The 144,179-nt window shown below is 43.3% G+C and overlaps 5 protein-coding genes across 8 annotated transcripts in view; 3 read left to right on the top strand and 2 right to left on the bottom strand.

Annotated features, from left to right (window-relative positions):
* The window catches only part of snx16 (sorting nexin 16), a 25,986-nt gene extending 5,595 nt beyond the window's left edge, over nt 1-20,391 (top strand). Inside the window, exons 2-9 of one of the 2 annotated variants that reach the window (XM_084326242.1) lie at nt 3,623-4,267; nt 6,858-6,944; nt 12,533-12,681; nt 13,820-13,889; nt 15,649-15,785; nt 16,539-16,661; nt 17,908-17,954; nt 19,691-19,827. In XM_084326242.1, coding sequence (XP_084182368.1) covers nt 3,692-4,267; nt 6,858-6,944; nt 12,533-12,681; nt 13,820-13,889; nt 15,649-15,785; nt 16,539-16,661; nt 17,908-17,929 — 1,164 coding nt within the window. In that variant the 5' untranslated portion in view covers nt 3,623-3,691 and the 3' untranslated portion in view covers nt 17,930-17,954; nt 19,691-19,827. Of the gene's footprint in view, nt 1-3,622; nt 4,268-6,857; nt 6,945-12,532; nt 12,682-13,819; nt 13,890-15,648; nt 15,786-16,538; nt 16,662-17,907; nt 17,955-19,690 lie in introns of both variants that reach the window. The other variant, XM_084326243.1, reaches the window with a different exon arrangement.
* A 17,131-nt stretch (nt 20,392-37,522) lies between these two features.
* nub1 (negative regulator of ubiquitin-like proteins 1) lies at nt 37,523-70,330 on the top strand. Of its 3 annotated transcripts, none has more exons than XM_084326214.1 (15): nt 37,523-37,661; nt 37,812-37,955; nt 39,091-39,258; nt 43,372-43,436; nt 43,559-43,623; nt 45,633-45,797; nt 47,405-47,493; nt 48,494-48,600; nt 49,735-49,921; nt 51,919-52,026; nt 57,182-57,334; nt 60,638-60,784; nt 62,126-62,206; nt 64,201-64,390; nt 68,950-70,330. In XM_084326214.1, the coding sequence occupies exons 1-15, from the start codon at nt 37,659-37,661 to the stop codon at nt 69,090-69,092; spliced, it is 1,815 nt and encodes a 604-aa protein (XP_084182340.1). In that variant the 5' UTR covers nt 37,523-37,658; the 3' UTR covers nt 69,093-70,330. The 3 variants fall into 3 exon arrangements, with proteins under 3 accessions (XP_084182340.1, XP_084182338.1, XP_084182339.1); XM_084326212.1 differs by having other exon boundaries at nt 64,201-64,432; XM_084326213.1 differs by having other exon boundaries at nt 37,538-37,955; nt 64,201-64,432.
* Nucleotides 70,331-87,489: 17,159 nt separating this feature from the next.
* Nucleotides 87,490-92,823, bottom strand: LOC311238530 (gamma-crystallin N-B; the record flags this gene model as incomplete). Its single annotated transcript, XM_084326631.1, has 5 exons — nt 87,490-87,625; nt 88,544-88,689; nt 89,704-89,860; nt 90,568-90,659; nt 92,803-92,823. The coding sequence occupies 5 exons, from the start codon at nt 92,821-92,823 to the stop codon at nt 87,490-87,492; spliced, it is 552 nt and encodes a 183-aa protein (XP_084182757.1).
* Nucleotides 92,824-107,853: 15,030 nt separating this feature from the next.
* LOC311238281 (GTP-binding protein Rheb-like) lies at nt 107,854-123,981 on the bottom strand. The gene is made up of 8 exons (XM_084326305.1): nt 123,847-123,981; nt 121,341-121,412; nt 118,821-118,888; nt 116,827-116,909; nt 115,455-115,505; nt 112,621-112,668; nt 109,802-109,883; nt 107,854-108,392 (listed from the first exon to the last, which is right to left on the bottom strand). The coding sequence occupies exons 1-8, from the start codon at nt 123,899-123,901 to the stop codon at nt 108,300-108,302; spliced, it is 552 nt and encodes a 183-aa protein (XP_084182431.1). The 5' UTR covers nt 123,902-123,981; the 3' UTR covers nt 107,854-108,299.
* An 886-nt stretch (nt 123,982-124,867) lies between these two features.
* On the top strand, nt 124,868-138,271 carry eci2 (enoyl-CoA delta isomerase 2). Its single transcript, XM_084326609.1, has 11 exons — nt 124,868-125,013; nt 130,601-130,662; nt 131,340-131,443; nt 131,991-132,089; nt 132,989-133,177; nt 133,339-133,408; nt 133,648-133,750; nt 134,003-134,123; nt 135,167-135,256; nt 135,769-135,912; nt 136,970-138,271. The coding sequence occupies exons 1-11, from the start codon at nt 124,955-124,957 to the stop codon at nt 137,123-137,125; spliced, it is 1,197 nt and encodes a 398-aa protein (XP_084182735.1). The 5' UTR covers nt 124,868-124,954; the 3' UTR covers nt 137,126-138,271.
* Nucleotides 138,272-144,179: the final 5,908 nt, after the last annotated feature.

Raw genomic sequence — 144,179 nt, 5'->3', positions numbered from 1 at the left:
TTAACTCAAAAGTAATAAAAAAAAAAATTACAAATATTTTTCAATCATTCATTCCATAAGAACGTAGAATACACATTTACAGACTTTTAAAAAAATAAAGTAATTTAAGATTACAAGACAATTTCTCACACAACCTTCCAAAGATTTCTTAAAAACCTGCCTGTCCTACATACGGGGGCTTCTGCCTCCGAAACTCTGACGTTGGCTCCCCGAGCTGGTTAACCAGACTGTGGCAGCAGGGAGCAGATTATTTAGGCACTAAGGGAAGTATTGGGGGAAGAAGTCGAAGATGAAGCAAATTGCATGCGCCTCCTCCATTGTGTGACACCGTAACGTCCACCGCACGCACGCCCTCGTGGTTTACCCTCCATTCATTCTACACATCATACACGCACAACGCACCTATCAATTATGAATGCCGCCAGGCCCCATGGGCTTCAATAATTCATCTGCCCTCGCAGACTGTTGCCCTTATTTTTTCAGGACAGTGTCTTCTAGGCCTAGCCAAGTTCTGAAGAGCCACCCATGCACGCGCTGCACAGAGGGGCCTATAGTGCATTATGTGAATGCTTAAAGGAACACTCCCAACCATTTTGGAAAATACAATTTGCCATCTTTCCCAGAGTTATTTACATTTACATTTACATTTAGTCATTTAGCTGACGCTTTTATCCAAAGCGACTTACAATTTCTGTACGACAAGTCATCAGGAAAGGCACAACTCTTATCAGCTGAGTAACAATGTTCATCAAAGTGTTGAGTGCTACAGTGTAGGTTAGTTTATTAGGACAAGTGCATGACAGTAAGGTTAGTTAGGGTTAGTTAGTTAGTTAGGGTTAGATTATCAGTTTCATCTCTGTGCACCAGTTTTAGAGTTGTATATCTTCACTTGTGCCAGAGCTAGGCTAGCTGCCCCCCTACTGCTTCCAGTCCTTGTGCTAAGCTAGGCTAGCATGCACCTAGACCTCTCCCCCAGTGGCGGAACTTTGGAATCTTTGGTGGGGGGGACATATTAGGGGGTGTGGTCAGTGACGTCGCATGGGGGGGGGTAGGGGGGGGGCGCCCCCCCTTCCCATTTTTTTTTTCTAATACCAGGTGTGCAATACGCATTTTCCCAGGCGGTGGCGCCTCTTGTAAGAAGTGGTCATCGTGGAGCCAGGGCTTGTCCAGCTGCACGTCCGCTAATTTAATATAATGATACTAGTGACATTTTTTTTAACTCTGTCAAAATAAACGAGCTGCATAGGCATAATAAACTGTAAGCGACATATACATGTTTACACTGTCTTTTTTCTATTATAAAGTGCCTCTCGAGACTCGGGTCCATAACACATAACGGATCAGTCATTTGATTGTAATGCAGGTGCTCGCATTATAAATCGAATGTATGCGAGACAAACAATGTAATCGTTTTGATGCATACATCTCTGCCCAGCCTACCCCACCTGTTGCTGTTGCGCCCCCGCACAGAGAGAGCCATATCCCCGCACCAGAACGCTACGACGGGGACGCCTCTAAAAGTGATACATCTAAAATCGCTTACCTTACCTGTCGGGGGTCCAGGACTCCTGCGTTAGAATGGACGACAGGCAGCTAGCTCTCCACTTCCCTCTGCAATTCGTTCCCTGCATACATCGCAAAAGGTATTCGACCACCCTCCCGGGGGCTCGGATAGTTCTTGTAACTGCCTCCGTGTTCAAGTTTAAGTTAAGTATGATGTCATAGACTATGTCAAATGTCATGACTCATAGTAGAATCGGCTGGCTTGTTCGCCATCCGCCAGGGAAACCGCAGATATATATTCCTTTACTGCGAATTGAGAGCGTCCCAAAAATGATTCCAGGCCGCTATTTCTTTACCAACGGATTTCCAGTTCCGCGTTGCCGCTTCCAGGCCGCGTCTATTCGAATCCCAACTGGTTCATGCGTCGGCTACACGCTGCTTTAATAACACTGCATTATCGAGACAGCGCCCCTATGACTTTGAGTGGCAATGAATTCCAAGAGTAGGGTAAATCTGCAGTGCCGGCACTGTGTAGTAGCGAGTCACAGTGCTGGCCGCCAGGCCGCGCAGTTGCAGCGGTTTGAAACATGGGGGGGACAAATACTGCATTCTGAAATCATGCGGGGGACATTTTCCGCGGACCCCCCCGCAAGTTAAGCCCCTGCTCTCCCCGGCCGACTGGACACACAGAGACCAAAATCAATCTGTAACTCCCTCTACTTGCAATGATGACAGCAACACGTTCTTGATATTACTGATTGGATTTATTTCAATCCGAACCGTGAGAACTGTGAAACACATACATGAAACAATAAATCACAGCTCAAACAATAACAACATACATCCATATTATCTCTACTTGTCTCTTAGGGGCCTTTCTCACTCACCCATTCGATTCCGTTCCATTCCGTACTGTCCTCATTCCGGATCGGAAAGTTTAAAAAAAAAAAAAAAAAAAAAGGAGGAAATTATGGACTTTAGTAGGGCTGACCTTCAAAGCTTTTTTTGACAATCGAAGCTTCGGGGCCGAGCTTCGATTTTAATTAATTTTTATATATATATATATATATTTTTTTAATCTTATGTTGTGGGACTTGTACAGCACTTTGGTAAACTTTGTTGTTTTTAAATGTGCTCTATAAATAAAGTGGATTGGATTAATTAAGTAGCCCCTTTCGTGACTGTGACGCAGCCAACAAGGTTTCACCTGGCTGCGCTGCCTGGGTGCAGTGGGGCTGCTCTCACAGCCAACGACATGACATTACATAATTATGTTGCAACCTTCGTCTATCAAGCAAACAATTATATAAATATGTATATGTAGTTGATAGAGACAAAGGCAGAATTCGACTTAATTAAGCACGTTTTATTAAGACATATTTTTATATGGGTCGGGACACATTAAAAAAGCAGCACAATGAACACATCTGTCCGACATAGTCTTAAATAACAAACGGCATTGCTTCGCTTCTTCGTAGACATGTCTGCTACTCTGCTGCACATGTCCTTGTTGTTTTCAACACAGATAATCTCCACGTGCTTGTTGTAGAGAGGTGGAGTCGAGGCGCCGCTTACTTTCGTTTCATTGGAATGGAGGCGCAAGATTTGGAGGCAAAATATATATATATATATTATTAAAAAAAATTATATATATATATAAGATTTTTTTAATGTTCGAAGCTTGTGCCATTGAACGAAGCTTCGAAGTATTTAAGACAGCCCTAGACTTTAGCATCTTCTTTCAGGATCTGCTTTTCTTGATGCTATGAACTCCTTACACGAAAGAAAGTCAGTGTATAGGATGTGCGAGGTTCTAGAATGTTCAGCTATGACATCATCACGAACCTTCCAGAAGGTTGTGTCAGCGCTAATATTCTAGCATGGTCAGCTATGACATCATCACACACGTGCCAGAATGTTCTGGCGGCACTAATGTTCTAGAATGTTCCTACCAATAGTCCGGTCTGGTAGGAACCAAACTTAAACTGAACACAGAGGCAGTTACACAATCTTCTAGTCTGTCTCTGGGGAAGATGGCAAATTAGTGTATTTCCCAAAGCGTTGGGAAGTGTTCCTTTTAACAGAACCCATTTTAATTCACTATTGTCTTTTTATTCAGTGGACTCAGAGTCTGGTCTGCAGAGTGGCGGTTCCTGGTGCGGCGGTCCCTTCTGGTCCTGTACCCTTGATGCCAGGCCCCCCACCCGGGTCCGAACAGCAGCCACCGAGGGAACAACACACGACCGGCACCACTGGACAGAGCGTGTCTGACGACGGGACACAGCTCGGGGGGAGTAAGATGGCCTCGTCCTTCGTGCCCGTCCCCATGCCCGGCTTGGACAGGGGCTTGTTATCCGGGGTCGGCAACAACAACAAGACGCGCCGCTCTCATATCCGGGCTTCGTCTCTGGGAAGCGTCTCCAGCTGCAGCTCGTCCTCATCCTCCGCCACCAGGGGGAACAGGGAGGACCGCGAAGGAGGAGGAGGCACGGAAATAGGAGGAGGCGGTGGTGGTGTGGGGGTTCAGCACCGGTCGCGGCGCCTGGAGAGAGGAGGCAGCAGGAGCAGGACCCCGCCTCCCCCCCTCCTCAGCACGGTGACGTCGGCCAGGGTGAACGGAGCTGCTCTAGAGCCCTCGGCGGAGCGGCCGGACTGTCCCGGCCCCACGTCGGGTCCCTCGTCTGGGTTCCAGGAGGACGAGGAGAGGCCCATCACCCCCACCGTGCTGGGCTATGAGGTCATGGAGGAGAGGGCGAAGTTCACGGTATGATATGAGACGGTTCCTAACAAGGGCTGATACTCAGTAGTACTACAGTACTACAGTACACAGTGCTATACAGTAGATGCTGTTTTAGATAGAAATACAGTATAGACCGGCACACAGTGTCATTACGTTTAAAATAAAATCTCCTGCACCTCCCCCCCTCTGCCTCAATTACCATGTTGTAGTTCGCTAACTCGAGTTACTGCTTGACTTAAAGGGATAGTTCTTCAGATGTTTTGGAAACGCAGCCCTATTTCCTACTCGCCAATGGTGATGTTGTAGAGTCCTTTCTCAGCACAATCCATCCATCCTGTTCCTCATACTGGCTCGGCAGTCAGCAGGCTCACTGCAATCTTTGAAACCACTTTGCAACGTCTGCAATGCGACGTCTGAGTGTACATTAGGCATAACAAGTCGACAGTGTCTTCAAAGCAGGTCTGTGAAGCGCAGAAATGCAGTCGGTGCTTTCTGACTGGCAACGTGATGAGCAAAGACACCCAGGCAGAAACAGTGTGGGTGGGCAGAGTTGACCCCCCCCCCCCCCCCCCCCCCCTCAAAATAGGGATTCATCCATACCGATACTGTATTGTATTGTATATATCTGATAGAATATCAGTATTGGAGAATTTCACAGATACTAAAATCCGATGCCAAGAAACATGTCTTAACATGTCAGAAATCAAAGCAAAGTGACTTGATTTGATGCCTTTGTGACACGTTAACTCTCTCTAATGGAGAACAATTTATTATATCTATTTTTTGACCACATTTATACTGTTCATTACAAGTAGCGGATCGGATCGGTACTCTGTATCAGACGATACCAAAAGCCCAGGTATTGCTATCGGGAATCTTGAAAAATGGGTGCATCCCTACCTCTAAACCTCATCCTAATTCAGGACTCATAAATGTAGCATTTACGGTAATATAAGGCAGAGACTTGTCACATAGGCGCTGAGCAGGAAACCAAACCTCCAAACAGAGCTGCATGTTTAGAAGCAGCCTGAACACTCACAAGTGTTGTGATTAACAGGATGTGCTGCTGACATCACAGTCCAGTCGGGTCCTATAATTAATATGGGCTCGGAGAGCAGCCAGTATCACAGGCTCCCACTATCCAGACTGACGGAGGCCTGATGGCTGCTCACTATAGGTCTGATAGAAATGTATCCGGTGTTATGCTGCTTTGCAAAAAAAAAAACACTTTTTCATTTAAAATCCAAATAAAAGCTTTGTCCCCTCCCCCATTTATCAATATTTCCAAGATTTATGACACTATTTAATTTGTGTATCTTTTCAAAAATTTTATCCAACTTCCTTGAATCTGGGGAAATGTTTTACGTTTCCTACAAGGAAACTAGTCTAAATCTAATGTTAATTGTTTATTTCCAGCACCTCTTTCTTCCCCTGTATTGAATGTTGGTGGTTGTAGCAACAACACATCAAATGTTAAATGAATTATGTCCTACAGTCCTTCCCTGTCTGGCTCCAAACCGGGCGGTACATTAGTGACTCAGTGTTCCTGGCTCCGAAAAGCACAGCTGATTGATTAATCAACGCAAATTCATCCATCCCCCGGCCGGTACCTAGCTGACCTCCTCCATCCCTACATCCCACCCCGGAGGCTGCGGTCTCCTCTCCATCCCCACCACCAACCTGCGCACTGTCGGTCCCAGAGCCTTCTCTGTTGCCACACCCACCCTCTGGAACTCCCTCCTTCCAAACATCCGCAATGCTACATCCCTGGACTCATTCAAATCTCACCTCTTCACCAAATGTATTAATTTCCCTCTTTTCTTTTTTACTTAATTGTTCCTCTGATCTCCTTCCCCTTAGTTGCCCCCCCCCCACTTTCATGGGTCTCATGAAAGGCGCTATATAAATCTTAAGATATTATTATTATTATTATTATTATTATTATTATTATTATTATTATTATTATTATTATTATTATTATTATTATTATCCTACTGTGACATCACGGAGGGGTAGCCGTTCTGAACAGTTTGTTAATCTCAACCGCCTCATCCTATGTTCCTGTAAAACGTATCTGATATTTATCTGTGCCAGTTCTGTTCCACAGATCTCCATAGCACACCAGGTCTACGTTCAGTGTATAGCTCTGAATCAGGGCTTCTCAAAGTTTTGATGACTGAGGGCCAATTCAGGGACCCAACAATGGATTGAGGGCCCAATTAAAAACGTAACGCAAAATAATTCCAAATTGCTATCTTATTTTAACATACCTGCAATGATGATGTAATCTGTCTTGTGAGTAGGCATCTCACAAGTCATACACGATTTGCGAGATGCCTAGTTGCCATGCAACCAGTAGCCAGTACTGTGTGATGGTGTAGGTTGGTTTAAAACGGTATTGAACCAAATTTAACACATGCATTCACACCTTAACTCATTGACTGCCATGTTGTTTTCCCATCTTTACTCCCTGGCGCCAGCGCCAGTCAGTGAATGCACTCTGAAATTGATCCAGGGTTCCCCTCCACTATCGTACACGCACTCAATGAAGTGTGTTTTGTGTCTTGTGTGTGTGTGCAACACGTGTGTGACTGTGAACTTCTCTGTGCTGTAGGTGTACAAAGTCCTGGTGAAAAAGACTCAAGAGGAGAGTTGGGTGGTTTTCAGAAGATACACCGACTTCTCCAGACTCAACGATAAGGTGTGTTTTTGTGGGAATGTTTGTTTTTTTCTTTTGCGTGTCATGTATGCCAACCCTGTTCTGTGGATGTTGGATGTGTCAAGAATGGATGTTTTTAGGTGTGTCATGATTAATCAGGCTGAATCTTAATAATTAGATCAAAACATCAAATTGTCTGACAAAAATAAGAAATAAAAGCTAGTTTTAAGCAAATATGTGCTTGAAACAAAGCTAATTTGGCTTGGTAAGATTTCTTGAAATAAGTATACATATTTAGGGTTCTCTCTCCTGATTCGATAAAGTGGGAACAGGATACCGAAATATTTATGTTCCGTTTTACTGCAGAGCGGAGGGACTGGGAAACCCATGTTACTGACCAAACACACTCTATCAGTGGTATTTATTTTGGAAAAGAAATCCACTTACAGCATCACTAAAGCTTGCTAAATCCAAGATTAGCCAAGCAGATATAATATATTATACAAGCTTTGTAAGACAAAGAATAACAGCAATCTAGAATTGAGTTATTATAGGGGCGACAGTGGCTCGGGAAGGTAGAGCAGTCGTCTGGTAATCCGGAGGTTCCCGGTTCGATTCCCACTCTTCCCGGGCAGCGTGTCGGTGTCCTTGAGCAAGACACTTAACCCCTAATTGCTCCCGATGAGCAGGTTGGCACCTTGCATGGTTGGTTGCCTCCTCCGTCGGTGTGTGAATGTGTGAGTGAATGGGTAAAATGTGAGGAACAAATTGTATTTAAATTAGATTATATATTTGTAACTATATTTATTGTAGGGCAAATATAACTGAGAGGGCATACATACCCCCATCTTGCACCTTGTTGCGCACAGACTATGTCCAGAGTTAATTATATTGTTTACACTGCCTTTTTATTACATTTTTATTTTTACTTCTCCACTGTACTATAATTCTATGACCTGTACCATGTCTTCTACTACCTGTACGCCTCCCCATGCTGCTATGATGCCTGCATTTCCCCAAGGGGATCAATATAGGAATATCTTATCCTATCTTAAAGTGCTTTGGATAAAAGCACTATATAAATGCAACAATTTTTTTTACCATTTATAGAACAATCGAAAAATGGAATTGTGAGACCCATCCCTGCTATTAAAGTCATATCAGACTAAATTCTTCTTCTGTTGAACCTACGTACAGTGCTAACTGCTAATAATAATAATAATAATTCATTTATTTTGTATAGTGCTTTTCAAAGACCCAAAGTCGCTGACAATAGGCAAAAAAGAAAACAAAGAAACAGAGAACCACAGGGAAACGGAGGACAATAAGAATACACAGGAACATAAAACCACGAGTAACGGATAACAAATACGGGAGTGAGTAGGGGAGAGAGTCGGGAGTAGAGTAAGGGAAACCCAAGGGGGGTGGGGGGGGGGCAGGAGAGGAGAGAACGTGGGGCAGGGGGAAATGGTGGCGAGTTGGAGGAGTGTGGTTATGGGTAAGGAAGGTTGAATGCTTGGGAGAACAGGTAGGTTTTGAGTCTGGATTTGAAGGTGGAGAGTGAGGGAGAGTCTCTGATGGTCTGCGGGAGGGAGTTCCAGAGTCGGGGTGCAGCTCGTGAGAAAGCCCGGTCACCAAAACTTTTGAGTTTGGATGACGGGACAGTGAGGGAAAGAGTGGAAGAGGACCGGAGGGAACGGGTGGGGCGGTAGGGGAGAAGGAGGTCAGTCAGGTAGGGGGGGCCAGGCTATGGAGGGCTTTGAAGGTGAGGAGTAGTGTTTTGAAGTTAATGCGTTCTTTGATCGGGAGCCAGTGGAGGACAGGAGTGATGTGTTCCCGGGACCGGGTGTTAGTGAGGAGGCGGGCGGCTGAGTTTTGGACCATCTGCAGTTTATGGAGGGAGCGGGAGGTGATGCCAGTGAGGAGGGAGCTACAGTAGTCCAGACGGGAGGAGATGAAGGCGTGTATGAGGGATTCAGCAGCAGGGGGGGAGAGGCAGTGACTAAGTGGTGCTAAGCCTGTGAGAACTACAGCCAGAAATCACTAATGCGAAGGCAAACAGGTGAAATGAGCTTAGAATAGCAGCACAGTTCACTTGGGGGGATGGAAGGGACAGACTGGGAACACCCTGTACTCTGTGTGGGACAGGAGACTAAAGAGGGCGTGGGAAGGCTCTGCCTCCGCTCCCCCGAGTGAAGGAACCCGATCAGGACCTCCAGGCGTCGCTGGTCACACCTCACTGGGTGCAATATTTACCAGCTGTGTGTCAACGTGGCACACAGACATTTGCATAAAACTATGTTTTATTAAAGTAATAATAACATTGCCATTTGACTAAATGTCTATTTTGCCACCTTCTATCACCAATCAACCAAACACAATAGTGATTCTACTGTTTTTACATTGGCTGTTCTTGGTTCATCTAAAATAAATAGTGGTGTCTGGACACGTCGGGACGTTCGAAAGGCACACAGGAAGTGATACGTCTTACACCAGTGGCAGCAGAAGCAGTTTGTTTGTACTGAACAGAAGACTTAAGTCGGTAGTTGGCGTGGGTTTTCATTCAAGCCATCACCAATCACCAGTAGATGTTGCCGAAACAAATAAAAATGTGGACCTTCCGTATTACCACTTTAAATATTGACAAAAATAACAAAGGAGATTGATGAAGTTGCAGGGTTTAGGCAGTTGAAGATCCTACTGACAAACGCATCGTGTTGTATGATCCAAATAAACTGGAGGCATTAATTTGAAGCTCAGTGATGTGACTTTTCAAAAAGGTATATTGCTACATTATATATATATATATATATATATTAGTGCTGTCAGGCGATTAAAAAAATGTATCTAATTAATTACAGGATTTGTAATTAATTAATCTAATTAATCACATTTTAATCGCATAACCATTTTATGCCTGATATTCTATAATCATATTTCGAATTGCATGTGTCCGGATGGCAGAATTCAGTACTTGTAGGAGCCAAAGCTATATTTAGGTTATTGTATTATATAATTGTCATAATAGAACATTCTAGAACATTTGTGATGTCACAGTCATGGTCGAACATTCTAGAACATTTGTGATGATCATAGCCGAACATTCTAGAACATTGAACATTCTAGAACATTTGTGGTGATGTCATAGCCGAACATTCTAGAACATCGAACATTTGTGGCGATGTCATTACCGAACCTTCAGTGTTTTTCAACTGGTGGGTCGCGACCCAAAAGTGGGTCGCTGGGCCATTTTGAGCGGGTCGCGGATGTGGGAGAATTTTTTTTTTTTTATCGTTTTTTTCCCCCACTACCTATCTTTGTGAAAGTGGCTTCTCAGCTCTGGTCCAGCTGAAGACAAAGCAGAGGAACAGATTGGACATTGAGCATGACCTCAGAGTTGCTTTGTCTACCATCACCCCAGATTTTGAGACTCTTGTCAGGAGCAAACAACATCCCCATTTATCCCATTAGTTCTCTGGGATGTTAAGCTAAGAAGTCTGCTAAGAAGGATATATTATTTATTATTATTATTATTATTATTATTATTATTTTATTTCATTGTGTTTTTATCCCTAGTTGCACTTTTGTTGCAACCCCAGTTATCCCATTAGTTCCCCCAAACTTAGGTCTGTTATGTTAAGCTAAGAAATCTGCTAAGAAGCATATTATTTATTATAATTTTATTTCATTGCGTTTTTAGCCCTAGTTGCACGTTTGTTGCACTTTTTTGTGTTTATTTCATGTTTTTAACAGTGCATGAAATATTGTGTATTACTGCACAAAAAAATAATGAAATAAATCATAGTGGTTAAAAAATTTGGGTCGCGACTTAATGACTAAGGAAAATGTTGGGTCCCGAGGCTAGACCAGTTGAGAACCACTGTTCTAGAACATTTGTGTATCTATACAGTATATTCAGCAATTCTCTCAGCCAGGTCACTGTGCACTTTGGACCATCCATTTGGATAACTTTGTTTTACACTGGAGTGGCTGTGGACATTATTTTTCTTTATCAACGACCGTACTACTCACGAGTAAGTAATTCTAACCAGTAGAGTGGAACGTCGGCCCTCATAGTACTGTATCTACAAAACCTTCTGTTGAATCATCTTCCATTGATTAATTTGCTTAGATTTTTCAGGTCTGGTCAATTTGAGCATAGTGTTATTCACAGTCAAAGATACAATTTTTTTTATTGATATTCTCATTTGGTTCATTACAATTTACTCAAGCCTAGTAACAGGACACAGTATTTCTGACACTGGGAATACATTTCCTGAGATCCATAGATGTCCCTAGAATCAGATGCCAAGAACATGCAAATGGACCATATAAAAAAAAGTCTGTAAATGTGTATTCTACGTTCTTATGGAATGAATGAGATAAAAAAAAAATATATATATATATATATTTTTTTTTGTAATTAATTTTCATAACACGATAATTTGCTGTGTAATTAATTAATCTAATTAATGCGATAAACTGACAGCCCTAATATATATATATATATGCCACTGGTTAATGGAAAAAACTATAGGTTAATAACTGTTTCATACCACTGGTTAATAGAATAAATGATAGGTTAATAACTGCTCCATGCCACTGGTTAATAGATGAAACTAGAAGTTAATAACTGTTTCATGCCAAACTATAGGTTAATGACTGTTTCATGCCACTGGTTAATAGACTAAAATGATAGCATTGGAGAGCAGGACTATTTATTTATTGTTTTCGGCTCATGTTTTCCAATATTGATCGCACTGTAACAAGACCAAAGCAAGACGTGTGGAGCTTTTTTTTCCCTATTGTTAGGTTTTAGTGAGTTTTTCCTTACCTTCGCGTGGGGTATGTCTGGGAGTGCTTGCATTCTTTCATTTATTTGCATTCATCTAAAAAATGTTTGGACCCTATGGTGTTCTTGTTCTGTTCTTGACTTATTGTTATGTTGTCTTCTTGACTTGTTTAAAGAAGACCTGTACGGCCCATGGGGACATTAACGTGTGTTGTCGGGCCCTATAAATAAATTTGATTTGATTTGATTTAGACGTGCAGGTGCTCTGATTCCAAACAGAACAGTACATTGTAGGTCAGACGCTTGGTCGGTGGAACACCTTATCTCCACTCCATAGCATTGTTAGGGCATGTTGTTTCTCCTGAGGGAGCGTGTAAGGTAGAACCAACAGGGTGTGGCCGTGTTTAATAGACCACTGCACTTCCCTGTTACATTGAGCTCATGGGGGGGGAGAAAATGAATGAATGTAGATGAGAGCCTTGACATTAAGTGGTTGTAGCTACGGCTGTGGGGGTGCTGGAGACATGATCCAATGGACCTTTTCATACGCCTGAGTCTCCTGAACACAAAGAGACCTATTCAAAATAGATCGGCACTTTCTCTGCCGAGCTATAGTCACTTTTCCACACCTACTCCCGAACGCTGCATGCGCAGATTGATAAACCTAGATCTCTGGACAATCCAAAGAGACTGTGGGAAATCTGCGCATGTCTCCAGCACACTCACAGCCGTAGCTACACACACACACACGCATGGACGGACGACATGCACAGTACGTCTACATAACACAGGATAACATATTAGCGGTCCGTTTCTCATGTTGTGTGTGTTCTTCCAGCTGAAGGAGATGTTCCCCGGCTTCCGTCTGGCTCTGCCTCCCAAGCGCTGGTTCAAAGACAACTACGAGAGCCTCTTCCTGGAGGACCGACAGCTGGGCCTGCAGTGCTTCCTCCAGAACCTGGTGGCGCACAAGGACATCGCCAACTGGTGCGTGACCCGAGAGAGACGGCCCTGTTTGTAAACCCAGAGCAGAGGCTGGAGACATATATAATATGTGCACTGACTTAAAGGAACACGCCAACATTTTGGGAAATTAGCTCATCGTCTTCTCCAGAGAGAGACAAGAAGATAAGATACCAGTTTCATCTCTGTGCGTTCAGTAGGAAGCTATCTGGCTGCACGTTAGCCTAGCTTAGCACAATGAATGGAAGCGGACAGTTCTGGTTAGCCTAGGCATTGTCCAACTAACACCTCTCCCGAAGGCTAACCGGCACTGTCCGCTTCCATCCATTCCCAGCCCATGAGAACCCCGAAAAAGTAAACGTTTTGATTCACAACCATTTCAGACAAATCTAGGCGAAAGGTGAAAGCACCTTTTTTTTTAAGTATTTCTTCCAGTGGCCACAGTGGGCTGTGAATTAATCAGTTGTGATATCAGTATTGCTACCAGACGAGTAGATCTTTGAGAAGAAAGGGTGCGATTGTTTAGCACAGAACACAAACTACTGTTTAATTCCTCAGCCGGAACCTTGAGTAGGATTTATTTAATAGTGATCACTCGGTACACAGTACACTCTGTACATGATCACTCAGTAGTACACTCAGTACATGGTATTTACATGAGCTTTTCAGAAGAATTGCGTTGCTATGGGAACAGTTTGGGCCCCAGTGTCTTTCCTATTTTTAGAATGACGTATCTTGTTGTGTTGGAAGAGGTCTGTATTGTATTGTTTTCTTTTGTATGTATTATACATCTTCTGTATATATATTATTAGGTGTAACTTCTGTTGTATTGTGTTATTTATTTTCATTATATATTATTTTATACCATGGGAGTGAGTGGAGACACATTTCAGGCCGTCTTACTGTATTGTGGGGAGGTAGAGCGGTCGTCTGGTTATCCGGAGGTTCCCGGTTTGATTCCCGCTCCTCCCGGGCAGTGTGTCGAATTGTCCTCGAGCAAGACACTTAACCCCTAATTGCTCCCGATGAGCAGGTTGGCACCTTGCATGGTCGCCTCAGCCGTCGGTGTGTGAGGGAATGGGTAAGATGTGAGGAACAAATTGTAAAGCGCTTTGGATAAAAGCTGCTATATAAATGTTTTTGTCCCTTCTGTTGCCGACAGCATGGCAGTCAGAGAGTTCCTGTGTCTGGACGACCCGCCTGGTCCCTTTGACAGTCTGGAGGAGAGCCGTGTAAGTGTGTGTGTGCTCGTGTGCCTGTGTGTGTGTGTGTGCCTGTGTGTATAAATAAGTATTTTCACAAATGTCTCCTCCCTGAACTAGATCCAAGATCCACATTAGACATTAGGCCTCATCCCCATCTGAGCAGATTTGAAGTTGTTTGTAAGTTAGTCCAGAATTCCATAAGCGTAACTTTTGTAGGCGAGGACAACGGAGGAAGTGGAACCTCATCACGTCACTGTGTGGCATGTGAACACAGATTGGCGTCATGTGTGTGGAGGCTTTCTGTTCGACCGACGTCGAGTTGAATGGGATCAGCCGTCTCCTCGTTTGCATTGTTAACAAGCTAACGTTTGATATATTGGTTGATGTATATTTCTTCAGATAGCTGGTATATTTAGAATTCTAATATAGGCTTCAATAGAACTGACACCAAGCAGAGCATAGAATGCTGCTATTCTGACGTGATGTCCCCTCCTTCTTTTATAGTTTCCTTGTTGAATGAGGACATGAGAATCATCTATTATAAAGTGCTCCCTCCCTCCATCTCCATCTCCATCTTTCTCTCTTTCCCTTCATCTCTCCATCCACCCGCTCCCTCGTCTTCCTTCTCTCTGTCACTTCCTTCTTCCCTTAATTCCTCCGCCCTCTCTTCCTCCTCCTGTCTCTCCCTCCATCCCTTTTTCTCTCTCCATCCCTCTTCTTCTTATCCTTCTCTCTTCCTCTCTCCCCCTCTCTCTGACTCTCCCTCCTTCCTTCTCTCTCTCCCTCCCTCCCTCTCTCTGACTCCCTCCTTCCTTCTCTCTCTCCCTCCCTCCCTCTCTCTGACTCTCCCTCCTTCCTTCTCTCTCTCCCTCCCTCCCTCTCTCTGACTCTCCCTCCTTCCTTCTCTCTCTCCCTCCCTCTCTCTCTCTGACTCCCTCCTTCCTTCTCTCTCTCCCTCCCTCCCTCTCTCTGACTCTCCCTCCTTCCTTCTCCCTCTCTCCCTCCCTCTCTCTGACTCTCCCTCCTTCCTTCTCTCTCTCCCTCCCTCTCTCTGACTCTCCCTCCTTCCTTCTCTCTCTCCCTCCCTCTCTCTGACTCTCCTCCCTCCTTCCTTCTCTCTCTCCCTCCCTCTCTCTGACTCTCCCTCCTTCCTTCTCACTCTCTCCCTCCCACTCTCCCTCTCTTTGACTCTCCCTCCTTCCTTCTCTCTCTCCCTCTCTCTGACTCTCCTCCCTCCTTCCTTCTCTCTCTCCCTCCCTCTCTCTGACTCTCCCTCCTTCCTTCTCACTCTCTCCCTCCCACTCTCCCTCTCTTTGACTCTACCTCCTTCCTTCTCTCTCCCTCTCTCCCTCTCTTCCCCCTCTGACTCCCTCCTTCCTTCTCTCTCACTCTCCCTCCATCCATCTCTCCCCCTCTCTCTGACTCTCCCTCCTTCCTTCTCCCTCCTTCCTTCTCACTCTCTCTCTCCCTCTCTCCCTCCTTCCTTCTCCCTCTCTCCCTCTCTCTCCCTCCTTCTCACTCTCTATCCCCCTCTCTCTGACTCTCCCTCCTTCCTTCTCCCTCTCTCTCCCTCCTTCCTTCTCACTCTCTCTCTCCCTCCTTCCTTCTCCCTCTCCCTCCCTCCTTCTCACTCTCTCTCTCCCACTCTCTGACTCTCCCTCCTTCCTTCTCTCTCTCCCTCTCCCTCTTCCCCCTCTGACTCCCTCCTTCCTTCTCCCTCTCCCCCCCTCCTTCCTTCTCACTCTCTCTCTCCCTCTCTCTCCCTCCTTCCGTCTCCCCCTCCCAGGCGTTCTGTGAGACCCTAGAGGAGAGTAACTACAGGCTCCAGAAGGAGGCGTTGGAGAAGCAGAAGGAGATCGTCTCTCTGAAGAGGAGGCTGGAGGAGAAGGAGCGCGCCATCCACCTGCTGGAGAGACGCATCAAGTCAGTGCACACACACACGCACGCACGCACGCACGCACGCACGCACACACATACACCGGGGTGGGTAATATATACAGTATAGCAGAGACACCAACCTCAATGGATGAGAAGGCATAGTGGAAGATCTTCAAAAGCCTTGTGTTACATGAAAACGTGTCCTCTTCAACCGGCTAATGCAAAGACTAACACAATTAAACTTACCGACCCCATGAGCCCTACTGGCATGTAGGGCTAGGGGGGAAAACCCATACAGCAATATATCACAATATTTTTCCTGTCAATATCATATTGATACAGTGATGGCAAGTATAGATATTTAGAAAACATTAAAAACAAATTGCTTTACAATCCCATTTGACTGCAATACAAATTATTGGAATGAGCTGAACAGACTGAAAATGGTATCCTATTAGATTAAACAGATGATGTATATATATATTTTATTGTAGATGTTAACAAAGTTTTCCGTTTGGGACATAATTTATAATATATTGCAATATCGTGACTCTAGTATTGTGATAATATCGTATCGTGGGGCCTCTGGTGATTCCCACCCCTACTGGCATGTAAGCACTATTACAAGCAATGGATCGAAATATACATATATAATATATATGTATCGGGCCGATATTGACAATTTCTTATTGGATAAATGGATATCAATAAGAATGGAGGGAGCAGATGTAATTGATGGTGCAGTCACATTAATGGTTACATGTTACATGAACCTAAGCGTGTGTGTGTGTGTTCCAGTGGAGAGTGTGTGAGCCCAGAGTCTCCGCGTGGCCTGTCCGCTCAGGGCAGCGAGAGCAGTGCTGATATAGATGTCGAGTCGTCCATCGCCGAAGCCGACCAGGACATGCCAGAGGAGAATGGGTAATGCACGCACACACACACCATGCACGGGAATATACACACAATATATATACCAACACAACACATACCCAGAATGCAATTACTATATGGTGTACCCCCCTCCCCCCCAGAGTAAAGCCGATATAGCCCTTCAAATTAAGTTAAAAGCCCCTTGTAAAAAGGCCTCCCTCTGTCTCTACTGCAGAGTTAATTCCCTAATGCCAGTAGCTGAAGAAGCTCCAGGTTCACGAAGACGTTGCTGTCAGACATGGCTGGGGGTCCCAATAGCGAACCAGGCTATTCTCTGTCCTCACTCCACAATGGTGGAACGAACTTCCCCACCACAGTCAGGACAGCTGAAACCCGCCCCATTTTCAGCTATCGACTAAAAACACACCCCTCAATGAATATCTGAAATAAAAATAAATAATATAGGTATTATTATTATAGGTAGATAAGTCTTTTACTATTATCTACCTTACCGCTATGTATTATGTTACTATCCTTATACTACTACCTCCTGATGACTTGTCGTACAGTACTTGTAAGTCGCTTTGGATAAAAGGCGTCAGCTAAATGACTAAATGTAAATGTGCTATGCTAATATGTCTATCTATGCTAATATGCACTCAGTGTGTAACACTCAAGTTCGACACTGTTTGATGAACAATACCACGCCTCCTGCTGACTTGTTGTTCACAATTAGTGACAAAAGTCTCTTTGGATAAAAGCGTTCAGCTAAATGACTCAAATGTAAATGTAGACGAGTGAGACACTGTGTAAAACTGCTATAGCATATATCATATAACGCACACACACACATGTTCTGGTACACTGGGAGCCTGTATTTATTTATGGACGGTTCTGGAAGATGAACTATCGATTCAAAACACTTTGAGTCGTACGGGCACTGCAGCCGAGCTTGCGCCCCGAAAGGCTGGGCGGGTCTTCTTTAACGTGCGGTCCCTGCCTCACAGCTCTTTTCATAATGCAACGTGACGGATGGGTCACGAGCAGGGAGCCTTTCCCATCAGAGTACATCAGGTAATCAAATTCACTTGCGGGACGTATTGATTGATCTCGAGCAGGGAGGGGTGGTCCCACAGGAGTACTGCATTCTGTTTCTGTTTGCTGAAGTCCTAAGAGTCACCGGCAGCTTAAAAAGAGAAGTCAGGACGGTCCTTTTCAAGATGACTAACTAAAATGTCTAACCGTTGACCTTTCTGTGCTTCCTTCCTTCCTTCCTCCGTCCCGTCCTGCTCCACAGCGGTGCCGCCCCCCCAATCTGAAAATAAGAGCCCAGTAATATACGAGGTACTGAATGGATCTGCCATATAGGCTAAGCTAGCCCGACATGTCAGACCTAAGCTAGCTCTCCATTGGGTCTGTAAGTAAACAAATAGCTTCCCGGGCAAAAATAGTCATTGATTAAGTCGGTACATTTGACTTACCATGGTGATGTGATGGTGTCTTGTTACCATGGTGATGTGGTGTCTTGTCTCTTACCGTGGTGATGTGATGGTGTCTTGTTACCATGGTGATGTGATGGTGTCTTGTCTCTAGTAAGTCAGAGAGATGAGACACCCAACAACACATCAACTTTATTGAATAAATGTTTTGCCGGGGAAACTATTTGTTTACTTCTCAACGGGCCGCTTTCCCCGACCCAGCGGAGAGCTATAGCTTGTTGCGCTGGCGGTTCCGTGCGTCTTGACGTGTCGGGCTGAGCCTCCTACATACTGTCCTTCCATATACCTATGTGATGATGTAACCTCTAATGTGCATCCCTGCCCCTTCCCACTGTAATGTCAAGACCCTGTCTGTGGTATGATGGTCTGTCAGTGCTGTGTGCACTAGTCACTGTATTGTACTACTCACTGTGTTGTACTGTACCACGCTCTCTCTCTCTCCCTTCTGGCTGTGTCGTGGTGCTACTCTGTGTCTCTTGTCTCGACTATTAACATCCACATCCAGCCAAGTTCCCCTCCTCTGCGTGGTGATACGCACCCCATGTGTCCTAGTTGGATATCAAGCCTCTTCTGGATTTCTTTCTCCCTCCGTCCATTCTACTTAAAGGAAAACTCCAACATTTTGGGAAATTAGCTTATTTGCCATCTACCCTGGAGTTAGACAAGAAGATGCATACCTTTTTTCTTCTCTGTGCATGCAGTAGGAGTAGGAAGACGTGCACCGTTAGCCTAGCTTAGCGTCAGTCACTGGAAGTAGGTTCCTCCATTAGCCTAGTTCCCAACGTCTTCCTACTCCTACTGCATGCACAGAGAAGAAAAACATATGCATCTTCTTGTCTAACTCCAGGGTAGATGGCAAATAAGCTAATTTCCCAAAATGTTCGCGTTTTCCTTTAACCATAGATGAACCACAGATTCTGTTTTTTATATTTTAGAATTGAAAGTGAATTGACTGAAATCGAAAGTGAAATCGCCGGTCCAAACCCCCGGTTCATTAACCAAAAATCATAATAATGATAATAGATGAGGAGGATTTATGTTTGGAAGCTGAACTATATGAAATTCCTCCTCCCTCTCCCTCTAACGTTCATAATGAACTCTTGTAAGGAAAGTGTTTTTTTATCCTTGCAGATCTGAACCTTGACACCACCACCATTATTGTACAGGTAGCATTAGGAGAGAGAGAGAGAGAGAGAGAGAGATGCAGCGAAGGCTTGAGATGCCGTTTGTGTTTTCAAGGCCGGATCGGTAGCGGCTGGTGTCAATAACGTGCTATTTTTGTCTCTTCCTACGCGGATCTGTCGTCGGCCGTTCTGTCACGGTGTTCCTGCCTTGGCTTTTCTTCTTCTGGTGAAAACCTCTCTCTCTTCTTTGTCCATGTCGTGTCGTCCTAAACTAAATTCGGTTGAGATCGATTTAGGGAAAATATATCTTCTTAATGTTTGACCCTCTTTCTTCCCCTCCCTCTCTCTCTCTCTCTACACACCCCTCAATCTCTCCCTCTCTCTCTACACACCCCTCAATCTCTCTCTCTCTCTCGCCCTCTCTCTCTGCCTCCATCCCTCCCTTCCTCTCCTCCAGTGGTAGATGTGAGGTCCGGCCGCTGCTCTCCTCGGCCTGCTGGTGCGGCCCGTCGCTGAGCGGTTCTCCTCCGGCCATCCGGCTCACCCAGCTCCACCACCAGCCCGAGCAGTGACCCCTCTCTGCTCCTCCTCTCCTCTCCTCTTCTCCGGCACATTCTCCTCCTTTTCACTCCACGCCCCCCCTCCCTCCATCCTCCTCCTAAAGTCTCCCTCCCACCTGACAAAGAAAAACTAAAAAGGGAACAGTGGGGAAAAGTTCTGGGAATTCTCCAGCGCCCTGCGACGGCATCGCTCAGCCCACCTGACGGACCGGGGCAACGGCGCTGCAAAAAAAATCATTGTTGTTATTATTAGCCTGAAACAAAAAACGAGCAGCGTATTAATTCTGTCCCAAAATACCAAAACATTGGCGGTCTGGAGAAGGATGGGATTTTTTTTTCTTTCTTTTTTTAATGGAAGATGAGCAGAAACTCTTTAATTGAATTATCCAGTTCTCCTTTGTCCCTCTTTCAGTTCCCCTCTCGCTGCTCCAGAGGACTGAGGAAACGAAGCGTAGCTGACTGGGAGCACTTTACTCTGTTACACCTTGTTACACCCTGTTATACCCTGTTACACCCTGTTATACCCCTGTCCCACCCGGGTTCTGGGCATAAAAGGACACAGAATTTAGTGTGTGTTGGGGGTGGGGGGGGGCACTTTATACTGTAACCGTTGTAGTTCTAGCTGGTCTCTCCCCTGTGGACCTCACACAACGAGGAGCTGTTACCATGATGTAACAGGTTGTTGTTGTTTTTTGGACCACCTTGTGCTGCTTCATATGAGAATTTAAATGTAGAAGAAAGGTAGGATCTTAAGTGATCTGGAAAAGAGTTCTGTAAAGTAGGAACGCACTTAACGTGCTCTTTAGAGAACGTCCCTCCTAGTGGAGACACCTTCTCGACCTGCTAGTGGAGACACCTTCTCAACCTCCTAGTGGAGACACGTTCTCGACACCTGTGTAGGTTGAAACTGGTTGCCAGGTTCGGGTCATCTCGATCCAGCGGTCTCCCAAGCCAAGGAGTGGCTTCTTTTCGACAAAAGAAAGACTCTATTGGACGGTTGGATCATTGACACTCTCGTGACATCGTCACCAACATTTGCGGCAATCCACAAGGAACCGGAACCAGAATTTGAACCGCCTCTGCGGACATTTATGATAGAATGACCACATATTATTGGTTTAATGACTCTTTTCTCATCTGTGACATAAGCCCCCCCCATAGCTGCAGATGGTACGGCCGTGGGTGACGTTGACTCAGGACAAAGAATGGTACCCGGTTTGATGCATCCACTGCGGTGAGGGAAAGAACACGCGGCCGAGCCCACATGGGGCGATGTTAACTCCATCGCTATCAAACTTTATTTGTTGTTTTTCCTGTTTCCACCAGATCGTTTTTTGTATTTTTTTTTATACCAAATTAGCCATTCTATATTGTCAGTAATTTACCATTGACTTAAAAAAAGACAATTTGATCCACTTTTTCTCCTTTTTTTTCTATTTTTCTCCCATCCCAATTTCATATAGCCAATTCTCCCCTCCCCTGTCTTGAACGTTGCTAGACTTTGCCTCCCACTGGTCGGCTGTAGTGAGGATAGAAGCCTTGCATCACGTGTCCCCCCTCCGGTACACGAGGAGGCAGCCTGTTGCATCTTTTCACCAGACAGCGCGGACTCTCGGTGGCGAGGAGTAACGCGTGGGAGGCTCACGCTGCCCCCGATACTTCCTGTCTCTGCTGTGCAGGTGTCACCCAACCGACCTGTAGGAGTCGCGGGGGGGGGGGGGGGGGGGGGGGGGGGGGTCGGGCGGAGTAAACGATTTCTCTGAAGGCGTCGGTTCTGCATCGCTTTGCACGTCCACGTCGTCTGCCAACAACCTCTTTGTCTGGGTGTTAATTTTGGTTTGTTAAATACAATTTTGCATGTGATATTTTGGTTTCACAACCTCGTTGTCGACGTCACCAAGACAATTTCTCTGTGAAAGACAGAAACAAGGCGAACCATTACATATCAAGAAAAACATGGACTCTTATGTTTCACACAGGCGTGGTTGCATTTTGGAAGTGCTTAGTCATACAATACCAAGCATGGTATTTCATCCACAGGTTCCAGAGTCAGATTCTCACTCATGAAATACTCCTATACCAGAACCAAACGGGTTGGGTTTTCCAGGCATAAACCGTTACAACGCCTGACCTTCTTTTGGTGTCCGGTTTTTCAGTCCAGTTTAGCTTTCGTAGCCAACAAGTAGGCTTTAGTATTCGTCCATAAACCTTTTTATATATAACGTAGATTGACATGATTGTCATTAAGGCAATCGTAAAAGAAAATGCATGATTTGAAAATGCATTTGATTAGATAACACATTATTATTGTTATTATACCGTTTTGGTCTTCTGTTATGGTTTCTACCCCAGGAAACGTGATTTTAGAGTTGTGTTTTTGCTGAAACGCCTCCAGAGGTCACGACCTGCTGGAGTCTGCTGTTCTAGCGCAGAGGAGAGTGAGAAGAGACGTGGCCCGGAGAGCGCTCTTCAGCTTTCAGAACGTGAGCCAAAGATAACCATTTTGCCCCGTCTGTACTACTGTGTCATCCAGTTGACAAAATCATCTCATCCGACGAGACTCAAAATGTATTTAAATTGAGTTGTGTCATAGGGGACTGAGTAAACCTGTACTCTAGTGGGGAAATGTTATCAGGTGAACACGACATTCTCAAAAGCCATACTGTTATCGTCCCAAACAGACCTTTTTTTGTCACGTAGCTTTCATACAAACCTGTGTGTTGACTTCTAGCTGTTTCCCCCCCCCCCCCCCTCCACAGTTGGGATTCTAAGTTAAGATAATAGCTGTATGCTATTGAGTTGTTTCAGGCTTTATGGAGATGTTATGATGATGCACTTTATGGGGGAATGGGAATACAGTAGTGTTGGTGTGTATGTGATTCTTCAGCAGAGCCCTGGCGGGAAGCGAGGGTGCCTTTCTCTAGCTAGCGTAGTATAGTAATACCTTGCTCCCCGTGTCCGGCTGCTTGTTCTACGTACCCGTCTTTTTATGTCACTTTCTGTGAAGTCCATCCACACATGATTAGAAGTGCCTTGAATTTCTTTCCCTTTTCCTTTGCTTTCCATGCGTCTTCTCGTTCCGTTTCACGTGTTTTTGTGTATGACGTTTTCAAAACAAAATGTCCCTCTGTTACTCTTCAATGACACTTGTACTGTACTGTGTGTGTGTATATATATATATATAGTGGCTTGGATTCATGAACCCAACACATTTTTTTGTAGAGTACATAATAGCATATAAACCATGGATGTCATGCTCTACACAAGCGATAACCGATTATTTAACTATTACAATTTAACACTTGTTATTGCTATTGTTGTGCAGAGTTTAAAAGTACCCCCACACAAACGCACACAAACCTGTGATTATGACATAAGTAGAATGATGTCATATATACCATAGCAAAGACATTCACCTAGAGCAGATACTGAAATCACACACATAGCAATCGCAATGGTGTTATTAATTGTAAATTCAATTCACGCAATCTACAATTAAATGTTTGTTGAAACGGGATTCCCTCACTCTCTTGCCTCTTGAGTTCAGGTTTTATACGGCCGTTTGAGGTGTTGGGGTTGTGTTTGAACAGCTGTAGCTGAATCACCTTGAGCTGTAGCTGTTGTCACACATTCATGACTGTTAGTGTTTTTAAGGGTGATCTTTTCACAAATATAATAAAATATTTTCCACCAGAGAAACATCTTGCATTACTGTCCTGTAAATGTCTCGTTATGTCACATATTACCATACATCTACTGATTATTATTACCATACGTCTACTGGTTATGACTCATGTCACATAAAGTCAAAATACAAAACCTGAAGTTGTGGTAATGGCATTCACTATTTTAGCAATACATACACTTTTTGAAAGCTGAATATATTATTTAAAGAAACAATGAAAAATAGGGGCATTTGGTTGGTCAAAAAGATAATAACATGAAAAGGAGACATTGAAAAAAGTAGTATTGATATGATTGTCTCAAGATAAATGCCAAAAGGGTCTTGGCTGCTGATTTACCAGCAAATTTTACAGACTAAACCAGTATTCTCCACTGTCTTCAAATTTATTTGTAAGGCCCGACAACACATGTTAATGTCCCCATGGGCCGGACACATCTTCTTTAAACAAGTCAAGAAGAAACATCACAATAAGTCAAGAAACAGGGCGGTTAGGTGGCCGAGCGGAGATTGCGTTCGTCACCAACCCCAGAGCTGTGAGCTGGATTCGCCTGTACGAATCCAGCTCACAGCTCCGGGGTTGTCACCAGCTTGGCTGGCCGTCTGCACTAATACAATTGGCTGTATTAGAGGGTGGGAGAAGCTGGCGGGGTGGGTCCGGGTCGTTGTAAACAGCGACTCCTACAGTTCGGTCGGGGCGCCTGCTAAGCGCGGATAGGACTTGAGGGGGATAGTGTGATCCTCCCACACGCTACGCCCTCTCGATGAGAATCCGCGCTGCCAGGTGAAAAGAAGCGGTGATTGGCTGGACGTGTGTCGGAGGAAGCACGTGGTAGCCTCCACTCTCCCAGATGATCTGACTGTGGGGGGTAAGTGCGCAGCGACCAGGAAGGGACTGGGAATTGGCATACGACTAACATTGGGATGGGAGAAAATCGGAGGAAAATGGAGGGGGAAAAATATCAATAAAAAAAAAAAAGTCAAGAAACAAAACAAGAACACCATAAGGTCCAACAAATTTAAAAGAAATGTAAAATAAATGAATGCAATGCGAACACTCCCTAGTGAGAGGTTAGAGTAGCGGTCGGGAACCTATGGCTCGCGAGCCATATATGGCTCTTCTGGTGACGGCATATGGCTGGCTCCCAGACAATTTTGGGTAAAAATATATACCGTATATATATTTTTTTTATAAATACTTGTGATATTTCTTAATAATACTGTGTCATTTTAAAGTAAACAGAAATTAGTTTTGAAGATACATTTCACAGGTCGGGTTGGGAACCAATGGCTCGCGAGCATGTCCGGGTCTTCAACCTGAAGACCTGATTCTTAAAACTTGGAACGAGCTTCCTGTGACATACCACACAATGCAGCGTGAGTATTGCCGTATTGACCATGTTTGGCTCCACATATGCATGTGAGCAGTCATTCTCGCATATGAGAAACATTAAGACCAACCTACGCTCACGTTTAACTGATGGAAGCCTCAACGCCTGCATGAAGCTCAACCTCACCACGTATGAACCAGACTACAAGGCCATCAGCAAAACCATGCAGCACCAGAAGTCGCATTAAAAGTAAGACATATTTAATTTATTATACGTTAAAAATACTATATGGCTCTCAATGAAATATATTTAGAAATATTTGGCTTTTATGGCTCGCCCAGTCAAAAAGGTTCCTGACCCCAGGCCCAGGGTTAGAGAGAACTATAGTAGTACCACAGGAAGAAACCTGTACTGTTGCTCTTGGTCAGTGAAATGATTACCAAAGCCGTCAGAGTGGTTCTGAGATGGTGGAGGTACATGTAGAGAACGTAGTATGCTGGAGGTTCAAGATCAATATCAAAACATGGCAGCACAAGCTCCTCTCCTACTTGTCGCCCTCTGCTGGCTGACAGCCTCTTTGCAGTGCCTCACAAGTTTCTCGCACAGCTCCACAGTGCAGAGGTCTCTCTGAGAATACATTTATTGATTGTATTGACACCGGGATGTATATACATATTGTTCACACTATGGTGAGGCATAAGACATGGTGTTTACACATTCAAGTGGGCAGGGCGATATAACGATAATTATCGCAATATATTTTAATAATCGATTTTTTTTTTAAACCCAGAGACAGTGGACAGACTTGTCTTTCTTGCCTGCAACGGCTTTGCTTGTCCAAATGACAATACTGACCAAATTGATATTTCTTTTTCTCTTGTCCATTTATTTTGTTTGCTTTCTAATGTAAAATACAGAAACCGTCTGTACACAGTAGGCTATGTGTGCTAGCAGAGCTAGTCTCCAGTCACGAGTCACGGTGCACATGTGCGGTGGTTTGTCCACCAAAAAAGCGCCAAAAGATAGAAAAGAAACTAGCAGAGCCAGAACTGTTCAACTCCCCTGGTGCCACAGCCAGCAGAGAAGCCGGTTTACTTTAGCTTTCAAACCAGCTGCAGCCTGAGAACTGGAGTGTGAGGGGCTGTAACACTAAAGATGGCGGCAACGACAAAGAATTGCTGCAAAATAAACATACATCTGTTGTTTAAAAAAAAATATATATATATATATATATATATATATATTTTTTTTTTAATACTTGTAACAATATCGATAATTATGGATATCGCGTGATATGATATTGTTATCGATATCGTTATCGCGATATAATTTTTGGCCATATCGCCCAGCCCTACAAGTGGTTATAGTGTAACAGAGTATTTTCTGTTTCCCAAATAATAGATTCTTATCAAAGTGGTGAACTACACGCCTGTAGCCCCTAAAGCTGCTAAAATACACATTTTGTTCACTGTTTTGTTTCTAGAAGTAGAGCAAGTTGGAAACCCTAAGTAATTACTCTCCCCAAAACCAAGACTTCTCCCCAAGCAGAAACAATTTATGAGTAATGCATACCTACTCCCATTATGGGCGGTAAGTGTGTACACAAAGTTAAAACACAGATATACACATTCTCTCCTCAAGTAGATAATGTTTTTTTTGGGTTATCAATGAATAAAATGTTTACATGTATTAACTCTAGAATTGCCACAGTTATGTACAATAGCAACGATAAAGAAGTGCCAACCACATATTATTATAATAATTCATCCAGTTTTCTTTTAAGTGTTTTGGTTGATCAGTGTTTACCAATCGTATATTATCGTTTTTCTTTTGTTCCAAGTGTTATTTTTTATTACATCACTAACAAAATAATAAAAGAAAAAATACTAATTTAATCAGATGAATCACTTTATTCAAATTGAGGATTTAGTTTGAGGATATATATAAAAGATTATTAAAAAAAATTTGAATGATTTTTTTTATTTAACATTTTTAATTAAAAACGAAGGTTCGAACGTCCTTTCGAAAAACCCTGACGAAGTTTGAATCACTTTATTCAAATTGAGGATTTAGTTTGAGGATAAAAAAAAGAAGAAAAAAAAAGAATTTATACAATTATTTTTTTATTTAAATTTTTTTACGAAGGTTCGAATATCCGTTCGAAAAACCCTGACGAAGTTTTAATCACTTTATTCAAATTGAGGATTTACTTTGAGGATATATTGGTGATTTAAAGCTTATTTTTTTTAATTAAAAACGAAGGTTCGAACGTCCGTTCGAAGAACCCTGACAAGTTTGAATCCCAAAAACAGGCTTCGGGGACAGCCTTACCAAACATTATTTATATTATTCAAATAGAACTCAAACATGTTCCGTTGTGATGTCACAGTATGATGTCATACTCATAATAGAACATTCTAGAAGATTTTTGATGTCACAGTATGATGTCATAATAGATAGAACATTTGCGATGTCACAGTAAGATGTCATAATCAAACATTCTAGAACATTTGTGATGTCACAGTATGATGTCATAATCAAACATTCTAGAACATTTGTCATGTCACAGTATGATGTCATAATAGATCATTCTAGACCATTTGTGATGTCACAGTATGATGTCATAATCAAACATTCTAGAACATTTGTGATGTCACAGTGTCATAATAGAACATTCTAGAACATTTGTGATGGGAGCGAGTGGAATGAGGGCTTGCGTCAGGAGGGACGCGAGTCACCGGGTGCGAGCCCAGTGTCCCCTCGGGGTGTGACGTGTGGAGAGGGAAGTGAGAAGGAGGTCTCGGAGATGGTGGAAGACTACGGAGAGGGAAGTGAGAAGGAGGTCTCGGAGATGGTGGAAGACAAAGGGAAGGAGTCGGATGGTGTAAGAAGAAGAAGAAGGAAGAGGGAGATCGGCAAATGGAGCTACGAATTTCCAGAACGACCGATATTCGCGATCAGTCGGAGTACAGTGGGGAGGAGAGGGAGAAAGAAGAGAGGGAGGAGGAGGGGTGGGAAACGGTGGGGAAGAAGAGGAAGAAGCGGACGGAGAGGAACGACAGCGATGGGGATAGTGAGAGTAGGGGGGAGGAGAGGGGGGGAGAAGGGGGGAAGAGGAAGAAAGGGGGGGACGATAGCTCAAGTGGGCCGGGAGACGAGGGTGCAGGAAAAGATGTGGCAAAAGCGGAAGTGATCCATATAGTGGTCAGGCTTGAGGGGGAGAGGGATGAGAGGAAAGTAGGTAGGCTCGAGTGGCCCAAACTCATTGCCGAGCGATTAGGAGAGGTAAAGTACGTGAACGTTTTGTGGGATGGGAATCTGGCCGTAGGGTGTGGTAGTGAGGGGCAGGTGGAGGTGGCTAGGAAGATGCAGAGCATTGGGGGGGTGGGTATAAGTAAGGTGGCGAGAGTAGGGGAGAGGAGGGGGGGGGGATGTAAGGGGGTGATAGCTGGGGTACCGGTCGAGGTTACAGTAGAGCAGCTGGTGGAAGAGCTAAAGGAGGACGGGCGTAATGGCATAGTTAAGAGTGCAGCAAGGATGAAGAGGGGAGCGGAGAGGGCAGTGACGGGGATGGTAGTGATTACGTTTGAGGGTGGGGTTGTTCCTAGGGAGGTGTTTGTAGGGCGTAGGATGTATAGGGTTAGGGAATTTGTTCATAATCCTCTTAGGTGCTATAGGTGCCAGGGGTTTGGCCATATAGCTACCACGTGTATGAAGGGGATGAGGTGCGCTAGGTGTGGCGGGGAACATGAATATGGGAAATGTGGAGAGGGAGTGAAGCCGAAGTGCTGTAGTTGTGGTGGGGAGCATAGTGTAGCGTTTCGGGGGTGCGAGGTGATGATGAAGGAGGTCGCGGATCGGAGAGAGAGAAGGGAGGGTAAGTTGACGTATGCTGGGGCGGTTAGCAGGGCAGGACAGGGTAGCCAAGAAAGGGTGCAGGGGGTTGAAGGAGGGCATTTGGCAGTGAGGGTAGAGCAGGTGGAAAGAGAGAGGGGAAGGGAGGAGAAATTAGGTATTGTGGCCTTCGTGGCAGGGGTAGTTACTGGTATGGCAGAGGCTAAGGGTAGAACAGAGATGGTGAAGATGATTGTTAGGATAGCGGTTCAACATCTGGGATTGGAAGGTCTGGACTGGAAGGAGGTGTGTAATGAATTGGCTGAGGGGGCTGCGAGGGACAAGGCTGCGAGGGACAAAGCAGCCCAGGATAAGATAGCAGGGGGCAATGAGGGTCCTGCGGAGGGGGGCTCAGGCAGGAAGTAGCAGCAGTAGCTGCACTCCAATGGACAATGTAGTTGATGACGGGGTCCAGTAGAAGAAGAAAAAGAAGGTGAAGAAGAAGGAGAAGAAGAAGAGCCCATAAAAAGAATTGCGGAGGGCAGTAATACGCCACGATGCGTCTACTCTGCCGGAAATTCAAATAAGAAGAAGAAGAAGAAGAAGAAGAAGAATAAGTGGTGAAGATGATTGTTAGGATAGCGGTTCAACATCTGGGATTGGAAGGTCTGGACTGGGAGGTGGTGCTTAGGGAATTGGCTGAGGGGGCTGCGAGGGACAAAGCAGCCCAGAAAAAGATTGCAGGGGGCAAGGAGGGTCCCGCGGAGGGGGGCTCAGGCAGGAAGTAGCAGCGTTAGCTGCACTCCAATGGACAATGTAGTTGATGACAGGGTCCAGTAGAAGAAGAAGAAGAAGGTGAAGTAGAAGAAGACGAAGAGCCCATACAAAGAATTGCGGAGGGCAGTAATACGCCACGATGCGTCTACACTGCCGGAAATTCAAATAAGAAGAAGAAGATCTCATGCATCTTGAAACAGTACTGAACAGGACTGAACAGATAGACTAAACAACATAGATTGAAGCCTGCATTTCTCAACCAAGCCTTGCCTACCATTTTGCTGTGGAAAGGTGAGTGTCCACAACGGCTAGCTAGCTGTTCTACTTGAATACTGAATGTTAATATTGAATCAGACAATATTGAATACTGAATGTTAATATCAGACCATATTGAATACTGAATGTTAATTCAGGTTGACATCATTTGACAGTTGACAGGGGGCTGGAAAGTTGATTTAATAAAAGAAAAAATACTAATTTAATCAGATTAATCACTTTATTCAAATTGAGGATTTAGTTTGAGGATATAAAAAAAAAGAAAAAAAAGATTTATAAAAAAAATTAGAATACTTTTTTTTATTTAATTTTTTTTATTAAAAACGAAAAACCCTGACGAAGTTTGAATCACTTTATTCAAATTGAGGATTTACTTTGAGGATAAAAAAATAAAATAAACAATTTTTTTAATTTTTTTATTAAAAACGAAGGTTCGAACGTCTGTTCGAAGAACCCTTAACGAAGTTTGAATCCCAAAAACAGGCTTCGGGGACAGCCTTACCAAACATTATTTATATTATTCAAATAGAACTCAAACATGTTCCGTTGTGACGTCACAGTATGATGTCATAATAGAACATTCTAGAAGTTTTGTGATGTCACAGTATGATGTCATAATAGATCATTCTAGAACATTTGCGATGTCACAGTAAGATGTCATAATCATAATCAAACATCCTAGAACATTTGTGACGTCACAGTATGATGTCATAATAGATCATTCTAGACCATTTGTGATGTCACAGTATGATGTCATAATAGAACATTCTAGAACATTTGTGATGTCACACTATGATGTCATAATAGAACATTCTAGAACATTTGTGTTCTATATATATTCAACAATTATCTCGATCTCATTATGCATCTTGAAACCGTACTGAACAGGACTGAACAGATAGACTAAACAACATAGATTGAAGCCTGCATTTCTCAACCAAGCCTTGCCTACCGTTTTGCTGTGGAAAGGTGAGTGTCCACAACGGCTAGCTAGCTGTTCTACTTGAATACCGAATGTTAATATTGAATCAGACAATATTGAATACTGAATGTTAATATCAGACCATATTGAATACTGAATGTTAATTCAGGTTGACAGTTGACATCATTTGACAGTTGACAGGGGGCTGGAAAGTTGATTTAATAAAAGAAAAAATACTAATTTAATCAGATTAATCACTTTATTCAAATTGAGGATTTAGTTTGAGGATATAAAAAAAAAGGAATTTATAAAAAAAAGAGAATACTTTTTTTTATTTACATTTTTTAATTAAAAACGAAGGTTCGAACGTCCGTTCGAAACACCCTGACGAAGTTTGAATCACTTTATTCAAATTGAGGATTTAGTTTGAGGATAAAAAATTCATTTTTTTTTTTTTTTATTAAAAACGAAGGTTCGAACGTCCGTTCGAAGAACCCTGACGAAGTTTGAATCCCAAAAACAGGCTTCGGGGACAGCCTTACCAAACATTATTTATATTATTCAAATAGAACTCAAACATGTTTCGTTGTGATGTCACAGTATGATGTCATAATAGAACATTCTAGAAGATTTGTGATGTCACAGTGTCATAATCAAACATTCTAGAACATTTGCGATGTCACAGTAAGATGTCATAATCAAACATTCTAGAACATTTGTGATGTCACAGTATGATGTCATAATAGAACATCACAGTATGATGTCATGCACAGTCTCTGGAGCGCAACAGTAAGAAGCATTTTGTACAAAAGTATTCTGTACTTCTGTATGACAACTATTAAAGAAACTTGAAACTTGAAACTTGAATAGAACATTCTAGAACATTTGTGTTCTATATATATTCAACAATTATTGTGATTGTATGACAAGAGGAGCAGAGAAGAAGGAGACAGAGATGATAGAAATGTGTTTTGAAGATGAGAAGAAGAAGAGGAGTGTAAACTTTCTCAAGTGTGGGCGAAGCAAGAATTGTGGAGGGCAGTAATACGCCACGATGCGTCTACACTGCCGGAAATTCAAATAAGAAGAAGAAGAAGAAAACAGTACTGAACAGGACTGAACAGATAGACTAAACAACATAGATTGAAGCCTGCATTTCTCAACCAAGCCTTGCCTACCATTTTGCTGTGGAAAGGTGAGTGTCCACAACGGCTAGCTAGCTGTTCTACTTGAATACTGAATGTTAATATTGAATCAGACAATATTGAATACTGAATGTTAATATCAGACCATATTGAATACTGAATGTTAATTCAGGTTGACAGTTGACATCAGTTGACAGGGGGCTGGAAAGTTGATTTAATAAAAGAAAAAATACAAATTTAATCAGATTAATCACTTTATTCAAATTAAGGATTTAGTTTGAGGATATAAAAAAAAATTATAAAAAGAAATTGCGAATACTTTTTTTTTATTTACATTTTTTTATTAAAAACGAAGGTTCGAACGTCCGTTCGAAAAACCCTGACGAAGTTTGAATCACTTTATTCAAATTGAGGATTTAGTTTGAGGATAAAAAAAAAAGATTTAATTTTTTTAATTAAAAACGAAGGTTCGAACGTGTTCTAAGAACCCTGACGAAGTTTGAATCCCAAAAACAGGCTTCGGGGACAGCCTTACCAAACATATTATTTATATTACCGTAAATCCTCAAATATAGGACGGGTCCTCTATTTACCTCAGCTGCAAAGAGCACCAGGCCTGTATTAGAGAGAGGCTTATATAAGAGGCAGGCCTTAATTTAAAAAAATTACACTCATGGACATAATCCCTTCATTTTCAGACTTTTATTACATTATTATTATTATTATTTTTTTAATACGTACATTCTCTGTCTACAGTTATTTAGACTAGCATTGGTATTTAAATATTGAGTGCAGTTGAGTAATTGTGGGATTAACGTAATTCACACACTGAAGTTGGAACTGTCTATACTAGGTTGCAGGGTCCGGGGACGATTTAGCGTGTGGTACCTACCTTCTCGACTTCCTCAGTCGAATCGAGTTGAATCAATAACGTGCAGTAGCTTTAGCTAACGCTATCATAGCATCATCGAGTACCCTCCACTATTAGAGGATTTACGGTATTCAAATGGACCTCAAACATGTTCTGTTGTGATGTCACAGTATGATGTCATAATAGAACATTCTAGAACATTTGTGATGTCACAGTATGTCATAATAGCACATTCTAGAACATTTGTGATGTCACAGTATGATGAACATTCTAGAGCATTTGTGATGTCACAGTATGATGTCATAATAGAACATTCTAGAACATTTGTGATGTCACAGTATGATGTCATAATAGAACATTCTAGAATATTTGTGATGTCACAGTATGATGTCATAATCAAACATTCTAGCACATTTGTGATGATACAGTATGATGTCATAATTGTATGACAGTGAAGTTATTGAATCTTTTTGTAGTGTTTCTTTTCGGTGTTGCACTTTTTAGACGGTCCCTGGCTGTGCACTTGCCTCCAAGCCGACTGCACATAGAGATCACTATTATTAAATGTACAGCTCCGAGGACGCCTCGTTTAGGTGAAAATAAGGTTGTAGCTCATTGTCTACCTTACTACGATAGGAAAGAGGTGTCCTTTGTGTTAAGAATTATTGACAGCGGAAATTCGAATCTGTGAATATCTTTCTAACTTTACCTAAGTCTCCCGATTGCGATACAATAAAGCGAATCTTCATCACAAATCATATTCTCAAAATAATCTGACTGGCAGATATTATTGCTGGCGGACCTATTTCAGCCTGCGAGCCGCCTATTGCCGACCACTGAACTAGGATATATGTTGGGTAATGTGCGTTTAGACAACACTATTTGGGACAGACCATATTAGGCTATTACTTCACATAAAATATCATGTCTAAATGAAATGCACAAAACAAAAAATGTATGTATCAACGTTACCCTGGTATAGATCCGTATGCATGTATGTATTTATTCATAACGTTATACATATTCGTTAGGTCGTGCATGGCTTTTACATTGAAAAATGTAACCTGTCACGTGGTTCCATTCTTCACATCAAAAACGAAAAACGAACTATCAAAACGTACACGGACCAAAATCGGCCCATTATTTACAAATTTTTTTTCATTTGATTCTGACACCAAAATACGAAAAACAACTCCGTATTTCAGTTTCCCCCCGTATTATCGGTCGGCCGATAATATCGGACATCCCTATTATTAATCTTATTAAACTGTATATGCTTCACCGATCACCTTCTCAGCCGCTACTGTCTATGACCACCAACATCTTTATTTAATCACACTTTCATCATTAAGCAGGTAACGGTAACCATCAATCTTGGTATCCAAGCTGATAAAATCACTCCATTAATAGAAAGAGCAGGAGCTAAGTCTTTTCAGCCATCTTTTCCTGAGCATTATTAGCAGTGAAGGCTGAGACTCAAAGTCTCCACAAACCCTATATAACAAAGAAAAGGCTGACAGGCAGCACAGTCTCCGCAATATGTGTCTGGTGAACCCACAATTTTTTAAAAACAATGCAGAGTCCAGTTTGCTGCTGATATTAAAGGGGAACTATTTTATAAATGGCCTTTTTCAGTGTTTAGCATTGTTTCCTAGCTATGTGGACTTATATTAATATGATCGATGTCTCTAATTCTCACATTGGCGCATTCTTCCAATTCTCCTCTCACAATATTCACCCTCACTGAACTGAGTCATCTGAAAATGTGATGATCTGTGATGTCAGAGAGACACCGCTGCATGATAATGTTCAGGTGAGGCAGTGGTTTACCATTGTGGTTGGAGCCCAGGCTCAAAACGGCTTAAGATCTTGAGGTAGAAAAATGCTGTTTTTGAGGACTTGATTAGAAATACAAAACAATGAATTTAAAAAAAATAAAAAATTACAGAGGTGTTCCATAAACTCACAGGAATTGTCCAAATAGTGAAAGAAATAGTAAAATAGTTCCCCTTTAAGAGCTTCAGCTGCTTTGCGAAGATCTTGGAAGCTGAATGCTCTCTTCTTGAGAGCCAAGCATGACACCTGTTTTCAGGTAATTCTGATCAGAGAAATCAAACCATTTGTCTAGGTAAGCGAGCGCTCTCTGATAGAAAATTAAAAAGTCCTGTTCGATCGCAGCAGCCTGTGCGCGTGTTACTGTTCCGCAACAGTAAGTTACTTCCGGGGTAGGCCTGATTGGCCCCGACAGGCACGTGACGCGGCAAACTCAGGACGCGCAACGAGGCTGCTGAGAGCTGTCGCGCGGAAATAGGTTGTCTATTGCCATTCTCTAACACAAACTCTAACCTTAACCAGCTCCTTAACAGCGCCTAAACTTAACCGTTCTAACCTTAACCAACTCCGAAACAATGCCTAACCTTAACCTTAACCATGCCTAACCTTAACCATAGAAAGAATATTGCCATTCTCTAAGACAAACTCTAACCTTAACCAGCTCCTTAACAGCGCCTAAACTTAATCGTTCTAACCTTAACCAACTCCGAAACAATGCCTAACCTTAACCTTAACCTTAACCATGCCTAACCTTAACCGGCGAAAGAATACACGTTAAAAAAAAAATCACGTTAAAAAAAAAAAATGTATGGGATTCGAACTCGTCAACAACGGACCGCAGGATCGCAGGACCGCTGCTCTGCCAGGTGAGCTGAAGCACCGAATGAAAATCATGGCGGATTAGGACGGTTACATAATTCCGCAAGCTCTGCCGCTCCGCTCCGCGGAGCGTGCCGCGCGGCAGAGAAAGTTGCGCGTCACGTGCCTGTCGGGGCCAATCAGGCCTACCCCGGAAGTAACTTACTGTTGCGGAACAGTTATAGGCAGCCTGTGCGGTAAAAAAAAAAACCTGCATGAGAGCACTGGTCTCGAATCCAAAATAACGGTCCTTTGATCGTTGTTCAAGTTTCAGTCTTAGACTGGTCATGAGCTGGTCAAAAGCTCACAGACAGTTATGTGTCATCCCCTTCAACTTCAAGCCCTGCATCGTAAAAAAGCTTTAGGCTATTCTGCAGAAACATCAGGTATGACTGACGTGACGTCACACACACTGCAGCTGCCTCGGCCGCCTATTGTTTAATAACAGCGCAGCAGTGCTGCTTTTGCTTCCGCGTTTTCCCTGATTGGCTGCGCCATGCCCCGCGGCAGGCGCGGCAACCGCAGAGCGGAGCGGCAGAGCGAGCGGAGCGGCAGAGCGCGAGCGGAGCGGCAGAGCGCGAGCGGAATTATGTCATGTCCGCCATGATTTTCATTCGGCGCTTCAGCTCACCTGGCAGAGCAGCGGTCCTGCGGTCCTGCGGTCCGTTGTTGACGAGTTCGAATCCCATCAATTTTTTTTTTTTAACGTGATTTTTTTTTTAACGTGTATTCTTTCGCCGGTTAAGGTTAGGCATGGTTAAGGTTAAGGTTAGGCATTGTTTCGGAGTTGGTTAAGGTTAGAACGGTTAAGTTTAGGCGCTGTTAAGGAGCTGGTTAAGGTTAGAGTTTGTCTTAGAGAATGGCAATATTCTTTCTATGGTTAAGGTTAGGCATGGTTAAGGTTAAGGTTAAGGTTAGGCATTGTTTCGGAGTTGGTTAAGGTTAGAACGGTTAAGTTTAGGCGCTGTTAAGGAGCTGGTTAAGGTTAGAGTTTGTCTTAGAGACAGCCTATTTCCGCACTGCCGCTCTCCCGCGTTGCCGCGGTCACATGGTCAAATTGTCACATTCTTGCACTGCTGCGCTGTTAAAAAACAACACGCGCCTCGGCCTCGGACTGTCTGACAAGTGACAGGCACTGCGCGACTCGCGAGACTCGAGTCGAGCTGCTCCGCTCAGCTGCGCATTGGTTTGACGTCGCCCGATTTTTTTATTTGAAATATAAGAGGGTATTGGAACGAGGCATTCAATTAACAACATTTACAAAAATAAATTTAATAATAATATTTGAATAATAATAATAAAAATAATAATAATAATAATAATAATAATAATAATAATAATAATAATAATAATAATAATAATAATAATAATAATAATAATTAAAAATTTAATTAAATAAAAATCTTTGAATTGCGGGACATTGTTTTGTTGTAGCGGGACGTGGGACAAACGTCCCAATATCGGGATCTGTCCCGTGGGCACCCTACCGTATGTATATATTCTCTCCCCACCATATGTATATTTCTCTCCCACCCACCCACCCCCTCCTAATGTACAGTCCCCTCCCCATCATATCTATATACTCTGTCAGGATCTATGGGTAACAGTACTGTATATTTGCATATCGTATATGTCACAAATGTAACAGTATAAATACCTGTATCATGTCATGTATGTCCCTATGCCATAAATGTCATGCATGTTGTGTATGTCATAAATGTCACTATGAATTGAAAATGGGGGACCCTGATGTAAACAAGACAAACGTCTTTCTCTGGTCTGCATCCCCTTAACAATTGTGTGTATTGAGCCGTACTGTATTGTATCCATTCTGCAATCTGTTAAATAAAGTTTTCATTCATTCATCTTTGTTGTAATTTTTTGTTTGACACTGATCATCGTTTTGTTTTGTCTATTTAATCTGTATGTGGGTGATCCTGATTTTGATACTGTGTAATCAATGTATGTTGACAGTTTGAAACGAATAAAAAAATTTATATTTTTAAGACTGGTCCTTCTCACTTCCTGTAACATGTCACGTGAGCTACACAAGGCGAGCCATTGGCGGCCATTTAGGAGATCGGGAAACTGTTCGAATGCGTTGTCTTTTCTCAACTACTATCTTTGGACGAACGTCTAGTAGCTTCTTCCGGTCTCCGGTAGACGCGCATAGACGTAACGTCACGTGCCAGCGACAAAAACGAAAACAATAACAACGACATCGCAAGCCTGACGTTACATTCGTGTAAATAGCTAGGAAGTAAAGACACAGACACGGACTCTTTCCGATTGACCTGCAGCTATATCAGGCAGTTTCGAGGCGTTCAACTTAACAAATGGTGCTTGTTGTTGTGGTGTAACTTAATAACTATGACAATAATAATGAGATGCAGCGTTAGTTATAACGGTAGATAACTCCACACGTTAACCTTGAGCACAACCCTTTCCCCCTTTCCCATCCTCGAAAAATCCCCCCTGTTTTGTTTTAGTCTTTCCTTGTATCGAGCTGCACGACTATGGCTGAGCAGCATGTCCAGGCGAAGCTGAGGCTACTCCTGAAAGAAGAGAAGGTCCAGCTGTGGAGTCCACCATACACAGAGTCCAACAACGAGCCGGGACAGCAACACATGCAGGTAGGTAGTTCATTAGGAATAGAAAATGGGGGACCCTGATGTAAACAAGACGAACGTCTTTCTCTGCTCTGCATCCCCTTAACAATTGAGTGTATTGTGTGTATTCATTCATTCATACTGTATTGTACCCATTCTGCAATCTGTTAATAAAATGTTCATTAATTCAGTCGAAGTATATACACCTCTACGTTTCAGCTTGTTTCGTATATAAGGTCATTTAGTGTCCACCTGCCTCCTGCCCATCAACACACACATAGTCAGCCAGCAGGGTGTGGAGAAACGTTTCCTAACTTAACTCACTTATGTGTATGGGCTATAGAAATACATTTGACTTGACAAAAACCTAATGGAGCCCCATCTTAAAGCGCCTCTGCTTGCTTTAACACTATACAGTTACCATTATCAGATCAGGTTAATGTTGAGCCACAGTAGTTTATGATGCAATATTCTCCTTCTCAAGTTCAAGTTTCTTTATTAGTTGTCAAGTACAGAATACTTTTATACAAAATGCTTCTTTCTGTTACGCTCCAGACACAGTGCTAGACAAAAATAGATAAGTATAAAATAAAATAAGTATAGCAAGTATAAAATAGAAGTCACGTACTTAGGCACAAGTGTTCAGTATGTACATATGTACAATGTTCAATGCAGAGTAGAAGTAACTGAGTTACCATACAATATACTATACAATATACTAATATACAATACTATATAGTGCAAAGCAGAAATGGGATGAGGTACAATTTACAGTAAGGTGTAATGAGGTATGGGTTGTAGTGCAAATTCTTTACCAATAAATATAAAGTGTGTTTAGGTGTTCTAAAGTGTGTAAGTGGGTGCTGCAGTGAGTTGTTTGTTTAAAGTGTGTGGATGTGTGTGCTGTGAGTGCATTTGATGGTTGTTACATAGTGTTATTGTTCGTTAAGCATCCTGAATGCCTGGGGATAGAAGCTTCTTCTGAGTCTTTCTGTGCTTGCCATGAGACTCTGCTATCGCTTGCCTGACCGCAGCAGTTCAAAGAGTTCTCTCTCTCTTTCTCTCTGTCTCACATGCACATATTATGTAGATGCATACATTCTACATTGTGGATATATCATCATTTCAAAAATCCACACTGACCCTCTTGTGATTGTAGGAGCTGGCAGAGCGCTACGCTGCGGTGGTGTGTTTCCCGGTGCCAGTTGTAGGGGGCGCCCTGGAGTGTATCCGAGCCAAGGCGGTCAAGAGAGGGGAAGGCAACAAGACCTACAAGGAGACGTGTGTAGCCACTCTGGAGCTCCTGCTACCCAGGGACAGTAGGAAGGTAGAAGAAACGAGAGCGAGCGAGCACTGGAGTTATTGCTCAGGGTTTCCATCAAGGGGTTAATAGAATGTACTGGATCCGGCCTAAACGTGGGAGTGGTCATTGAGCTGATGTCCTGGCTCCATGTACACCGGGGGTTTTAAAAGTTTTGATGACCGAGGGCCAATTTAGGGAGCCAACATTGGATTGAGGGCCGGCCATAACGAAAACTTTAACTATGGTCAAACTTTCGATGTTGCAAAAAAATGACTCACTGAAATCGCTGGCTAACATACCGGCAATGATGATGTCATCGGTCTCGCGAGTAGGCATCTCATACGGACCAAATATAATGCATGTGCTTACGCCTTAACAACACATAACAAGCTGCCAGAAACCTTGATAATGCCTGATGTACATGGAGTAAACGGACGCCTGCTTCCTGGTCCCAGGAACATAAATGGCGCGTGGGAACAAATCACACATGTTCCAATCCCACCCTATAGTCTCTGGCTCTGGGACCCCGAAAAAGGCTTGAATGTCTCCAGTGGCCACGCCACGGGCAGCGGTTCGACTAGCATTGCATACGCTTGTGGCTCTTTTAGGCTGTAGTCGTCTGCCATCTTTAGACAATATATTTGCATTTGTTTGCCGTGCTAGCGATCTAAATATCAATGCCAAAGCTAGATTATGTAAAAGGCTGCAGCTCAGCGCAAGTAGGGGGCATCTCAGTCACGTGATTCGGCGGGTGTTGCTGATTGGCTCAAACACCGTATCTTTGGAGCACAGATATTTGTAATGCCGGGATAAGGGTAGCCAATATTATCTTCTTTCACAATGGTCACTATGTCAAATTGAGCTATCATCGCCTCGTAAATTCTTCTTGTGACTCCTCCAACGTTGGAGGCTCATTGGCTCATATTCCAGATTTCGTATCTAAAGTGTCTTATCAAACAAATTCCTCATACATAATAATCACAATTAAATGTGAAATGAATGGGCTAAATTGCTGTAGGCATGGAAAGGGAAAATGCCTGGGCTACAGGCTGCTGACATAGCAGCAGTGTCTGAATGCCCCCGAAGCTTCTTTATTAAGGTCATAAATGATCGATGATTTATCTTTTTTAATTTATGGTTTTGTTGTTCACTTCAATCCATGTTGGAAAGGAGCCTAGTGTGTGAGCTCACAAGCTGGCAGAAATTATTTTCACTTTTAATAAAGGGCTTATTATCTATGGAGAGCAAATGCACATCATGAAACATCTGACAATACAATGACTACAATATGTTATCAGAATGCTCTCGTTGAGCAGAGCACATGCAGTTATTTTGCTGGTGAAACTGATTTGCATTCAGGATACCTGCTATTATTTAAGGCAACAGTAATATTTGAGAAGCAAGAGCGGGAGAGCAAATATGGGTGGATGCTGTTGAATGCAGAGGTATTGTGGGTGTAACTGAGGGGTACAATTCCCTGACTGTATTGTTAGATATGATATTTAATACCACTACCTCTTGTACTTTAACTTCTGGCCATCCAGTACATGATATAAGTATGATGAACACTTTCCCACCTGATGAAACGAGTCCACACAAATGTACAAATCGAATATTTAATATAGCAAAAGGTATATACAACGTTCACTTGTTTACACTTATGATTTGAAATATGCACTTGTATGGCAAATGAGTATTCGTAGGTAAATCAACATTGAATGTCCAATCTCTGGTTACGCAGGGAGTAAGTATACAACCTGGATATTTAGGAACTATAGCGATGGTACCTAAATGATTATAGCTGGATACACTAAGGGGGGGGGGGGGGTCCCGCTGGTTGTAAGACAGTAGGAGGGGGGGGTTAGAGAAGCCGCTGGCGGTATCCCATCTGGCCGACGGTTTCTTGGGAGAATTCAAAGTCTTGAACACGGTGCCCACAGAACCTCGGTCCGCAGACGAATACAGCTGGACCCTCTGGTGGACGGTAGCTGCCGGTCCACAACGGAGAGACGTGAGGCGACCTCACTGGTGTAGAGCGCCGTCTCACCTGGAGTCCTCTCCGGGGGGTAGTTCCAACACTCCGCAGTGTTGGCCGTTATCCATGGAATAATCAAAGCACCCAAAGCATAATCCAAGCCGCGGAAGGCTCGCCGTCGTCCGGGTAGAGTAATCCAATATACAGGTCCAGTCGCCCTGGCCCGGAGCTCCTCGGATGCAAGCACCACTAGGGGTCTGCCCAGCCTGGTTAAGCGTCCAGATAACGTCAGGAACGATGGGGGTACTGATAACTTTATAACTCTAACCGAACGATGCACCATACATAAATAGACTATTATTAGCTTAATAGAATACGTCCAACTCGACGGTATAGTGCCAAACTATGACTTCAACTATTAATCCACACGATATCTCAATGCTTATTCTGAGGCCAAGTAGGCCTTACTACACCACACGTGCGTCGTGGGTGAGGCTTCGCGTCTGTCACTCTGTTGGAGGGTAAAGAACTGGACTAAAAGAAAGTTCTACTTTACTTGCGCCATATATATATGCGCTATGAACAAATAGTACCATTCGTATTTCGCCAGACGTATTCCTACGCGGAACCGGGGCTTGCCACGACATGTTGGGCGGCACGATTGAACTTGAACCTAGGGGTATGGCAACCTGGCGCCAGGTTCTCGTCCAATGGTAGAATGAAACTATTATGGGCTGTTTAGTAGACTAAAGGGATATTCAGTGCATATTGTACAAGGAATATACAGGGGATATCAAACGATATACAAACACTATTTAAATATATATATAAATAAATATATATATTCGGTTTAATCTGATCCTTCACAACAGTGGGTATATAGGCAACTATCATTTCAACATGGATTTGAAAACACCATTAATTAAAACCAATTCGAAGTAGAAGTAGAGGTAGAAAGCTATATTGTAAACCTATAGCGCACCAAGCAGCCCCGCTCTCTAGTTCATCTATGATGACTCTCTGAATCCCACAGAAAAAGTTCAACGTTTTAAAGATGTTTCTAGCCAAACGAAATACATTTAGTTGATTGACAAATATATTTCAGCAGCTTTTTTATTATATTGTCTGTTGCTACTTTACACAACATTCACAATTTGAGTGATGTTGTCCTAGCAAATGAACGCTGCTCCTGTCCAAGGATGTGAACAAATTTAGCGTGTGCGTGCAATAAGGCTGAGCCCGAATGTTCGAACGTTCGTTCGTTATGTTAACATTCAAATTCTAAATCAAAATTCGAATTTTTAATTAAAAAAAAGTTTATTTTATGTGTATATTCATTCTGTTTGAACCAATGTGGTTTTTCTTCACAGTTGCAGATAAAGATTAGGCTACACTAATATTATAGTATTAAAAAAAAACGTTATATTCATTAAAGAAAGTTGATTTAATAAAAAAGAGACTCATTTAATCACTTTATTCAAATTGAGGATTTAGTTTGAGGATATTAAAAAAAAATATATATATATATATAATTATTAAAAACGAAGGTTCGAACGTTCGTTTGTAAAAACCCTGACGAAGTTTGAATCCCAAAAACAGGCTTCGGGGACAGCCTTAGCGTGCAATGCATGTCAGTATATCAGTGTGTGGCTCCTCAATGCATGTCAGTATTATCAGTGTGTGGCTCCTCACTGCATGTCAGTATATCAGTGTGTGGCTCAATGCATGTCAGTTAGGGATGTCCGATATTATCGGCCGATATCGGCATTAAAATGTGATATCGGAAAATATCGGTATCGGTTTTCAATTAAAAAAAGATTAAATTATTTTTACATTTCTATAACCTTTATTTACCCAGGCAAGCAAGTAAGAACAAATTCAGATTTTATTTATTGTCAAAAGTATGCATAATGTTTTGTTAATTCCACAACAAGAGATATGTAATGTTAATTACCTGAAATTATTCCATTTGGGGGGGGGGATCCTGCATATATCGGTATCGGTTGATATCGGTATCGGAAATTAAGAGTTGGACAATATCGGTATATCGGTATCTGTAAAAAAGCCAATATCGAGCATCCCTAATGTCAGTATATCGGTGTGTGACTCCGCGGACAGGTTTTGTTTCCCCACACTGTTGTGTTTGCCTGTTGTGTACACAGGATGACAAGAAGAAAAATAACCTGGAAACCAAGCTGTATGTCCTGGCTCAGGAGGTTATGGACAGGTAACATAACACACACACAGAATACATTTTGAGATGAAAGACGAATCATTGTAAATGTGTTTTTTTTTTTTTTAGGCTTTGATTAGCATCCAGTCAGTTTGTTTGTAACTTATGCCCTGCAGGATTAAAGCAGAGTACGGCCTCGAATACGTCAAGCTGATCCTGAATGGGAAGACCCTGTTCGCTGGTGAGTTGAGTGTTAAGAACATTCACACTCTGCATAGTGTCTCCAATATATAATACAATAGATTTGCCAAGTGGCTGGTTTAAATGACCAATTGACCAGCAGCCACCAACCAAAATGGACCAGCATGTCAATGTTGCTTCAGGTCGCTTTGTGCGCTCTGTGCGATTCGGGGGGGAGAAGTTGCAACATTGTTTCCTTCTTCATTTGGTTCGGTTTGCTTTCACACTGCAATTTGTCAAGTGCACCAAACTTTCTGAACAAGGTCACGCGATCGAAAAGGGCGCTCGTCTATTGGATATATATAGAATCCCAAAAACAGGCTTCGGGGACAGCTCTACAGTGCGCACACACATACACACACACACACCACATTATTCTGCGAAGCAGCCCAGCGCACACACATAATTACACATATACACACACACACACCACATTATTCTGCGAAGCAGCCCAGCGCACACACCTACACACACACACCACATTATTCTGCGAAGCAGCCCAGCGCACACACATACAAAGCAGTCGGAGCAATGGCAAGCCGAAAACTGTCGAAATTGTAGTTATTTGAAGTTTGGATTTTTTTTTTCACGACTGAGGTAGGTAAATAAAATTTCTTGAGACTAAAGTACAGAAAAAAGGAACCGTTGGGTACCGGTATCGATTCACAGGTACCGGTACCGTATCGGTTCAAATGTGAAAGGTACCCATCCCTAGTTCCTACACAAATAAACAGACACCAGACTTTTAACCAAACTAGCCAGCATTTTTCTCTTGCCACTGTTCATTTCTCCATACTTAATGCCTTGTCTCCATTAGCTATGTTGAGCCTGGATGGGGCTATCCATGGTCTAGCGCGGTATGGAATGGTTCGGGTCTGTGTCTCCATTGCGTTTCTTGTGAAAATATCTGGTTGCTAGGCAACCATTAGAAATTCACACCACCAACTGTGGTCCACCAGCTAAACCATGATGATGGAACAGACCCAGGTTGGGGTCCAGCCAGGTTTGACCAGGTTCTAAAGACAACAGAGACGCTCACTGTGCGCTAGACAGGCCACAGCACGGCTAAACCCTGGCTAGTGGAGACCAGACGGGCCACAGCGCGGCTAAACCCTGGCTAGTGGAGACCAGACAGGCCACAGCGCGGCTAAACCCTGGCTAGTGGAGACCAGACAGGCCACAGCACGGCTAAACCCTGGCTAGTGGAGACCAGACAGGCCACAGCACGGCTAAACCCTGGCTAGTGGAGACCAGACAGGCCACAGCGCGGCTAAACCCTGGCTAGTGGAGACCAGACAGGCCACAGCATGGCTAAACCCTGGCTAGTGGAGACCAGACAGGCCACAGCACGGCTAAACCCTGGCTAGTGGAGACCAGACAGGCCACAGCACGGCTAAACCCTGGCTAGTGGAGACCAGACAGGCCACAGCACGGCTCAACCCTGGCTAGTGGAGACCAGACAGGCCACAGCACGGCTCAACCCTGGCTAGTGGAGACCAGACAGGCCACAGCACGGCTCAACCCTGGCTAGTGGAGACCAGACAGGCCACAGCACGGCTCAACCCTGGCTAGTGGAGACCAGTATATTTAAGAGATGTCAGCATGCACTAGTCTGACTCTAAATAGTATAAACAAATGGATATTTTAACATGTATGCCTTCTCACCCATAAATAAATCGGATCATAAAAAGATTAAACGACCGGACCAGTGAGCTAGGTGCAGGGGCGGGACATGGTATAAAATGCTGGTAATGCAACTCAACACACACTTGATTGGATATTCGAGTGATTTACATTTGTCAAATTGATCATGTTGTTTGTTGGAAGGTACATAATCTCTCTGTTTAATATGTATTAAATAAAAAAAAATTGCATGATAAAAATGGTTGACAAAACATTTAGTCCTACTGTTTATTGTGTGTATGTGTACCAGTTGTTGTCCTGAGCACAACTAAGCAATGATCTACTATTTAACATGCAGTGTGTGTGTGTGTGTGTGTTTTTCCCCAGACCGCCGTCTGGATGAGCAGGGCGTGAGGAACAACAGTAAGATCATGGTGCTCAGGGTGAGCGAGTCGGAGAGGCTGGCCCAGGGGGTGGAGGAGGAGAAGATGAAGAACCAGAACGAGAGCATCGAGAGGACCCAGAAAGGCTTCCAGATCCTCTCTGAGAGGGGTAAGAGACTAGCCTGTCTGAGCTCTATTGACCAGCTTTGTGTGCATTACATTACATACAAATCTCTAATATAACGAACCGCCACGGGTTCGGAGGGTTGAGTCAAAACTCGAATGACTTATATACCGTAATTCCTCTAATAGTAACCGGGTCTCAAATACAAGCCGGGTCTCTATTAATGGCCGGGTGCGCTCTTGAGCTAAGCAATTATAAGCCGGCCTCCTAATACAAGCCGGGTTACTATATACTGAGCTGCATACTGAGCTAGTTACTTGATTTCACTTTGAAAACGTTGAAATGACCAGTGACCACCTGTAATTGCACTGTTTACTATTTCATACAGTACTTGGTTTCAATAAATGAACCCAGTACATTTTACTGGGTTCAAACTGACACAAAATGTTGATTTATTCATTATGATCCGTTTGAAAATTTGAAATATAGGCCTCCCTCTTATACAGGCCTCCTCCTAATACAAGCCTGGTACCCGCTACAGTTGAAACAAATACAAGCCGGGGTTACTATTAGAGGAATTACGGTAACTAATTATTGCAAGTTTTCATTAACATTTTTACATTTACATTTGGTAATTTAGCTGACTCTTTTATCCAAAGCGACTTACACGTTTTGTACAACGAGTCAATAGGAAGGGTACGACTCTTATCAGCTGAGTAACAATGTTCATCAAAGTGTTCAGACCTGAGTGCTACAGTGTTGAGTGTATGTTAGTATATTAGGAAGAGTGCATGACAATAAGAAGGTTAGTGATTTATAAATAATAAAAAAACATGTCTTTAGTCGACGGTGAAGGATTGGTCGGGTTCCGGCTGTCCTGACTGTGGTGGGAAGTTTGTTCCACCATTGTGGGGCAAGGACCGAGAATACGCAGTTTCTCTTTGATGACCCTCCCGGGGCTCGGATAGGAGTGGGTCTGCGGCGCCCAGAAAAGGCAGAGCTTTAGGGGTCTGAGGGGTGTGTAGACCATTGGCTGGAGGTAGGCGGGAGCCGTTCCCTTCGCCGCACGATATTCCAGGTCGAGGGCCTTGAAGCGGATTTGTGCGGCAATGGGGAGCCAGTGCAGGTCGCATTGTGTTTTTGAAGGGATCAACAGAAAGATCAAAGTGTCTTGACAAAGGCCGGTGAGGTGAAAACGCAAGCCGCTGCTGGAACACAGTATGAAATGATCCTTTCCTCTCCGAAGTCTCCGTTCTAATCCTCCTCCTTCTGTGGTTTTTCTGGGAAAGCTCAATGAGCGCTCGCTCGGCGCTAGTGGTGGCAGCACAGAGTGTTTGGCGACTGGAGGACTTGAAAGGCGAACTTGCAATAACAATTTGGGACGAGTTTTTGACTCAACCGTCAGAATCTGCTGCGGTTCGTTACAGAACCTTGAATGCAATAGAGCTAAGCCTGTTCTAATGACAACTAACCTAACTAATATTTCCTACTGACCAATGGTGTCGTCGACCAGTAGAGTCCTTTCTCAGCACAATCCATGCTGTTCTTCATGCAGGACGCCCGCTGCTCCGGACTAGTGATCCAGTGATCCAGTGATCACAAGATGGAGTTGAGTTACATTCAGTCATCATCATGTTGTTATCTGTCCTCAGACGGCAGTGTTGACCCAGAGTCCGCTCCCTTCCTGGAGATAGCTGACCAGAAGGGAAACCCCCTGAATATCCCTCCCAACCAGAAGAAGGTACCAGCGCCATGTTTATCTGTGTGTGTTTATCTGTGTGTTGTGTGTGTGTGTGTGTGTGTGTGTGTTTATCTGTGTTGTGTAATGATTGATTGAATGACCAATTCAAAATTGGAGTGCCGTCTCCTTCTGTTAATTTTACAATCTGTTTTACATTGTTCCAGATGAATGGAATCTCCTCCTCTCTCACTCTCTTGTGTGCTCCCCAAAGGTCTCCCCCCTCTCTCTTGTGTGCTCCCTAAAAGTCTTCCAATCCTCCCCCTCCTCTCTTGTGTGCTCCCCAAACGTCTTCCTCTCCTCTCCTCTCTCTCTCGTGTGCTCCTCAAACATCTTCCTCTCCTCTCTCTCTTGTGTGCTCCCCAAAAGTCTTCCTCTCCTCTCTCTCTCTCTCTTGTGTGCTCCTCAAACATCTTCCTCTCCTCTCTCTCTTGTGTGCTCCCCAAAAATCTAAACCAAATCATAGATTAAAAACTCTTTCTCTCCCCCTCTCATTATCTCTCTCTCTGTCTCTCTAACTCAGGCAACCATTGCACGATGTTAAACTATCCAAAACTAGTCGTATGGACACGTTACAGTTAAAATGACATTGCGATTCTGAAAAGGCATGGGGCTGTAGAGCGAGAGCACTGATTCTATATATAGAGGATAATTACTTTGATGTGTGTGTGTGTGTGTGTGTGTGTGTGTGTGTGTGTGAAATACATTTAGTTTCAAATGAGTTGAACACGTGAGATGCAAATCTTAACCGATAGATATGCCGTTATAGATATGTTTAGAATAGTTTAAAATCTAAAGCGTCCACTGAATTGAGTGAGTCAACGGTGATTTGACACCAACTATAGTTAGTGTGTTTGTTTTGACTTCTTATCAATCTGTCTGTGCATTGTGATATCCATCAATGTTTGTCTCTGTAAGCCTATCAATATTTATCAGTATACTCGTATGTCTGTCTGTCAATATTTGTGTGTGTGTGTTTGTGCGCACGTCTCTGTGTGTGTAGGCTCTGATTGTAGCCATGGGCTTACATTCGAAAGGCTGTGCTCTAATGAAGAGGAAGGAGTATGATGATGCCCTCTGCCACCTACTCCAAGCTGACGACCAGTTTGAGTAAGTCTGAAACATGTCTCTAACTCTATGCTGCATATGTTTTTTTTTAGACTCAAATTGTGCCCTTAACCTCCTTAAAAGGAACACACCAACATTTGGGGAAATTAGCTTACCATCTTCTCCACAGAGAGAGACGAGAAGATAGATTGATTGATTGAAAAGTTTATTAACAGATTGCAGAATGGGTACAGTACAGTACAGCTCAATACATACAATTGTTAAGGGGATGCAGACCAGAGAAAGACTTTCGTCTTGTTTACATCAGGGTCCCCCATTTTCAATTCATCATAACATATATGACATACATGACATACAGATAGACAGTACTGCTACATCTATACATTTATGACATCAGATTTGCAAATACAGTACTGTTTGTGATACAAAAAGTGTCCAGAAAAAGAGTGTATATACATTTGACGTAGAAACTGTACATTGGAGGAGGTTGGGTGGGTGGGTGGGGTGGGGTTGGTGGGTGGGGGCTGTACATTGGAGGGGGGGGGGGGGGGGCAGTTTCCTCTCTGTGCGTTCAGCAGAAAGCTCTCTGGCTGCACGTTGTTAGCCTAGCTTAGCACAATGAATGGAAGCGGACAGTGCCGGTTAGCCTAGGCATTGTCCAACTAACACCTCTCCCGAAGGCTAACCGGCTCTGTCCAAATGGACCTTGTAGAAGCAATCTTCCATATACTGGCTAGGGCTTAACGGGTTAAAGCGGCAGTTGATCCAAAATACCCCTCACTCTCTGAGTGCTATCTATCCGTCCAGATAGTTCTGGTGTGATTTGCAGAAATGTGAACATATCACAGTGCTGTACTGTATATTGTTGTGGATATAATACCTACTGTATCTTGTTCTGTTCTTGTCTTGACTAGCAATCTCCCCATTGTGAGAGATAATGATGACGTGTGTGTGTGTGTGTGTGTGTGTGTGTGTGTGTGTGTGTGTGTGTGTGTGTGTGTGTGTGTGTGTGTGTGTGTGTGTGTGTGTGTGTGTGTGTGTGTGTGTGTGTGTGTGTGTGTGTGTGTGTGTGTGTGTGTGTGTGTGTGTGTGTGTGTGTGTGTGTGTGTGTGTGTGTGTGTGTGTGTGTGTGTGTGTGTGTGTGTGTGTGTGTGTGTGTGTGTCTCTCCTCTACAGGCAGTGTGGTTCAGACCTGTTGTCGTTGGTAGATAACTATGCAGTACTGCAGCTGGACATCGTGTGGTGCTATAGAGCCCTGGAGGCTCTGTCCTGTCTGGTCGACGGCAAAGTGAGATTGCAGAGGGCGGAGGGCTGTTTCATCCAGTGCTACGGGGAACAGCAACAGAGGCTGCTGATGATCAAGGTGGGGCCTCGTCGGAGCCTTCATGTTCTCTTATGAAGCAGATGATGGGAGGATTCTGCCCGGCGATCAAGCCAGGGTTCAATACTAGATGAGCACACATAGACACCAGTTTGACCACAAGTGGTGACTCATTTCTGGGGCCATTTAGTTACATTCTGGGGCAGTTTGGGTTATTTGTAAAATAATCCTGTGCCACAAATAATCAAAATTCACACTTTTAATGATAATGTTCCATAGCGTCTTCAGCACATCTCAGTTTCATATGCTGTTGTTGTTGTTCTTCTCGTTTTGGGGGATGGTGTTGTAAGGATGTCTAATTTGCAAGATATGACTGAATTCAAATACCAGACAAGAATAATTTTCTGGCAGATTTCTTGAATGAGATTGATTTTTAAATTAAACGAATTATGTGGGGCCGTCACGTCACTGCATATTTGCGGGGCAGTATTTGATTTAAGAGGGCATTTCTATTATCTGGCTACATGGGTTTCTAATAATAATAATAATAATAATAATAATAATAATAATAATAATAATAATAATAATAATAATAATAAACTTTATTTGTATAGCACCTTTCATACAGAAACTGCAGCTCAAAGTGCTTCACAACAGCATAAAATGACATATAAAATCACAGTTTCCTTCACATTAGGATCATCCCAACAGGCCACCTAGTTTATGGTTTGATTCAGTTTTAAATAGACAATAATAAAAAGAGTAAGATAAAATAGACAGAGTAAACTAGTGCAATAGTGCTGTGCAATAAAATTGTAGAATAGAATAGATTAAAAAATATAGTAGAAGAGATGGTAAAATTATGCAATAGAATGGACAGAGTAAAATAGTGCTACAGTACAATCAACAGCGGAGTGTATTAGAAGGCTATGGTGAAGAGGTACGTTTTTAGCTTATTTTTTGAAAATATTAAGAGATCTAGCTTCCCTAATGTCCATAGGTAGTGTGTTCCATAACTTTGGTGCATAGTTTGCAAAGGCTGCGTCCCCGATTTTCCTTAGACTGTGGCTTGGAACCTTCAATAGACCAGTAGTGGATGATCGCAATGTTCTAGGAGGCACATAGTTGACTAGAGAATTTGCAATGTAGCTTGGTCCTGTTCCATTTAGTGCTTTGTATAATGCCAAACTCATACTTGCGCATGTGTCTGTTATTCATAGTAGTGCACCACTGTGTTTCTGGCGGCCCCGCGATGATGAGTCGTCAAGGTGTAAATGTATGCGTTATATTTTGTCTGATTCCAATACCGTTTTAAACCAACCTCCACCATCACACAGTACTTTGCTTTTAAGAACGGCAAAACCGTGCCCCTTGCGTTAGCATTGGCAGCTTGTTGAAAGCTTGCTAGGTTACCGTTTGCACGGCGACTAGGCATCTCACAAGTCGTGTATGAGTCCCTTTTTTCCTTGGGCGGCCCTCAATCCAATGTTGGGTCCCTGAATTGGCCCTCAGTCAGTTTGAGAACCCCTGATATAGATGCATGATGACATCTATGACATTTCTTCTTTTTAATAATCAAGAATGATGTTCCTCCCCTTTTATACACACACATTTGAATACTATATTTTGTTCCACAAATTATATGACATAAACGGGGAATCAAATACATCGGGGGCCAAGCAGCACTGAACACTTAAAGGGTACACATAGCACCTCCTTCTCCACACGGCTAAGCTGCCAATAATAGCTGAGACGGAGCAATATTTGGCAATTTGTTTGGCTTTTCTCTCTTTGACATTGCAGCAATTCTCAGACCACTCAACATGGTGCATTTATATACATTTATTAATTTAATTTCCTGTATAAAAAAGATGCAATTTTCTGTTGTGTTCATACTTGAAAAGGACCGGAAGGGTCGAAACGTTGTATCTGCTATTTTTTGTCACAATTAAAACACCTTGGAGCATCAAAAGTGAGTTGCGAGCCCCGCCTTGTTTCATGTACTACTGTGAGTGACGGTTGTGTGTGTGTCTCTGCAGGGGAACACAGGCAGAGAGGGGGTGCTGTTCCTCCGGCTGTACCTGCTCCAGAGTCTGCTGTGCTACATCGACGGCAACGACACGCAGGCCAGACACAAGTTACACAAGGTAACGCCCTCCGGTCCAGGGGTTCCCAAAGTTTTCAGGCAGCGACCCCCGAAATAACGGTGTCAGAGAGCCGCGACCCCCACTATTATAGGGTCGCGGCACGGCCGACCCGTGTTCGATTCCCGGACCTGTCGTTATTTGTAGGGATGCACGATAATTATCGGGCCGATATCAGCAATTATGACGTCATCCCGATAAACCCGATACCGTTATTGATAGCTCCGATAATATATAATAAATGTTTTGGTTGAAAGAAATCCGGTGTGGGTGGATTTTGATGAAGGGCGCTTGTTTTTATTATAGCCTCCTCCCGTTTTGCCAGTACTGTGGTACGACTGATAGCGTGTGGTTTAGGAACAGGGAGTTTTTCACAAATCCAGCGCTCCCTTTCTTGGCTGTGACGTAGTCATGTTACATTCGGAGGCAGACAGTCGATTTGCCAATTACGTCCCACCGCTTGCACCCACCTCTTCTTCTTACCACCAATCAGAAGCTCTCATTAGTTTATTTACTTCCGGATTGTCAGCCATTATTCTACTCGGAGCTAACGTTAGCTCCCCGCCAGCCACATTGACAAGTACCAGCGCTTATACATTACTGGCAAATGTCTTGTTGCACTTGTGGCAACGAGCGTTGTCAGCATCGACTTTAGTAAAATAGACCCAGACTTTTGAACGTTTCGTTCTGTCCGCCATGATGAGAGCAGAGCTGTCTGTACTCGACAGCACCTGTGTGTGTGTGTGTGAGTGAGTGTGTGTGTGAGCACAGCACAGCACAGCCCGCTCCTCGCGCAGGCAGAGACACCGAGGCAGGAGAGATATAGAAAACGGCCAACAAGATTAGTTTGCAACGTTTAAATTCCTAAAAAAAACCTCCATAATTTCTCGAGTACCGATAGCAGTACCGATGACGTCGGAGCTTATAAATACTAAAAAAAAAATTGTTTTGATCAAAAAAGAAATATATATACATTAAAAAAAATTATAATACAATAAATATCGGTTATCGGTATCGGTTATCGGCTTGAGGAGCATAAAGTTATCGGTGTCAAAAAATCAATATCGTGCATCCCTAGTTATTTGCCGAATGTCTTCCCCCCACTCTGTCTCCCGTTCCTCCTCTCTCTCTCTCTACTGGACTGCCCAGTAGTAAAAAGCGATAAACGCTAAAAAAAATAAATCTAAAAAAATAAAAATAATAAAACAGGCTAGCATATGTCAATGATTAGCAACAACACTGATTTTGATGGATTTTTTGTTTTTTGTAAGGGTCCCGCCTCCACCAATCACATGCGGCTCCCTTTGTGTGTGTGTGTGTGTGTGTGTGTGTGAGCGAGAGAGAGAGAGAGATAGTTCTCCAACTTGTGTGAGTTTACACTGCGTTACCCTCTGTTGCAGTGATCTCCTGGTTGTTCCCCACCTAGGTTATCTAACTATCACGCCGCTGCAACTAGACACACTGGCCTGGCCTGTTTCTAAGTTCAGTGGCCTGACTGCATGATTTCTTTTTTATAATAATAAATAAAATGATGTAATCAATACATTCTGGAAATCATCTCGCGACCCCCCCCCCCCCCCCCCCCCCCCCCCCGCGGCTGCTCGCGACACCCACTTTGGGAACCACTGCTCTAGTCCACGTTCCCTACTCCCTCCAGTCCACCTGCCCTACTCCCTCTAGTCCACCTGCCCTACGCCCTCTAGTCCACCTGCCCTACGCCCTCCAGTCCACCTGCCCTACGCCCTCTAGTCCACCTGCCCTACGCCCTCTAGTCCACCTGCCCTACGCCCTCTAGTCCACCTGCCCTACTCCCTCCAGTCCACCTGCCCTACTCCCTCCAGTCCACCTGCCCTACGCCCTCTAGTCCACCTGCCCTACGCCCTCCAGTCCACCTGCCCTACGCCCTCCAGTCCACCTGCCCTACGCCCTCTAGTCCACCTGCCCTACGCCCTCCAGTCCACCTGCCCTACGCCCTCTAGTCCACCTGCCCTACTCCCTCCAGTCCACCTGCCCTACTCCCTCCAGTCCACCTGCCCTACTCCCTCCAGTCCACCTGCCCTACGCCCTCCAGTCCACCTGCCCTACTCCCTCCAGTCCACCTGCCCTACGCCCTCTAGTCCACCTGCCCTACGCCCTCCAGTTCACCTGCCCTACTCCCTCTAGTCCACCTGCCCTACTCCCTCCAGTCCACCTGCCCTACGCCCTCTAGTCCACCTGCCCTACGCCCTCCAGTCCACCTGCCCTACTCCCTCCAGTCCACCTGCCCTACTCCCTCTAGTCCACCTGCCCTACGCCCTCCAGTCCACCTGCCCTACTCCCTCCAGTCCACCTGCCCTACTCCCTCTAGTCCACCTGCCCTACGCCCTCTAGTCCACCTGCCCTACTCCCTCCAGTCCACCTGCCCTACGCCCTCTAGTCCACCTGCCCTACTCCCTCTAGTCCACCTGCCCTACTCCCTCTAGTCCACCTGCCCTACGCCCTCTAGTCCACCTGCCCTACTCCCTCCAGTCCACCTGCCCTACTCCCTCCAGTCCACCTGCCCTACTCCCTCCAGTCCACCTGCCCTACGCCCTCTAGTCCACCTGCCCTACGCCCTCCAGTCCACCTGCCCTACGCCCTCCAGTCCACCTGCTCTACTCCCTCCAGTCCACCTGCCCTACTCCCTCTAGTCCACCTGCCCTACTCCCTCTAGTCCACCTGCCCTACTCCCTCTAGTCCACCTGCCCTACTCCCTCTAGTCCACCTGCCCTACTCCCTCTAGTCCACCTGCCCTACGCCCTCTAGTCCACCTGCCCTACTCCCTCCAGTCCACCTGCCCTACTCCCTCTAGTCCACCTGCCCTACTCCCTCTAGTCCACCTGCCCTACGCCCTCTAGTCCACCTGCCCTACTCCCTCCAGTCCACCTGCCCTACTCCCTCTAGTCCACCTGCCCTACGCCCTCCAGTCCACCTGCCCTACGCCCTCCAGTCCACCTGCCCTACGCCCTCTAGTCCACCTGCCCTACGCCCTCCAGTCCACCTGCCCTACGCCCTCTAGTCCACCTGCCCTACTCCCTCCAGTCCACCTGCCCTACTCCCTCTAGTCCACCTGCCCTACGCCCTCTAGTCCACCTGCCCTACGCCCTCCAGTCCACCTGCCCTACTCCCTCTAGTCCACCTGCCCTACTCCCTCTAGTCCACCTGCCCTACGCCCTCTAGTCCACCTGCCCTACTCCCTCTAGTCCACCTGCCCTACTCCCTCTAGTCCACCTGCCCTACTCCCTCCAGTCCACCTGCCCTACTCCCTCCAGTCCACCTGCCCTACTCCCTCTAGTCCACCTGCCCTACTCCCTCTAGTCCACCTGCCCTACTCCCTCTAGTCCACCTGCCCTACTCCCTCTAGTCCACCTGCCCTACGCCCTCTAGTCCACCTGCCCTACTCCCTCCAGTCCACCTGCCCTACGCCCTCTAGTCCACCTGCCCTACTCCCTCCAGTCCACCTGCCCTACGCCCTCTAGTCCACCTGCCCTACTCCCTCTAGTCCACCTGCCCTACTCCCTCTAGTCCACCTGCCCTACTCCCTCTAGTCCACCTGCCCTACTCCCTCCAGTCCACCTGCCCTACGCCCTCTAGTCCACCTGCCCTACGCCCTCTAGTCCACCTGCCCTACGCCCTCTAGTCCACCTGCCCTACTCCCTCCAGTCCACCTGCCCTACGCCCTCTAGTCCACCTGCCCTACTCCCTCTAGTCCACCTGCCCTACTCCCTCCAGTCCACCTGCCCTACTCCCTCCAGTCCACCTGCCCTACTCCCTCTAGTCCACCTGCCCTACTCCCTCTAGTCCACCTGCCCTACGCCCTCCAGTCCACCTGCCCTACTCCCTCTAGTCCACCTGCCCTACTCCCTCTAGTCCACCTGCCCTACGCCCTCTAGTCCACCTGCCCTACTCCCTCTAGTCCACGTTCCCTACGCCTTCCAGTCCACCTGCCCTACGCCCTCTAGTCCACCTGCCCTACTCCCTCTAGTCCACCTGCCCTACTCCCTCTAGTCCACCTGCCCTACGCCCTCCAGTCCACCTGCCCTACTCCCTCTAGTCCACCTGCCCTACGCCCTCCAGTCCACCTGCCCTACGCCCTCCAGTCCACCTGCCCTACTCCCTCTAGTCCACCTGCCCTACGCCCTCCAGTCCACCTGCCCTACGCCCTCCAGTCCACCTGCCCTACGCCCTCTAGTCCACCTGCCCTACGCCCTCCAGTCCACCTGCCCTACTCCCTCCAGTCCACCTGCCCTACTCCCTCCAGTCCACCTGCCCTACTCCCTCTAGTCCACCTGCCCTACGCCCTCTAGTCCACCTGCCCTACTCCCTCCAGTCCACCTGCCCTACTCCCTCCAGTCCACCTGCCCTACTCCCTCTAGTCCACCTGCCCTACTCCCTCCAGTCCACCTGCCCTACTCCCTCCAGTCCACCTGCCCTACTCCCTCCAGTCCACCTGCCCTACGCCCTCCAGTCCACCTGCCCTACGCCCTCTAGTCCACCTGCCCTACTCCCTCTAGTCCACCTGCCCTACGCCCTCCAGTCCACCTGCCCTACGCCCTCTAGTCCACCTGCCCTACTCCCTCTAGTCCACCTGCCCTACTCCCTCCAGTCCACCTGCCCTACGCCCTCTAGTCCACCTGCCCTACTCCCTCTAGTCCACCTGCCCTACTCCCTCCAGTCCACCTGCCCTACTCCCTCCAGTCCACCTGCCCTACTCCCTCTAGTCCACCTGCCCTACTCCCTCCAGTCCACCTGCCCTACTCCCTCCAGTCCACCTGCCCTACGCCCTCTAGTCCACCTGCCCTACTCCCTCTAGTCCACCTGCCCTACTCCCTCTAGTCCACCTGCCCTACTCCCTCCAGTCCACCTGCCCTACTCCCTCTAGTCCACCTGCCCTACGCCCTCCAGTCCACCTGCCCTACGCCCTCCAGTCCACCTGCCCTACTCCCTCCAGAAGAAGCGGAGTCTGAGTCTCTCTGTTCTTGCTGCGTGTATACGGAGGCGCTTGCCTGACCGCAGCAGCTTGACCAGACTGTTGTTGGGCTGATGAGGGTCCTTCATGATCCTGCAGGCTCTGGATCTGCACCGCAGTGCAATAAAGTAAGAGTATGTTTTGACAGTGTGTGTGGTTATTCCCTGCTAGGTGGAGGAGCTGTATAGTCGCCTGAGTCTGGACCCAGAGAAGGTGACTCAGCTGCTGGCGCTGGGCTTCAGCGAGCGGGAGGTCCGCCTGGGGCTCAGGGCGTGTCAGGGGAACGTGAACGAGGCCGCCATGCACATCACCAACAGGAGACAGGTACGGGGGGGTCGGGACAGACCAACGCACGGGCACGTGCACATTCAAAGATATACTCGTGTCCCAGTCGTGGGTAGCCTCCACCAGTCTCCACGAAAATAAGGAATGGCAATAATGGAGACAATGTTTTCAATTAAAATGTCAAACCATCCGAGTTAAGATGTTAGAGAGAGACAGAGTGACTGTGTTAAGATGTTAGAGAGAGAGAGAGAGACAGAGTGACTGTGTTAAGATGTTCGAGAGAGGGCACCCTTGTGGCGCACCGCATAGTGCCTTGCACACCCACGCGGTCGCCCCGGGTTCGCCTCCCGCTCCCGGGGGATAATTTGTCGCATGTTCTCCCCGCTCTTCTCCCGTTCACCCTCTCCTCTGTCGGTCATGTCTGACCATGAAAAAGCTGGAAAAAAGGCAAAAAATGTATCTTTAAAAGATGTTAGAGAGAGACAGAGTGACTGTGTTAAGATGTTAGAGAGAGAGAGAGAGAGAGAGAGAGACAGAGTGACTGTGTTAAGATGTTAGAGAGAGAGAGAGAGAGAGAGACAGAGTGACTGTGTTAAAATGTTAGAGAGAGAGACAGAGTGACTGTGTTAAGATGTTAGAGAGAGAGAGAGAGAGACACAGTGACTGTGTTAAGATGTTAGAGAGAGAGACAGAGTGACTGTGTTAAGATGTTAGAGAGAGAGAGAGACACAGTGACTGTGTTAAGATGTTAGAGAGAGAGACAGAGACAGAGTGACTGTGTTAAGATGTTAGAGAGAGAGAGAGAGACAGAGTGACTGTGTTAAGATGTTAGAGAGAGAGACAGAGTGACTGTGTTAAGATGTTAGAGAGAGAGAGAGAGAGACACAGTGACTGTGTTAAGATGTTAGAGAGAGAGAGAGAGTGACTGTGTTAAGATGTTAGAGAGAGAGAGAGAGAGAGAGACAGAGTGACTGTGTTAAGATGTTAGAGAGAGAGAGAGAGAGAGACAGAGTGACTGTGTTAAGATGTTAGAGAGAGAGAGAGAAAGACAGAGTGACTGTGTTAAGATGTTAGAGAGAGAGAGAGAGAGAGACAGAGTGACTGTGTTAAGATGTTAGAGAGAGAGAGAGACAGAGTGACTGTTAAGATGTTAGAGAGATTGACTGTGTTAAGACGTTAGAGAGAGAGAGTGACTGTGTTAAGACGTTAGAGAGAGAGAGTGACTGTGTTAAGATGTTAGAGAGAGAGAGAGACAGAGACAGAGTGACTGTGTTAAGATGTTAGAGAGAGAGAGACAGAGACAGAGTGATTGTGTTAAGATGTTAGATAGAGAGAGACAGAGACAGAGACAGTGATTGTGTTAAGATGTTAGATAGAGAGAGAGAGAGAGAGAGAGAGAGAGAGAGAGAGAGAGAGACAGTGATTGTGTTCTTTTTTATTTTTTTTATTTATCCTTTATTTATCCAGGAATGTCCCATTGAGATACAAGATCTCTTCTTCCAGGGAGTCCTGACCAACACAGCACACAACAAGTTTCAACATAAAACAGGGCATTAAACAAAAAACATACAATTCAAATATAAATACAGAGGGTCATTTGTGCAGTGGCAAGGAGCATAATCACATCAACAATAGCATCAGGTAAAACAGTTACATGTTTCATAAAGGGCCAATCGTAGCATACCTTTAAAAGCATTCACAGTAGGAAGTGCCTGTAGACAAAGTTTTACTTGCAGCGTATTCCATAAAAAGGGAGCATAGTGGGAGAATGCAGCTTTACCAAGCTCTGACTGCATCAAAGGAACATTTAACAGCATCCCATTTGCTGCTCGTCTGGTATTAAAAAAGCAAGTATAAAAGGACAGAAGTCTGGAGATATATAAGGGCAGCTTACCTAGCAATGACTTAAGGATAAAAATCAACATGTGTGATTGTCTTCTTTGGTACAGAGAGGACCATCCTAATGACTGATACAAAGTGCAGTGGTGGGTGCGAGAGCCTGCACCCATTACAAAACGTATGGCAGTATGGTACGCAGAATCCAGCTTTTTAAGCAGGGAGGAAGGAGCATGCATATAGATTACATCGCCATAGTCTAATACAGGCAGAAAGGAACTCTGCACAATTCTCTTCCTGGCTTCAGACGGGAAACATTTCTTTAACCGGAAGAAAAAGCCCAGTTTAGGTCTAAGTTTTCTCAGTAGGTTCCCAATATGAACATCAAAGGCCATCTTTTCATCAATCCATATGCCCAGATATTTATAGGATGCTACTTTGTCAAGGCATGTCCCTTCCAGTGTCAGAATCGGGGGGACAGCTGTATTAGCTCGAGAGCGAGAGAAGGTCATGTACTTGGTCTTTTTTGCATTAAGGACCAGTCTTAGCCTTAGCAAGGAGTGTTGTAGTGTATTAAAAGCATCCTGTAGAAGCTCTATGGCCTGAGTTAAAGAGGAAGCCACTGTGTAAACAACTGTATCATCGGCGTATAAATGAAAACGTGCTGGGTTAATCCCATTTCCTAGTTCATTTATAAAGATGGAAAATAAGACAGGGGCCAAAATAGAACCTTGTGGAACACCTTTGTTTACAGTAAGAGCAGCTGAGGTATAATCTTCTACTGAAACACACCGAGTTCTTTCAGATAGATAGTTTTAAGATGTGGGGGGGGGAGGTGGCGCACGGAGATTACGTTCGTCACCAACACCGGGAGACACTAGGATTCGCCTGTTCGAATCCAGCTCCCGGCGTTGCTATCAGCTTGGCTGTCCTCTCACGCTGATACAATTGGCTGTATCAGGGGGTGGGAAGCTGAAGGGTGGGTCCTGGGCGTTGTGGACAGCGACCCCTACAGTTCGGTCGGGGCGCCTGCTCAGCGAGGGTTGGATCTGAGGAGAGATAGTGTGGCCTCCCACACGCTACACTCTCCCCGGTGAGAACCTGCGCGGCCAGGTTGGCCTGCCCCAGGCTGCACATGCGTCGGAGGAAAGCATGTGACAGTCTCCGGTCTCCCGGACCAACAGTAGGGGAAAGTACGCAACAACCAGGAAGGGTGGGATGGGAGAAAAATCGGGAAAAAGGAGGAGAAGAAAGAAAAAAAATAAATAAAATATGTGAGAGAGAGAGACAGAGACAGAGTGATTGTGTTAAGACGTTAGAGAGAGAGAGAGTGACTGTGTTAAGATGTTAGATAGAGAGAGAGAGAGAGAGAGTGACTGTGTTAAGATGTTAGATAGAGAGAGAGAGAGAGAGAGACAGTGATTGTGTTAAGATGTGAGAGAGAGAGAGTGATTGTGTTAAGATGTGTGAGAGAGAGAGTGACTGTGTTCTGCTGTGTTCATCCAGGAGCGTGAGGAGCTGAAGGGGAGAGAGAGGGAGAAGATGAGGATGAGAGTGGAGGGCATCGCCGTCCTCCGAGAACTGGGCTACTCCAAGAGAGACGCGGCCAGCGCCCTGTACCAGGCTGACGGAGACGTGGACAAGGCCTACGGAGTGCGTACCTGTCTGTCTGTCTGTCTGTCTGTCTGTCTGTCTGTCTGTCTGTCTGTCTGTCTGTCTGTCTGTCTGTCTGTCTGTCTGTCTGTGAATCCAAGTCAAGTGTTCCTTTATGAATCCCCTTGGGGAAATGCAATTGCCATAGCAGCATGGGGGGGGGGGCAGGATAGGTAATAATAATAATAATAATAATAATAATAATAATAATAATAATAATAATAATAATAATAATAATAATAATAATAATAATAATAATAATAATAATAATAATAATAATAATAGAACAAAGTGCAAATAGTAGTAGTAGAGTGACAAGATTCAATAAAACGGTAGTAATAGTGATGATGGTCCAAACCGTCGTAACACACTGCACCAGAGTCTGTGCACTGTCCTAACGGTTCTCAAGTTCACCAGCCGTCTGTCAATTAGGACTAGACAGATAAATCAGACATTTGCAAGGAAATACTATTTAAAATAAATTTGGAAATGTAAGCGCCCAAATATTGAAATCTTGAGTTTTTTTTAGCATCCAGAAAGGATTTATGAGAAACATTTATTAGGTAGGTTTTCAAAAGAGCGTAACCCTACTTCCAATCTATGCCTATGTTTTGTGGATCTATTTGAAATAGAACGCCTGGGGAACCACTTCCAAAATCCATCTGTACACACTATTAGAAAACGAGGCAACACTTAAGAGCTGAAAACATCTCTTTTGAAAAAGTTTTTAATGTGCAAAAGAAACCTACTGTTTGATTTATTATTGATTGAAAACTTTATTAACAGATTGCAGAATGGGTACAATACAGTACGGCTCAATACAAACAACAGCTAAGAGGATGCAGACCAGAAAAATACTTTCGTCTTGTTTACATCAGGGTCCTCTATTTTCAATTCATCCAAGTTTGTAATGAAGAACTAACGGGCATAACCTTGTAGCCTAGCATTCAGTCTATCCTGTATTGATGACAATCTTTTGGAAATATTGTTGGAAATATACATTTCACCCAATTAAACCCTATAGCATTTTTGGTTGCTTTGTATGGCAAATGCATTAAAATATATACATAACGAGTGCAAGCCAAGCCAAATGGTGAAGCGCAGATTGCGTCGGAGTGCAAATTGGTCATTGGCGTCTCTTTACAGCCCCACTCCGTTCCTTTCATGATCTTACTAATTTCATCTATGTTTTTGTATACTATTAAATCTTAGATGACTGGATGCCCAGATTATCTAAATGCCTTCGTATAACTGCCCATATCAAAAAGCTTGCAAGATTCGTATACATATTTTTCCATATGTGTATTGATATAAACTCCCCCCCCCCCCCCCCCCCACCAGATTCTTGTAGACACCCAGGCTGTCCAGGCAACCAATAACAACACAGGAGAGATCGCCATTGATCCAGAGAAGGTGGAACAGGTAAGTTGACATCCGAGTCGTTTTCTTTTCCAGTCGAGGTTCAGTTCCAGTCGACCAGTTGGGGACCTCTGCAGGGTGCTAAGCAGAGAACGGCAGACTAGTTGGGTTGCATTGAATAGACCGAAAGGAGTGTGAATAGCTAGCTTTAGCCATAAACGCCACTGGCAAAACGTCAGAGAAAATAACACCCATTGTCTTTGTAGCCGTGCGAGGGAGAATGGAATGGAGAATAATATGTCTCACGGCTTCAGAAAACAAGAATTGAGAATCCATGTAGGATTTCTTCTTCGTCTTGTTTCTAAAGAAAACATCCTTGCCACAACAGTTTTTTTTTTCTTTTTTTTTTTCTTTATATTTTTTGATCTTTTTCCCCCTCCATTTTCCTCCGATTTTCTCCCATCCCAATGTTAGTCGTTATGCCAATTCCCAATCCCCTTCCTGGTCGCTGCGCACTTACCCCCCACAGTCGGTCTGGGAGAGTGGAGGCTATCACGTGCTTCCTCCGACACACGTTCAGCCAATCAACCGCTTCTTTTCACCTGGCAGCGCGGATTCTCATTGAGAGGGCGTAGCGTGTGGAAGGATCACACTATCCCACTCAGGTCCTATCCGCGCTTAGCAGGCGCCCCGACCGAACTGTAGGAGTCGCTGTTTACAACGACCCGGACCCACCCCGCCAGCTTCTCCCACCCTCTAATACTGCCAATTGTATTAGTGTGAACGGCCAGCCAAGCTGGTGACAACCCCGGAGCTGTGAGCTGGATTCGAACAGGCGAATCTAGCCGCTCCGGGGTTTGGTGACGAACGCAATCTCCGTTACGCCACCTGACCGCCCCATAGTTTATTATTTTGATCGTTTGCACTTATCTATCTTACTCGTCTTGACTCTGGAGAAGTCACTATCGTTTGTAGGATAGTTTGAGCGAGCACTATTCTGCGGTTTCAGAGGGAAAACGACTGAACATCATCATTCTTATGGTTCCATCTTTGCTATGCCAGCGTAACCTTGTTGGTATGGAGGTGCCCAGGACCAGGCTCAAAACCAGGGGGGGGACAGAGCCTTCGCTGCTGCAGCCCCTTGGCTCTGGAACAGCCCCCCCCCCCCCCCACATTAGATCTTCCCGGAGCCTAGAGGCCTTTAAACCGCTGCTGAAAACACACCTGTTCTCCCTGGCCTTTGATCAGAGTTAGCCTGCCACCTGTCAACTACGTTTGCTGTTACTCTGGACCTTTTTGTATCTATTTGATTACTTCTTGTCACTTTTTTTTATATTGCACCTTGTTTCTTAGTGTACTATACTTATTTACTGTAATTTAGTGTATTTTATTTGTTACTGTACTGTACGTGTTTTTTTTTATTGTGTTCTAGTATGTAAAGCACGCTGGGTGGCTTTTAGTCATTGTAAACGTGCTATATAAATAAAGCTGACTTGACTTGGTATTATGCTATCTCTCATCTGATTTATTGCTTATTATTATCTCTCTCTGTCTCGCTCTCTCTCTGTCTCTCTTTCTCTTTCCTCTCTCTCTTTCCCCTATATCTCTCTGTATCTCTCTCTCTTTGTCTCTCCCATCTCACTCTCACCCCTCTCACTCTCACTATCTCTCTTTCTCTGTCTCTCTATCTCCCCCCCCCCTCTCTCTCTCTATTTCCCCCCTCTCTCTTTCCCCTCTCTCTCTCTCTGTCTCCTCTTTTCCCTCTCTCTCTTTCCCCCCTCTGTCTCTATCTCTCTCTCTATCCCCCTCTCTTGCTCTCTCTTTCCCCTCTCTCTCTCTCTGTATCCTCTCTTTCCCCGCTCTCTCTCTCTCCTCTCTCTATCCTCCTCTCTCTCTTCCCCCTCTCTCTCTTATGTCTCCTCTCTTTCCCCTCTCTCTCTTTCCCCTCTCTCTCTTCCCCCCCCTCTCTCCCCCCCTCTCTCTCTCCCCCTCCCCCTCTCTCTTTCCCCTCTCTCTCCCCCCTATCTCTCTCTCTCCCCCTCTCTCTCTCTCTCTAGCTGGTGTGTCTTGGCTTTGAGAGGGAGATGGCCGAGGCGGCTCTGGGTCTGATGCTCGGCAACGTACAGCTGGCGACGCAGCTGTTGCTAGACAACCAGGGAATCCTCCCGCCGGATCTCCTCTCCCCGTCTCCTCCCTGCTCCTCCTCCTCCTCGTCGGAGGAGCCTAGCACCTCCTCGGAGACTTCAGGTGGGAGAACAGGAAGGAAACCCAACACACACAAGCGCAAAAGTGAGCGTGTGTCTTTGACGTGGTGCACGGGGCACTTGGGAACGGGGGGGGGGGGGAAGGGGATGTCGCTGTCGAGTGCAGGCAACCACTTTATCTTTGGGGGCGGTAGGCCTGGCCATCGAAATTCGATCCTTTTTTTACGGTATAGATCGAATTGCTTCACTACTATGGAAAAATGCTGTGGTATCGGAAGTTGTTATCGAATGTTAATCTCATCTGTGTCAGTGTGAGCCAATAAGCACGTTTGTTGTTGTTTGTTTGTTTGTTTGTTTGTTTGTTTGGATATGAACAAGCCGCGTTGAGAATAAACCAGTAGCCTGGTCGCCAGTCTGTCTGGTAACCTGGTAGTCTGTCTGGTAGCCTGGTAGCCTGTCTGGTAGCCTGGTAGTCTGTCTGGTAGCCTGTCTGATAGTCTGTCTGGTAGCCTGGTAGCCTGTCTGATAGTCTGTCTGGTAGCCTGGTAGTCTGTCTGGTAGCCTGTCTGATAGTCTGTCTGGTAGCCTGGTAGTCTGTCTGGTAGCCTGGCAGTCTGTCTGGTAGCCTGGTAGTCTGTCTGATAGTCTGTCTGGTAGCCTGGTAGTCTGTCTGATAGTCTGTCTGGTAGCCTGGTAGTCTGTCTGGTAGCCTGGCAGTCTATGTATCTCCTAGTCACTGCATTACCACCTCCACAACCTCAACCACAAAGCAACATCAGTCATTGTAGCTGCCTAGAGAATGAATAGGTTACGCCTCAACCTGGTAAATGAGCGAGGTCTCTGCTCCGTAACCTTGGCAGCAGAAGGTGGTGTCTGCAGCCATTATGTCATAGTGACTCTTAGCTAAGATAAGATAATATATTCCTTTATTGATCCCCTTGGGGAAATGCAGGCATCATAGCAGCATGGGGGAGGGGAGGTACAGGTAGTACAAACAAGCAGAACAAACAAGCTCTGCCTTCACTCAGGAGGAGCTACAGTGGGCAGGTCACTTCAATCTCTGATACCTCGATTGTCACTCTCGCTCGCCATGGTAACGGAGTAACCATAAGTAAAAGCTCAGCCCCTCCTCTCCTCTTGTGTGTTTGGTAGGCGTGGCAACCTCTGGCTGGTGGAGTAACCATAAGTAAAAGCTCAGCCCCTCCTCTCCTCTTGTGTGTTTGGTAGGCGTGGCAACCTCTGGCTGGCGTTGAGAAAAAGTACTTTTCTCCAAACACGAGAAAGACCCAGAGTGCAATTCCCCTTTAAAACAGCCACAGCTGCTGTTCATTTTGGAACACCAGTACTTGCTAAACATTTGCAATAGGGGTGCACCGATGTATCGGTCGGGTATCGGTATCGGCCGATAAGTGCCTTGTTGACTGCAATCGGCCTATCGGCCGATAAGCTCAAATGTGCCGATGGCAGTAGCCGATAAATATCCATCAATTTGTGTCGCGCCAAAAGGCAAAAAAAAATAAGTTCAGTCGCGACCAGCACAACGCCGCCTCCACACACACAAGCTACTGCATCAAAGTTACTACTTATGATTAACAAAGGCATTTGTTTTGTGGCATTAACGTTATATAGTTAGTGTTACACGTTCAATAACATCAGCATATTATTTACCCGAACATAGCAAGTAGCAAGCATTACTCAATTCATAGCTCAGTTCCTTCCGTTGCTCAGAGCCCGTACTGAGCTGTACCCATTCTGCAATCTGTTAATAAAGTTTTCAATCAGACAAATGTATAGAAAAGCTTTGTTTTATTATAACATTCGTTGCAGTAAAATCATTATGCCTCATTTGGTCATCCTGCGGAGTGCTGGTAATCTACTCGTGGCCGGCGGGGAGCTAACGTTATTAGCGCGTTGGTTTGCTGTTGATTTCTCGCTGCAGATCAATGGCGGACATCCAGGAAGTAAAAAACGAATACGTGCTTGCCGATTGGTGGTAACAGCAGAGGCGGGTGCAAGCGGTGTGACGTAATTGGCAGAATCGACTGTCAATCAAAATTGTTCTGTTGCATTGCTTTGGTTGAGAGCTCTGGTTGAGACAATAGTATCCAGCTGCAGCCCGGCAGACCATACTGGGAGAGAGATAGTGCAACATGGCATGGTGGAATTAATACCATAAACATATTTCTTGATGTTTCCTTTTTTTTAAGTAAGTAAAGAGGCCTATGTTCATATCGGTGAGCACAATTTGTAACACAAAAAGAGAGACGTGTAGCCTATTTATTTAATATTTTATTTATTCATTTTATTATTATTATTTTATTTGTTGCCATGGCTAAAATAATAGTCAAGCATAGGGCTAAAACATTTTCATAAACAATAATATAATTTTTTGTTATTTGGTTATAATAAGGGCTTTTCTATGCATTTGTCTGATTGATTGATTGAAAGCTTTATTGACAGATTGCAGAGTGGGTACAATACAGTACAGCTCAGTGGACTGGAGGATGAAGACCAGAAAAGGACTTTCGGCTTTTTTACCTAAGTGTCCTCCATTTTCAATGCATCAAAACATTTAGAGACGTACAAATATACAGTAGTTTCATAATTATTATTTTTTTAAGTACACATTTTTTTTATTTAATTTTTTGCCACAAATATCGGTATCGGTATCGGCCGATTGTGTTAGTTGACCTAACACAATCGGTATCGGTATCGGTGGCAAATTTTCATATCGGTGCATCCCTAGTTTGCACACCTACTAGTAGGCTTCTTTGCCTATAGTTTCTTCAAGTTTCTTTAATAGTTGTCATACAGAAGTACAGAATACTTTCATACAAAATGCTTCTTACGGTTACGCTCCAGAGACTGTGCTAGACAAGATAGTATCAAATAACATATATACAAATATATACAGATTTAAAGTTGATGCACAACAAAACTCTAGATTTAAAAGAAATGTGTCTTTTGTCTTTGTTGTCTTTGCAAACGTTTTTTTCATGGTGCTTGTTGACCTATTCAGTCCGTTAACAAACGGCATGCTGTTAGAATATTTCCATTTGATTGTCTTTGGTGCCACCTATGGCAATAGGTGGTAATTGCAGGTGTGTTTATGGACCACTTCAAAACCAAACACTGTGTGCCTTCAATCAGTTGGCAGTTTGCACCTGGGTAACCAGTAGTAACGCATGAAAGAGAAATGTAATGATGTCTTCTGATACGGTAAATATATTTCTCCTGGGAATGTCGCCACAGGCACCCATTTCATAATACTTGGTAATGCTGCATGAGCTTTCGTCAGTGGGCCATAGGCTCATTCGCCATTGTGTTACCTCACTCAGTGTGATAGACACAGTAGTGACTTAACAAACATTTATTTAATTTGGTTGGTACTTTAATACGAGTCCCATTCCTCAAAACATCTATAGGAAATGTAACTATTACACTAGCTACTTCATCACTATAACTGAAGCCACATATGGCATCACTGGAGTCATGATGGTGCATTATGTAAGTGTGTAATGCTGCACAGTGACTGCATTGTACTGTTGTAGGGCTGTCTTAAATACTTCGAAGCTTCGTTCGATGGGCACGGGATTCGAATGGGAAAATATAATTTGAATATATTAAAAAAAAAGAAAAAAAAATATATATCAATTTTCGTTTATTAAAATGTTTTTTTATCCCCCCCTCCCACCTGCAAAATATTGCGCTTCCAATGCAACGAACGAAGGTTGCAACATAATTATGTAATGTAATGTGGTTGGCTGTGTAACGGAGAGCAGCCGCCCAGGCAGCGCAGCTCCCGACTCATTCATTTAATTAATCCAATCCAATCCACTTTATTTATAGAGCACATTTAAAAACAAAAGTTGACCAAAGTGCTGTACTGCCAAAATCCCACAACATAATATAAAAAAAATCTATACCGGTATATATATATTATTTTTTTCTTTTTTCTCTCTCTCGAAGCTTCGAATTAAAATCGAATCTCGGCCCCGAAGCTTCGATTGCCATAAAAAGCTTCGAAGGTCAGCCCTAGACTGTTATAAGAAGTGCATAGAGTGCATCCCGGGGTGGTCCAGCTCGCATCGGGATCGGACTTGCACACAGTCCGGACAGTAATCCGGCCACGATGCCCACGAGAGCAAATGCGAGAGGAAGAGCAGGGAGAAGCACTGCGGACACAGTCCAGCCCACGGAAGACGCCTGTGGACAACCATGCAATCTCAAAACATCACATCTTCATGGTCACATCTCAAAAACTCTCTCTCTCTCTCTCTCTCTCTCTCTCTCTCTCTCTCTCTCTCTCTCTCTCTCTCTCTCTCTCTGTATCTGTCTCTCGTTTTCTCTCTGTATCTCTGTCTGTCTCTCTCTCTCTGTATCTGTCTCTCTGTCCTCTCTCCTCTCTCTTTCTCTGTCTCTCTCTTTCTCTCTCTTTCTCTTTCTCTTTCTCTCTTTCTCTCTATCTCTCTCTCTTTCTCTCTCTCTCTCCCTCTCTCCCTGTCTCTCTTATCTCTCTTTCTATCTGTCTCTCTGTCTCTCTCTCCCTCCCTCCCTGTCTATCTGTCTCTCTCTCCTCTCTCTCTCTCTCTGTCTGTGCAGAGGACAGTGAGCTGGTGAACGAGGTGTTGGGGGACATCTCTCGTGACGAGGAGGACTACCTGGATCTCACACTGGAGGAAGAGAGCGAGCTGATCGCCACCATGAAGTCTTACCTCACCACGGGCCACACACACACCATCTAGTAGCACGTTCAGAAATATTTGTCTCCCACTACTCGTGTGTCCGTATGACCGTTGGATTTGAACAATAACTTAGCGAAACGGGACGCAAAGACATACTAGTGCGTTCTGGTCTCGACCGTACCATTGTTGACATTTTAACAAAAAACGTTTCTAAATGTAACTTATTTCAGTTTCTATAGGCTACAGAACATTCATAGCAGTTTTATCGTTTTACTCTAGCGGTTCATCATTTTGTTTCATCAAGCCAATGTGAAATTCTCACTCAAGCGGAAACATTTTCGACTTCAGCGTATATCTCTGTGCTGCAGTGTGCGCCACCTGGAGCACAGCTATAGTCTTGTCTCGCTCTGTTCGCCAGTTTCCATTGACTTTGCATCAGTGCTACCTTTTGAATCTCTCTTTGCGGCCTATTTGAACAGACTTTAACACACAGACAGACACACACCTACAACCTTACCACATACCTGCGTGCCATTGTTGGTTGTCCAGTTTCGATGGTTTTGTTTTATATATATATATATAACAGTTCAGCAACAGTTCAGCTGAAATAATAAAGATTCTTGATTTGTTGTATATTCTGGCTTCTTAACCCTTTCACTACCACACTACAGAAGGTTAACCTTTCACTACCACACTACAGACTTAACCCTCTGTAGTGTGGTAGTGAAAGGGTTAACCTTCTGTAGTGTGGCTGTGAAAGGGTTAAAGTGTCAGGTTGGGGTCCCTACTCCTGGCGCGTTCCCTATATGACGACTACAGAGCGGCTGCAACCTTAGTTCTCAGTATGGCATCAACAATGGCTCCAGCTCAGAAGGACTTGTTTAAACACACACACACACTCACTCACTCACTCACACACACAATGGGACAAGTGCTGTTTGAAGAAAAATAGCAGACAGAACATCCTCCTAATATACGCTTGTGAAAAGCCATGTTCTGTTTGAACATTATTTAATTTCACAGCAATCAGTCCAGTGATATTATTTGTTATTTAATTCTTGCTCAATAAAATTTTGTTTTGGCTCCGCGTTCAGTTGTAGCCTCATGGGCACAAGATTTATTTCCCTCGGCCTCTCCCTCCTGAATTTGGATTGCCAAGAAGTATTTCATACATTAATATTGAGACATGACATTTTTGTAAAAGTGCCACAGACTTAGATTGTCTGTAATTCCATTTGAGTTATGTACATGTTGATTTTGGAAAACCTGTTGGATTAATTAAAATTCTCTGTTGTTAATGGCAGTCGTTGTGTATTATGTGTCGAGTCACTTACAAAACTGTGAAATATTATTTAGGTACATTTTTGTAAAGTTGTTTCTTTCCTCTGCATTCCTATACAGTGCAGATGTTTTGTATTAATTTGAACCAGGCAGATGGGGGTGATCTAAGTTAAACTATACAGTGTTCTATACACGCCGTGTATGAAAAAACATCACTGAGAAATTAGAACTGTCAATTGAGAAATGATGAGTTATCTTACTAGTTACTATTAGTAGTTGAGATGAAAAAGGTTCTCATGGCACTTATAGAAGAATTGTTGGTATATAAATACATTTTTGCTAAATATTGGATGAATAACACTTAAAGGATTACATTATGCAGTTTTGGAGGAGGGGGATTTGTTTGCTGAGCCTGCAAAAGACATTCACTGTAATTCTTAGAATTATTTTATTATGGGGCGGTTAGGTGGCCGAGCGGAGATTGCGTTCGTCACCAGCCCCGGAGCTGAGCTGGATTTGCCTGTTCGAATCCAGCTCACAGCTCCGGGGTTGTCACCAGCTTGGCTGGCCGTCTGCACTGATACAATTGGCTGTATCAGAGGGTGGGAGAAGCTGGCGGGGTGGGTCCGGGTCGTTGTAAACAGCGACTCCTACAGTTCGGTCGGGGCGCCTGCTAAGCGCGGATTGGACGTGAGGGGGATAGTGTGGTCCTCCCACACGCTACGCCCTCTCAATGAGAATCCGCGCTGCCAGGTGAAAAGAAGCGGTGATTGGCTGGACGTGTGTCGGAGGAAGCACGTGGTAGCCTCCACTCTCCCAGATGATCTGACTGTGGGGGGTAAGTGCGCAGCGACCAGGAAGGGACTGGGAATTGGCATACGACTAACATTGGGATGGGAGAAAATCGGAGGAAAATGGAGGGGGAAAAAGACAAAAAAAAAAAAAAATTATTATCGTAAATGAAAACAAAATCATGTTGAGGCACTATGAACCAAATATAAGCCTCGAGTCTAGCCTGTCCAGCTTCAAAACTGTTCCAGGGATCCAATTATCCTCTGAGGACAGTTTTTGTTTATTCAGTTATGAAAATATACCTTCAATATACCTTCTAGAAATTACTAACTTCTCTCAAAACAACATGGTGCACCTTTAAGGGGAGACCACCCCCCTAGGAAAAAAAAAGTATGAAATCATTTGCAAACATCTTAATTGTTTAGAATAGTAAAAAAAATATATAATTTTTTTTGGTTGCATACTTTTATTACCCAAAAAGGGGCGTGGTCTGTTCAAAATTGCCCCTTTTTCCATGTTACCCCAAGCAAAATTGTGCAAAAATGGATTATAGATATTTTCTCATGGTTTTTCATGTTACTACATTAAAAAACAAACTTTTTGTTAGAGGATTTTTTTGATATGCCACTCGATCAGGGATACATCTTTTCTATAAAATGTTCAAAAAATCTGGATGAGTGATATATCAAAAAATCCTCTAACAGAAAGTTGTGGTATATGGATAGGAGGAAACGTGGCCAGTTTGGTATGTGGAGGTACTAGAGAAATTGAGATTTTTTATTTTATGTGTAATACAAACTCATAAAATCTCATTTTGAGAAAAACGCCTTTAAAGTTTTGTATTGTCTGTAAATCAGGCTATGTATGACATATCAACAAACCATTTGGCACAAAGAAGCAGGATATAGATATGAATAAAGGTGGAAAGTTTGGTGTGTGTAGATGCTAGGGAAATGGTACATGTCTACCCTATTTGGGAAAACGCCTTCAAAGTTCTGTATTGTAAAATGCCATACAAATTTTTTTTAAACCGCTATTTACAAACACAACACCCAATCAAACCATTAGTAATAGACAACCTAAACACATGCCTGATAATTGAATAACATAATAACAATAATAATGATGTAGTAGTAGTAACAGTTTAGTAACAAACAACACAACCGATTACTGTACCCCAGAGGCGGGGCTAGGGGGTGGCTACTTGGGCTCAAGCCCCGAATGTATTTAAAAAAAAATCATTTATATATATATATATATTTTTGGGACACTTAATCATTGTTACATGAAAATATGTTTGCACCAGATTTAGCAGAAGCTAATTTCCATCTGTAGTCTATCCAGCTGCTAACTATATTTGAGTGAGTTAAGTCTTGGTGTTATGGTAGACTCAGACCTAAGCTTTAAATCACAATCAACAAGTTGACAAAAATATAATTCTTCCACCTTAGAAACATAGCTAAAGTACGGCCATTTATAAATCAAAAGGAAGCTGAAAACCAGATCCATGCCTTTATCTCAAGCCGACTCGACTACTGTAATGCACTCCTTACCGGCCTCCCGAAAAAATACGATGATAATTATTTTATTGCAATGCACTATTGCATTATTTTATTCTATTTTACTAACTATTTTATTGCACTGCACTATTTTACTTTGTATCAGTGATAATCAAACCGTAAACAAAGACGCAACACTTTCAGTGCCAGATGGCGCTGTTTACTGTTACTGTTGAAAGGCCAGCGCATTTTAACATGGGGATATGTGGCTGTGTTTGCAGGCCTAAAGCTATATTATATATTATAGCTATGGATCTAATAATATAGTCGATTGTCATTGAGTTTCTTCCGGTCAAGATGCAAAAAACAGATCATTTTTCCATCCATACATTTCCGTTTTATACCGTCGTGAATATGAGTGTGAGAGAAATGGAGTGCAATAGCGGCCGCAAGGTGTTAGGCGGCGGTATTTGACTTTTGAGATCTCAGACCCATCCCCCGTGATAATAACACAGGCTGCCGGCATGTCTTTATGAATGGAAATATCGAATAAAAGAAACAACAATGAAAACCCGCCTATACTCTGGGTTTCGGGGGTCCTGGCGCTCAACGTTCGGCGAGTTAACCCTAGATCTTAGATCCTAATATGAAAAACGATGTGATTTAATGTTCTGTCTTACCTTGACTTTGTCTATTTTACTGCTATCTATTTTATGCTTTATGTCTGCACTTTATGCATTGCTCTTGATCTGCCAATGTTGTGCTCATTTTATGCCTGTCTTTTTGTACTGCTGTGAAGCACTTTGAGCTGCAATTCTTGTATGAAAGGTGCTATACAAACACAGTGTATTATTATTATTATTATTATTATTATTATTATTATTATTATTATTATTATTATTATTATTATTATTATTATTATTATTATTATTATTATTATTATTATTATTATTATTATTATTATTATTATTATTATTATTATTATTATTATTATTATTATTATTATTATTAATTATTATAGTTTGCTTCATTAATTAAAGGGTGTGAATTTAAGTGTTCTCTAGTGCCTTTTGTCCGCTTTAAGGTGGTGGTATACGTTAAAGGTTGTGGTGTCGAAGTTAAAAAAATCCGTGCCCGCTAACGCTAATTTTTTTGGCCATTTTTTTATTGATGAAAACGCATAATATGGTTTTTACCTACATTCGGATCAGCAGTTCAGCACCTGCACTGTTGGTGGGTGAGCCTAGTAAAGGATGTCGCATTGCGTTCATCTTCAATGAATGGACCAATGCAATAGTCTACCAAAGCCCCCCCTCTCTCTCTATATATCTCACACACACACACACACACACACACACACACACACACACACACACACACACACACACACACACACACACACACACACACACACACACACACACACACACACACACACACACACACACTCATACACACACACACACACACACACACTTCAGAAACAAACATAGTATCAATGAGAGCATCAATAATACACCTGAGTGATGTCTAGTAAAAAAATAAATAAAAAATTGGGCCCCCCCCCCCCCCCAGTGCTGGGCCCTTGGAATCATCCTAAGCTACCCCCCCCCCCCCAGCTACGCCCCTGAACGCGGGCACCTATCTGGGCTAAGCCCCGGATCTCCTACAATCCTAAATCCGCCCCCGCCAGGAGTCAGTCAAGGGGCTGTAGGCCTCCGTGCTACACAGGTGGTTTTCACCGTCAAACCCTCCCACCTGAGGACAGGACACATGAGAGGAATGTTTTAGTATGTGGTTAAGGCAGGCAGGCAGACACTATTAATCCACTTACGTGAGTGAATGGGTGAATGTGAGGCATAAGTTATAAAGTACTTTGGATAAAAGCGCTATATAAATGCAGTCCATTCATAACTGCTGCCTGGTGACACACACTTAACATTCCCTTCACATGTTACTGTACTGTACATGTTATAACTGCTGCCTGATGACACACACTTAACATTCCCTTCACATGTTACTGTACATGTTATAACTGCTGCCTGGTGACACACACTTAACATTCCCTTCACATGTTACTGTACATGTTATAACTGCTGCCTGGTGACACACACTTAACATTCCCTCCACATGTTACTGTACATGTTATAACATAAGGTTATCCTATAACCCTAGTTATATGAATACTGGCTGAGCGTCTCGCTCTGCCTTCTGAGATATCATTATCTCCAGCACCTACTGTGCCACGGAAACCAAAACACATGCACCCACTTGCACGTGACCACGCCACTCCCCTGCGTGCCCCGACAACAGGCAGGAAGTGGTCACGCCCTCACCCTTCCAAGTTCGAATTCCATACGCGGAAAACATCCAAGGGACTTCAGGGCGCTGAAGAGCGAGACGCTCAGCCAGTATTCATATAACTAGGGTTATAGGATAACCTTAAGTTATATTTCATTACTGGCATCGCGTCTCGCTCTGCCTTCTGAGATAAAGGGCAGAGCGGACGCGTGGCCACGACAAATGCACCCCATGAGGGCCCGTAAGCCCCAGCCAGGGAGGAGGGGAGTCCCGTCCGCGTGTAGCCTTTTTCCAAGGCGTCCCCCTCGCTATGAGTGTAACAGGACGCTCTGTGTTCATAGCCATTCATCTCTAAAGCTAACCACTATTTGTAAAAGCCACAACCACATTACCATATTTGTAATAATGTAAATCATTGTGTCGTTGTACATATTGTGTATAGAACGTGAGTAGCTAACAATTGAGAGGTCAAGTCTTGCTGGGGGTCGCGCAGGACATTAAAAGCGCGACAAATCGAATTTGAGTCAAATTGGTGCTTTCAGGAATCATTGTCTACTACTGCACCACCCCCCCCCCCCCCCCCCCCCCCCACACTCTCAAGTCTGCTGCAGAAAGAGGAATGCTCAAGGTCTGTGCACGAGGCCACGCCGGGGAGTCAGTCAAGATAAGAACAGGTACCCGACATCTCACCTCCCCCACCAGATCTGGCTCGGCACTCCCCCCACCCCCAATCCCTACCCAGACCCCCCAAGCGCCGTAAGAATTTTTCTGGACGGCTGCCAACTAGTATGCGCGTTGTAGGAGGGGAACCTAATACTGTCTCCCGATCCCGCCCGTCCGCCCCCTCTCTCTGGACTATCTTTTCCTCCCTCCCTCCCGCCACCTGGCGCGACGACACTTTGTTTTCAACTACTTTGTTGTTGTTGCAGCCTGACTATCGCATATGGCGTCTCAGGCATTCTGTAGATGACATGTGTCAACAAATGTACATGTCTGTGTGAATTTATGTTGTGCCGTTGTTACTGTAAAAATGTAATGATTGTGATGTTGTTATTATTAATGAGACGATGAGCTGTATGTGTGTGTCACTGGAATTTCCCCAAGGGGATTAATAAAGGAATATCTTATCTTATCTTATCTTAACCAGTCCCCCACCTGACAGCGCATAACAGGTGGGTGACGGTCAACATTCTGAACCTACAATGGGACAGGTCCAGCATGGGTCTGACACCCCCCCCCCCCCCGATTTCTCGGGCACCAGAGAATATTGGGAGGAAACGCCGCTCATTGCCTCCTCCCATGGGACCACGACGACGGCCTGCTTCGCCACCAGAGAACGAATCTCCTCGGCCAGGGCTGTCACTGCCGCGGACTCTGATAATAGAGTCTGTACCAAACCCAAAAACGGAGGGCGGGGGTGTGTAAACTGTAAGACAAGCGCCGCCCTCAGCGTTCTCTCCATCCACACCGACATATGGCTACTACTGCAGCCATACGTGGTAAAAATTCCAAAGCGCCCCCGCCGCCAACTGCCGCTGGTCCGCTAGGAATCGTAGATAGGTGGCCCGGTCCCTCCCGTTGTGTGTTGTCAACCCTGGTCTCGCCAACCGCGCGAGCAGTGTCCCGCGGAGCCGGGATATCGCACCCTGACTACCAACGAGGCAATCGCACCCAAGGGGGGGACCCCGACAGAAGGGGCGGTCTGATACGGGGGGAACGGCCATCACCCCTGGTGACATAGGCTCCCCCGCTGAGCATCTTCCCGGCTTAGCTTGCTGAGGACAGCCTGCTTTGCAGCTGGACATGCATGGTGTGTGGTCCCACACTGCCCGATAGGGTGGGTCTCTACACACCGTAGCCCTGTAGTGATATTACTACCACCCAAATTATGCGTGCCTGACTGACCACCGCGGGATCGGAAGTCCAGATGGGGGAGGCATCTTTACTAGAAGAAAGAAACGTCACCACCTTTGGCTGATAGTAATTTATTAGGATTTCTTTTGGACTGGTCTAATAAATGTTTTAGTTTCTTAGATGGATCCCCCCACTGCCTCTTCCTCCTCCTCCAGGGGTCACTGCAGGGCGCCACGGGGAGCAGCGTACTGGCTCATGTTAGGCAGGCCATGCATTATGGCCAAGCTTAGGCCTCTGCGGCGGATTTCCAAGTCCTTGGCTACAGTCCACCTGTTGCTGCTCTGGTCGTAGCGCTCCACTTTGGAGATGGAGGTGAAGCGATTGGAGCGGCCTCCGGCCACGAAGAGCAGGTCATCCAGCACCCCAATGCCAAGCTCGCTGCGGGGGGTGAACATGGTGGGCAGGGCACGCCAGGAGTCAGTCAAGGGGCTGTAGGCCTCCGCGCTACGCAGGTGGTTTTCACCGTTAAACCCTCCCACCTGAGGACAGGACACATGAGAGGAATGTTTTAGTATGTGGTTAAGACAGGCACACTATTAATCCACTTAGGGAAATGAGGGCATCACAACAGCATTGCAAGTCAAATGATACATATCTATAAAGATATCTAGTATAAAGCATTTGTCTCTGTGTGCACCTACCACATAGACTTGTCCTCCGTACGCAGCGACTCCCACTCCTCTACGCCTGCCGCTCATGGGGGCAATCAGAGTCCACTGGTTGGTGTCTGGGCTGTAGCACTCAGCTGTGAGCAGACACTCCGCCCCGTTGTCGCCACCACAGATGTAAACCTGTAATAAGAAAGAATATTCTAATTTAGTTTATATATTCCATTTTATTTCATTCTACTTTAATTGTCTGTTAATGTTGATGCACCAAAGGACCAAGACAAATTCCTTGTATGTGCAAGCTTACTTGGCAATAAAGACATTTCTGATTTCTGATCTAACGTTCCTTGGGTTCATCTACCACCTTGTGTCCCTCAGTTCCACCCACCTTGCTGTGGAGGGCTGCTGCCCCGGCGGACGTCCTGTGCTCCAGCATGGGTGAGATCAGTGTCCACTGGTTGGTTTCAGGCTCGTAGCGTTCGGCGGTTTTCAGTCGCACGTGTCCGTCGAACCCTCCCATGGCGTAGATACAGCCGTCCAACGTGACCACACTGACGTGACACCGGCGTGAGTGCATGGGAGCCGCCTGCAGCCAGCTGCGAGTGACGGGGTTGAACCTGCACACACTGCTGAGAGGCTCAATGCTGTCCCGGCCGCCGACACAGTAGACAAGACCGTGGAGATAAGCAGTGGCGTGGTAGGCCCGGGCACTCTCCCCCTCAACACTCACGTCCATCCACACACCGGCTCGGATATCGTAAGCCTCCATGGCATTGGTCGTGCTGCCGCGACTCCAGCCTCCTATGGCCAATAGGACCTCCTGGGGCAGGCGTGGGCGGGTCAGGGGGTTTGGGAGCCTGTCAGAGCCAGGGGAGTTCAGGAGACTGAGGATGAGGGGCCTGCAGTCGTGGCTGTCCCTCACCACAGGGTTGTTCTTGACGTTGTTCAGGAAGTAGTCAGGCCTCATCAAGCCCATGCGAACCTGGGAAGAGACAAGCAGACAGCGGGTACAACTTAGGCAGCGGTTGTAGACGGTTTCACTGGAATTCTGTTGCTAGGGAACAGTTTGGACCCAAATGTTTGAGAACCACTGTACTAGGGAACCTAGTGTTTTTTAATGTAATGCACAGTAATACAATTAGTTACCTTGGGCAGCAGCAAAGGGACGTGTGTTTTACGCTCCTCGCGGGAGTGGTTGATCCAACAGAGGACGGCCTCGAACACCGTCTCCTCGTTCTTTACGTTCAGGTCATCCCTCTCGATGATGTCCACCAGTTGCTGCAGGGACAGCTCCACAAACTCCTGTGAGACGCGCAGCATCTCCTCAAAGTGGCACACGATGAAGAGATAGGCCTTGCGCTTCAGGTCAGGGCAGCAGTAGATGTCCGCAAACCCCCAGATGCCGACACAGTTTTCCAGAGACAGCTGGCCCTCTAGGAAGTCAGAGCACGCTCCTTTTATGCCAGTGACGAGAAGCTGGTCTGCAGCCACCAGAAGCTCTTTCACGTTCTCTGCTGTCACCGGCACAAAGCATGTGTAGGCGTACTCTATGATGAGCTGCATCATACCTGTGGACACCCCAGGGATACCGTGGACGAGTTTCTCTGAGTCGCTCCAGCGAGTGAAGAGGGTTCTGTGGGATGCACAGTATAGAGATATCTGATGAGTAAACAGTAAGCAACATTCTGTCCTGTGTACTAATATATTTTCACTGGAGAAGTACAGGGTCTTAGCACAGTAGAAGTATAATAACTTTTTACAGTACAAGTACAGTATAGGGTATTTTCACAGTAGAAGTACAGTATAGGGTCTTATCACAGTAGAAGTATACTATATTTTCATAGTAGAAGTACAGTATAGAGTCTTAGCACAGTCAAAGTAAATAATTCAAATCAAATTAATTAGTATAGCTCAATATCAAAACAACACCCCTGACCTTTAACCCTCAATGAAGATAAGAAAAACTCGACACAAAACCCTCTGAAAGTTCAGCTGATGCTGTTTCATCCTTTTATTTTTCTCTGCTTCATTGAAGCGTCTAGATGATGGACACTCCATCCCTACCAAGCAAACCTGAACCAAGCTAACCTGAACCAAGATAAACGTACCTGAAATAGGCGCTGCAGCCACACAGGATGGCCTTGTGGGCGTTAAACTCAGTGCTGTTGACTTTAATAACCACATCACAGAACCTTCCCTCCAGACGCAGTTCATTAAGGATTGTACGGGACATGACGCTTGTTTCCTTTTCCATGTGGTGATTTTTAAATTGTATCTACAATATATATTCAAGCTTACAGACAAGTAGCCGGAAACAACAAGTGAGACTGAGATCTGAGATCTTCTGAGAGAATTGTTGAATAGATACACAAATGTTCTAGAATGTTTGATTATGACATCATACTGTGACATCACAACAGAACATCATACTGTGACATCACAACGGAACATATTTGAGTACCATTTGAATAATATAAATAATATGTATGATATAATATAATGTAATGTTATATATTATAATATAATGTAATATAATAATAAAGTATAATATATTTAGCTCCCATTTGAATAATATAGATATTATGTCTAAAAACATGACATTCTTTAGAAGTCTTAAAATATGTTTTTTTAATTTAAGTTAAAATAAATGTAAAATAATAATAACGTTATTTATACAGCACCATTCATACAAACTGCAGCTCAAAGTGCTCCCTGAAGTGTGGACGTGTGTGGAGTATGTCATGGAGATAAAACTGGGAACGAGGTTACAGACCAACTAACCTTGTTCCCAGTTATCTCCTCCGTGAGATAAAGCCTGGTAAAGAACTACGGCCGAAAGTGTGTATGGGGTAGAATTTCCGGTGTATGTACTTCCCCTGGAAGCTGCCTCCGAACGGACCAAACTTTTCCCAAATCCTGTCGGCAAACAAGCTAGAAAGTCCCGGTCATGTAGTAAATTCTTCAGGCAAAGCCGTTGCAGTGGCTTAAACGAGGAAATATTGTGCACATCACACGTTTCTATAATTGTTTTGTCGAAACCGGAAAGCCTGTAGCCTGTATTTCCTGTACTTCCGTTTACTTTAGGAGGCATATCTTTACCAGCCTACGGACAAACAAAGTCCAAGGGATGCAACAGTTGTGATTGGAGGTTTGAGAAAAGAGGGCAGGTTTGAGGTAGGTCCATTAATGGTGCATTCAGGGGGGTTCCTGTAGAATTGGTAAACGTGCACTCTTACTAAATAAACCATGAATTAATTGACTACATTTTTGGTCCTGTTTTGAAAAATGTTAACACTTTATTTGAATGGGTGTGTGTGTGTCGTAAGGCTGACAAAAACTGTCATGAAGATGACATAACATCTTACATTACATTAACGTTTATGAATGTTCATGACTGACATTAAGTGTCATTCGGTTGATAATGATGGCCAATTTAATTCTCACAGGATATGACGACCTCTCCTTCATTCATCTTCCTTGTGGAAAACAAGTATGTTTGTGTTGTAGTTTCACAGTGTTTCACATAAAGAAAAGAACACTAGATGGGGCAATAGACCAATAATTAACTTAGTGGAGATCCACACATAAGTATCCACTACGTGTATTTGAAACATTATATGTAATATTATACAACGGCATGCAAATTTCTCGATTCTGATTGGCCATTCACACGTCTTTATTGGCAACAATCCACGGTCCTGGGCTCAGGACCCGCCCACAACCAAATCACATAACCCTCCCCGGCTCACTCCGGGAGAAAACAGGATCGCGGACAACAAATGGTTATGTTGAAAGCACCATAACGACTAAATATGAAGCGATTCTGTCAAGGGGAATGTGTTAGTATTTTAAACAATGTTGGATGATGTAATTGATGGGTCTTGACTCAATCTAGAACAAAAGAAAAATCGCGGATTGATTGATAGATTAATTGATTGATTTAAATTTCTTCCTTCCTACTTTCCGACTGCAGCGTTCTCTCTCACACTGTCCGACGCTGGCGTACCCACAAACACACACATACACACACACACACACACACACACACACACATACACACACACACGCACACACACACTGTGACACACACACACACACACACACACACACGCACACACACACACACACACTCCTGTCTGCAACAGCGGGGGAGTCAGACTGAGAGAGAAGCAGCGCTGTTTTAAGTGAGCATGGTCTATTGAATTGATTGATTGGTTGATTGCTAATTTTATTACTGTACCCCTGGTTTCCAACTGGTTAAGTTTAGGCTAAAAGAAATAAATAAAAAAATAGGGCGAAGAAAACGTTTTTTTCCTATAGGGCAAAGAAAACGTTTTAATAAATTTTCAATCAATCATTCCAATAATACACAGTTGGATGTGTTAGTTTGGTTGGATGCACTTCAAGCTGCTTCCACATGGAGTTGTGGGAACTACTTTTTCTGGCGGATGGTTTTTTCAATAAATCTTCGATTAATGTGTGTTTATTGTATAGAAATAAGGTTGGATGAATCTGGCAGTTGTATAAAAGCTTTACACCACGTGCAGTCGTGATTTGTGACCAATAAACCATGCCTAGGGGGGTCTAACGACCCTCGGCTGCGCCTCGGGCCTAAAAACCACCCCTAGGCATGGTTTATTGGTCACAAACCACTCCTGCGTGTGATGTAATGCTTAATTTTAATGTATTTTGTGATTGGTTGACAAATAAAGTAGGTATATGTAGCACTTATGTTAAAGGTAACATCCACCCTAAAACACAATCCATATTGCTCTGCATATTGCTGGAGAAAATAGTCTATGAACAGGTCGAAAAGTACCTGGCGGAAAAAAATCTAATCTACGAATTCCAATCTGGCTTTAGAACGTCCCACTCCACTGACACATGCCTCCTCTATTTGAACGACCACATCAAACAAGAGGTGGACGCGGGCAAATACTGCGGCATGGTCATGCTGGACCTACAAAAGGCCTTCGACACTGTCAATCACTCCATTCTGATTGACAAGCTAAAAGCAATTGGTTTTGATAGCTTATCCGTGAGCTGGATGCAATCCTACCTGGAGGGGAGAGAACAGATGGTAGAGGTAAACGGTACTCTACCCCCCCCCCCTCACAGTGAGCTGTGGTGTTCCATAAGGAAGCATACTAGGACCGCTACTCTTCCTAATTTATGCAAATGACATGTCATCAGCCTGTGACTGCAACTTGTTCCTGTTTGCGGACGACTCAGCCCTGCTGGTCTCTGACAAGAACAAGTTGCAGGTTGAAAAAACCCTCAGCTCGGAACTAGGCAAAATCTGCATATGGCTCGCTGATAACACACATGGGCAAAACAGAGTCCATTCTCTTCGGTTCAAATAACAAACTCAGCAAGACAGACGGCTTCTCAGTTACAGTGGGTGACAATATTGTCACAAGGAAAGACGAAATTACCTACCTGGGTTCCATCCTAGAGGCAAATCTTTCCTGTGACAAAATGGCATCCAATGTAATAAAAAAAGTCAACCAACGAACTAGATTCTTGTACCGGATCTCCTCTCTGGTAAACAAGAATACCCTGAAGACTCTGGCAGGAGCACTCATTCAAGGGTACTACGACTATGCGTGCACCTCATGGTACCAAAGCACCTCAAAGGCGCTTAAAACAAAATTACAAACATAAACTGACTACTACTTGACCTGAACCCCAGAACCCACCTCACCCCTGCCCACTTTGACAACCTAGGATGGCTTAGAGTAGACGACGGAGTACAGCAACTTGCAATGGGCCTGGTCTGATATTCTGTACCCGAAAAAAACTAAAACAAAAGGCTGGCTGCCACAAAACAGTCACATCTAGAGACCTCAAAACCTACTCTAGCGAGGCCTTCAACCTTGAACTGGAGAGTCTGGACTGGTCAGATGAACTCAATGGTACACTGGTTGAAGAAACATGGCTTGGTTTCAAAACCAAATTCTCAGCAATACTAAACGACATGGCCCCCCTAAGAACCACCAGGGTAAAAAATCGCGCTGAGCCGTGGATGCACTCCGAAATACTGGCCGCTATGAAAACCAGAGACAAAAAATGCTCTGAGTTTCGTAAAAGTCAGTCAAAGCTTACTAAAAGCACGAGCAGTGAACTCCAAGCCCACGTGACTGAACTCAAACTAGAAAGAAACAGACTAAGAAACGACGTAAACTCCATGATCAAAACTGCAAAAAAGAATTTCATCAATGACAAAACTGAGGAAAACAAAAACAAACCACGTGAACTTTGGAAATTACTCAATAATCAACTAGGATGCAGTAAAAAACTTAAAACCAGATTCTCAAACATAAACATAAAAACGGACAACACGCTCATCACAGACAAGCTGGATGTAGCCAATTACTTAAACATTTTCTTCACAAACATAGCCACAACACTGGTAAACAAACTACCCTCCCACTCAGGGCTTTATGGGGTAGAACACATAGTAGCTTACTACAAAAACCTAGGGGTCCGCAAGGACGACTTCAAGCTGGAAATGGTAACAACAGATGAGGTACTCAATAAACTGAGCGCCCTCCAACCTAACAAGGCCACTGGCCATGACAACATCCCCTCCAAATTCCTCAGAGACTCAGCAGCCGCCATCACCCCAATCATCACACACATAATAAACCTCTCCATAAAACAGGGACACGTCCCCAAGGACTTCAAAATTGCGAGGGTGACCCCTCTGCACAAAAAGGGCAGCAAATTAGACCCAGGCAACTACCGCCCTGTTTCTATTCTCACCTCCATCTCGAAAGTCATGGAAAAAATAGTCTACGAACAGGTCGAAAAGTACCTAGCGGAAAAAAATCTAATCTACGAATTCCAATCTGGCTTCAGAACATCCCACTCCACTGACACATGCCTTCTCTATTTGAATGACCACATCAAACAAGAGGTGGACGCAGGCAAATACTGCGGCATGGTCATGCTGGACCTACAAAAGGCCTTTGACACGGTCAATCACTCCATTCTGATTGACAAGCTAAAAGCAATTGGTTTTGATAGTCTATCAGTGAGCTGGATGCAATCCTACCTTGAGGGGAGGGAACAGATGGTGGAGGTAAACGGTACCCTATCCCCCCCCCTCACAGTGAGCTGTGGTGTTCCACAAGGAAGCATACTAGGACCGCTACTGTTCCTAATTTATGCAAATGACATGTCGTCAGCTTGTGACTGCAACTTGTTCCTGTTTGCGGACGACTCAGCCCTGCTGGTCTCTGACAAGAACAAGTTACAGGTTGAAAAAACCCTCAGCTCGGAACTAGGCAGAATCTGCATATGGCTCGCTGATAACAAACTATCATTACACATGGGCAAAACAGAGTCCATTCTCTTCGGTTCAAATAACAAACTCAGCAAGACCGACGGCTTCTCAGTTACAGTGGGTGACAATATTGTCACAAGGAAAGATGAAATTACCTACCTGGGTTCCATCCTAGAGGCTAATCTCTCCTGTGACAAAATGGCATCCAATGTAATAAAAAAAGTCAACCAACGAACTCGATTCTTGTACCGGATCTCCTCTCTGGTAAACAAGAACACCCTGAAGACTCTGGCAGGAGCACTCATTCAGGGGTACTACGACTATGCTTGCACCTCATGGTACCAAAGCACCTCAAAGGCGCTAAAAACAAAATTACAAACATCTCAAAACAAACTGGTCAGACTACTGCTTGACCTTACTCCTAGAACCCACCTCACCCCTGCCCACTTTGACAACCTAGGATGGCTTAGAGTAGACGACAGAGTACAACAACTTGCAATGGGCCTGGTCTACAAGATACACTACACGACCAAGGTACCCATGTACATGTCAAAATACTTCCCAAAGGTCAGTGAATACCACGATCACAACACCAGAGGGAGCTCCACAAATCATGTTAAACCCAGATTCGGCTCAAATAAGGGACTAAACACGTTTCGCAATTATGCCACATCAATGTGGAACGCCCTACCCAAAGCTGTAAAGGAATGTGGATCACTACCCACTTTCAAAACCTCTCTCAAGGGACACCTACGGGAGACTGCAATTCAACACTGGCCCCTGTAAATATCCTAACCCAACCCCCTCCAATGTACAGTCATTTACCTAGTATGGTTTTGTCAATAGTTCAATGTACAATTTTGTTTGTTTGTACAGTGTCTCCTCCCCCCCCCCCTCAATGTACAGTATTACTTGTTTATACAGTGTGCCCCCCCCCCCCCCCCCCAACCACCTCCAATGTAAATTACCCAGTATGGTTGTCAATATCCCAATGTACCCAACCCCCCCCACACAACCTCCTCCAATGTACAGTTTCTACGTCAAATGTATATACTCCCTTTTCTTGACTCCTTCTGTATCACAAACAGTACTGTATTTGCAAATCTGGTATGTCATAAATGTATAGATGTAGCAGTACTGACTATCTGTATGTCATGTATGTCATATATGTCCTGATGAATTGAAAATGGGGGACCCTGATGTAAACAAGACGAAAGTCTTTCTCTGGTCTGCATCCCCTTAACAATTGTGTGTATTGAGCTGTACTGTATTGTACCCATTCTACAATCTGTTAATAAAGTTTTCAATCAATCAATTTCAAAGTCTACAAGATACACTATACGACCGGGGTGCCCATGTACATGTCAAAATACTTCCCAAAGGTCAGTGAATACCACAACCACTACACCAGAGGAAGCTCAACAAATCATGTTAAACCCAGATTCGGATCAAACAAGGGACTAAACACGTTTCGCAATTATGCCACAACAATGTGGAACGCCCTACCCAAAGCTGTAAAGGAATGTGAATCCCTGCCCACATTCAAAACCGCTCTTAAAGAGCACCTACGGGAGGCTGCAATTCGAAACTGGCCACCGTAAATGCCCAAAACCTCCACCACCTCCTAATAGACAGTCTCCTCCCCACCGCATGTATATATTCCCTCCCCGCCGTATGTATATTTCTCTCCCACCCACCCACCCCCTCCTAATGTACAGTCCCCTCCCCATCATATGTATATACTCTGTCAGGATCTAGGGGTAACAGTACTGTATATTTGAATACCGTTTATGTCACAAATGTATCAGTACTAAATACCTATATGTCCCTATGCCATAAATGTCATGTATGTTGTGTATGTCATAAATGTCTATATGAATTGAAAATGGGGGACCCTGATGGAAACAAGACAAACGTCTTTCTCAGGTCTGCATCCCCTTAACAATTGTATGTATTGAGCCGTACTGTATTGTACCCATTCTGCAATCTTCATTCATTCATTCATTCACCTCGAGAACCGAGGCATGCAATTGGTCGAGTGAGGTGGCGTTCGAAAGGTGGCAAATTAAACTTTCGAACGGTATAATATACCGTTCGAAAGTTTCATTTGCCACCTTTCGAACGCCACCTCAATATTATTACATGATCCGCGAAAAATGCAGCACAGAGCCAGCAGACAAAGTGCCGCGACATGCGCTCTAGTGCGAAACGGGACGTATAGTGCCGCTGCACGTTATGAGGTTAAAGAAGACTTGTCCAGCCCATGGGGACAACGTTTGATTGCAGGCTTTACAAATACATTTATTTTGATTTGATTTAATTTTTTGGCGGGTACAGCGCACACCAAAATTGTAAATGAATTATTTCCTTCCCTACCTACCCTACAGTAAAACACTTGACCAAATTGGGCAGTACATACGGTTGACAGTGTTCCTGGCTCCAGAAAGGACAGCTAATTGGTTAATCAAAGCTAATGTATTGCTTGTGTATCCTTGTGACATCACAAAGGGCAATAATTCTTCTTCATTCTGCCCTACATTTCAGACTGCTAAATTCATACAAAAACTCTAATATGTCACATTTAAACCAAGCTAACATGTACAACTCAACAGAGACACATGGGTAAAAAATAAATAATAAAAAATCTTTTCGTCGTGGTTGTTTTTTAGTTTTTTTTATTGTACATTTTTCGGGTGGTAAAAGTCACAGTCCATGGTTCAGGGTAGGATGATGTAGAAGGGGGTCATGAAGGTGGTTTGGGGCGGCGAGAGAGTTTAGAAGTAGTTGACGACCCTGCGGATGGACTGGATGTTGGCGTTCTGGGCCTGCCACTCGTTGTGGCTGCAGTAGTTGCCCCTCTCCACGATGTACATGCGTCCGCGGAAGTTGGGCTCTTCGTACATCACCCAGCTGTTCGGAGAGAGAAACAGAGTTTGTGTGAGGAGACCCATCGGTTGTATGTCACTCTTAACCCTTTCACTACCACACTACAGAAGGTTAACCTTTCACTACCGCACCGTCTGTAGTTAACATTCTGCAGTGTGGTAGTGAGAGGGTTAACCTGTAGTGTGGTAGTGAAAGGGTTAACCTGTAGTGTGGTAGTGAAAGGGTTAACCTTCTGTATTGTCGCAGTGAAAGGGTTAACCCTTTGGTAGTGTGACAGTGAAAGGGTTAACGGCTAAACACAGGGGCCTTCCATTCACAAAGCTTCTCGGACAGAGGGCTGATCTGAGGTCAGTAGACCACAGGATCACATGTCTTATTCACATGACCGTATACAAACCAACAGACTGGAGCTGACTCTAGATCAGCACTCACACTGTGAGTGACTTTGTGAATATGGACCGGTGATACAAGTTCATGTAAACGGTTGTGTGTGTGTGTGTGTGTGTGTGTGTGTGTGTGTGTGTGTGTGTGTGTGTGTGTGTGTGTGTGTGTGTGTGTGTGTGTGTGTGTGTGTGTGTGTGTGTGTGTGTGTGTTGCTTGCATGTTTGAGTGCATTTGTGTTTGATTATCAGTGAATTTGTGCATGCATGTATGAACCCAGTATGTGTGTGTGTGTTATTCCATCTCCCTATACATTGATCTTTGATCTTGGGAGTTATTTATGTGTGTGTGTGCGTGCGTGCGTGCGTGTGTGTGTGTGTGTGTGTGTGTGTGTGTGTGTGTGTGTGTGTGCATGCGTGCGTGCACGTGCGTGTGTGTGTGTGCGTGTGTGTGTGTGTGCGTGTGCGTGTGTGTGTGTGTGTGTGTGTGTGTGTGTGTGTGTGTGTGCGTGTGTGTGTGTGTGCGTGTGTGTGTGTGTGTGTGTCCTGTGGTAAGACTTACGCTCCGTCTCCGTAGACCTTGATGGAGTTGATGCAGTTCTTGGAGAAGCCGCGGCTCTGCAGGAAGGGGCAGTCGTCGCAGATCTCGACACACTGGCCAGAGAAGTTACAGGCCTCGAACAGCTCCATGCGGTAGTGCTCTCCGTGCTGCGTGAGGAAAGACAGATTAGATACGTGGATATGTTAGGGATGCGTCCCTTTTCACTTCTGATACTGATTCTAAGTACTAGATTTTTAACCGTCGCCTGATAGCGGGGTGCGCTGATTCAATCCGTTACTATTTAACTGAATGGCATATAGACTAACAAACCTTTTATTTGGGGGGTATTTGGACAAAGATAATTGAGTCGTCGTGACACTTTTTTTCTCCATTTGAGAGATCTAGCTGGCTTCTCCAAACCTTTGTGGTTTGGGGTTGGTTGCAGTTCCAACTGCGTTTCTTTTCAAAGTGCACGACGGATGAAGAACGTTACCAAAAAAAAACATCCAAAAATATATCCTCTCTCAGGGTCATTTCGGAGTTCTGAGTTTAGCTTTTTTTTGTCGAGCAATTGCCCCCATTTGATTGAATTCTATTCTATTTTCTAGGTTGGATATAATAGGAATTGCCATTCAACACTTAATAAACCTCCAGGGATTTACCTGTAGGATTATGGGCATTATAGCCAGACGTCCTATTTCTGAGGATGTTGGGACTATTTCTGAGACTCTTGAGGATGTTGGGACTATTTCTGAGACTCTGTTAAGTGAGGAGGATGATTTTACACTCTACCATAACACAATGGCTAGCAAGTGAGTAACATCTCTATCTCTGCACCCCCCCCCCCCAACATCCTAATGATCTTACAGGAAGCGGTGTGGTCATTCAGGGTACACTCGATCACTAAGTGGAGTAGTTTTAGCTCTTGTTATATAGGCCCTCCTACTACAACTGGGATTCCCGGTTCGGACCCTATAGTACACTTTCAAAACTGCTCTCAAAACACACCTCTTCACCAAGGCTTTTCCCCCATTAGTTAGTTTAGATTAGATTAGGTTCATTATCCCTTACCTGCCCTCATCCTCCCCCCCCCCCCCCTTTCCCCTATAGCCCTCTTGATTGTAAAGCGACCTTGGGTTTCCTGTAAGGCATTATTATTATTATAGTAGTTGTGAGCTCACCATGCGGATGGGCTTGCAGGAGCCCATGTGGTCGTTGTGAGAGTTCCAGCGCTGGAACTCGGGGTACTCTCCGTGCTCCAGGATGTACTGCTGGCCCTTGAAGTCGGGGTGATCGAAGCAGATGAAGGCTCCGCTCTCCACGCGGATGGAGTTCACCCTGGCCGGGGGGGGAGAAGAGAGAATGAGACGATGCCAACATGGAATTTGGTTTATGACTTCTTCATACGACTTCATTGGTGCCCGCGGAGCAGCACACCGTTACACAAGGACTTACTGTACAATAGATTGATCTATTCATGTGACAGAATGTAGAGATTTGCACTACATTCATACCTCATTTGCATTTGCACCTTACCTTATAATTTTGTACCTCCTTGTCCGCATTTGTACCTCATTGTCTGCATTTTTTTTTAACTTTTTGTACTCATTGTACTTAGATTGTACTTAGGTTGTACTTTAGATTGTATATTGTATTGTATATATTGTATATTCCTCTTTTACTTACTTTTACTTATTTTCTTTACTGTATGAAGCACACTCTCAGGGGCTCATACAGAACCAAGCATTTCACCGTAAAGTACATGTATTTTATATGTGACAAATAATAAACAAACTTGAAACTTGACTACACTGAGGTTACCCCACCTGCCCTAGATGATGATGATGATTATTATAATTATTATTATCAATAATATTAGTATAATTAAGGGACGTAATAATGAAATCTAACAGGATTCAATTCCAATATTTTAGGCAACAATGTGATACACACAACTTTTGGTTAATTTCATTTTCAACTTTTTTTTTAAATACATGTTTTCATTATTATTATTATATTTCTTATTAATATGAACAAAGAAATACCTGTTCATGAAGCCACGGTCCTGGAAGTTATCACAGTCTCCCCTGACCTCCAGCTTCCTGCCGGTGAAACATTTACCCTCGTAGAAGGTGATCTGGAGAAGAACGAGAGAGAAAAACAAAGGAATGAAATGGACTGAAAGGAGTGGGTGAAGCTGGCAACTCACAGCCAGAACCACGCTGCCTGCCACGCTTCTAATGCTAATGCAAGTCGTTCTAAATGTATGGAGACTAAAACACTTATTCTAGCCTCTCTTCTTCGGTTGCCTGTTGGTCTTTGAAATGATCTTACCGATGAGCTTCAATGCTCGATGTGGTCTGCCCCCCCCCCCTAGATACATCATTTATATGTTTTATATTTTATAGTGTACTTATAGTAGATCATCTTTAATAATTGCACTACAGATTTAAGCTGACCCATTGTTACCTTTTCATTATTATTATTATTATTATTATTATTATTATTATTATTATTATTATTATTATTATTATTATTATTATTATTATTATTATTATTATTATTACTTTCTTTCTTTCCTTCCTTCCTTCCTTCCTTCTTTCTTTCTTTCTTTCTTTCTTTCTTTCTTTCTTTCTTTCTTTCTTTCTTTCTTTCTTTCTTTCTTTCTTTCTTTCTTTCTTTCTTTCTTTCTTTCTTTCTTTCTTTCTTTCTTTCTTTCTTTCTTTCTTTCTTCACTTTATTTACTCAATAGTGGGTTGAGAACACTTTTTCAACGCCCTGCTTCACGCTCAACATGCTGATATTCATTGGCTGTCAAACCTGACAGTCACACATCAGTGTAATGATGAAGTTCCAATTGTCAAACAGATGCCTCTAAGCCAGGCTTGATGTAAAAGTACATGTTGAAATTAGTTGGTTGAGATGACAGGATCAACTAACCAAATCGTACACTGAAATGTCAGCTAGCAGCATTTGGGGCGTGTCCTGTTGGATCCTCCTAACCAGTTGATTTTACATCTCTTGGTTATCAGAGGAAATCCAAACTAATACGAGTATCTAAATCAGTTGTCAAATGAAGAGTAAGGAGGGCAGTGGGACGTTTCAATTTAGATTCCCATCACTTTTCCCCTGGATTCCATGATGAACAAAGGAAAAGCATCTAGTGGTTTATGTGCTAAAAGGATCAATACTGTCAGCCCCTGGATATTGAAGAGTTATCCTCTAGAGACGTCCATTGTGGTGAAACTCCATTGTCCAACAGTCCACATTGCATATGTTTATCTTTAACTGTCACTTGTTTAGACCATTCAACAACTTAATCAGAACAATGGACTTAAGAATGGACAGACTAATTACAAAAGAAATTAACAACTACAATAACTTTGTACATTTGAAATTAGTTGAACTACCAGCAAGCTACTGCACACTAGTTAAACTACTAGTTTAATTATATGTAGCGAAGCTACGTCCCAACACTGTATATTGTTTATATTATCTCTATCCTCATTATTCCAAATATTCTCTACATGTGACAGATTTACCACCAGGTGTGTGTGTGTGTGTGTGTGTGTGTGTGTGTGTGTGTGTGTGTGTGTGTGTGTGTGTGTATAGACTGTTTCAATGTGATAATATTCTAAAAGGACTTGTGTTTATTTCCTGTTGAGATGTTTGCTAATGCAGTAGTTGACAGGGAATATTCTTGGGTCCAAACTGTTCCCTAGCAACAGAATTCCAGTGAAATCGTCTATTATCTACTGTGTCCTTTTGAGTTAGTACAAGGCCCCACAGGTATACAGTAGTTGCTTGTAAGGCCCCACAGGTATATTTGCTTGTAAGGCCCCACATGTATATTTGTTTGTAAGGCCCCACAGGTATATTTGTTTGTAAGGCCCTACAGGTATATTTGTTTGTAAGGCCCCACAGGTATATTTGTTTGTAAGGCCCTACAGGTATATTTGTTTGTAAGGCCCAACAGGTATATTTGTTTGTAAGGCCCTACAGGTATAGTTGTTTGTAAGTCCCCACAGGTATATTTGTTTGTAAGGCCCTACAGGTATATTTGTTTGTAAGGCCCTACAGGTATAGTTGTTTGTAAGGCCCTACAGGTATAGTTGCTTGTAAGGCCCCACAGGTATATTTGTTTGTAAGGCCCTACAGGTATATTTGTTTGTAAGGCCCTACAGGTATATTTGTTTGTAAGGCCCCACAGGTATATTTGTTTGTAAGGCCCTACAGGTATATTTGTTTGTAAGGCCCTACAGGTATAGTTGCTTGCTTACCTTTCCGGAGTACTGCGACATATTGACCGACGTATACTGTCCAACCAGGCCCACAACCACACAATGTGTAACAGTGAAAAAGTTGGACCCCTCAATATATATGGGTGGGGGCGAGCGGGGGGATATCGCGAGGCTGGGAGAACAAAGGCAGAACAAAGGAGGGGGGGCTTTAAAGGTTCTGCTTGCCCCGGCACTTTCCCTTCAACGTGTGGCGGGTCTGCTGATGTTGGGGTTTGTGTGTGTGTTTGTGTGTTTGTCTCTGAACAGGCTGCTGAATGAATGCATTTAGAAGCAGGGGCTCATGTGCCTGTGTTACCAGTGTGTGTGTGTGTGTGTGTGTGTGTGCGTGTGCGTGTGTGTGTGTGTGTGTGTGTGTGTGTGTGTGTGTGTGTGTGTGTCTGCGCGTGTGTGTGTGTGTGTGTGTTTGTGTGTTTGTCTCTGAACAGGCTGCTGAATGAATGCATATAGAAGCAGGGGCTCATGTGCCTGTGTTACCAGTGTGTGTGTGTGTGTGTGTGTGCGTGTGTGTGTGTGTGTGCGTGTGTGTGTGTGTGTGTGTGTGTGTGTGTGTGTGTGTGTGTGTGTGCGTGTGCGTGTGTGTGTGTGTGTGTGTGTGTGTGTAGGTGTGTGTGTGTGTGTGTGTGTGTGAGGGAGCAGAGCTGCCCAACAATGGAATTTGCTTGGCCCGGGCTTTGCCAGGTCAATTTGACTGCACATGACATGTTTCTCCTGCGTGGGGACAAGGAGACAGGACACTGAATGGATGCGTTTACAGACCCGGCTGGGGCTGGCGTGAGTAAGAGTGTGCATGTGTGTGTGTGTGTGTGTGTGTGTGTGTGTGTGTGAGAGAGTAAGAAGAGAGATGGCGATTGTACAATACACCCTATATTAGTATAGTGTACCACCCTATGAATATGAATCAAAAAGGCTGTGAGAATATGTCATTGTCGTTCATCAGCTTGATCTTGTACTCCAAATATGAGCGGAATCGAGCAGTTCATTGAGTTAAAATGGTTCAAAGAAAGAAATGTTTCAAGATCTTTTAGTTCTTCATTTATTTTCAAAAACAGGCGTGTCTCCGAAACTTCTTCTTCATAAAATCTGATCTATAAATACTGTTTTGATTTAAAGCTTTTAAAATGCAGTATTCGGCAGTCCACTGTACACCCCGTAGTCCCATCCCAGTGTATTGAGGGAGCGTCGGCATATTCATAATAATTTCTCAGAATGACAATGTATGTTTTTGAGAAGAAAACAACATTTAGCTATTTATTTTCTTTGAGTGTACGATCAAGCTGGTAAACACCAATTACATCTTTGCACCGCCTTTTACCCGCAGGGTGCCAAAGATTCTTGAGGGCCCTGTGTAGGTACAGTGTGAAGCATTCGTGTGTGTGTGTGTGTGTGTGTGTGTGTGTGTGTGTGTGTGTGTGTGTGTGTGTGTGTGTGTGTGTGTGTGTGTGTGTGTGTGTGTGTGTGTGTGTGTGTGTGTGTGTGTGTGTGTGTGTGTGTGTGTGTGTGTGAGAGAAGGAGAGGGAATACTTATGGTTCAGTTTCAGTTTTAATTTATTTGTTAGAGAGGGACAACGTCATTTCAAGGAACATTTTATAAAATAAAATGTAATGTACCCAATTGTAGCCAAAAGGCTAGTTTCCATTGGCAGTCCCCCTGCCAGAAACAATGGGCTAGTACAAAAAAGATTAAAACACAAGTACAAACACATTAGCAATAACATACATCATCATACATCATGAGTGCATGCTTACCAACTGTCCGTCTGCAACACTACTATCACCAACATCTAAGAAGGGAGATCCCCCCTTGAATGGCCCTTCTAAGGTTTCTCTCCTCCAAACAGCCTGTGGAGCTTTTTTCCCTATTGTTAGGTTTTAGTGAGTTTTTCCTTACCTTCGCGTGGGGTATGTCTGGGAGTGCTTGCATTCTTTCATTTATTTGCATCCATCTAAAAATGTGTTGGACCTTATGGTGTTCTTGTTCTGTTCTTGACTTATTGTTATGTTTTCTTCTTGACTTGTTTAAAGAAGATCTGTACGGCCCATGGGGACATTAACGTGTGTTGTCGGGCCCTATAAATAAATTTGATTTGATTTTATTTGATTTGATTTAACCCTTGCAATATACACAGTTCAATCCCCACATAGTATACACATCACATAGGCCCACTTCATTCCCCTCCCCAAACTTTCCTCGGCTCGAGAGACTGCTGACCTGGTGGTGCAGCACGTCTTTCGGGTCCACGGGCTTCCAGTGGATATTGTGTCTGACCGGGGCCCTCAGTTCGCCTCCAGGTTCTGGAAGGCATTTGCCTCCAGCCTCGGTGCCTCCGTCAGCCTGTCGTCTGGGTTTCATCCGCAGTCGAACGGGCAGACGGAGCGCGTCAACCAGGATCTGGAGGGCGTCCTGAGGTGTTACGTTGCCGGGTGTCCGGCAACTTGGAGTAGGAGGTTGGCCTGGGGGGCGGAGTACGCGCATAATACCCTCCTCTCCTCCTCTACTGGTATGTCTCCCTTTAAGTGTCAATATGGTTTTCAACCTCCTCTGTTTCCCGAACAGGAGCAGGAGGCTGAGGTACCATCGGTCCAGGCCCACGTGGTTTGCTGCCGCAGGACGTGGAACCGGGTTCGGACGGCGCTGTGGAAGGCCTCGGTTAAGGCTCAGCACCAGGCTAACCGTAAGCGGCGTCCGGCTCCGGTTTTCCGTCCTGGGCAGCGGGTTTGGCTTTCCACCCGTGATCTCCCTCTCCGGGTGGAATCCAGGAAACTAGCTCCCCGCTTCATAGGACCATTTAGAGTGGTTCGTCGGATGAACCCTGTGGCTTACAGGCTGCGGCTGCGGCTCCCAGCCTCTATGAGGGTCCACCCGACGTTCCTTTATACCGTAAATCCTCAAATATAGGACAGGTCTTGTATTTACCTCAGCTGCAAAGAGCACCCGGCTTATATAAGAGGCAGGCCTTAATTTCACAAACTGGCCAATTGTAATTGTGATTGATTTTATTTAGACATAAATATACAGATCACATGAGTATTTGCTTTGTCAGGGTGAAACTGTGGTGGATTAACGTAATTCACACACTGAAGTTGGAACTGTCTATAGGTTTGCGGGGTCCGGGGACGATTTAGCGTGTGGTACCTACCTTCTCGACTTCCTCAGTCTAATCGAGTTGATGATAACATGCAGTGGCTTTAGCTGACGCTATCATAGCCATCATGATCTGTGATGCCGACTGGACAACGCCAGCCCCGCCTGCCAACGTTAACGTTTGCAAAACAAAGCCGCCGTCATCCAGCCGACACCACAGATCTAGATGTGACGACGTTAGCTAACGCTAAAGCTAACGCCAGCGAGAGGGAAACGTTAATGGATTTAGTGTAGCGGGAGGCAGCACTTAATTTGCATTGGCAAGAGTTTATCTCATTCTATATCACGGCACGAAAAATTACTTTTTTTTGCTACCTTATATTGGAAGCCGGCCTGTATTTGTCTCCATACCCCCGGCTTATATAAGAGGCCCGTCCTTTATTCAAGTACCCTCCACTATTAGAGGATTTACGGTAGTAGTAATACTTTGCCCCTCTCTCCCTGTCGGTTCTTCAGCAGTGTTACCGGGAACAGCCGTCCATGAGCAGAAGTCGGATATCTCGCCCGTTATCATGATTTAATTTCTTTGCTTTAGGTCGAGAAGTCGGATCTCTCACCGCCCTGTTCTCTCTTGTTATTTAAGTTGTCCTTCTAAGTATCCTTCCTTATTACTACTACCTGCTTTACCTGGTACAGTATTGTTATCGCTCAAAGTGTTTCTGATAATAAAAATAACACATATTCGAGAAGAGCAGCACCCTCTCCGTCTCCATTCTTCCATGCCATACTTGAACTCAACATTCTTACCTGGATTCCTAACAGACATGGATATGGTACTGTCAATCTGTGTGTCATGGATGTCATATATGTTATGATGAATTGAAAATGGGGGACCCTGATGTAAACAAGACAAAAGTCTTTCTGTGGTCTGCATCCCCTTAACAATTGTGTGTATTGAGCTGTACTGTATTTTACCCATTATGCAATCTGTTAATAAAGTTTTCAATCAATCAATCAATCAATCAATGGTCATATTCCCCAGATAGTGGTCCAGAGAGGTTGGCGCCCTCTGCTGACAGTCACAGGCAATTTAAGGAAATAAATCAATTGACTTGAATGAACTGGCACCTCCTTTTAACAATCTCCGGGGATGCAGCTGGACCCTACTCCCTTTTAAAGTAATCCGTGTTTGGAGACATAATGGTATGATCCTCTTATGCCCAGCTGCTGCGGGAGAACTTTCACTTTCGTTTTCGCTGTTAGTAGTTCGAAGAAGCAGAGCTGAGCAGTTAGCATGAGCGGCACTAACTAACTTAAGTGGCATGAAATTATACTTATTTTAGAACATATATATATACACGAGTATTCCTCTATATTTAGTAATCTAAAAAACCCGATTAGATATGACATGGTATGCATACACTAGTAAGAAGCGGGAATCTTTAGATTGCGCGTTTTGGGCTGACATTGTTTTCAAGTACGGGTAGCCTCTATCGTTGTCCATATAATATATATTAATATAGATATTATCTCTCCCCACTCGCCCCAAGATATGTCAAATAGTTTGGCTATGTTGCCATGTTATGTCCGACGAAAAGGCCAACATGGTAAAATACATAAAATGTCATCTTAAGGAACACGCCAACATTTTGGGAAATTAGTTTACCAGCTTACTGGCTCGCTGATAACAAACTATCATTACACATGGGTAAAACAGAGTCCATTCTATTTGGATCAAATAACAAACTCAGCAAGACCCACGGCTTCTCAGTTACAGTGGGTGACAATATTGTCACAAGGAAAGATGAAATTACATACCTGGGTTCCTTCCATCCTAGAGGCAAATCTTTCCTGTGACAAAATGGCAACCAATGTAATAAAAAAAGTCAACCAACGAACTAGATTATTATACCGGATCTCCTCTCTGGTAAACAAGAATACCCTGAAGACTCTGGCAGGACTCCTGCCGCAGGAGCACTCATTCAAGGGACCTACGACTATGCTTGCACCTCATGGTACCAAAGCACCTCAAAGGCGCTAAAAAAAAGATTACAAACATCAGAAGACAAACTGGTCAGACTACTACTTGACCTTACCCCTAGAACACACCTCACCCCTGCCCACTTTGACAACCTAGGATGGCTTAGAGTAGACGACAGAGTACAGCAACTTGCAATGGGCCTGGTCTTCAAGATACACTACACCACTAAGGTACCCATGTACATGTCAAAATGCTTCCCAAAGGTCAGTGAATACCATGATCACAACACCAGAGGGAGCTCCACAAATCATGTTAAACCCAGATTCGGCTCAAACAAGGGACTAAACACGTTTCGCAATTATGCCACATCAATGTGGAACGCCCTACCCAAAGCTGTAAAGGAATGTGAATCACTACCCACTTTCAAAACCACTCTCAAAGAACACCTACGGGAGACTGCAATTCGAAACTGGCCCCTACAAATGTCCTAACCCAGTTGTACAGTAAATGACCAAGTATGGCTTTGTCAGTATTCCAATGTACAGTGTACTGTGATCATTTTGGCGAGTTAAGACAGCCTCTCCACGAGTTGGTGAATCCGGGGGTAATTGTCGTCGACTTTCTCTTACGACCTTCCAAGGTGGTTGTCGTAAGAGGAATCTTATGACAATGTTGGTGAATGAGGTCCAATGATATTACAAAATAATAAATTTAAACAATTAAATCAAAGTGAGAATTTATAACGTTCCTGTTACAATTATGCCGTATTAGAAACGTACCTCCCGCAGTCAAGTTCAGTGCAGACTGACTAGAGCGGCCAATTGTTTATTGTTTAAAAGGATCCCCATTAGCTGTCACCTAAGTGGCGAGCTAGTCTTCCTGGGGTCCACACAGAAAGACAACAGAACACACAAAACATAACAACATGAGATACATATGACAATCACAATTAACAATGATAATCTAAAAACAGTAAAACATTGTAGACATCATTATCAACATCAGAATATTTTGCTCACATATTTAAGTAGTGCATTCTCAGGTGGTATTTGAAAGACACTTTACTATTCAATTTACTTATGTTCAGTGGGCAGTTATTCCAATGATTGATGGCACGATAAACAACAGTCCTCTTTAAAGCATTTGATTTTGGACGTGGTAACATAATCTGTCCATCATCAGCTGACCTAGTCAAATAAGAATGAACCTGACTGCATCTGACAATTTGTTTGTATAAGAAAACAGGTTGAGACGAAAAGACAGTGTTCCTGAAAAATGTAACTGTGTTGAAAACCAGCCTATTCTCTACCAATAGAGGGCGCAATAGGAAAATCTAAGACAATACCAAGAAAATCACCAAATTGAAAACAACATGAACAAATGAGGGATTTTGGTTACAGGTTACATTTACCTTACATTACCGACTCATTATCTGTTACTATTTTAACCACTGTTAATTATTTTTTGCAGTTTTGACTTGTGTGAGAAACCACCATAGACACCCTTCGCCTGGCAGCAGACATGCAGAAGCTTATCATCGCAGCTGCCGGTCAACAACTGCCCGTCGTTCGCATAGATGTGAGGGTGATGGTCAATGCCTGGCCGGCCGGGGCACCCGTGCAACCGGCGAACCATATGCTACACCTGGATCCTGCCCACTGGGACCTCTGGGCTGCTCAGGTGCTGGCAGGTGCTGGCAGAGTGCCCGACAATGCTCCTGGCAACGCCCCGCAGGCAGCGGACCCGGCCCCCGTGCCGGGCGAGCTTCACCCCTGGGCCCTGGCTGGATACCATGACTTGAACATGCATGACGGAACCAAAGTAATGGAGCGGGTGGGAGCCGAAGTCAGTGTTCTTGAGGTCATGAGCATAATTACTGAGGTCATGAGCACTGTCAGTCAGCATGATGCACCGATGTGAAAATTGTGCCCAATCCGATAACAATGATGATGAATAGCCGATATTAATATTGCCGTTCTGGCCGATACCGATATTTACCGATCGGTACCTCTATTTCAGTCTGTTTACGTTCCGCAGCGGTACCTCTATTTCAGTCCGTTTACGTTCCCCAGCAGTACCTCTATTTCCGTAGTGTAGATGTGTTTGTTCACAACACCTAATTGTAGAATAAAGGACTTTTCAATATTTCCTGTTAGTATAAATAAAAATAAAAATAAATAGTTTCCTTGTCTTTTTTCTGTTACACTTACAAGTTTGCAGTTACGCCTACTACCCCTTCTGGGGCATAGGCCGCCATCGTCAACAAGCGATCTCCAGGCATCTCTGTCCTGAGCCGTTCCCTCCAGTTGGTTCCAGGTCATCTTCATGGTCTTGGTGTCACTTACACTTACAAGGAAACGATAAAAGAAGGAAGGGTCATCGTCACGTCAAAATACCAGTGTTCTATTCTCTGCTTGGTGTCAGGACTTTGGTGCCAGTTTTTATTGAAGCCTGTATTAAAATTCTAAATATACCACCATATATACATCAATCAATATATCAAACGTTAGCTAGTTAACAAAGCAACAAATTGCCAATGATTCTGGTAATAATAACCTGTTTAAATGACAGGTCATAAACGAAGAGACGGCCAATCCCATTCAACTCAACGTCGGCCGAACTGAACGTTCCCACACTTCGCACCAAATGTGCATTTCACGTTGACGTGATGACCCTTCCTTCTTTTATAGATTCCTTGATCCTTATGAGGTCAGAAGTTCTGTTTATGATGATGATTGTTGTTGTCGTACTACATCATAAGTAACATGAAGTTAAATCGACAACCAATATATAATTTTAGATTTTTAATAAAAATTTAAAAAACACAATTATTCAGACATACACAACGTGACCCAAAAGGTAGACCACAGTCAATCAAATATGGCACGGAAAAAGACGGCATTATTAATCAACAATTATACAACATTTTCCCAGTATAGATATCTGAAGATATCATTCATACAGCCTCCTGCTAAGGCTACCTGCTACGTCCAAAATGGACAAAGCAAACGCAAATATTCAGAGCATAGTTCACTTTTCAACAATTCATATAACAAAACATAGTAAACAATAGGTGTCGTCTCACTACGACCAGAGACAGTCTGTAATGAAAGACTTCACTACGACCAGAGACAGTCTGTAATGAAAGACTTCACTATGACAAGAGACAGTCTGTAATGAAAGACTTCACTACGACCAGAGACAGTCTGTAATGAAAGACTTCACTACGACCAGAGACAGTCTGTAATGAAACACTTCACTACGACCAGAGACAGTCTGTAATGAAACACTTCATTACGGCCAGAGACAGTCTGTAATGAAACACTTCACTACGACCAGAGACAGTCTGTAATGAAAGACTTCACTACGGCCAGAGACAGTCTGTAATGAAAGACTTCACTACGACCAGAGACAGTGTGTAATGAAACACTTCACTACGGCCAGAGACAGTCTGTAATGAAACACTTCACTACGACCAGAGACAGTCTGTAATGAAACACTTCACTACGGCCAGAGACAGTCTGTAATGAAAGACTTCACTACGACCAGAGACAGTCTGTAATGAAAGACTTCACTACGACCAGAGACAGTCTGTAATGAAACACTTCACTACGACCAGAGACAGTCTGTAATGAAACACTTCACTACGACCAGAGACAGTGTGTAATGAAAGACTTCACTACGACCAGAGACAGTCTGTAATGAAACACTTCACTACGACCAGAGACAGTCTGTAATGAAACACTTCACTACGACCAGAGACAGTCTGTAATGAAACACTTCACTACGACCAGAGACAGTCTGTAATGAAACACTTCACTACGACCAGAGACAGTCTGTAATGAAACACTTCACTACGACCAGAGACAGTCTGTAATGAAACACTTCACTACGACCAGAGACAGTCTGTAATGAAACACTTCACTACGACCAGAGACAGTCTGTAATGAAACACTTCACTACGACCAGAGACAGTCTGTAATGAAAGACTTCACTACGACCAGAGACAGTCTGTAATGAAACACTTCACTACGACCAGAGACAGTCTGTAATGAAACACTTCACTACGACCAGAGACAGTCTGTAATGAAACACTTCACTACGGCTGTCTCACTTGGAATATTTAGTGTCCGTAAAAAGCACTTGGCTCAAAGAGGTATGAGACGCATCAGTGGGAAATGTAGGATGAACCTGAATTATGACTTTTATGTAGGAATACACTTTTTCAAGTTGACACTTCATTCTCTCACACAGCCAACCCTGAACAAAATATCTCATCATGAAGCACTTGCACGATAAAAAGGACTCTGAGGTAATATGATCTCATTGTGATGTCACAAGTGAGTAATAAGCTAGTCACTCATTTCAAGTGGATGAAACTGTAATGTATTGTGTATTACAGTGGCTCGGAAGGTAAAGCAGTCATCTGGTAATCCGGAGGTTCCCGGTTAGATTCCCGGGCAGCGTGTCGAAGTGTCCTCGAGCAAGACACTTAACCCCTAATTTCTCCCGATGAGCAGGTCGCCACCTTGCACCTCTGCCGTCCATGTGTGAATGTGAGGAACAAATTGTAAAGCGCTTTGGATAAAAGCACTATATAATGCAGCATTTATTTAATGTTTATTATTTATTTAATGTGTGAATATGTTTTCATTGTTTCAGTTTCTTCAAAATTGTGTGTCTGTGTGTACTCTACAGTGTGTAAATGAGTGTGTGTGTGTGTACTCTATAGTGAGTTTGTGTGTAAATTAGTGTGTGTGTGCGTGCAAGCTTGTCTTTACGGCCACATCTTTATTATTTCATTACCGTTTTCTCATAACAACTTATTATTTCTTAACTTATTAGCATAGTAGGTAGTAGTATAGACATATTAGCATAGTAGGTAGTATATAGACATATTAGCATAGTAGGTAGTAGTATAGACATATTAGCATAGTAGGTAGTAGTATAGACATATTAGCATAGTAGGTAGTAGTATAGACATATTAGCATAGTAGGTAGTAGTATAGACATATTAGCATAGTAGGTAGTAGTATAGACATATTAGCATAGTAGGTAGTAGTATAGACATATTAGCATAGTAGGTAGTATATAGACATATTAGCATAGTAGGTAGTATATAGACATATTAGCATAGTAGGTAGTAATATAGACATATTAGCATAGTAGGTAGTATATAGACATATTAGCATAGTAGGTAGTAGTATAGACATATTAGCATAGTAGGTAGTAGTATAGACACATTAGCATAGTAGGTAGTAATATAGACACATTAGCATAGTAGGTAGTATATAGACATATTAGCATAGTAGGTAGTAGTATATACATATTAGCATAGTAGGTAGTAGTATAGACATATTAGCATAGTAGGTAGTATATAGACATATTAGCATAGTAGGTAGTAGTATAGACACATTAGCATAGTAGGTATAGTGTAGACATATTAGCATAGTAGGTAGTATATAGACTGTGTGTTCTGTTCTGTGTGTTCTGTTCTGTGTTGTTCTGTGTGTTCTGTTCTGTGTTGTTCTGTCTGTTCTGTGTGTTCTGTGTTGTTCTGTGTGTTCTGTGTGTGCTTCGGGATGTTCCTGCTCGTGCACAGGACGGGGGAAGGGGGAGGGGAGTGAGAAGGTAAATCTGGCACATGCTAACAAATATCAACAATCTCTCTCCAGAATCACTGACTGAATTAACGGTGCACCGCACAGTATGTGGGCTCCTCATTGGCTGGATCCAGCCCCTCCATTTGGTGTAAGCCACGCCCACTGCTGCACCCCCCCCCCCCCCCTTCAAATTCAGTCCTGGTGATTTATCGTCAGGAGTGTAAAGTACTTGAGTAATTGTACTTCGTTACAATACTTAAGTTCTGCTTTTGGGGAATTGTACTTTACTCGAGTATTATTAGGTTTGTATACTTGTACTTTTACTCAATTACATTTCAGAGAAAAAAAAATGCTTTTTACTCCTTACATTTAAAATGCAGACCTACAAAGTACAAATCTCACAGGTCCAACTATTTTAATTAGTATATTTGTTTCTCTGGCCGAACTAACGTTATTAATCCTGCGGCCACACTATATTTAAAAACAGCCAATCAAATCCCCATCAATGGAAAAGGAACCCGCCCATACCCATGCTGATTGGTCCTTGTGCAAGACTAGAAAGCGGGGTTCTTTGATTAAACACCTGCTATCAGAAGAATAGACAGTCAGAAAAAAAGTTTTTACTTTTTAGTACTTAAGTACATTTAAAAGTAGAAACTTTTTGACTTGTACTCAAGTGTGTTTTTAGCCAGATAATGACTTTTACTTGAGTACGATTTTGAGACGGTACTCATACTTTCACTTAAGTATAATTTCTGGGTACTTTTTACACCCCTGTCCATGACCTCATATATAAACTGTGTTTGCAATTTTCTTTACCTTTTATATTGTATACAATCTATTTGAGTTTTTTTACTTGTATATTTGAATAATAATATATGTACTGTATGTGCTCATTTATGCATGTGCATTATGTCAACAAGCTCAAACAATAAACATTTTAAACAAAACCTTTCCGTAACTTCATGTGGTGTAATGTATCCGCAATGTATTCACATTAACCCATTTATAGCAGGGTCTCACCGCGGCTTTCCTGGTTAAATTAACGTTATGTTTACGGTCATGTTAAGGGTGGGGTTAGTGTTATGGATAAGGTTACAAAAGGCTTTAGGCTACTGTAGATACGAGGTTGGAATACCAAAAGAAGCAACCTATTCTCACCTACTTCTTACAATTCATATTTTTAGTGTATTTATATAAATCATAAAACGTATGACCATGATTTAAAATGAAAACCTATTTTTAAAATGTCATAGCTTTTCCAGGATTTTTACGACTGTGGGAATATAGTTTCTGTTACAACACTGTCAAAAGGTTATGGCAGCCAAGTGATAGCAGCGTAATACACCAGGATGTGCCCTTTCCACCCTATTTCTATGCACTCTGCCTGACCTTTACATTGTGTTTTTCTTGGATCTATAATCATCGTCACATAAATTAAAGACGCACAGAGGAGATATTTAGCCAAACAAAATAACCACAGCTTTAATGAGAACAATAATAAAAAAGACAAACTATAGGACCATTACAATTTACCATATTCGCATGGTGGCAATTTTTACTCTTATGTCATGCTCGGGTTGGGATTCCTTTGGAAAGATGGAATCCCAACCTGAGCATGACATAAGAGTAAAATGGCCACCGTGTGAATATGGTCAATGAGTTGTTTAAAGTGAACTGACCCCAACTCCATCCAAGACATGATCCTTTATCCTTTATTCAAATCACCTCCATAACCAGACATTGTTCCCCCAAGGCCTTAACATGGTATGTAAAGGTTCTCTATTGCCATCCATGCCATGTTAAAACTGTTGCTACAGTACCTCAACAAACTGAAAGTATTAGTGTGTAAAACAAAACTCCAACTGCTCTAGCGGAGTTGCTCAGTGGTCAACAGTGTCAGACTGTGGTTGTACTGGGCAGCTCCTAGTGGTCAACAGTGTCAGACTGTGGTTGTACTGGGCAGCTCCTAGTGGTCAACAGTGTCAGACTGTGGTTCTACTGGGCAGCTCCTAGTGGTCAACAGTGTCAGTCTGTGGTTGTACTGGGCAGCTCCTAGTGGTCAACAGTGTCAGACTGTGGTTGTACTGGGCAGCTCCTTGTGGATCAACAGTGTCAGACTGTGGTTGTACTGGGCAGCTCCTAGTGGTCAACAGTGTCAGACTGTGGTTGTACTGGGCAGCTCCTAGTGGTCAACAGTGTCAGACTGTGGTTGTACTGGGCAGCTCCTAGTGGTCAACAGTGTCAGACTGTATTTGTACTGAGAGCCATGTGTTATTTATTATAAAATCCCTCTCCAGGTAAGGGAGGGCAATTCACTCCGTCTCCTATGGCATGGGAGAATGAATGGGTTATTAAACTAGCTTTGTCTGTGGTTCACACAGGCTCTTTACCTTGAATAACATCTTCTAATATCTACTTCGCTCTCTGATAAGGCAGGGGATTTAGAATTGTCAAAGTAGCTATTAAAAAAGGAAAGGTTGCTCGCAAAAAATAGCTTAGCTTGCAGCACAGGTCCTCTGACGTCAACAGCTCCAGTGCGTTCTCGTAGCGGGGGGGGGGGGGGGGCATAACAACAGCAACATCTGCTCCTTTAATGTTAGTAACGTGGCTCTTAATAGGCTATATTTAGCAAAACATATAATCCTCCTGTAAAACATCACTTGACCTCTCCCCACAAATGCACTGTAAAGGACACAATTACTGGTAAACGGGAAAATAATTATAAATAAGAACTAAACCCAATCATTTATTTTCGCCATAGTTGGGAAAATAAAGGAACTGGGGGTTTAAGTTTTTCTTCAAAAACACTTTAGGATAGTTTAACCTTAGTCCTGTTTGCTACCAATCATGTTGTTGATCGGTATATCTTTATCAGCACAATCCATACTGTTCCTCATACTACAGTAGCTCCAGCTAGTTAGCAACAAACTAACTAACTAATCAACATGGTCAAGCTCTTGTCTGTACAAGCTGAAGACTAAAGTCTTCTCCTCATCGCACACAAAGTAGATTTCAGTTGTCTTCAGTCCACTTGTACAGACAAGAGCTTGACCCCATTGACTTTGCACTGGTTTAGGGTCAGGGTTCCAAAAATCTGACAAATCCCTTTTAACTCTTCATCAGAACTTGATATTTCAGCATTTTATGAAATCATATATTGCATACAAATTATTTTGTTTTAATTTATGATAACATAACTAAGAATTACAGTAAATGTATTTTGCAGGCTCTGCAAACAACTCCCCCTTCTCCGAAACTGTATAGTGCAGCTTTAAAAGTGGACCACCGTAAAACTTCAATTATCAGCCAGGGTTTCTATTTGCTTCAATCATCAACACAACGCCTATATTTTGGACAAGCTGGTGTTTGGGACTGGCCTTTAATTCCTCGCTCCTCTTGCTACGCAAAACCGGGAAAATAACGAAATAGTATTTAAACAGATATGAATATTACCCGTATAAAAGTTAAGGCAGTCAAATCTTATATCAATTATGAATCATTCCATCATTATGATCTCACTCCGAGAGACGCATTTCAGCACCAGCCTCGTGCACTCTGAGGGAGAGAGGCAGAGAGAGACGGAGTAGCATTTGGCCTCTGTAGCCTATTAGACTTGCGAAGATTCCTTATTTCCACTTTCAAAAAGTGTGTTCTCAGGCCAGGGGCAGGATGATGCGCGGGATGACGTTGTTCTCCAGGGTTTCACTCGGTTTACAAGCGTTGCCTTCAGCTCTAGGATAATAATGGTGAGTAATGTTGGTAAAGTTAAAGGAACAAGCCAACATTTTGGGAAATTAGCTTACCGTCTTCTCTGTGCGTTCTGTAGAAAGCTATCTGGCTGCATGTTAGCCTAGCTTAGCACAATGAATGGAAGCGGACAGTGCCAGTTAGCCTAGGCATTGTCCAACTAACACCTCTCCCGAAGGCTAACCGGCCATGTCCGCTTCCATTCATTGTGCTAAGCTAGGCTAACGTGCAGCCAGATAGCTTTCTACTGAACGCACAGAGAGGAAACTGGTATCCATCTTCTTGTCTCTCTCTGGAGAAGACGGTAAGCTAATTTCCCCAAATGTTGGCGTGTTCCTTTAACCCAACAGTTGTCATGCAGGCCCACTGCACGTTTGGAATTAACATTAATGCGCCAGCAAGCAGTGTTGGTGCAGTGCTCACTCGTGGTTGATCGCTGTGTGTATGTCGTCAGGGTGTCTGGTAGATGTTTTCTGCAGGTTATTTGTTTTGTGGACATATTGAGAGAGAGAGAGAGAGAGAGAGAGATAGGGACGAGAGAGATTGAGCTAGAGAGAGAACGGAGAAATGCTTTTCTTAGCATTGACTTATGATTGCAAATGATCATGACTGCACCCGTGGTAACCGCGTAAACAATACATTTTACACCTTTATTTGTCAAAACGTGCAGCAATATCTCACCAATGAAAAGGGACTCTGCATTTAATTGGGACTCGGCTTTTAAATGAAGTTTCACGGTATGTCAGAGAGAAGTGAGGACATTTGGGGGTAAACAAACTTGTTAAATCAACCTTCCTTGGATTATTATTAATTATTAAAAATGAAAACAAACAGATTGACCGGAATGTTGGAAATCCCACTGGTGTCCGTGTTACACCTTGATTCTGACTGGACATGATGACATTGTCCACAGAATGGCTGAGGGAAGGACACAGCGGGCAACATGAGGGGGCAGGACGGACGGCCCCCTCCATCTTCTACATGAGGGAGCAGGACGGCCCGGGGGCCCACCCCCCTCCATCTTCTACATGAGGGAGCAGGACTGACCCCCCTCCATCTTCTACATGAGAAAGCAGGACGGACGGTCTGGGGGCCGACCGCCCTCCATCTTCTCTGTCTCCAGGAGGATTCTTCTGAACACCTCCACTGCTGTCTGTCAACAGGGAACAGGACAGGGTTAACATTGTGATGGAAATCTGACTGATGATGGATGGATGGATGGATGGATGGATGGGTGATGGATGGGTGATGGATAGCCGCCTGCCTCTATGAGGAGCTATGGTAGCTGTGTGTGTGTGTGTGTGTGTGTGTGTGCGTGCGTGTGTCAGAGAGTAAGTACATGACAAACATGTACAAACATGAGACAATTCAAACTGATGTATAAGGAAATGATGTTCACAAGGTACATGGATGAGGAAGGGACTTGATATTCACGGGTGTTTACATTTTTATGTTTTTTTGTTTTGCATATATATATATATTCTTTTTTTCTTTTCTTTTTTATGTTTTAAAATAGTACACTCATTTGAGTAGTGGAAAAGGGGTAGGATTAAATAAGTGTATACTTCTTCCTACTCCTTTTCGAACATGTAGATTGATTTGTGTTTTGCTTTTGTTATTGTTTGTTTGTATTCATTGCATGTTCGAAATAAAGATTTCAAATCAAATCAAAAATCAAAAAGTAACAATAAGAGTGAGGGGATTGGATGAAGCTCTAATTTCCACAAATGCTGACAGGAAGTTGTGAAACTAGAGACTTGGGCCAATAAGAGTGTGTTGTTTTGTCTAGATGTAGAGTCAATGAGGGGGGCGTTTTCTGAATGTCATCCAAAAGAATATTCTTGCAGAAATCTCCATGAAAGGTTATTGATACCAAATCAATATTCATACTAGTGTAAATCACAATCACAATATGGACATTTCCTAAGTGTTACTTAATGTCTCTATTTAAAAAGAAATTTGCCCCGAATGGTCGAAAATGGTTCGGTGAAACACCAAATTTGTGTCATTAACCCTTTGGTAGTGTGGTAGTGAAAGGGTTATTATTATCAAATGCTGCAGTGATCCACTACACATAATGTAGCTTGGGAATATATTTTCATAATAACGTCCCAAGCCCTTATACACACACGCTTAATTTTCTAAATGTTAATGGACGCAATCAGACACATTCAGTGTGAAAGTAATGAAAGTAACTCAAAGTAATCAGATTACATAGTTGTGTGAGTATATTCCAGTGGATTATGTCACAGGCTACAAGCTTACAGTAACCTCCCTAAAGGTGTGTCAGAGGGAAGGGACAGGTGTGATTGGAGGTTTGAGAAAAGAGGGGCGGGGTTTGAGATGGGTCAATTCTGACCGTCACTGTATTGCAGAAACCTTCCCCAAAAGGAAGAAACTATGATATGATGGAAACATTAATATTTTTATATATCTTTAATCACAATCAAAGAGCCAGTGCTGGAGATGCAAACGTCTCTACAGGACAATACACCGCCCTTTTTGCCTTCAAAATAATAAATCCAACTGTTATTAAGTCTATTATTGAGTTCATAATGTTACCTGATTCTCTTTGGCTGAAGACTCCAGAAAGGCAGCGCTCCATGAGTCAGCCAGGACCTTTCCCTGCTCAAAACTAATCACCCTGCAAACAAAAGGGTTTCAATACAACACAATTAGATTTGATTCTTCACTCTTAACCATACCAGTGTCATTTTGATCTCCATTACTAGAGATTGTCCCTGTCTTTAACTAATGTTGTGTTTATAGTAGGGCTGTCAAAATGTATGCTTTAACTCTGGAGATTAATAAAAATTATTTAAAGCGTTAATTTTTTTTTATCTTGATTAATCTATAGAGTGAAAAATGTTCAACGTTCTGAACTTTCAGCAGTATATTTGCTTGTTCTTTTTTTGCATCGACTCATGCACCTTTTTGAAAATCATCCGACATGAAGATGGAACACATTTTTGTTGTTAATATGATTTCTATTACTGGTAGTTCAGACATTATCGTCCTCTAAGCCAATCTGCACTTTAACATAGGCCTGGGTTGTTTTTATTTCTGTTAGCGCCGCGGATATAAGAAAGCGGTCTAGCTGAGTCAATGTTGATGGTTTTGTTGAACATTTGTATTTCACAGGAGAAAAACTGTATTCAAAGAAAGATATTAAAATAGTCTTTGAATATAAATATACTTTCTTTGTGTTGATTTTACATTAATTCCATGATTTTACTCAAGTAAATATCTGTTACAAGCTTCCGTCTTCAGTAGAAAAAAGCGATTTTTAATCTAGATTAATTACAGAATATTGTGAGATTAATTAGTTAATTTTTTTTTATCTATCGACAGCACTAGTTTATAGGTGTATAAAATGTATGTTTTGTTAGATCTCAGGCTACCTTTCACTCTGCCATTGATGTTGAAGTGTTGAAAATATGCTCCATGAAACTTGAAAGTCACTAGGCATAATGTAATTCTCCCTTGTGCAATTGTCTCTAATGTTACTGTATTACTCTACTACAAGCTAACCGGTGAGCACCCGTATGTTAATAACAAGGACACCCAACTGAATAGGAAGTTTAACATGCAGGGCTGGGTGGGCGGCTAAGTGGCGCAGTGGGCAAGGCGCTCGCCACCAACGCAGGAGATGCTGGGTTCGAGCCCAGCTCTCGGCGTTGCTACCGGCTTGGCTGGTCGTTCATACTAACAGTGTTAGAGGGTGGGAAAGCCGGTGGGTGGGGATCGGACGTTGTGGACAGCGACTCCTACAGGTCGGTTGGTGCGCCTGTACAGCAGAATCAGGAAAGTATCTGGGGCAGCGTGAGCCTCCCACGCGTTACTCCTCGCCACTGAGAGATCGCGCTGTACAGGTGAAAAGATGCGACAGCTGCCTCCTCGTGTACCGGAGGGGACACGTGATGCAAGGCTTGGTCCTCACTGCAGCCGACCAGTGGGAGGCATAGTCTAGCAACATTCGAGACAGGGGAGGGGAGAATTGAAGGGAGAAATTGGCGAGGCGAAATTGGAATGGGAGAAACATTTAAAAAAACGGAGAAAAAGTGGATAAAAAATAAAAACATGCAGGGCTGGTAGTAGCGTGTTTGCAAAAGTTAAGCAACTCAATGTTTTACACGAGGCTGAGTTACCTAGCAACGATAAAACAACTTTTTCGTCTCATGGAGTATTTTCCATCCCCTTTCAACATCAATGGCAGTTTGAATGGCATTTAGTAAGGTGGTAAACTGAGATCAGTAAACTGAGACATAGCATGTGTTAAAGACGAGGTCAATCTCCGGGAATAGCGAGAAGTCAAAATTAAACTGGTATGGTCCTTTAAAGCTTTAATGCATCGTAAAATCTTGCATTTTAACCATTAAATTCTATCTGATTTTTTCTAAGGTGTCAATAGGCACATTACTCATTACAGTAACACATTAATTTACTTATATTGTACTTATAGCCTACATTCAGTCTATAGGCTACCAGTATACCACTGTTGTACCACTAATGTTGGCGATTAAAATAAATGTTCAAAAAAGATACGTTTCTTTCAAAAATATCCTTCAATTGTTCAATAATCTTAACAAGTTATTCTTGATTGTATAGTACCACACTTGCAATTTTTCTGGCGTAAAATTTGTTTTATTTAAAAGATACTGAATATGGGCACAAAATGTCACCCCTACAGGCAGCCTTACCCTACCCCTGACACACAGACCCATGGAACACGATGCAAGCTCCATTGGGTCTGAACTCGACACACCAAGATGTAAACAAACAAAATGGCCAATTTGACTTACCATGGTGATGTGTCTCGTCTCTCAAACTCCTGGCGCTGTCATTCCATTAAAGTGTGGTTCTCTGTACTAGTCAACAGTTATCCCCACTAGAAACAAGACTGACCGCCTGTTGCCTTGGTTCTCAGATAAACGGAGAAATCGTCTTTTCGCCACACTTTAATGTGATTACAGCGCTAGGGGTTCATTACGGGATGAGACAAAACACCAATACATCACCTTGGTAACTCAAATTGACTTTATTTATAACTGTATATAATTTTATATTTATATATTGACCATTTTATTAGGCCAATTGTTTACTTCTTGGTGTGCCGCATTCAGAACCAATGGAGGTACTGTAGATTGCGCATCATTCCATGGGTCGGAGGTATCAGGCTAAGGCAGATTAAATTAAAAACGAATGATATTGGTATCCACCTTTTTAAAAACACATATCGGTCTAACCCTACTCCTCCTCCTCCTCCTCCTCCTCCTCCCCTGTCATCTTCTTTCTTATGGAGAGAAAGCTGACCCTATTCCCTCCCTATGGAATAAATGGATAAATATAACTCTTAACCCTGGAGAGAGAGAGAGAGATACCTTTCCATGTGCAAATCTTTCTTGTTTCCTACTAAAGTAACAGGTACTCTGGAGAGAGAGAGAGAGAGAGAGAGAGAGAGAGAGAGGGAGAGAGATTAACTGACCACATTGTGTGAACTGTCAGTATATGACTGATTAGTTACAAGACTCATGGAATAGACTTATGATTATGTTGACAAATCATTTGACAAAGGAATTGAGATGTCTGGGTTTATTAAAAGCCCAATACAGAATTCCTTTACCTTTTAATTTACATGGTTCCTCACTAGGCTCCAATCCAATGGGGCACGTGTTCTAGCCTTCAAAAACCATGGGAAATGTAGTCTAGACCATTTAAAAAAAAAAACTTTTCCCCCCTCCTTTTTCCTCTGTTTTTCTCCCATCCCAATGTTAGTCGTTATGCCAATTCCCAATCCCCTTCCTGGTCGCTGCGCACTTACCCCCTACAGTCGGTCTGGGAGAGTGGAGGCTATCACATGCTTCCTCCGACACATGTGTAGCCAATCAACCGCTTCTTTTCACCTGGCAGCGCGGACTCTCACTGAGACGTGTAACGTGTGGAAGGATCACACTACCCCCCCTTAGATCCTTTCCTCGCTGAGCAGGCGCCCCGACCGAACTGTAGGAGTCGCTGTTTACAGCGACCAGGACCCACCCACCGGCTTTCCCACCCTCTAACACTGCCAATTGTGTTAGTACGACGGCCGGCCAAGCCGGAAGCAACGCCGAGAGCTGGGCTCGAACCCAGCGTCTCCTGCGTTGGTGGCGAGCGCCTTGCCCACTGTGTCACCCGGCCGCCAGTCTAGACCATTTCTAACTTACTCTCAGTGCATGGCAGCACCAATTTGAATATTCATGAGTCTATCCAAGATTTAACAGATATCAGTGCATTAATATACCTTTTGAAACTGTATTACATAATGGTATGGAAACCGCTCTGCCTTCAACCACAAAACGCTACAGAGGGTCGTGAGAAGAGCCCAGAACATTAAGGTTGTGAGCTCCCCTCCACCCAGGATATATACAACGGATGTTGATGTTTATTTATTAGCCGTTACAAATGGCAACAGCTAGTGATGCACGATATATCGGCCGCCGATATAATATCGCCGGTATCGGTCCGATATTAAGATAGGGCAGATATGGGCCGATATAAAAACAAATTATATATAATTTTTTTTTTTACATGTTTAAATAGTTTCAAAATATCTGTCATTTCTGAAAATAAGTTACAAAAGTAAAAAGAAAAATGTGTTTTGGAAAATAGCTCTTTATTTGATTATCATAAAAAAGTGTTTTTTTCTATACAGCGATATCGACATCGGTAAATATCGGTATCGGCCAGAACAGCAATATTAATATCGGTTATCGGTGTTGGCCACAATTTTCACATCGGTGCATCACTAGCAACAGCTACTCTTCCTGGGGTCCACACAAAACAATAAATACAAACAAACATAATTAAAAATAAAAACAACAAACATACGAAACAATATACATAACATAATCAAACATAATTCACCCATCCAACCCAACCCACCTCATTACATTAGCATTATACCAAAATATTACAAAATGACTAATACAATAATAAAATGTTATATATCAAGCATTGTGCCTGTGCCCAAAAAGTAACCTTTTTAAAGCTTTCTTTGCTTGTTGCTCGAGTAATTTCATGGTGTGTCGGCAAACGGTATCGCAGCTTGAAGGCCCGGACCAGCAGACTCAGGGACAGTTTTTTTCCAGCAGGCAGTCAGACTCACAAACAAATACCAGTCGGCTAGTGGCCTATGACCAGTGCTGTTTTATCACCGTCCCTGCTACCGATTTGCACACAAGAATGATTTCCACATAATACTGACGTGCACACACGCTGATCTGCACATATTTGCATACACTACACTTCTACTATAAATAGATGCTATTGTTTTTTTTTGTTATTGCTATGTTAACTTTAAAAAAAATACCTACACTGTTTCTTTTTTTTTATCCACTTTTTCTCCTTATTTTCTATTTTTCTCCCATCCCAATTTCGTATTTGCCAATTCTCCCCTCCCCTGGCTTGAACGTTGCTAGACTATGCCCCCCACTGGTCGGTTGTAGTGAGGATAGAAGCCTTGCATCACGTGTCCCCTCCGGTACACGAGGAGGCATCTTTTCACCAGACAGCGCGGACTCTCAGTGGCGAGGAGTAACGCGTGGGAGGCTCACACTACCCTCGCCACTTCCTGTCTCTGCTGTGCAGGCGTCACCCGACCCAACCGACCTGTAAGTCGCTGTCCACAACGTCCAATCCCCACCCATCGACTTCCACCCGCTGGCTCTGCCAAAATGAGCCAGTATGACGGCCGGCCCAAGTCGAAGGCAATGCTGAGACTGGGATTCGATACCGGAATCTCTTGCATTGGTGACGAGCGCAATCTCCGCTACGCCACCCAGCCGCACTACCTACACTGTTTCTATTGTTTAAGTGTGAGTCGTGGGGCAGCGGAGCCAAGAAACTACAAATGTTTTACTTATTTAGTATAGTATTTTATACTGTAAAAAGGATAGGAATGTGACAAAAATAAACTTGAAACTAATATACCTTTACAAAAAAATTATTTTACACAATATACATTGAAATAAACTTGAAACTGTATATATTATACCTTTTTGAAACAGTGTATAATAATATACTTTTTTGAAACCGTATATTACATAATATACCTTTTTGAAACCATATATTACATAATATACCTTTTTGAACACGTATATTACATAATATACCTTTTTGAAACCATATATTACACAATATACCTTTTTGAAATGCTTACTGCAAGTGTTGGACTTACTTTCCCACCATGTCCAGTAGCTTCTCGTGGATCACTTTGATGACTTCAAAACTACAACAGGGACGAGGGCACAAGACGAGAAGACAGGTTTGTCTTGATGAAAGTACAATAACTGGGGGGTGGGAGGGGGACGATGACCAGGTAGTGAGATGGCACGTATCATAAGACCTTTATTGGCCCCAAGGGGAAATTGACCTGTCAAACCCTGCCCCCTCTTTTTACATTTTTTTACAAAAACTCCTAACTCCATATATATATTTCTTTTTCAAATGATCAACTCAGTAGATCATCCTCCATGTGTGTGTGGTTTTACAAAGTCTACACAATGGGAAAGCATTAAACCAATCATCTGTCTAAATCTCGTAACTCTATTCGCCCTCAAATCTGTGTTCGTTTTTTTCATCTGCTGAAAAGTTGGGTTTTTAGAGTTATGAGGTTTTGTCCCGCCAGCAGCGATATATTGAAGAGCTTTATTTGTAGATGGAAAATGTATCGTCTACAAAGTTAACAATACTGACGTAAACAAACCTTTCACAGCCACAACATGTTGCGATCACTGATTGGGCCTTTTGAAAAAAGGGGAATTCCACTTTGGGTTTCTATTGTATTTATAGAGTAAGTAAGTAAGACAGAGTAAAAAGATACCTGGCGAGAGAGTGGGAAGCCAATGGAGAGATGATCTAGGTTTTTAGCCGTACCCACCCCTCCCCACAGCTAATTCAATAACAACTTACCAGGCTGCCAGCTCGGAAGTGTTCACCAATTACCATGACGACTCACTACCAGTCATGTGTATGAAATGGACTCGTAACGGGCTCTCGTGGCCAGAAATCACCTGCTAGCTAGGAGAGCTCTTTAGCATGTTTGATTGATTAGACGATTGGACGAAGAAGAAAGATAAGAGACTTGACCCGCCTCCGATTATGGGAAGGCTGTTTAATCAATGAACAGCTGACTAATCTAGAATCTAAACATCTGCACTTAAGAGAAGAAATGAAACTCACTCACGGTAGACTTTAAGTCAGTGAGTCCATGTTATGGACAACAACAAAATAAATGTGCATATTGCAGCTTTAACTTGGGTCCAGTTCCAATATTTATAGGTCGTCATCCCAGGGGGCCGATACCGAATAAGCCATTTGGCTTTAATCCTTGGATGAAAAATACATAACCATATAGATTTATTTATTTATTTTACATGTGTGAATGTCTGTTTAAATATATTTTTTAACGGTCTAATAAATTAAATCAATCAATCAATCAATCAATCAATTTGTACTATTGTGATGTCACAATACCCTCTGTAGGCAGTTAGCATCGGCCATTTTGACAAGTCCCTCTTGAATTAAATTACATTTGGGAGGGAACCAACCTTTTGTATGAGTTGACAGAGTAGATCAAGATGTAACCGTTGATGTCTATGGAGTAACTCTGTGGAAAGATAGAGTACTCATCCTGTAATGAACGAACACACACACACACACACACACACACACACACACACACACACACACACACACACACACACACACACACACACACACACACACACACACACACACACACACACACACACACACACACACACACACACACACACACACACACACACACACACACACACACACACACACACACACACACACACACACACACACACACACACACACACACACACACACACACACACACACACACACACACACACACACACACACACACACACACACACACACACACAACTTAATTTGTGTAGCTGACAGGTTGGTGTTTTTTTGGAAGTCAAATAGTACCAAATTAACATTTTTTTTATGAGGTTGTTACTTTCAAACATTTGGGAAAACAATGTTCATGTAAATGTAAATTTCATGTCTTTACATGCATATTAATATTCCGATATTATTCAGAACACTTGAGAATTCCATCTTTGAGTTGGTGCATGTAAATACCATATACTGTTTGTTGCCGTGATAGACATATTCTAACTATGACCAAATGCCCATCATGAGCCAGAAAACAGAGGCATGGATCAATCAATCAATCAAATTTATTTATATAGCACATTTAGACATGACACTTGTCAACCAAAGTGCTTCACATAGCTAAGAACAAAGACAAGTATAGAATAAAAAGAGTTAAAAAAAAGAAACAACGGATAGACAAGGAAACAAAACAACACGTCAACAAGCAAGGCAAGAGTCAAAGTGAGTCAGCCATAGGTGGATTTTGAGTTTCGATTTAAAAGACTCGATGGAGGGGGCAGATTTAATGGACATGGGGATGCTGTTCCAGAGGTCAGGGGCTGCGACCGCAAAAGCACACCTATTGAAAGTAAACTTGGGGTCAAAGAGCACGCCCAGGTTTTTACAAAGGGCTGGACTAGGGCAGACAGGTTACCCAGGCTGATGGCGATGACACTGGTTTGGTTTGGGGGGCCAAAAAGGAGGATTTCACATTTTGACTGGTTAAGCTGTAGGAAATTGTGTGCCATCCAGCATTTGATGTCGTCTAGGCAGGAACGAAGACTGTCGAGATTGTTTATATTGTTGGGTTTCATGGGGAGATAGACCTGAGTGTCATCGGCATAAATGGAAAGAGATGTTGTGTTTTAGATGTTGTGTTTTTTAATGATCAGACCAAGGGGCAGCATGTATAGGGAGAATAGGATAGGGCCAAGGATGGAGCCTTGTGGAACCCCGCAAGAGAGGGAGGCGGAGGGGGAGGAGCAGTTTACGATATTAACGGAAAAGCTTCCATCACTGAGGTAGAAGGTGAACCATGATAGGGCTGTGCCACTGACACCAACAGGATGCCATGGAAACACTTTATCCTGTTCATTGTCATTTATGTATTTATATTTTATTTGCGTCTTACGTCATAAATTGAAAACAAGTAGCATTTGACTAAGAAACTATGTATAGACTCATACAAACAGACTCCCTCTCAATCATCACTTATGTATCCCCTCCCTACTTGCCATTTCCCCATCCTATCCCTCCCTTATCCTGATTGGATAATAAACACTTTAGTGGGCACTGGCAGTCCGTAGTTCTCTGCCGTTTTCAAAAAGAAAATGGTGGCTTGTTTGCTTGTACATTTTTCTACCTGAAGTTGAACCTAAAATATGCTTCTGACAAAAATGTTTGCGGTTTGTTTGGTATAATATTGCTGGATCCTGAGTCATATTTGATCGGCAATGCCTAGTTTGATCTGATAGTTTGTTTGATGGTACAGTTTGATGGTACAGTGTTTCTTATGGTAAGTGCCACATTGTTTTGGTGCTGCTCTAGTGACATCTAGTGGCTGAAATTACTTTAATAAAAACATTTTAGTATGCCTTTAAGAATGGATTGGGATTGTTCTCACCTGACCGGCTGTGTCAACCAACTGTAGGTGGTACTCCTGGCCGTCCACTGTTATTGTCTTGGTGAACGCTGAGAGAGAGAGAGAGAGAGATACAGAGAGAGAGATACATAGAGAGAGAGAGAGATACAGAGAGAGATACATAGAGAGAGAGAAAGAGACAGTAAATAGTAAATCATGCTACCAGTCAATCTATAGAACAATGGACCTCATTCTCGAACGGACTTACGAGAAAGCTACCAACTAATTTCTTTGTAACTCGATTTACAAACTTTTTTGGCATTCTCGAACGACTTATTTTCGTAAATTTGTTCTTAGCTACAAACAGGATTTATGAACTTGAAAAGGCAGTCATAAGTCGGACAGACTGGTGTGTGTCCGTGTTTTTACCGGCTTAATTTGGGAGAAATCCTTGGCGATTGTGTTCACTTCGATTCTACAGACATCCTTGGAATTAAATAATTATAATAATAATAAATACGACAATATTTGTGTATCATTAACAATTACATTTTACATTTAGTCTGTAGTGAATGAGCACACACATTTGACATACTTTATTGAATCCGCAGATTGAATCACATTGGATTCAAATGAGATAAAAGGTTCCAGATGATTTCTGAACACCTGTGGACACAAAAGGCATCTTCTCTGCCACACTGCCAGGCGACCCATTACAGCAGAGCTAGAACTGAACCTAGCAAGCCGTTTGGCGCTTCTCCTCGACAGGCCTGCAATCCTCAGGCCACTAGCAGCAAGTATATGAACATGCCAGAGACTGCCAAATATCAAAATCATCAGCCTACTATAGACATGTTCGCGGTTTATTACAAACATACCGTGTTCGAGAGCCAATCAACAATACCAACTGAGTCACGTGACTAAGTCGCCTCGGTCGGACCTGCACGAGCTGCTGTGCCAAAATAAGTACAATGGGGCTCTATGGAGAAACCATGGCACTCCCCTGACTAAAAGTAGTTTCAAATGAAAACGGCTGGATGTCATTTTGCCAAATCAGCATGCGAGTGTGAGTCTTTCACCTTTTACATATCTAGCTTTGGTATGGATTAGGGATGTCCGATATTATCGGCCTACGGATATTATCGGCATTAAAATGTGATATCGGAAAATATCTGTATCGTTTTTTTTTTTTTTTTTACATTTCTATAACCTTTATTTACCCAGGCAAGCAAGTAAGAACAAATTCTGATTTTATTTATTGTCAAAAGTATGCATAATGTTGTGTTAATTCCACAACAAGAGATATGTAATGTTAATTACCTGAAATTATTAAATGTTTTGGGGGGGGGGGGGGGGGGGGGGGACCCTGCATATATCGGTATCGGTTGATATCGGTATCGGAAATTAAGAGTTGGACAATATCGGTATATCGGTATCAGTAAAAAAGACAATATCGAGCATCCCTAGTATGGATTGATTGTTTAGATTGCTAGCATGGCTAAAAGATGCAAATACATTGTAGTCTTCCCCAGTTGTTCTGACCAGGATTACGTTCCTTTCTGCTTCTGGTCTGCGCAGTACGCATATTTGTCATGACGTCGTCGGCGAACAGGTCTATTAGCCAAGGCCTCTGACTTCTGTGGCCAAGGGCCGATACTTAGCCTGTCTAAGAAGACTTGTTCCATATAAAAAGGTAGAATGCACAGCCTATCTCAAAGAGAAGCACCTCTTTGTGATGCTCATTGACAAACATGACACCTGGGGTATGTGGAATATTGAAAACAACACAACAAGTTACATCGAAGCGATCAGGAATGTTTATACCCGCATACATTTCTTGGTAGCACCTCTCCCGACAGCTGTAGTGACCAAATCCACAATACGATCATGTGTAGCACTATACAGGCCTTTACATGTAGTACAGCCATTCACAACATGTGCAACAGATTCTGGATGTTGATATGAATCATGCAAGATATGTAGTGTAATGTCATCACGGTTAAAAAGGGTAGCCCACCCAAAATATGTTAAACATTTTTGGTAGAATGTAGACTGTTTTCTTACACTTAGCCGTCGTGATTTCTGGAAAGAGACATGCTTTTGAGTTCTTCAAATGTAATTATTTTGGTGCTTTGAGCCACAAACCAAGTGCTTCAGCTCCTCCATTGTATTGGAGTGACGGCATACATCTCTATGGCAGATGTCTCTACGGCAGATGTCTCTATGGCAGATATCTCTACGGCAGATATCTCCAAAACTTGGCAAATCACATTGAAACTATCTGTTATTTTGGGTGAACTTCCCCTTTAACTACCACACTACATTGGTAGTGAAAGGGTTAACCTTCTGTAGTGTGGTCGTGAAAGGGTTAACCCTTTGGTAGTGTGGTAGTGAAAGGGTTAAGCATGTTGATGAGATGAGTTAGTCTCGTGGCAGTGTAGATCCACTCCACATTTGGAACCCCAAGCCCTTCCCTGCTTAAAGAAAAATATCTTGAGTGCATGCACGCATAGTGACACACACACACACACACACACACAAGCGAGAGAGAGGGAGACTTACTGTTCTCAATGGTGGGGTCATAGGAGTCAACAAACTGCCCCTCCACAAACTGAATGGTCAGGGAAGACTTCCCTATAGAGAGGAATCAAGCACATCTCTACATGGTTGGAACCAGAAAACATACTAGGCCTGTAGGCTTATTGTAGGAGAGGCCGGGGCTAGTTGTCACACTTTTAACTCACAGGTGTTAGGGCTGTCCGATATACTGATAACTAGACTGAATCTAAAAGCGCACACTCTTACTTTTTCAAAAATGATTGTAAACAAAAATAATGACCAGTTCAACACACCTTGGCAACTTGTGACAACTTTCCCCATGGCGGGGCATATTGTCAAAATACTATAAACTCTGCCGCTTATATAAATAAAATTAATAATTAACACTTTTTAAACAATCCATTTAAAACAAACCAGTTGCATAATTTGTGTTCAGAAAAGGTTACTTGGTGTCAGTCTTTTCAGGCAACTATTGCATTGATGTGTGCCCCATTAATAAATTATAAAGAATAGGGGGGGAGGGGCTGAAGTTATTGCAGTGAAATTAATGTTACGACTGCTCATTTGTTCACTATACAAAACTGCTGTTTATTTTTTATTTATATTGTTTTAATCCCAGATTATATACCACCATAATATACATGGTGGCCAGTTTCTGGTGAATACTACTTTAAATACACAAATAAATCATATGAATTGTCTTGTAATATTATTCAATTGAAACATTTCCATTCATGCTATTGGGGTTCATATGTGACAACAACATGCCCTGAAATCAATGTGGCAACTTGCCCTGACCGGATATCCATCACAAATGCCCTTACCCTGGGCTCATAGCTTGAAGTAAACATTCAAATGAAATGATCAGAGTATAGCTTACCTTTCTCTGTGTGGGGCCATGTTTATTTTATGTGGTTCTTTTATAGCCAAACACATAGAAAAGAAATACTGCAAAGTCTGTTCTAACCAACTCAGGTAATAATAAAATAATCTAATAATAATGCAGGACTTTTTAGAAGTCTTTATTCGGCTTTCGGCATGCAACGACACACTTGCGATGGGTGGCACACACACACACATGCATTGCTTTTGGGTCACCGATGCGATTGAGTCTCTGCGCTTGACCAACCCCGTCGTCCTCCCCCCCCCCCCCCCCCCCCCCAAGGGCAGCCGGGAGCAGATAAGGTAACCTCTTATCAAGAGGGCAAACGTTTGTATAATTGCTCCAAAACCTTTAGTTCCAGAGTTAGAGCTACTACAGTATATCAGCTGTATTGGTGTCTTGATTGTTGCCGCCACAGCCGTTGCCATGACGCTACCCTGATGTAACGGGGGCAGCATCAGGACCATTCAGGACTAGATGCCCATGCTGTCGGCCTGACTCAGCTGCCTGCCGATATAGCCTCCTTGTGGTTCAAATAGTACTTATGTAGATATTAAAAAGCTGAGTTCTTTCTATTGATATTTACGAGCTGGCTGAACATCGATTGAGACACAGGAGACAGGGTAGATTCAAGTTGGTTAATCGCCAACTGGGGTTTACTTTCTGAAGCATGGGTACAGAGATAATACTTGCTGGGACCCGCATCGAGCCTCACGCCTCACCGCGGAACAAGGTTCCATCAACACAAACAGACACTATATGCAGTTTTGTGTGTCATCTGACACTTGGTTGGGGATGGCTTCAGTGGCTGCTTTAGCCTGGCCGAAGGTCTCAGTTCCCAAAACTAAGGCTAGTGCTAGGTCAAGCGGTATTAATTTATCGAGACTTACTGTCTCCATGGTGTGAGAGAGAGAATGTGGCTGAATATGATGCCATGCTCAGCTGGCCTGCCCAAACTAGGCAGAAGGTACCAGGCACAGCTCGCTTAGGTCAATGTATTTTGACAACTAGTGTGGAGAGACTGACTCGGGAGAGTGGAACAGAGGGAGTGGGAATGTACTTTTTGACTATGTGCCATCACTTATTAGTACTCATTCATCATACCTTTGATACAAGCCCATCTGAGGTTTCTCTCCTCTATGCCGCCTGTGGTGCTTTTTTCCCCTCATGCTAGGTTTTTAGTGAGTCATTCCTTATCTTCATTTGGGGAAAGTCTGGGAGTGTTGCATATTTGGATTTGATGGTGTTTGGATCCCTTTGTGATGTTTCTTCTTGACTTGTACAGCCCATGGGCGGGGGCTATTCCATGTGATCTCGGGCTATTCAAATACATTTGGTTTGATTTGATTTACGATACAATTATGCAAATATCGTAATGTCGGTATGTAATTTCCAAACCCATAATGTGTTGGTGACACCACGTCTTCTTACATCAATCAGTCAACACAACATAATCCATTCAGTGTGCCATTTTAAACTATTTGTTACAAACAATGTTGCCTAATCGTTTCCAAAAGAGTAGGATGATGGCGACTTTCACATGACGACGTGGGTAGTTTTCTGAAATAAGGCATAAATCAAATGCGACTGTTCGGTTACATTTAGCTACTATGGAGCCACACTCACCCACGGATCTATATCCTAGCACGGCTATTTTCCGAGATTTCGGCGGACTAGGCATGATCTCTTTCTCCTGGCATCCAAAACCAAAACAGCCCAGCAAGCAGCATCAATGTTCCTGCATCACTGGCATCACTCCCCACACACCGAAACCTGTTACGATATTCACCGAGCTACATTTTGATTGGTCAAATCAAGGCTAACGGGGAGGGTCTTCGGGGGCATTCCCGTGTTACGGTTGGGTGAAGAATTGTTCACTCAAAAGCGCCGCTTATTGGTCTAATGGCGTCGTTAGAGACGTCAATCATCAAACGCGTCCGCCAATGAGGAAGAGAGAGAAAGACACTGAAATCAGCCATTCAGAAAGTCAAGCTAAGTCATTTGTAAATCTGGTATGTCAAACATTTCTAGATGTAGCAGTACTGTCTATCTGTATGTCATGTATGTTATGATGAATTGAAAATGGGGGACCCTGATGTAAACAAGACGAAAGTCTTTCTCTGGTCTGCAATGCATCCCCGTAACAATTGTATGTATTGAGCCGTACTGTACTGTACCCATTCTGCAATCTGTTAATAAAGTTTTCAATCAACCAATCAATCAAGCTAAGTTTTAATATAGGGAGTTTACTGGGAAATACAGCTATATAATATACAGTCAGTCAATACTGTATTTGAAAGAAACCGGATTAATAGATAGGATTTAATACCCCCCCCCCCCCGCCATTTTTGTTTATTTCTTTCATTTTTATTCCCCCCTGTCAATCAAGCGTTCCACGCAGTCCGGTAGGTGGCGGTAATGCACCTTAAGTTGGTTGCCAACCGCCACTCATATAAAAAGAAGAAGAAGAAGAAGAAGTAGAGACGTCAATCATCAAACGCGTCCGCCAATGGAAGAGTAGACATTACAGTAAGGGGCGGGGTTAAGGTAGTAAGTAAAGCACGTCTCCGTCCAAGGTGGCGTCTATTCTTTTACCAACGGATTTCCAGTTCCGGGTTCGCGGAATAGACGCGTTCAGGCGTTTGGTTCCATTGAACACAAGTAGCAGCCTGCTGCCACAGTTCATTCTTACCTAGTTTCTCTACTTAGTTTGGACCTCCCTCTCTCTGTGTAAATGGCTGGTGTAGCCTTGAACATGTTTGCACCGTGGCGATTTGTCAGGTTTGCAAGGAGGTAAGAAAAACGAGATGGTATTGTATTACTATTGTATTATGAAAATGGGGGACCCTGATGTAAACAAGACGAAAGTCTTTCTCTGGTCTGCATCCCCTTAACAATTGTGTGTATTGAGCCGTACTGTATTGAACCCATTCTGCAATCTGTTAATAAAGTTTTCATTCATTCATTCATTGGTAACGTTAACGTTTAGCTAGCAGCGAATTGGTTGTAGATTATTTCACGGGAGCTCCGAGGTCACAGCTGTGGAACGTTTATCTAACTATCGTCTCTAGCCGACTAGCTTAGCAACACCATCCAGTAAAGTTAACTGTGTTAGATATCCTCCTAACACCAGTCCTTATTAAAGGAGGTCATTGTTGAATGACAACCACAGTTATATACAATAGCCATTGAGTTATATGTACACTGTACGTTACAGAGTAAGCTGACATTGACAGTGTCAACTAATGCTCACGATGAATGGATTTGAATGGATTCTTTAACTTGAGATCATCATCACCCTCATCTTACATTAGCCATGACTTATTTAGCTAATTTATTTCGCTAGACAAATACTAGCAGCAATAGCACCACTACCCACTACGATGACAATACTAGTAATGTTAGCTAGCTAGCTGAGCTGACCGTGTCACCTTTGCTCCAGATTCCCCGTGTGGGTGTGCAGTCTGACTGACTGGTGCTCCTAACCAGTTACATCACAGTGCAACTCGTTGATCTCATAGATAAACTGTGGTGAAGGAGGAGGCACAACAGAAACGGAAGTGTTAAAGCTATATTATTTGCAACCTAATATATTTTGTGTCCCCAGACTCCCCAAGTGTTGATTGTTGCAGTCTCACATATAGCCATCAGCAATTCCTGATGAATTGAAAATGGGGGACCCTGATGTAAACAAGACTAAAGTCTTTCTCTGCTCTGCATCCCCTTAACAATTGTGTGTATTGAGTACCATTCTGCAATCTGTTAATAAAGTTTTCAATCAATCAATCAATCAATGGGCCTCATGGCTTGTTCCGTCATTGTAGCCAATGATAGGTTAGTGAGGTAATGATCAATGGAAGAAAGGTCAAAGAGTTTATACTTGCATCTGATATTGCATTAAACTTGCTTTTTGTTGTTAATATCAACAGGATTATACATGATCTGCCCTGTGCTTATAATATGTTGACAATTTTAGGGCTGGGCGATATGGCAAAAAATCATATCGCGATAACGATATGATAATGTTATCATATTTCTCTATCGAAATTATTATAAGTAAAACAAAAAAATGTTATTTTCTTTTTTTAAACAACAGATGTATGTTTATTTTGCAGCAATTCTTTGTCGTTGCCGCCATCTTTAGTGTTGCATCCCCTCACACTCCAGTTCTCAGGCTGCAGCTGGTTTAAAAGCTAAAGTAAACCGGCTTCTCTGCTGGCTGTGGCTCCAGGGGAGTTGAACAGTTCTGGCTCTGCTAGTTTATTTTTGATCTTTTGGTGCTTTTTTGGTGGACAAACCACTGCACATGTGCACCGTGACTCGTGACTGGAGACTAGCTCTGCTAGCACACATAGCCTACTGTGTACAGACGGTTTCAAACTGTATTTTAAATTAGAAAGCAAACAAAATAAATGGACAAGAGAAAAATAAATCTCAATTTGGTCAGTATTGTCATTTGGACAAGCAAAGCCATTACTTTAAGTTGCAGGCAAGAAAGACAAGTCTGTCCACTGTCTCTGGTTTTAAAACTGCCCTGTTGCAGGTCACAAAAAAAATAAAATAATAATTTGATATTTTTTTATTCGATATCGATTATTAAAATATATCGCGATATTTATCGTTATATCGCCCAGCCCTAGTTGACATGTCCTGTAATCTCAGAGAATGAGTAACAATGGATATTTGTTTTGTCTTTTTTTTTGTTGTCATGATGGAACACAAGTCAATGTCACCTATTTGCTAATATCAATAGCTGAAATAAACTTGGGTCCAATTTCTTCCCCAGCACCCCAGCAAATCCGTCCATACAATGGTGGTATTTTATACAACTTCTCAGGATGCATTCTGCCGGTCTGGAGCACAATTTCACCTAGTGCAATATTGATTGATTGATTGAAAACTTTATTTTTTTTGTATCCACTTTTTCTCCCATTTTCTATATTTTCTCCCATCCCAATTTCGTATAATCCAATTCAACCCTCCCCTGTCACGAACGCTGTTTCTTGCCTCCCACAAGCCGGCTGCAATGTGGACTAAGTCATACATAGCACAAGTCCCCTCCGGTACTTGAGGTAACAGCAGTCGCATCTTTTCACCTGCGCAGCTAGATCTCTCATTGGCAAGGAGTAACGCGTGGGAGGCTCACGCTGCCCCCGACACTTCCTGATTCTACTGCGCAGGCGCACCAACCGACCTGTAGGAGTCGCTGTCCACAACGCCCGATCCCCACCCATCAGTTTCCCGCCCCCTAATACGGCCAATGTGTATTAGTATGAACGACCAGCTAAACTGAAAGCAATGTGGAGCGCTGGGCTCGAACAGGCGAGCCCAGCGTCTCTGCATTCGTGGCGAGCGCCTTGCCCACTACGCCACGTAGCCGCCCTTGATTGAAAACTTTATTAACATATTGCAGAATGGGTACAGCGGGGTGGGTGGGGGACACTGTACAACTGTACAAGCAAAACTGTACATTGGAATATTGAAAACCATACTTGGTCATTTACTGTACATTCGAGGGGGTTGGGTTAGGACATTTACAGGGGCCAGTTTCGAATTGCCGTCTCCCGTAGGTGTTCTTTGAGAGTAGTTTTGAAAGTGGGTAGTGATTCACATTCCTTTACAGCTTTGGGTAGGGTGTTCCACATTGATGTGGCATAATTGCGAAACGTGTTTAGTCCCTTGTTTGAGCCGAATCTCGGTTTAACATGATTTATGGAGCTCCCTCTGGTGTTGTGATCGTGGTATTCACTGACCTTTGGGAAGTATTTTGACATGTACATGGGTACCTTGGTCGTGTAGTGTATCTTGTAGACCAGGCCCATTGCAAGTTGCTGTACTCTGACAACCTAGGATGGCTTAGAGTAGACGACAAAGTGGGCAGGGGTGAGGTGGGTTCTAGGAGTAAGGTCAAGCAGTAGTCTGGCCAGTTTGTTTTGAGATGTTTGTAATTTTGCTTTTAGCACCTTTGAGGTGCAAGCATAGTCGTAGTACCCTTGAATGAGTGCTCCTGCCAGAGTCTTCAGGGTATTCTTGTTTACCAGAGAGGAGATCCGGTACAAGAATCGAGTTTGTTGGTTGACTTTTTTTTATTACATTGGATGCCATTTTGTCACAGGAAAGATTTGCCTCTAGGATGGAACCCAGGTAGGTAATTTCATCTTTCCTTTTGACAATATTGTCACCCACTGTAACTGAGAAGCCGTCGGTCTTGCTGAGTTTGTTAAGAACCGAAGAGAATGGACTCTGTTTTGCCCATGTGTAATGATAGTTTGTTATCAGCGAGCCATATGCAGATTTTGCCTAATTCCGAGCTGAGGGTTTTTTCAACCTGTAACTTGTTCTTGTCAGGGCTGAGTCGTCCGCAAACAGGAACAAGTTGCAGTCACAAGCTGACGACATGTCATTTGCATAAATTAGGAACAGTGGCGGTCCTAGTATGCTTCCTTGTGGAACACCACAGCTCACTGGGAGGGGGGGGGGGGATAGGGTACCGTTTACCTCCACCATCTGTTCTCTCCCCTCCAGGTAGGATTGTATCCAGCTCACTGATAGACAATTTTGATAGTCTATCAGAATGGTGTGATAATTGACCGTGTCGAAGGCTTTTTGTAGGTCCAGCATGACCATGCTGCAGTATTTGCCCGCGTCCACCTCTTGTTTGATGTGGTCGTTTAAATAGAGAAGTCATGTGTCAGTGGAGTCGGATGTTCTGAAGCCAGATTGGAATTCGTAGATTCGATTTTTTTTCCGCTAGGTACTTTTCAACCTGTTCGTATACATTTTTTTCCATGACTTTCGAGATGGAGGTTAGGATAGAAACAGGGCGGTAGTTGCCTGGGTCTAATTTTCTGCCCTTTTTGTGCAGGGGTGTTACTCTCGCAATTTTCAAGTCCTTGAGCCTTGGGGACGTGTCCCTGTTTTATGGAGAGGTTTATTATGTGTGTGATGACTGGGGTGATGGAGGCTGCTGAGTCTCTGAGGAATTTGGAGGGGATGTTGTCATGGCCAGTGGCCTTGTTAGGTTGGAGGGCGCTCAGTTTTTTGAGTACCTCATCTGTTGTTTCCAGTTTGAAGTCGTCTTTGTGGACCCCTAGGTTCTTGTAGTATGCTACTATGTGTTCTACCCCATAATGCCCTGAGTGGGAGGGTAGTTTGTTTACCAGTGTTATGGCTATGTTTGTGAAGAAAATGTTTAAGTAATTGGCTACATCTAGCTTGTCTGTGATGAGCGTGTTGTCCGTCTTTATGTTTATGTTTGAGAATCTGGTTTTAATTTTTTTTTACTGCAGCCTAGTTGATTATTGAGTAATTTCCAAAGTTCACATGGTTTGTTTTTGTTTTCCTCAGTTTTGTCATTGATTTTTTTGTTGCAGTTTTGATCATGGAGTTTACGCCATTTCTTAGTCTGTTTCTTTCAAGTTTGAGTTCAGTTACGTGGGCTTGGAGTTCACGGCTCGTGCTTTTGGTAAGCTTTGACTGACTTTTACGAAACTCAAGAGCATTTTTTGTCTCTGGTTTTCATAGCGGTCAGTATTTCAGTGTGCATCCACGGCTCAGTGCGATTTTTTACCCTGGTGGTTCTTAGTTTAGTTTTGAAACCAAGCCATGTTTCTTCAACCAGTGTACCATTGAGCTCATCTGACCAGTCCAGGCTCTCCAGTTCAAGGTTAAAGGCCTCGCTAGAGTAGGTTTTGAGGTCTCTAGATGTGACTGTTTTGTGACAGCCAGCCTTTTGTTTTAGCTTTTTGCGGGTACAGAATATCATATAATGATCACTTAACCTGCATGCTATAACCCCTTTATTGGAGATCTTGGACTTGCCAGAGGTCAGGATGAGGTCAATGGTAGTCTGAGTTGGGTCACATACACGTGTGGGTTGGGTGGTTAGCTGGCTGAGGCCGTGCAGATCACAAAACCTATTGACCCGTTCGCGATATTTGACAAGGGCAAATTGGGTGTCAAAATACCCTTCTAAACTAAGCGTTGCAGTGCTTTAGAGACGCTCTGGCTCTACAAGTCATTATGTTGCACAGACTCAAGAAAACATCCTTAGGTAGGCCTATTTGGTACAGACCCCTACAAAAATAACTTGCATTGGAGTAGTTTCATGATTATACCAAGTACATGAGCACAGTATCGGACCCTAGTCAAAAGAATCAATCATTCAGCCCTCTCTCATCTCCTTCCCTCTCTCTGTCCTCCCACGTCATCTCAGGCATCCAGATAAACCAAAGACTAGACTAGCACATGAATAATATTAATGCTTTTTTTTTTCTTAGTTTCATTCAGAGATTTATTGAGTTTTATTTTTCACTGCATTTGTATAATGTGTAACGTATGACACATAAACGTTGACTTTCTATGGTTGTGTTTCTCCAAGGTCAGTCCAGCTCGCTGCTGTTCCCTGTCTCAAGTTCCACACTGCTGGCTTGCCGATGATGGGTAGGTATAGCAGATACATGCTATTTGGGTATTATTATGTTAATAATATATAAGTTCATATTATGTTAATATAAGGCATAACAAAATATTGTTTGTTTCCTGTTGGTTGTCAGTTAAGGCCATGGGTAGGTAGGGAATTTATTTAATTAAATTTTTTATTTTATTCTTTCCCACAGCGACTATGCATAGGGAATTTCTTTATTTAATTAAAATGTTCACAACAACATGGATGCATGTACTCTGCCAGCATGTTTAATATCCATGATACTAAAGGTTTGACTAAGATTTCTATGAAACTTTATTACATTTTTTTTTATTTTATTTTTTTTTATTAACTCATAAAATATATTGGGTCGCACTTAAATCGGCAGGGTCGGTCGGCAACCGGAAACAAACCATTATTTTTTTTAGGCCTAAGCAGGGCTGTTCTCGACTAAAGGAATTCTTAGTCAGCTACTACCCTAGGACCTTGTCTTTTAATAATTTATTTCTTAGACAAACCTGTTCAGTTGTGTTTCCAACTTGCAATCATAATCATGACCAAAGGTTGGCGACGGCTTCATTTACGCCACCAAGTGCAGGATGGAATGACGATGCAGCTTCTTCATTTAAACACGACCACTTCTTCTGGGCCTTTCATTATTGTAGAGTTTTCATCCTCGTCGTCTGTGCTGCAGGTGCATCAGTGGAGCAGTTCAACCAGGCTAAGGGCCAGCTGGGCACGCTGAAGCAGGACCCAGGCAATGAGGCCAAACTCAAGATCTACGGCCTCTTCAAACAGGTAGGATTCTATTCTAGGATCCATATATCTATCTCTGCCGATTTTATGAATAGATTTTTAATAGGGATGTTCGATATTGGCTTTTTTACCGATATCCGATATACCGATATTGTCCAACTCTTAATTTCCAACACCGATATCAACCGATACCGATATATGCAGGGTCCCCCCCCCCCCCCCCCCCCAAAAAACACAACATTATCCATACTTTTCACAATAAATTAAATAAGAATTTGTTCTTACTTGCTTGCCTGGGTAATATAAATAAAGGTTAAATAAATGTTAAAAAAAAATCGCATTATTTTTTTTGGAAAACCGATAATTTCCGATATTAAATTTTAATGCCAATATCGGCCGATAATATCGGACATCCCTAATTTTTTATCTTTGAAAATATTATCTCAATCGATTTACCCCGTTTTACGATGCCCCCTTCATCTCCATTAGCTAGAAAGAAGGGATAGATGGATAGAAAGAAAGAGAAAGAAGGTGGTCTGTCATACTTTTATTTTATGTGTGTCTCATCTGTTTGCTCATCTGTTTCTAGGCTACACAGGGCACCTGTAACACTCCTAAACCAGGGATGCTCGACTTCATCAACAAGGCTAAATGGGATGCCTGGAAATCTCTGGGCTCCATATCACAGGTGATCTACACTTGCCATTTAAACGCCTTCCTTAGTCCATCTTCCTCCACTGCACTGTCTTGAAATTAGGGATGTGAACAGTTTTCTGTGGGCATTTTCTAAGATTCTGATTCAGACCTATCGACTTAAAGCATGCACTATACTGTATCAATTCCATTCGTTATTATAGGGGAACGCCTAGTGGTAACAAGTGGAACAGCAACCTCCGGTATCCCATATCCATTGTGCTCCGTAAAAGGAGTATAAACTGCCTCCTTGCTATTTAAATGGTTTACAAAATTAGAACACTACTCTCCCATTTTGAAACAAGTTTTGAATAGGTTTATTACAACAACAAAAACTACCATTATCGCCGACACGAAGACCATGTTGAAAGTTGGTAGTTTAGTGAGTCGACATATCATCATTTCCCTACTTGAAATGGATCAAAAACTTAAAGATGGCATTCATAGAATGTTCTTTTCTTGATCCTCCAATCCCAGCTGTTGCTTCCCTCAGTAATTCACTGAGAGCAAATCTGACTTGGGTTTCCTTTTGTAGGAGGCTTGACCCACTTGACTCTAGGGCGGTCCATGATGAAAGAAATTCTCAGTTGACAAATAATCATAGGATTTTGTTGAATTAATAGGTTGAATTCAATCGACAAATCTTTTTATTATTGTCCCTCTGCAAATTAATGCAGTTACACATAGGAAACTCTTTTTAAATCTTATTTAGAACCAAAAGCATATCTGTGAATAATATGGTTGTGATGCCCGAGATGCGTTGTCATGAGAAATAAATGGGATAAAAACAAGTATAATAATAATTTTTCTTTTAAACTGACCAACCCTAATAAACGATTAGTTGAGGAGGCGGCCCTTGGTGTTGCCACTCAAGTTTCATGCTCCTCCAATCAGGAAGAAGCCAGGCAGCAGTACTGTGATCTGATTGGCTCCCTGGTGTCGGCGGAGGGAGGCCCCGCCGAGGTGGCCGCACAGCCTGCTGGGAGCGAGGCAGCGTACTCCATGCTATTGGTCTCCACAGAAGATGCCATCACCACCATCAAATTCAACCGGCCCTCCAAGAAAAACGCCATCAACACAGAGGTAACAGGGTGGTGGGGTGTGTGTCTGTTTCATGTGGATATGCACGTGTGTGTGTGTGTGTGTGTATCTTGGAGAGAGGGAACATTCTGAGTGAGTGAGTGAGCCTGTATTTCTGAATATAAACCACAGCTTCTTTCACCTTCCTTCCTTCCTTCTTCCAGATGTACAATGAGATCATCAGAGCTCTGGACCAGGCTTCCAAAGATGACTCTGTCATTACCGTCTTCACTGGTACAGTGTACACACACACACACACACACTCTCACACGCACTCACAGGTGTACACCCACCTTTTCTGTGGAATCGGATCTACTTCCTAACCCCATTCGATTTTAACAATGAAAGATCAAGAAGTCATTGATTATTTTGGCGAAGTGCTGGTATAGGACTATTGACCATATGTAATGCTCAGGACTCACTCACTCACGCCCTCGCACTCTCACTCTCACACCCACCCTCTATCACTGTAGGTGCTGGAGACTTCTACTGTAGTGGAAATGACCTGACTAACTTTACCAAGATCCCAGAGGGAGGGCTTCAACAGATGGCCAAAGATGGTGGCGAACTACTCCGGTAAAGATTGAGTGATTTTCTTTTTTTTAATAATTGATTTTGGTCGACAATATATTGATCATATATTGTTATTGTTGTTGTCCACCCAAAAAAGTGTAGGTTGTAGTACTCTCAGTAAAGTGTGGACTTAACTGTAGATGGAACTGAACTAACTATTTATCTGTCTCTCTCTCTCTCTCTCATGGATACTCATCCTCTTTCCTTCTTTCTCTCTCTCTCTGCCCCCCCCCCCCCCCCCCCCCCCCCACCCAGGAAGTTTGTAAATGCCTATATAGATTTCCCCAAGCCTCTGATAGCCGTGGTGAACGGTCCAGCTGTCGGTGTGCCGGTCACAGTGTTGGGTCTTTTTGATCTGGTCTACGCTACAGAGAGGGTATGCTACATGCGCAAACACATTTGTATTTGTACGTCAAGTATTTATTTCCAAGCCTTTATGTAAACGTGGTCTGTTCAGTAAGTCTTAAGCCTGTATGTAACTGTTGTGGAATATTTTAAATGGGTCAAAATGGTGTACTGTAGAAATAAAAAATAGAACATAGTTTATGTCTGTTTCTGTGGCCACAGAAAAAAAGTATCCTCAGTTTACAATCGGAGACGAGTCTAAACACGAGCGTCTGACCAGAAAGTGAGAAAGCTCTGGTCAGACTTACAATAAATACATAGTTTGACGTGACGTCAAAAGATGACAAATTAATAACCGATATGACAAGAAAGGTAAACAAAGATGAGATTAGGGGTTTTGTCTTATCTGTCACAAGATTGATATGAAGACGACAAGAAAAATAACAAGATGTGATATCTAAGTCATGCTGGCCTGACATTTAAGTTGTCTTAAGACCACTGTCCGACTGTCGCCTAGTGTCTTGACTAGTTAAAGCTTTGTACAGAGAAATATGTATTTATAACAGAGCTATGGACATGATAATATTTTCGACCACAAACTTAAACGTGCTCCCCTGTCTGTTGAGTAAGTCTTTATGTAACAGTGGTCCCCTGTCTGTTCAGTAAGTCTTTATGTAACAGTGGTCCCCTGTCTGTTGAGTAAGTCTTTATGTAACAGTGGTCCCCTGTCTGTTCAGTACGTTTTTATTATGGGGCGACAGTGGCTCAGGAGGTAGAGCAGTCTGGTAATCCGGAGGTTCCCGGTTCGATTCACGCTCCTCCCGGGCAGCATGTCGAAGTGTCCTTGAGCAAGACACTTAACCCCTAATTGCTTCTGATGAGCAGGTTGGCACCTTGCATGGTTGCCTCCGCCATCGGTGTGTGAGTGAGTGGGTAAAATGTGAGGAACAAATTGTAAAGCGCTTTGGATAAAAGCTGTTGTATAAATGCAGCCATTTACCATTTATGTAACAGTGGTCCCCTGTCTGTTCAGTAAGCCTGTGATGTTTTACTTTCCGTCACTTGTGTCTCCAGGCAACATTCCATACTCCCTTCAGCCAGCTGGGACAGAGTCCTGAAGGCTGCTCCTCATACACCTTCCCTAAGATAATGGGACCAGCCAAGGTACTCACTCACTCACTCACTCACTCACTCACTCACTCACTCACTCACTCACTCACTCACTCACTCACTCATCAGTCACTCACTCACACACAGACATTGATTTGATGGACAGAATAGTGCACATCAAAACTCTTAACCTAAGGTCTTACAGATGGCGATTTTTAGAATTAAAATGGTGTACCTAATCGCAGACCTTTTCTTAACCCTGTGAGCCAGAGCACAGCAAGGCCCTTGTGTCTTTACCACAGTCTCAACAAACCTCAGTCTGTGGTACGACTACTCAGAGGAACCTTTTTATATTACTTGTTAAAACACATCTGTATAGAGTGTTTATGTAATTCTTTGTCCACCTTTTAGTTTTTTGTTTCTTTATTTTACTCCTTTGTAAACTGTTTCAGTTCCATAACGTTTATTTTAGATACATAACATAAGATTGCAATTGCAATTATATACTTGATACAGTTATCAATATAATATACTAAACCTTCCTCCCTGGATCCATCATCCAACAGGCCAGTGAGATTCTCCTCTTCAACAAGAAGCTATCTGCGGTCCAGGCGTGTGAGCAGGGCCTGGTGACTGAGGTCTTCCCCGACGGCAGCTTCCAAACAGAGGTGTGGGCCAGACTGAAGGCCTACGCTCAGCTTCCTCGCAATGTAAGAGTTACACACATTAGGGATGTCAATGATTAAAGGTGCTATAGATAAAACATTATGTAGAGTTATAATTTATTGTTTTATTATAATAAAATCAAATACATCCACAGAGCTTTGAGAAAGGTGTGGAAAAGTATTGATTTTCCCCCAAAATGATTATTGATTAATTCATTTATCATTTAAAAAAATGTTGTGGGTCCAAAATGAATTTTGTTTACATGTTGCAGGCATGTATCTCCTCCCTACTTCCAATTGCCCCACATAGAATGCACCTGATTGGATAAATGTCATGCGGGTACTCTAGTGTGACATCTAGTGGCTGAATGTTATCCATAGCACCTTTTAACCGCTAACTGGCAGTAAGAATGTTTGCCGACTGATCGGTTATACGGTTAATTTCGTGATGACGTGACTATGTAAACATTCTTTAATTTCATTCATTCAATCTTTATTTAATCTTGAAAAGATCATTGAGATCAGGCTCTGCAATTTCCGTTGTGCGAGATGGACGACTTAGTGAATAAAACACATTATAATCCCAGAGTAACATAAAACATCATGCAATTTACAGTAAAGGAAAGAACAAGACTTGGTAAATCTAGTTAAAGGAACACGCCAACATTTTGGGAAATTAGCTTACTGTCTTCTCCAGAGAGAGACAAGAAGATGGATACCAGTTTCCTCTCAGTAGAAGGCTATCTGGCTGCATGTTAGCCTAGCTTAGCACAATGAATGGAAGCGGACATGGCACCTTAGCCTTCAGGAGAGGTGTCCGCTTCCATTCATTGTGCTAAGCTAGGCTAACATGCAGCCAGATAGCTTTCTACTGAACGCACACAGAGAGGAAACTGGTATCTATCTTCTTGTCTCTCTCTGGAGAAGACGATAAACTAATTTTGCCCAAATGTTGGCGTGTTCCTTTAAGGCTGACCCCGGCTTGCCTACTCTAGACCGGCCCTCCAGGTCCGGCAAAAAGCGTGGCTGTTCTTTACTTTCATATTCATGCACCTGCAATTGTATTCTCTCTCTCGCTCTCTCTCTCTGTCTCTCGCTCTAGTCCCTAGCGTTGTCCAAGCAGCTCATCCGAGGGGCCGAGAAGGAGCGTCTCCACGCGGTGAACGACGCAGAGGTGGAGAGACTGGTGGAGCGCTGGCTGTCAGACGAGTGCATGGCTGCTGTGATGAACTTCTTTCAGGCCAAGGCCAAGCTGTAACGGAGAGAGAGAGAGAGAGAGGCCTGGCTCGCCCAGAGTCCTAGATCTAGAGTTTAGCCAGGCTGTACTATGGGTACAACGTTACTGCTCTTTCTACAAGAGTTGGCTCATGTAACGGTTTTCTCCATAACATCACCATAGTGACATACCGACTAAAAGGCAGATCTTATAGAATCTCATGTTCAGCAACGTCCAACAAGGAGCAGACTGGCGGCATGTCTGTCACATAAATGGCAACCTCTTGTCTATCAAGGGCTCTGGGCTGAACCAGATGTGTTTTATAATTGTAGTTTGCGTAATGTTTTCATAATGAATGTTGATGGGGCTGGTTAATGAGTCGGACATCATTGAGAAATTAGAACTGGCAATTGAGAAATTATGAGTTCTCTTACTAGTTACTATTAGTAGTTGAGATGGAAACAGGTTCTCATGGCACTCATAGAAGAATTGTTGGTATAGATTTTTTTTGTGCTAAATATTGGATGAATAACACTTAAAGGATTACATTATGCAGTTTTGGAGGAGTGGGATTTGTTTGCTGAGCCTGCAAAAGACATTCACTGTAATTCTTAGAATTATTTTGTTATCGTAAATGAAAACAATCATGTTGAGGCACTATGAACCAAATGAGTCTAGCCTGTCTAGCTTCAAAACTGTTCCAGGGATCCAATTATCCTCCGAGGACAGTTTTTGTTTATTCAGTAATGAAAATATACCTTCTAGAAATTACTAACTTCTATTAAAACAACATGGTGCACCTTTAAGAATTAAACCTCATAATTGTATTTATTATTATATAATATAATAATATTGTAAAAATAATAGTGCTGGTAAAGGAGTGGTTTTCAGTCAGTGGCGGTTTAGAATGTCCAATCACAGTTGCCTTGTTTTTTTCGCCAACCTTTTTCTCTTGAGATTTCTTGTAAAGGACTTGGGTTCTATTTCTTGTGCACTTAGTCATGAATACACACATAAAACCTCAAACCTCCTGTACAGTATACACATTCATAACATAATTTAAAGGGCACATAGTATGAAAAGAGGCCAGGGTTTGAAGTCTTCACATTAACACGCCTAAACAAGCTGTTGAGAATGGTTGCCCTTGGTGATGTGACAATGGAATAAATTATACATTTAATTAATGAATTGGCTGTGCTTTTCTTGGAGCCTGGAACACTGCCTGTCTATTGTACTGTGCAGGTTCTAAAACGTGTTGTGAGTGTCTGGCAGCCAGGCAGGGAAGGAAACAATTCATATACTCTAAAAGTCGGCATGTGCTACAACCACCAAAAACGACCTGTACAACAAAAGGGAAGAAAGGTGCCAACATTTTATTTGGACTAGTTTTTTTTTTTCAAAATAATCCATGTTATGGATTCAAGGAAGTTGGATAAACTTGTTAAAGATACATAAGATGTCCCCTCTAAAGTAAATATTATCTTACCCTTTTTTTAATGATGTGTTGTAATGTACTGTAAACATGGGTGTTATGAGCAGTGTAGATGGTGACCACTACGTTCATACAAACATGGAGACAGTGGAGGGACGGTGAGGTGTTTACCTCACTAAATACTCATAAGTGTGACACTTCTGTACAAGCAAAACTTGAGGGCACATGTCATAACTGGTCTGTGTTTGAATGCGTATTGAAAGAAGACATGGCTCTCTCTCACCTCCTCACCCCCATTATCATCTGCTCAAGAATGAGCTGGCCTCCACTGCACATGAACTTATAGATTAAACCATAAACTGACTTCAGTGTCCTCCATGTTTACGCCCACCTTCGTTATTGTTAATTAGCGCATGTGGGTCAGTTCAGGAGTGTGACTAGTTCACACTGGAATCTGATATTGGCCACATTTAAAAAATAATGTGAACAGCCAAACAAAAAAAAATCTGTCTGAGCATTAGGCTTGCAGTGTGAACGTAGCCAGTATGTACTATGTGGACATAACACCAGGGAGCTTAATTTTATAGAAAGGTCTTGCAGTCAACTATTGATCATATCAACGTGTGTACGTAGGAATTCATGTAAAAGTAGTTATTTATGAATGTTCTCTGGATCAGACTTTAACTATAGATGTTTCCAAAAGGCAATGCGTGAGGTGCTGCTGGCCTACAAGAGTGAGTGACTTACACACAAATCTACACATTTTGTGTAGATTCTGATTGACAAGTGTCGTATATTGTAATAGTCAAAGGTAGTTAACTAACACTGTTTGCTTAATGGAGAGAAGATGAACAGAACAAGGCTTCCCCCAAGACTCCTAGCCAGGAGGGAAAATGAGTTTGCTGTACACAACAAAGGTGTTTTGTTATCCCATATTTATTGATGTGGAGAGACCCTAGAGAGAGAGTTTGGGTCAACACAGGGAAACAATGATAATATTGTGCATTACATGGTTATCCATACTCGTTTACAAACTAACAATTGTTCAATATACATTCAGAAGCAAGGTTACTCACGTACTGCACAATCTCTCAAGATGGGATGGAGGAGGGTGGCTACGTGGTGCAGTGGGCAAGGCGCTCACCACAAATACTGGAGACGCTGGGTTCGCCTGTTCGAGCCCAGTGCTCCACATTGCTTTCAGTTTAGCTGGTCGTCCGTACTAATACACATTGGCAGTATTAGGTGGTGGGAAACTGATTGGTGGGGATCGGGCGTTGTGGACAGCGACTCCTACAGGTCGGTTGGTGCGCCTGCGCAGTAGAATCAGGAAGCGATGGAGGCGGCGCCCCTCCAAAGCGCAGACCCCTGGCGCTGAAAGATCGCGCCGCGCAGGTGAAAAGATGCGACTGCTGTTACCACGAGTATTGGAGGGGACGCGTGCTATGTATGACTTAGTCCACATTGCAGCCGGCTTGTGGGAGGCAAGAAACAGCGTTCGAGACGGGAGGGTTGAATTGGATGATACGAATTTGGGATGGGAGAAAAATAGAAAATGGGAGAAAAAGTGGATCAAAAAAAATATGGGATGGAGGAGGTCCAGACTGGTTGTCTGGCCTAACTCCTAATACTTTCAGATGGGGTTTTTATACCCGTTATGACATCATACACTGTCACCCTTGCCTGGCCAATCAAAGTGACATTCAAGCAGTCTCCCTCCTGTTCAGGTCTTCCAAATATGTGCATGTCATTTTTTCACACCTGGCGTCCTGTTCGCTTATATATTAAAGGCAGCCCAAGAGTGCTTCCGCGTTTCCTCTGATTGGCCATGACGCCCACGTGACAGCATGCCTAGCACGCCCCCGCGGCAGAGCGGCAGCGGCGCATAGGTTGCCGTGGCATTATGCATTCGTAATCCCCCCTGTTTTAACATCGATGGTTAGCTCAACTCGTTCCTCAGCTTGCTCTGGAGCCTGCGGTCAGTTGGTGACAAGTTCGAATCACTTCATTTTTTTTAATTTTTTTTTAACGTTTAATTAATTTATCATCTCTCTATATAAACGTAACTAGCGTCTGTCTTTCTTTCGCCGGTTAAGTTTAGGCATTCTTTCGGAGTTGGTTAAGTTTAGGCATTCTTTCGGAGTTGGTTAAGGTTAGAGTTTGTCTTAGAGCATGGCAATAGAATGGCTGTCTTTCTTTCGCCGGTTAAGTTTAGGCATTCTTTCGGAGTTGGTTAAGGTTAGGGTTAAGTTTAGGCATTCTTTCGGAGTTGGTTAAGGTTAGGGTTAAGTTTAGGCATTCTTTCGGAGTTGGTTAAGGTTAGAGTTTGTCGCAGAGCATGGCAATAGAATGCCTGTCTTTCTTTCGCCGGAGCAGCAGCCTATTTCCGCACGCCGTGATAAGCCGCGGTCACATGGGCGTCGTGGCCAATCAGAGAAACGCGGAAGCACTCTTGGGCCGCCTTTAATATAGACGCGTCCTGTTCACAGACTGTTGGTGTCTTCTTATCAGAGCCATTCTTTTTAACATGTTACAATAAAACATTTCTAGGGTGTATCTTTAGTGGAATTATCTATATATATATCCAGAATTATAACAGTGTATTGATTAACTATAGTTCAATACTAAACATTCTATACGAGATAAAACTGTATACCTGTATTTAACAGACATTGATGTTTTACTGATACTGAAACTTACATTCTATATATAAACATTTAAAAGAGAAATACATTTGCATATTGTCACTGGTGTGTGCTGCCTTTCCTTATTCATACCTTGGAGTAATTGAACAAGATATAGGCTCTCTTGGACAGTGGCTGCTAGAGCCATGTACTCCGCCTCGCATGTTGACAAAGCCACTGTTGGTTGCTTCCTGGTCTTCCAGGATACAACTGGACCCTCTTTGACCAAACTAAAACAGTACCCAGTAGTACTCCTCCTGTCATTTTGGTCTGACGCCCAGTCGGCATCACTATAGCCCTCTAGTTTAAGGTCTTTGTCACTTCTTTTGTAACATAGCTCATATTCACTTGTGCCCTTCAAGTAACATAGCACCAGTTTAGCTGTTACCCAGTATTGTTGTTTTGGCTGTGCTAGGTATTGTGACAACTTGCTGACCACCCAGCTTAGGTCTGGTCTAGTAGAGGTCATTATGTAGATCAGGCTGCCAACTATCTCTCTGTAACCTGTGGCATCTACAACTTCACCGTCCTCATCAAAATTTAGCTTTTGCTCACAGGGTGTTAACCTCGGTTTACAGTCAGACATGTTAAACCTCTGTAGCACCTTTGCAATGTGTCTTGCCTGACTCATCTTGATTTCTCCCTTTTTCTGTGTGAAATCAATACCCAAGAAATGTTTAATTTCCCCTAGATCTTTCATTTTGAACTTCATTTTCAACATTTCCTTCACCTCACTGATCAAGTCGTTGCTGTTTGGCTGCAATTATCAAATCGTCCACCCAAATAACCAGGATCACCTTCTCATTTTCAGATTGTTTATCATATACACAATTGTCGGCTGCATTCTGGATAAATCCGTTTTCTACTTGGTGATCGTGTAGGAGTTTGTTCCAGTTGCGCCCTGATTGTTTCAGGCCATACAACGACTTGTTCAGCTTACAAACCAAATGATCATCAGTGTTGGACTCAACTATGAATCCATCCGGCTGTTCTATATAGACCTCACAGTCCATCGGGGCATGTAGGTACGCCGTTTTCATGTCCATCTGATGGAGCATTAAACCGTCCTGTGCCGCCATCTGCATTAGAATTCTCACTGATGTCATGTTAGCAGTTGGGGAGAATGTCTCTTTATAATCTATCCCCTCTATCTGGCTATAGCCCTTAGCTACATATCTAGCTTTGTATGTTTCAGATTCATCCTGGCTCTCTTTAATCGTAAAGACCCAACAGTTTTCCCTTTAGGAAGTGTGGTCAAAGTGAACGTTTCGTTCTCTTTTAAAGAGTTAATCTCTTCTTCCATTGCGTTAGCCCACTTCTGAGACTTATTAGAGCTCATGGCATCCTTGTATGTGTTTGGTACCCCAAATACAGCTCTATAGAAATAATCTACATCTTGTTCGTCAGTACATTCTGCTTTACACTGGTATTCTTCAAGATATGCTGGGGTCTTCCTCTCTAGTTGGGTAGCGGTTTCTGCCCCCACTATCCCCCTGGTTACTAGAAAGTGTACCACTTTCACCTGTAGTCTGGGGCTGCTCACCAGTCCTAACTGGTACTACATCAGGCTTGTATGAGTCTCTATCCTGATAGCTGTCTCCATCGTTGTGTGGACCTGTTTGTGTCTGGCAGTCTCCGTTGCTCTTCTGTATGAACTTAACTAATCTATGCTTTGACACTTTACCTGTTTTTGGATAATAGACATTGTATGCAGGGCTGTATTTATCATATCCTATGAAAATGCCCTTCTCGCACCTTGGATCCAGTTTCTTTTTGTCTTGTCTATAGGCATAGCACTCTGTGCCAAAAACCATATGGGAAATATTTGGTGTTTTCCCTGTGAAAGCACTGTATGGGGTTTGCTTTGAGGGGGGACAGCACCCGCTAATAGGGAAAGAGAATACTTGAATAGATATCACTATGAAACTTTCCCAGTTTGTTATGTACATATGAACTAAGAAAAAATATATTACAAGTTTTCTGAATTTTATGTTTATATATGCAAATGAGGCACTTCCACCATTAAATATGCACATATTTGCATGTATCGCCAAGACTCATCACCAAAATGGATAATGCCAGATTCAAAAACTTGGTTTCATTTTGTTGATACATTCAAAACAAAACTTTGTTTGGAAAGACTTTGTGGCTATGTCCTCTTATCAGCACATACATCAGGAAATACTGTCTACTGTCATAAAAATGATTTTTCTCCTAGTTTTGGTATAAAATGTACTATAAACCTGGCTATGAATGATATATATCAACAAAACTTTCTATAGAAAGAAGCATAATATGGATGGGAAGAAATGTGGAAAGTTTGGTGTGTGTAGGTACTAGGGAAATGGAGTTCCAACTCTTTGTGTAAGTAAGTCAAATGCATAAAAACTAGTTTTTCAGAAAACAACCTCAAAGTTTTGTATTGTAAAATGCCATACATTTTTATTTGAAACAGCTATTTACAAACACAACACCCAATCAAACCATTAGTAATAGACAACCTAAACACATGCCTGATAACTGAATAATAATAATAATAATAATAATAATAATAATAATAATAATAATAAAATAATAATAATAATAATAATAATAATAATAATAATAATAATGATATAATGATGTTATTGAACTGAACATAACTACACACAGGCTACAAACAGTGTAGTACCCTCTAATAGGCAAAACTATGAGACTTTCCCAGTTTGTTATGTACATATAAACTAAGAAAAAATATATTGCAAGTTTTCTGAATTTTATGTTTATATATGCAAATGAGGCACTTCCCCATTAAATATGTGCACATTTATGGATGCAATCAGGCTAAATGAAGTCAAATAAACAACTAAATGTGTGTTATTGACATTTTATTGTCATAGTTTCATAGAAGACAAATATAGCAAAATATAACAAAATCTCAATATCGTAGAAAAAAAGCAAAAAGGCAATTTTGGGGGTGCTGTCTCGCCTTAATCGCTTA

Source organism: Notolepis coatsorum (assembly GCF_963971535.1).
Source record: "Notolepis coatsorum genome assembly, chromosome: 12".
Lineage (NCBI taxonomy): Eukaryota > Metazoa > Chordata > Actinopteri > Aulopiformes > Paralepididae > Notolepis > Notolepis coatsorum.
This window is presented reverse-complemented; position numbering and strand designations above follow the sequence as displayed.

Bases quoted from the DNA above. Each gene is read 5' to 3' on its own strand.
- LOC311238281 (XM_084326305.1), bottom strand. From the start codon at position 123,901: ATGCCTAGTCCGCCGAAATCTCGGAAAATAGCCGTGCTAGGATATAGA. The intron at 118,889-121,340 runs GTAAGTCTCCCT...TCTCTCTCTCAG, and splicing joins TGACCCCACCATTGAGAACA to CGTTCACCAAGACAATAACA. The intron at 116,910-118,820 runs GTGAGAACAATC...CGTTCATTACAG, and splicing joins TGGTTGACACAGCCGGTCAG to GATGAGTACTCTATCTTTCC.
- eci2 (XM_084326609.1), top strand. From the start codon at position 124,955: ATGGCTGGTGTAGCCTTGAACATGTTTGCACCGTGGCGATTTGTCAGG. The intron at 130,663-131,339 runs GTAGGTATAGCA...TCTGTGCTGCAG, and splicing joins TGCTGGCTTGCCGATGATGG to GTGCATCAGTGGAGCAGTTC. The intron at 134,124-135,166 runs GTATGCTACATG...TTGTGTCTCCAG, and splicing joins TGGTCTACGCTACAGAGAGG to GCAACATTCCATACTCCCTT.
- nub1 (XM_084326212.1), top strand. The intron at 57,335-60,637 runs GTACGGGGGGGT...GTGTTCATCCAG, and splicing joins ACATCACCAACAGGAGACAG to GAGCGTGAGGAGCTGAAGGG. The intron at 60,785-62,125 runs GTGCGTACCTGT...CCCCCCCACCAG, and splicing joins ACGTGGACAAGGCCTACGGA to ATTCTTGTAGACACCCAGGC.